At 42.4% G+C, this 144,179-nt stretch overlaps 3 protein-coding genes and 2 long non-coding RNA genes across 7 annotated transcripts in view; 2 read left to right on the top strand and 3 right to left on the bottom strand.

Moving 5' to 3' along the window:
• The window catches only part of CHST10 (carbohydrate sulfotransferase 10), a 25,310-nt gene extending 6,359 nt beyond the window's left edge, over window positions 1–18,951 (bottom strand). The window contains exons 1-6 of one of the 3 annotated variants that reach the window (XM_063078389.1): window positions 18,825–18,951; window positions 16,934–17,003; window positions 11,436–11,641; window positions 9,962–10,083; window positions 9,321–9,452; window positions 2,774–2,865 (exon numbers count right to left, since the gene is read on the bottom strand). In XM_063078389.1, coding sequence (XP_062934459.1) covers window positions 2,774–2,865; window positions 9,321–9,420 — 192 coding nt within the window. In that variant the 5' untranslated portion in view covers window positions 9,421–9,452; window positions 9,962–10,083; window positions 11,436–11,641; window positions 16,934–17,003; window positions 18,825–18,951. Of the gene's footprint in view, window positions 1–2,773; window positions 2,866–9,320; window positions 9,453–9,961; window positions 10,084–10,720; window positions 10,804–11,435; window positions 11,642–16,933; window positions 17,004–18,824 lie in introns of those variants that run through there. The other 2 variants (XM_063078388.1, XM_063078391.1) reach the window with 2 other exon arrangements.
• Window positions 18,952–54,509: 35,558 nt separating this feature from the next.
• Window positions 54,510–64,944, top strand: NMS (neuromedin S). Its single transcript, XM_063077831.1, has 9 exons — window positions 54,510–54,585; window positions 56,863–56,918; window positions 57,193–57,243; window positions 60,351–60,374; window positions 60,472–60,525; window positions 61,841–61,915; window positions 62,909–62,944; window positions 63,728–63,769; window positions 64,906–64,944. The coding sequence occupies exons 1-9, from the start codon at window positions 54,510–54,512 to the stop codon at window positions 64,942–64,944; spliced, it is 453 nt and encodes a 150-aa protein (XP_062933901.1).
• Window positions 64,945–76,100: 11,156 nt separating this feature from the next.
• LOC134363154 (uncharacterized) lies at window positions 76,101–108,337 on the bottom strand. The gene is made up of 4 exons (XR_010021688.1): window positions 108,211–108,337; window positions 101,975–102,042; window positions 83,566–83,684; window positions 76,101–76,179 (listed from the first exon to the last, which is right to left on the bottom strand). It is a non-coding gene; the product is annotated as an uncharacterized LOC134363154 (long non-coding RNA).
• An 8,194-nt stretch (window positions 108,338–116,531) lies between these two features.
• LOC134363424 (uncharacterized) lies at window positions 116,532–131,641 on the bottom strand. Its single transcript, XR_010021707.1, has 2 exons — window positions 131,461–131,641; window positions 116,532–116,988 (listed from the first exon to the last, which is right to left on the bottom strand). It is a non-coding gene; the product is annotated as an uncharacterized LOC134363424 (long non-coding RNA).
• Window positions 131,642–131,784: 143 nt separating this feature from the next.
• On the top strand, window positions 131,785–141,879 carry PDCL3 (phosducin like 3). Its single transcript, XM_063078724.1, has 6 exons — window positions 131,785–131,957; window positions 134,153–134,282; window positions 137,028–137,118; window positions 137,398–137,541; window positions 138,330–138,538; window positions 141,381–141,879. Exons 1-6 carry the CDS (start codon window positions 131,952–131,954, stop codon window positions 141,521–141,523), a joined length of 723 nt encoding a protein of 240 aa, XP_062934794.1. The 5' UTR covers window positions 131,785–131,951; the 3' UTR covers window positions 141,524–141,879.
• Window positions 141,880–144,179: the final 2,300 nt, after the last annotated feature.

Below are 144,179 nucleotides of genomic sequence, written 5' to 3'. Positions count from 1 at the left end.
AAGAACACGTGTGGCATGGTGTGTGGGCATGTATACACACGTACTACACATGCACGAAAGCTGGAGGGGAGGCAGGAAGGGGACGGAAGGGACGAGGGAGATGCACCGACACATATCAAAGCTGTTCCATGACACCCCCAGACCCCATCCTCAATGAGTTAAATCCCCTCGTTGCTCACGTCGTGGTCACCTAGTTCTCCAAGAAGCGTCCAGAAAGCACGTCAAACAGTGAGACTATTTCCCCCACCCCACTCCTGTGGCCACCTCCAGTGTGGCCATTTCTCAGCATTTTGAAATGCTTCTGCTGCTATGTCTATTAGTTTCCTTAAAGCTACACAGGACTTCTCCCAAAATTTCAAAGTAGACGGTCTCCAAATTAACTTTATTGAATGGACCAAAACGCCCTTGTTATACCTTTTAAAACACACTAGGCTTGCCAGGCAATCCATTTATGGGGCAGGGGTAACAACCTGCCCATCCTGGGGGCTGGGTCAGTTACAAAAGGGGGAGAAGGATGTCAGCCTTCTAGAATACCCCAGAAAAAGGATACTGGAAATACTGGGACAACAGAGGTTCCTGCCCTACCACCTGCTCCCTGCGCTCCCTTCCTGGATCTACAGCAACCGAACTCCCTCACACCACCTGTATCCAGGATGCTCTTTTATCCCTCAAGGGTTTAACTGAATTTCCTGGGATTCCCTGGCGAAGGGAAGACTGTCTTGGGGATTGTTAACAAGAACCTGTAGGCACCTCTAAAGCCACCTCGGAGCCTACTTCCTGAGGTGAAGGCATTTGGCAAGAGAGGGGCACCTCTGGCCCTTTGCCCAGCATCCTTGTCCTCCCATCAGGGGCTTCAGCACAGCCCTGTGCCCTGCACAGAACTCCAGGAACCATGCCAGGCACTCTCGTGGCTTGTACAAGAAGGGGACTAATTTAACCCCAATCCCTCATCGATCCCAACTCTTGCTCACTTACCCCGAGACAGCCCTCTCTCTTCTGCTCACTCTGTCCCAGCTTTTCAAACCTCAAAGCTAACCCCAACCACAGATGGCACTCAGGAGCTGTGCATCGTGGGATAGTTTCTTCAAGCTCAGGCATTAAATACAAAACAAAACAAAAAAGTGTTGTTCAACTGTGTTTACCAACTAGCATCATTTTCTATGTTTTCCCTTTGTAAATACACAAAACCAATTTTAATGACTGATGTTACTTTCAATTATTTTCCATTCAACCATTCAGCTACATTATGCACAGAATAAACTTTGAAAGGTAAGCTGTGGAACCTGACCACCATAATAAACTACCTTTCCTGTGGGAAAGCATATGCTGAGTTTTACTGTTATCTAACAAGTCCTGGTCTCAGAGGATGTTACATCTGACAACTGCTCCCCCATTTCCTTTAGCTCAAATCTGAGATTTATGAGAATCAGCTGGATAGCATGGGAACAGAAGGGGACAGAGGACACTGGTTCAAAGTCTAAGCCAGCAGGCAAAGTTCCTTGAGCCTCATGTTTTCCAACTGCAAATTGAGAATAAAAATACACCTCAGAGGGATGCTAGAGGCCCAAGGAGATTAAAACCCATAAGGTGCACTGCAAAGTGTAAAGCACGTTCAGGTGCAGTCGTCCCACCCACATTCCTCCTGCAGGCCAACAGGCTGCAGGAAGAGCATCCCTCTGTCTCCAAGAGTGACTGCCAGGGTGATAGTTCTCTTCTGCACAGGGGCCCTTGTCTCAAAACACTTTGCAGAAAGCCTACCCTACCACTGCATTCCTCTTTATCTGTGTAACTAAACACTAATTTCCTTGCCTCTTCCTATTAAAGTCACCCTTCTATTTTCTATAGGTTTTTGTGGCTTTTAGTCTCTAGAACCCATCCACATTCTATTCTTGCCCTGGGATGTCTCAACCTAAAAGCAACATTCCTGGGCTGTCTTAAAAAGTTCTGCACTTGACCTCTATCACATCAACGTCCTTCAAAAAGTAAACTCCAAAAGCTCTCTACCATGACCAGGTAGATGCTTTCTATTTTAACTGGGTTTTAATTTGTCCTTACCCTAAAGGCCATGGACAGGAGCTGTGCCCTTCTCTAGGGTTTAATTCTGGGCTGAAAAACATCTGTCAGGCTTGTTCTGCCCATGTCAGTGCTTCTGACACAAGTGGAACTTCATCCTTCCAGTTCCAGAACGGGGTTCACTGCGTGAGATGGCCCTTTGGGAGCACATCCCTCATCCTGGCTAGGGAAACATTAGGAATCTGTGTGCAGGAGGAGCCTGCAGGAAACAAGGTGCAGTCACACTGTCAAGTAAGGCAGGAGCTGGATGAAGTCAGCAGCCTTGGGCTTTGCCAGTAACCCCCACGTGATTTTGGATTTTCCCTAGACTCAGTTCTCTCACTTGTACAATTCAGAGGCTGTGTTGTCTGCTCTGCTGTCCGAGGTCTCATCCCACTCTAACAGTCTATGATCCTGGGTCAGATTGCTTTTCCCTCCTGGTTTCTTCCTGACCTTGCCCAGCACACTCTACTCCCCTGGCAAGGCTCGCACTAGGCTGGTCAGGAATTCAGCACAACCAGAATTTTTACAAAGCATCCATGATGGTGCACAGCACTGTGAGGAACACAAGAGTAACATAAGCCACTGCTCTAAAGCAGGATGTGATGACAAGCGGAAGCCAGCTGCAGGGAGAGCACAGACAGGGATGCCCTGGAGGCTCCCCACACAAAGCTGTGTCCCTGTCTGAGGGGAGAGGACCCTCTGCCCAGCTTGTGCCCACCTTTAGTTCCTCAGGAAAGTGCTTCTCCTCTGGCGACCTCTCCATTTCTGGCATGGCTGTCAGGAACAGAAACTCCTGTCTGGTGCTGTACACTGAAAAACAGAGAGGGTGACAGGTCCATGGGACAGAGCAAAGGCCCCAGAAACAGATCCACACATAGGTGCCTCACTGGTTTTTGACAAAGGTGCAAAAGCAACTCAACAGAGGAGGACAGTCTTTTCAACAAATGGTGCTAGAGCAATTGGATACTTAGAGAACAAAAAAAAAAAAAAAAAAAAAGAACCTTTATCTAAACATCACACCTTATTCAAAAATGAACTTAAAATGGATCACAGACTTGGGAAACTTTTTAAAAACAGAGGAGAAAATCTTTTTAAAAATTGATAAACTGAATATCAAAATGAAAAACTTTTGCTCTGTAAAAGCCCATTTGAAGAGGAGGAAAAGACAAGCTACAGACTGGGAAGACATATTTATAAAGTATGTGTCTAACAAAGGACTAGTATCTAGAATACATAAACAACTCTCGAAACTCAACAGCTCAAAAATCAAACAATCTGACTAGAAAATAGGCAAGATATGCATAGACATTTCACTGCAGAGGATGTACGGATGGCAAATAAGCACATGAAAAGATGTTCAACATCATTGGACATGAGGCAAAGCAAATTAAAACCACAGTGAGGTATTACTATGGCTATAAAAAACTGTGACAACACCAGCTCTGTTTGCTTCCACCATCTCATAATGTGAGACCCCGTGTCAATGAAGCCACCACCAAGGGGGACCCTCACCAGATGTGTTCCCTGGACTCTGGACTTCCCAACTTCCGAAACTGTAAGCAAAAAATTTTGGTTTCTTACAAATTACCCAGTTCCAGGTTTTGTTACAAGCAACAGAAAATGGACTAATAAAGAAAATTGGTACCGCAGAAGTGGGGTGTTGCTTATAACAAACACTTGAAACTGTGGAAGCAGCTTTGGAACTGGGTATTGAGGAGAGGCTGGAAGAATTTGAAGGAGGGGGCTAGGAAAAGTCAAGCTGCTGCTGGGAGTTTAGAAGACAAGAAAACTGGAAAAGGTTTGGAATGTTTTAGAGACTGGTAGTGACTAGAATGCTTATGGAAATACGGATTATTAAGACTATTCTAAGAGGTCTCAGGTGTAAATAAGAAGGAACTTATTGGAAAGTGGGGCAAAGAACACCCTTGCTATGAACTGGAAAGGAATTTGGCTGTATTCTGTTCATGCCCAGAGTGACCTTGGGATGCTGGTCCCCACACCAGCACCGTGGCTACTTTGGCTACTCCAGCTGTGGCTAATTTGGCCCTAGGTGTGACTGGACCTGTAACTTTGGAAGACACAAGCCTGAAGCCTTGGTGGAATCCACATTGTGTTAGGTCTGCAGGCTCACAGAATGCCAGAGCTGTGAAGGCTTGGGAGCCTCTGCCCTGATTTCAAAGGATGTTTGGAAAAGCTTGAGAGCCCAGGAAGAGACTGGTCACGGAAGTGGATTCACCACATACTGTCTTTGCTAGATCGATGCCAAGAGGAAATGTGGAATTAGAGTGGCAGCAGAAAAACCCCACCAAGGCCATGCCTAGTAGAGCTGTGGGAGGGGGACCACCATGGAGACCCCAGAATTGTGGAGCTACCAGCACGCCACACCAGTGTGCAAGAGCTGAAGCATGGCCTCAGACCAGGAAAGCCATAGGAGCAGAGTGGCCCAAGTACATGGGGACCCAACCCCCGCACCAGCGTGCAGAAGACATCGAACATGGAGTCAAGGTACGTGGCTCACCAGCTTTGAGAAGTAATGCCTGCCCTGCTGGGTTTCAGACTTGCTTAGGACTGTTACCCCTTCCTTTTGGCCTATTTCTCCCTTTCTGTATGGGAATAAGTACCCTATGCTTGTCCCACCGTTGTATCTTGGCAGTAGATAACTTGTTTTGATTTCACAGATGGTACTTTGAACTTTAGACTTTTGAGTTGAAACAAGTTAAGACTTTGGGGATGAAATGAATGTATTTACCTATGAGAAGGGCATAAACTTTGGGGGCCAGGGGCAGAATGACATGTACTGAATTGTGCCCCTCAAGTTTTATGTATTAGAGGCTTGGTCCCCACTGTGACAGTGTTAAGAGGGTGGGAAATCCTATTATGGTAGTTGAAAGGTGGGGCCCTGAAGAGGTGATGAGATTCTAAGGACCTGCCCCGATGAGTGTATTAATAATGGTGGTTATGGGCATGGTTCTGAGGGCTTTCAAAGGAAAGCACGAGAGAGTCTCTTTCTCTGTTTCCACCATCTCACAACGTGATACCTTGTGTCACTGAAGCCACCACCAAGGAAGACCCTTCACCAGATGTGCTCCCTGGACTGTGGACTTCCCAGCTCCCAAAACTGTAAGCAATAAATTTCATTTTCTTATTAAAAAAGAAAAACAGAAAAGCTGTGACAATGCCAAATGCCGGGGAGGATGCACAGAAGCCTGACAACTCATTCATGGCTGCTGGGAATGTAAAACGGTCCGGCAACTCTGGAGAACTGTTTGGCAGTTTCTTAGAAAAACTAAGCATGCAGCTCCCATACGACTCAGCAACTGCACTCTCTGGCACTTAATTCAAGGAACTGAAAATTAATATTCACACAAAAACCCATACACAAATGTCGGTAGCCGCTTCATCTGTAACAGTCCCAAACTGGAAATAGCTCAGATGTCCCTCAACAGGTGAACGGTTAACAAGCAGTGGGACGTCCACACCATGGAATGAATATTACAACTCAGCAATAAAAGGAACGAACCACTGAGGCCAACAAGTTAGACACACCTCCTGGGAATTACACTGGGTGAAAACAGCCAATCCCAAAAGGTCACATGCTACGTATGTAACATTCTTGAAATGACAAAATGATGGAAAGGGGAAGAGATTAGTGGTTGCCAGGGGTCGGGGCTGGGGTGGGGTAAGGAGAAGGTGTGGGTGTGACTGTGAAGGGCACAGGGGGACCCTCGCAGTGATGGAGCATTCTGTATCTTGACCGTGTCAATGTCAGTATCCTGGTTGTGAGGCTGCACTGTAGTTTTACAAGATGTGACCAGTGAGGGAAACTGAGTAAAGGAAACACAGAAACTCTCTGTTATTTCTTACAACTGCATGTGACTCCACAATGACCTCGAAATAAAATGTTTAATTTTTTTTTAAAGACCCAATCCACAAAGTCAGTGCTTTTCACCTCAGTTTAAAAGGTCACGGGACTTGAGATCGGACCAGAGGAATCTTACAAAGTGCTTGTCCAGAGTAATAATTTACAACAGACTAATTTTGGGGAAACCTTTGGGGTAGAATGTGAAGACAATCTTCAGCTCTCTGCAAACAAAGAAACATTTACTTTGAAAATTTTGCAAAGTCTATTAAACACATAATTAGAGAGAAAAAGTAGATATCAAATAAAAGCATAAAAACCAGTTCTACAAAAAAACCTACTCCCCACGGGTCATGAATACCCGCACTATGCACCGGCCCTGCAGCCCCGCCCGCCCGTCAGGCTGTTAAGCACCCTCCCCCTCCAGCGGGCACACTGAGTGTCCTCCCTGCCCTCCTGCTTCCTTCCCTGCACAGGGAGGGTAAAAACGGCCTCCAAGTGCCCCGACTCCAACAACACTCCCAGCTCCCACACCTCAGGCTTATTTGATTCCGGTGCAATCTCTCTGCCACACATCTTCATTAATCCATCTTTTTTTTCCTTTTTTGTCTACGTTTGAGTTGAAATGCAAACCCACCCAGAGCTGTGTGCAGGAGCTATTGTGTCCCTGAAGGAAGGACAAAGAGTACTCTGCATGGTGTGAAAAGAGATGAAGGCATCAGTGCTCCTGGACGCCCTCCGAGGGCTCGGAGACCACCAACCATCTGTCTGTCTGTCCTCCTCAGTGGCAACCTGTCACCTTTCAGCACTGACATGCTAAATGGGTTTTGCAAAAACCTAAGCTTCCTTAATAATATTTTAGATAGAAAAATGTATACTGAATTCTAAACTGACTCATCAATGACTTTTTGAAAGGTAAGCTATTCCATCCGCTCAGGAGCCCCTCACCTTGCAATACCACACATGCCTGCCAGTCACCCCCCAATTTTAACATTTTTATGACTTAAACTTCCTGGTATTTTCTCCCCAACTCGCTCAACCCTGATTCAACTAGATTCAGATAAAACTGACAGCACAGTTTATGTTTGCTCTTCTTTTCCCATTGCTTTGCTGATGACCATTTATCTTCATCAGATGCCATCATCCCCACGACAGTCACAGAGGGCCCTCAGGAGCAAGCCTCCAGGTCCAGGAGGAGGATTTCAATCCTCAAGGTATGGCCAGGTATCTTCATAATGTCTCAGCTTATTTTTGTTATTGGCATCATTAGCTTTGTAATTTTTTACAAGATGTCTAAATTTGCCAAATGATGGGCTGCTTTGCTTTTCTAGAAGTGATCTCAACCCCGTCTCACTGGCGACACTGTATATCCAGCTACTGCATCTCACAATCCTGGCCCAGCCTCTGTCCCACATGTGCTGGGTATGCAGAGACACTCAAGTCATGGGCTCTGCCCTCAGGCAGCTTACAACCAAGCTGAGGGGCTGAGACAAGGAAAAAGACTGGAGGAGGAGTTGACCGGCAGAGGAGAGAAACCAGTGTCCGCACACACCCCAGACCCACAAGGATGCCATTTTTGAGTCTCGACATACTTTGCCATCAAATCGTCATCACTGAGCAGGATTTATTTTCCTGTGATAAAGTCTAGTTATAACACCCGATCCTAGTTCAATGTTACACTGAAATTTGTTAACTGAGGATAAATCATTGCTACAAGTACCACTGTGACTCCACTTCTGAGCTGAAGAGAGGCTATAACACTATAAAAATCTGGTCAGCATTGCCCTAAACAGCATTCCAGACAAATGTGCTCTTCCTATTAGCTCAAGTGGCAGGGGACAGGGAGGTGAGAGGAAAACCCAGGGGTCTTCTCACTGAGATTCCGGAGCAGGGTCCATTTCCCAGAGGACAGAGCTGGAAGGAGCAGCAACAGGGACACCAAGTTACCCTGGCCCCTGGATGCTGAGACTGAGGACCCTTCACCCCCTTACAGGAAATGGACTTCATCACAGGAGATACACTGTGTTCTAAGTTATTTCCTTGGGCTTTTGGTTCAAAAGCAAAAACACTGTGAACATGCATGAAATAAACCCCTCACTGCCATGTTTGCAAACCTCTCAGCTTCCTAATCGACCGGGGAGTTTAACTGTCTCTACAGAAAGAAGGGAGCCTGTGAGGCTCCTGGGTCACACTCACTAAACCACAGAGCTCAAGGGGCAGCTCAATCACTATTGCTAAGTGCACACTGTAAAGCACAGAAGCACCACGTGGGCCCGTGTCAGGGCTTCCCTCCTTTCCCTGCAGACCTGCCTTCCAGCCTTGTTGCTCCTCTGTGGACAGGGCGGGGCAGAGAGGATGGAGGCAGGAGCTGTGGGGCATTGGGAGGCCATCAGCACAGCTAGAGACATGCCCAGGAGCTCTCTGGGTACAGCAGGAGTCTGGAGCTCATGGGTCATGCAGTGGCACAGGCAGCTGCAGGAGTACATCAGGAAAACTGCTGGTACTGAAGTATTTCTAATCGCCCCTCCATAGGGGCTGCCATCAGTGGGAGGGTGCGCCCGGCATTCTGCAAAACACAGACGCTGTGTGCACCTGCACTCCCCAGTGTCCCCGCCTACAGCTGCAAAGGAGCCACTGCAACATCGCTCCTGTGCCTTGCTCCTCCAGCTCAGCCACTTGGCCACTGAAGGGAGGGCCTGGGGCTGCAGAGTTCCATCTCCACTTCCTTGCACACACCCAGCACTCCACAGGTCACAGCGCCTCACCATGCTCAGGCCTTCCATGGGAGGCTCTCAGAGCAGGTAGTGTCCATTTTGCAGAAACACATGGAGGCTTAGGTAAGCAAACAAGGGGATGAATAGAATCAGTAATTATGAGACCAAATTTGGTGCCCTATGTTCTGTAAAGGGGAGTTAAAAAAAATCCTCAAGAAAACCTGACGACATATACTTAAATGACCCTCCATCCACTACACTGCCCTGAAGGTGACCTTCAAACATGTGGCCACCAATGCAGAGTACCAGCTGGCACACAGGCATGCTGAGCAATCGTGGCCACATCTCTCATGATGACACAAGGCAGAGAGAATTCCCAAACCTGGAGCCTACAAGAAACCTTGCTGCCAGGCTTATTTATGGCATTGTGGGGAGAAGGCCCCGCTCCCTGCTCCTTGGCAACACTCTGGCTTCGGCCACAAAGAAAGCACCTCTGCCCTCTAGGGAAGTGCTCAGGAGGAACCTTCCACCCCTTTCCACCTCCACTCTTGCAACTTTGTCTCACGAAGGCTTTGGATGCCATGCGTGTCCTTTGATTCCGTGACAGCAGTCATCTGCACATATACCTAGTAACAGTGTGTTGCAGCAGGTGTCAATTAGCCAAAAGTCATTCCACCATGAAGCACACCTACCATCTGGGTCTTTAAAGGTCAACGTGATGAACTTGCTAGCCACCATGAACATGAAAATCACCCAAAAGCATGCGGCCAACAGAAGCCACTGGTGGTGCATGTTGTCAAATGTCAGCCATTCAACAGTTCTTCCTGGAAAACACAAACAGGATGTTACTTACAACTGCGTCAATTAAACAAAAAGTAATGAAGAGAATGGATGCCTTGAGTTAACAGGATCCACACAAATATTTTCATCGCTACAAAGGGTATTTTGACTTGGCATTAAATTTAACATTTCATATTTAATTAATAACGTTAAATGATGGACTTAATAATAAATCAAACTGAAAATACCCTCATGAAGGGGAGCGATAATGAGAGGATGCCATCTCTACTTGTTCTTGGAACATGGGGTGAGACTTCACTTTTGCAGATTTGCTGCCTGTTGGGCCCAGGCTCCCGTCACAAGGCACTCCCACGAGGACCTGAAAGCAGGCAGGCAGGAGGAGGCCTGCCGAGGACTAGGCTTCTGCTGGGGTAAGTCATAGAGGGCAGAGCCATGCTGACACAGTGACCAGCACACTGTGGTTAAAATCCTGACGGTAGCCACACCTAGAGAATCTCTAAAAAGGCAAAGAAGTGAGTACCGTGCTTCTCACCTCTGCTCACTTGCCTGTGAGGGTCTGCGCAGAACCCTGGGGGTGGGTGTTTTTCATGTTATCATAACCAGGAGTGACGCAGGGCACATCAGTCCTCAGCCTGTTACAGAAGTCACATTCTGCTGCAGGGGACAGAAAGAACCAGAAAGTCACCAACAGTCCTCAGCAAGACAGACAAAAAAAAAGTATGCTTCATTTCACCTTTAACACAGCGCTTCTTCATGCCAAATCACACTGCTTAAAGAGGCACACTGGGCTAGACTGGTTTCCTCCAGCAGGCTGAGGCCATGCATCACTCTGGGCAGCTGAGAGAGTGTCCCCTCAACGTGGCACTGATGGGGAGTGATTTCAGAGAGAGCTTCCCAACCCTGCGTGGTCAGAGCCAACCAAGCCCTTGCTCAGTAACACTGACATCCTAGAATCTCATGGGAGCCAGGCATCTGAAACCTGAATTCCCCCCACCCCACCCACCAAGCAATCATCTGGCCCACACCTGGGTACAGCCTGCAAGGGGCGCTCCCCACCTGCCCAGCCACCTGTGCCCACACGTAAGGCTCAGTGTGTTTCCTGGGGTCCCCGAGCAGGGTTGTCAGATTAAACAAATAAAAATACAGGACACTCAGTTAGGTTTAAATTTCAGGTAAACAACAAATAATTTTTTGTAGTATAAATATGGCCCACATACTGCATGGGATATACTTATACTAAAAAAAGTATATTTAGTATATTTTTTATGTAGATAAAAGGACAAGTACCCACCCAGCCTGGTGCAGACCCTCAATAAACTTAAGTTGGTCAGTCCCTCGGCACCCTTTGTGACTTTCTGGTTTAACCTATAACCTGATAAATGTGGTGGCCAAAAATTAACACAGCAGCATGGTCGGCCCTAAGAAGAGAGGAAAAGAAAGGACAGACAGGACAGACACTCATCCCAGGTGACTACTAACTTTCCCCTTTTATTTTTTGTGTGATTCTGTTTTGTTTTATTTTTTGTTTTGTTTTCTGGCCAGTACAGCAATCAAATCCTGGACCTTGTTGTTAATCAGCAACACACTCTAACCAACTGAGCTAACTGGCCAGCTTAACTTCTCCCTTTTAGAGACAATTGGTGCGTAGACTGTGCCCAGAGGACACAAGGCCCTGCAGTCCTGAGTCCACTGAACTTGTCTCTCTGAGATGATGACAATCAGAGGGGTCTGTCCCCATCAGTCACCATGGGCACACCCTGCTGAGAAACCTTAGCAGCAGGCCTTTTCTAGTTGAGGCATAGAGGGGCCAGTGTGGGTTAGGGAGGAAGTAAAGAGAGTAGAGACAGGTACCAAGCAGGTTGCATGCAATTCTCAACAGAGAGGGCCCTGCTCTGAGTGGCCTGAGGCTTGCAACCCATACTACCCTAGGATGAGCACTGTGGGCAAGTGGACATAGACAAGGGTGGCTGCCTGGACCTGCTGCCCACGCACGCAGACTCGCTTACCTAAGGAGCAGGTGGCGGGAGGCTCTCCTGGCACTGCCCACTCTCTGCTACCAGCTCCACTGGCTCACTGCGTACCTCTGCGCTTCCTGGCCCCTGAGCACCCTGGCCCAGGCACAGGCTGGCTCTCGGGAGGTTTTCATAGCTTAAGAATCTAATCTTTCCAATGGGAGTTAGTCTTCTGAAGGACCTAATTTGAGTCTGCCCACCTAGATAAAGTAGGAAGACAATGAGTGAATAGCCTTACCTGACAATGAAGATCACCTCATCTGCTCTTCAAGAGCCAGGTGGTTCAGGGGCAGGATTTCTACACCTAGGCCCCGCTGCACTGTCCTGAAGCCATGCCTGCCTTCCCAAGTCTCGGCTCTCCATGTCAAGTCAGGAGCTCTTAGATTCCTTCCCCCAGGCTGGAGGCTAGGACTGGTCTGTACCCCTCCTCTCCCTAGATGGGTGGCCGAGGATTTGTCAGTGACAGCTCTTCTTCTCTACAGCATAAAACAGCCACCTGCACATCCATCAGTATACTGTCAAAATAGCTCCTCGGCAATCAGACAACTCACGAGTCTATCTTCCAACATGTTCTTTCAGATGGGAATTTTCTCTTCAAAGAAGTTCAACTTCTAGCATGACTTCTGTAAACTCCTACAGAACTGAGACATCTAGAGAGCCCCTTCCCTTCCCAGCCTGGCCACTGCATGGGTGCTGGAAAAAGGTCAGTTGGCAAGGCTCCGGCCTGCCCCCTACCCGCTTCATGGCACTGAAAGGCGAGCCTATTACTGTACGTAGGTCCAAAGTGTACAACAGATCAGTCAACAAAAAAGGCAAGCTTCAGGATTGAATGTATAATCCTATTTATTTAAACAAATTATATACATACAAGATTTCTTTGTTTTTTTGTTTGTTTTGTTTTTTGGTGGCTGGCTGGTACAGGGATCCAAACCCTTGGCCTTGGTGTTACCAACACAACGTGCTAACCAAGAAAGCTAACCAGCAAGTTACAAATTATATATATATGAAAGTTATGTGATTATATACACATTGCATACACACACATATATGTAATGTACAGAATAAAATCCTGAGAGGCTAGAGAGGGGTCATATTTTACTTTACATACTCCTGTGTTTAAGAAAAAGCTTTTGCAATAAGCATTTATCCTTCCCATAATAAAAACCAGTGATAAATAGAAAATACCACCTCCATACATGTACCCTGGTGTTTTTATTTCTGCTGCTTAATTTTTTCTACCTCACTACTACCAGCTGCAGTTTCTCTACCATTATAGACAGTAAATACTTTTCTAGCCAGGAAAAAATATGGTGAACTGATAAAGTAAATGTATATCTGAATATTTAGTACATATATCTTCGCTTCATTAGTTAGCTCTTATTTAGTTTTAAAAAACGACTAAATATTTAAACCATAAGGAAAAGTGCAGACGATAATATAACAAATACCTATTTACATATGCTAAGAGCTAATAGTTTTGCTGGAAACTTTTGTAAGGAAATAAAGTGTTATAAGTATAGCTGGAACCCCTCACACCCCGCCCTACCTCCCTCCATCCTCAGAGCTACCCAATCACCCCGGTGATGGTACTTCCACGACATCAGATACAACTCCTCTGACAGAAGCAGCAGCAGGCTGTTTAGGAAGGTGGTCTTCCCTACCCAGACAAAGCCAGGGCTTACTGGGGGACGTGGAAAGGTGAGTTTACCCAAGGCCTGCAAGGAAACATTGCATTACACATGGCTTCTTTCTAGAGAGGCACGTGCTGGATGATAAGGCCTGGTGTGGAGGGATGCACAATATTAAGCACTTAACTTTTTTTCTCATGGACTACAGTGAGCAAATTCACAAACCATACATAAGCTTGTGTAAAAGCTGTCAAGGTAACCTTGGTTACAAATTTAGGTAAACTGGTAAACTGGGACTTGTTCTCCAAGTCACGTTCTGTGAGAGCCAATCAGGCTGCAGGCTGACCGCCTTCTCAAAATCCCCACCCCCCTCAGGTCCAATGTCTCTACAACACTCAAACATGAGCAGACGTATATCTGCACATATGTTTAAGGACAAAATTATCTAAAAATAATTACTTGCCAAGTTCATCACAAAAAGGTGTATTCATTCATCCAATAAAACAGACACCAAGAACACAACAGTGAGTCCCAAACCAAACACACACACAGGTCTTGCAGTCTAATGGAGAGGCCCACATGGATCTAAAAATCTATTGCATAGGAGTGAGAGGGACATGTGTCGGCAGGAGAAAATACTGCAGGGACAGGCGCTGGGCAGAGAGAACAGCACAGTTACCTAAGTTGTGGAAGGCAGGGTTCCAAGGCCAAGGGACAGGACCCTGAGTAACTGAGCAAGACTGTGTAGCTGGGGTTTCCAGAGCACAGTCAGAGATGAGGCAGCCCAAACGTGGGCCAGACAATGCAGGGCCTTCCAGAGCTGTTGTGGAATTTAGTTTTCCCCTTGCAAGCAATGGAAAGCCACGGAAGAGAGCTTCACATGAAGACAGGAGTAGGGTGTCATGATCTGATTTAAATTTTGAAACAATTTCTCTGGCACAGAAGTCAAAGATGCAAGGAGAAAATGTCCATGCAGCAACTGCCCCGTCTCAAGGTCATTTTCATTCGTGGAGGAGGGAGTATTCTAACCAGGCACAAGAAAACCCAGCCAGGTGCTCCACATCACCACATCATCACCACTTAGGTCTCCACAAACCAGCAAATCACCCACAATATCTGCTACGTCGCCTTTTGATGAATCCTAAAGAGTGGTGCGTCCAGCTAACCACGGTGTGATCTGCTTTGAGATTAATGCATTCCAAATCCAGACCTGATGGTGTCTGACTTTATGTCTAGGATAGTGGTTCCGAGCCCTGGCCGTACATTAGAATCACCTAAGAAGCTTTTAAGACATACAAGGGTAGCAATACCCTGGGTCGCTAAAATATCCCAGCCAAGACAACACAAATCTCTGGAGGTGGCACTGAGGCATGTTTTAAAAGCTCTGTAGGTGATTCTAATGAGCAGCTGGGTCCAAGCCCCCAGCCCTTTGCAAATGTTAATGCCCACATGAATCCCCTGGGGATCTTGTTAAAAGGCAGATTCTAGGCATTCTTGCATAATAGCCATTCTCCCACCACCTCTTTCCATTTTAAGAAGGAAAATTGGCAGCAAAAGAGCATCTAGTCCAAGAGAGTCTACTGACGCTCTGAATTTCATGTGTTCTGCCTCAACAACTTAAGAGGTTCAATTAAAATCTAAGACCTCCCATCACTGCCCCCATTTCACTCTCTTCCAGCCCTCCCATTTACAGGTAACTAGATTCTGTAGAATTAGGATTTGTCTGACCTCGGAAAAAACCATGATAATTTGTCCCATTTTTTACACAAAAAGAAAGGCATTCCAAATTCACTAAGCCCCAGCTCCTTTAAGCCTGCCCCATTCTCTGCATTGTTTCTTTGAATACAGTAGTTCTCCACGGGGTCTGTCACCTGTCCAAGGATGACTCCATCAAGGGTCGTGATCTGCAAGGAGCCTGGGGCCTGACAGGAACAGCCCTTTCTCCAGGGCTTTGCTACAGCCTTTGAAAAACCTGACATTTTCTGCAATTAACTCCCCTTTGTTCAAGGAGCTTGACGACCCCCACAGTGCCTCCTGCAGTTAATCTTGGTAGCAAACCTGAGTGCCCCGCATCCCCCAGTCATGGTACGCTGCCTGAACAGAGCCCCCCGGCACCCCAGGAATCAGCACATCCGTCTTCAGAGTTTTCCTACTTCCAGATATTAAATGGGATTTTCACGTGTCAGGATGCCTGGATCTGAAACCAAGCCAGAGGCTTGGGCTCTCTGAAAACCCATGAGGCAGAACTGGTAATTAAGGAACTTCAGTCCTTATGAGGAAAAAAGGGTCTGAAAAGCGAGAACATAGCTGAACCGGCGAGAAGCCCTCATCTTTTTTTCCCCTCTCTCTCCCTAAAATGAAACAAAAACACCACACATTTTACATGTCTGGAATGACTAGTAATGGGTATGGTACTGTTACCAGCTTTTGATGCAAATTTTCCCTCCCCTGCATTTTGAAAAAGATGCTTGTAAATTCATTTTGCTCAGCTGCCAGTAACATTCCTGCCAGCAGCTTTTGCCCTGAGTTTGAGGTGTCCGTCCTCCAAAAGCACAAAGCCTTTCTCATTTCTTACTCTGTGGTGAAGAGTTGACTCCCACCTGCCATTCCCTACTTTTAATATGCAAAGTCATTTGTTAAAGGTTCTGAAAAGTCCTGTGGTAAATAAGCCCACATAACTCTGTTTAAACACCTTTTTTCCAAACGTCATTCATTCATTCAGCAATTTTTACCAAGTGCCCACTCTGACCCCTCAGCAACACACACTCCCTGCTCTCTTACGGTGCTCAGTTCCAACATGAGTAGACGGGCCACAGCCAGAGCGATTAATGTATACACTCAGGCCAGGTGATAAGTGCTTGGCTCCTAATAAGGAAGGGTAAGGGGGTAAAGGCAGGGCCTCTCAGAGGGGATGCTTTTGAGAAAATGTGGAATAGAGTGAGGCGCAAACCATGCAGACCCCTGGGCAAAAACCATGGTCTGGGTCCTAGAGTTCTCCAAACAGCAAGGAGGCTGGTGTCCCTCGTGCCCACTGGGCAAGAGGGGAAGGGAGTGGGCCCATTGAGTCCTGTCAACAGCCCTTTACTGAGATGGAAATCCTGGGATCCCCATTACACATACACCCCAGGAATATCACATGTCCTCTGTGCAACTTTGAAAACATGCACCCAGATACTAAAGGAAACTTCCTGAAAAAAACCCAGTAATGTACAAGGAACTGGCAACCCTGGAAGGACTATGGAGGAGAAGGGAACTAGACAGCCCAGGGCTGGAGCGATGGGGACATTTCACTATCAGTCCTATCATACTTTTTGATTTTGAGCTACAATCTATTACCCAATCAACAAAATTATGAAATGACAACTTAATAAAGCAAAATATGGTGTATGCATTTATAATAAAGTTCTATTATGCGTTCCTGAGATTTTTAAATTCATAGTAAGAGTTTCTCTTAATCTCAGTTCAGAAATTTCCTTTGTCTTCTCACTGTCGTCCTTAAAATTGACCTCCTTAGAACGACTGATGATTCTTAGTTACCAGAATGAAAACGCACTCCTTAGTCCAACTGATGAAGACACCTGCAGCTAAGACAGATTCTCATGAGTAATGATAATATACAGCAGCACCTGTACAGCGTTCACTCCGCACAGGCACGGGCCTTCGCAGGCACTAATCACCTAATCCCAGGCTGAGAGTGTGCTCCTAGTGTCATATTTAAGGAAACACTTTTAAGTATACATGTACATTCTCCTACTCAAGAGTTTTAAGTCCCTAAAATCTCTAGACAAGCAAGAAGGGAAGCAGTAAGGATATTGAATAGCATGACCTCAAATGACTGGCAAGCTCACATCCTCCTTCACATACCTTCTGAGGCCTGGGGTTCACGTTTCCTGGCTGTGTTTGTCCTGCCTGAAGCTCTTGGTTCCTCTCGTTACTGTTTAGGATAATTTAAAAAAAAACAATAAGCATCATTAAAAGTTATAAGATCAACTTACTTAATACAACTTGGTTTATACTTAGGAAAAAGCCACTTTGATTATTCACATACATTTTGCAAAGCAGGTCTCTTATAAAGGCAGGTTACATTTGGGTTTCTTGGTAAATATTCTACATGAACCAAAAGAACTAGCTGGTTAAAAGACTTCCATGTAATTTAGCATGATAAATAAAATATATCTTGTAGCAAAAATAATCAAATCCTATTCTACTTGTTTTCCATGTTTGATATTGGGTAAAGGATTCCTATACAAGATTATCAATTCTTCTAAAGCAAGACGTTCTCTGGATTTTACATGCCTTCAAGCTTCAGCATCTGCCAAATTCTAACCAAATGTCATATAACAAATGAATAACTGGATACAAGCCACACTCACGGAATTAGAGAGATCACAGATTTAATAGAGCTCACAGGCAAAATAAACATACAACTCATTTAACATACACTATAGCCTAGGCTGCCTGGGACACGTGCAGCACAGTCTAGCCGTGCTTCCTTTCTTCTAAGAGCTCAATGCTAAAATTAAAAGCAATTTCACATTACGTAGATTGAAAGATTGGGCTTTATACACTCAAATCCAGATTTTTCCAGACCCGTATGAGAAGAAAATGGACTCTCTCGGTTTCTGCAATCTCTAAGGTCCTACATTCATCTCTCTCCCAGCTTTTTATTGTATAACCTTCTCAATCATTTGAAAAATGACCTGAATGTAACAGCAAATTGCCCAGGATATTTGCTAATTCTTTTCTTTCTCTGTCCAGTTCTGCAAGCAGTCCAATTTTCATTTCAGGGGAGGAAAGAATTTTTCTCTCAGGTATTTCTTTGCAATTCTATTCTTCAGGGTCAAGAACAGAGATGGAAAAAATTTTCTTTCCATCTTAAAATTCCAATTCTGAGCCAAGATGGACTATGCCCTAATTATAATGGGGGAGGGGAAGACCGTTTCTTTCTGTCTTTTCTTTTTAACCCAGTCCCCGAAAACAGTGAAGAAAGAAGGCGGTGTTGATGATGAGCTAACCTGAGCTGCCTCATTTAAAAAATGTCTGAGACATTTCTCACTCTGGCAGTTAAAACTGAGCAATGCAATGACCCAACTCCTCATGGCCCACAGCCCCAGACGTTGGGTGTTTCAGACAAAAAACCCCTTTATGACAGTCCTGCCGCTTAGCTAACCAGAACCTGGCTGCGCTGCTTCCTACTCAGTGCCCGGCCTTGCCCGCCTTTAGCAGACTTGGAAAGCAAAAAAGACAGCTTTTGGAAAACCTGGTTCATCTTCTCAGCCAGAGGCGCAGACATTTATTTACGCCTCAGCCTCCCACTTCTGACAGCCTGTGGACGGTGCAGAGCGCTGGGGAGCCCGTGCGGCGGGGACGCGCGCGTCCACCCACTCCTGCCCTGGCCCCCAAACCCGGCTCCCTGTGCCCCCCGCACAGGCTGCAAGGCGCCTGCTCCCTGCCCTGGCCCTCTGCACGCCCGGACCCGAGTGGAACATCTTCTTCCCCCTCCTGGCCCAGTTACAAATGCACATTCTCCGCCGAGGATGAAAGAGGTGGACGGCGGCTCGCCCCAGGGTCAGTGACCCCGCCCGCAGCAGCGTCCGGCACAAGGACGTCGCCGCCTTGTTGCCTAAGTGACGTGCTGAGACGCTTCCCGTTATCCCGCGGACTAGGGAGGGCCCCAGGTCGCCGGGGCACACGGGACGTGGCTTCTGCCGTTTCTCCGTCCACCCTGGGGGCATGGAGGGCCCCCCGCGCTCACCCTCCGCCGAGCCGGCGCCCGCCTGGGTCCTGGCTGCTCCCTCGGCCCGGGCCTCGCCGGGCCTGCGGGCGACGCGCGGGGTCCCGGCGTCCCGGGAGCCCCGGAGGCCCGCCCCGCCCCAGGCCTCGGCGCCCGGCCCAGGGATGTGGCGACCGCGGCGGAAGGAGGAAGCGGGGCGGCAGGGGGGCGAGGCCGCCGCCGCCCCACGCGGCCCCCGCGCGCCTGCCCGGCTGTGCGCGCCGCCTGGCCGCGCGCGTCCCCGCCCCGCGCGCGCTCCCGGGCCGCGGGGAGGCGGGAGGAGGCGCGGCGGAGGGATCCGGGGCTCGGATCGCTGCCCGGCACCCGCGCCCGCGCCTCCCTTCCCGACGCCGAGGACGCGCTCCATCCCGGGAAATTGCAGAGACCTGCGGCCGAGCCCACGCCCCCCAGCTCTCCCTCCAGAAAACAGGCTTGGTGTTCGAAAACCAAAAAAATCCCAAACTTGGAAAAATGCAGAAAATAAACCAGCATTCTTTTTAAATCCCAAACTTGAAAAATGACCAAATTGCATGAGGTTGGGGTCTCTCCCAGCATTGCTAAGAAGCCTGCCTCGTAAAAGCAGGACCGCTGTTCCCTAAAGAGCCCCCTAAGCTAACCTTCGGGGGGATGCAACCCTGTCGTCACGGTGTAGAGGATTAACAGAGGACAAGTGATAAAGGCCTGAACAGTTTTCAGCCCTACAGAATTGTAACTTCTTAACCTGCAGAAATGGATACGGTCTTAGGATTTTAGAACCTGGTGAATGAAGGCAGTCCCATAGGCACTGGTGCAGAAGGTAACCAGTTTTGTTGTTGTTGTTGTTATATGTTTGTTAACTACCTAACTATATATCTATGTAGCAAACAGATGGAATAGATATGTGTATAGACACACAAACACGCACACATGAAATTTTCATCACGCTTTCAAGGAATCAGCTTTTTTTTGATCTTACCTGTTGGTTCCTTAGTCAATGAGTTACATACACAGTAGTACTGCCAGGGCCCACTGTTTGAGAATTTCACTTTTTGCACCATTACAGACCATCGTGGTTTAAAGATCGCAAGGCAGAAAAATAAACAAATGGGATTATATCAAACTGAAAAGCTTCTGCACAGCAAAAGAAACAATTAACAGAGTTAAAAGACAACCAACAGAGTGGGAGAAAATATTTGCAAAATATACATCTGACAAAGGATTAATATCCAGAATATATAAGGAACTCAAACAACTTTACAACAAAAAAACAAGCAACCCAATTAAAAAATGGGCAAAAGAGCTAAGTAGGCATTTCTCTAAGGAAGATATCCAAATGGCCAACAGACATATGAAAAAATGCTCAACATCACTCAGCATCCGGGAAATGCAAATCAAAACCACACTGAGATACCATCTAACCCCAGTTAGGATAGCTAAAATCCAAAAGACTCTGGACGATAAATGCTGGCGAGGTTGCGGAGAAAAAGGAACTCTCATACATTGTTGGTGGGACTGCAAAATGGTGCAGCCTCTATGGAAAATGGTATGGAGTTTCCTCAAACAATTACAGGTCGATCTACCATATGACCCAGCTATCCCACTGTTGGGAATATACCCAGAAGAATGGAAATCATCAAGTCGAAGGTATACCTGTTCCCCAATGTTCATCGCAGCACTCTTTACAATAGCCAAGAGTTGGAACCAGCCCAAATGTCCATCATCAGATGAGTGGATACGGAAAATGTGGTACATCTACACAATGGAATACTACTCAGCTATAAAAACGAATGAAATACTGCCATTTCCAACAACATGGATGGACCTTGAGAGAATTATATTAAGTGAAACAAGTCAGGCACAGAAAGAGAAATACCACATGTTCTCACTTATTGGAGGGAGCTAAAAATTAATATATAAATTCACACACACACACACACAAACCGGGGGGGGGGGGGAGAAGATATAACAACCACAATTACTTGAAGTTGATACGACAAGCAAACAGAAAGGACATTATTGGGGGGGAGGGGGGAGGGAGAAAGGAGGGAGGTTTTGGTGATGGGGAGCAATAATCAGCCACAATGTATATCGACAAAATAAAACTTTTAAAAAAAAAAAAATAATATAAATAAATAAATAAATAAATAAATAGAAATGGTTACCAAAAAAAAAAAGAAGATGTTTATCGAGCCCTTTCTTTGAGCACTATGATTGAGATGAGACATTTGGTTTCTCTTTGAGGGTTTGAACGGACACAGACACAGCAGAAAAGCAATGAGTCAATTTGGAGCTTAGATGTGATATACCATATTATGCAGAGTTTAGGGATCCAACTTCTGGGAATCAGACCACATGGATTCAAATCCTTATTCACCACATATAGCTGTGACCTTGTCTTGTTCTTTCATCTCTCTGTGCCCCAGTTTTCTCATCTATAAAATGGAGGATACAATATAGCGTTTACCCCAGAGTGTGGTACTAAAGAATAACAGAGATGACTGCATTTAGAGTGCACAGCACAGTTCTTCCTCAGTAGTAAACACTGCAATAAAAGTAAATTGTCATCATTATTATTACTCGTTACTGCATTCCTAAGACACTGTTCAAAATATTAAAAGATATAGTTCCTTCTAGAGGTTTACACATTGGCAGCTAAAGTAACTGAATATTTTTCTTCGAGTTTTTTCTGAATTATAGCAGGTGGATAGTTTCTTTTCTTTCTTTCTTTCTTTTTTTTTTTTTTGGCGGCTGGGTGGCGCAGGTGGATAGTTTCTAAAGTAGCAGTTCTCAAAGTGTGATCCGTGGACCGCTGGGGGTTTCCACAATCCTTTTAGAGGATCTGCAATGACAAAACTTTTCAAAATAATACTAGGACGTACTTGTCTTCTTCACTGTTTGGACAATCGCTCTGATGGCGCAGAAGTGGTGGTAAACTGATGACAGCACAGGTCCCAGCAGTGGCCCGCTGCATTCTTCACCACCGCACACTTAGAACAAACAAAAAGTGTCCCTGCACTGTGTCTTCCTCGAGGCAGTCATACCCCTTGTGACGGGGATGGGAAGTGCACAGAAGCACCCCTGCTGCCTACCAGAAGCAATGAACTTGGGCGTTTTGCAGTGCAAACCACTAGCCCCTCTTTTCCATGATGGAACACCATTTTTACTCAAAGGAAGAGCTGACAGTCAAACGGTGGTCACTCAGATTTGGGCATTTGGCAGACATTTTCTCCAAAATGAACAAAACGAGCCTGTCACTTCGAGGAAAACAATTGATAATATTTGTTGCCAGTGATAAAGTTCAGGCTTTCAAGTGAAAATTCAAACTTTTGGAAAACCTATATTCATCACTGTGAATTTGACAGCCTCCCCACATGTAAAAATTTTTTGATGGGATTAGTGATTTTATTTTGCATAATGATAGACCGGTTGTGGCATAATTAGAAAGACATATTTGGCCTCTGACCCTGGTTCCTGACACAGAGCTCCTAAATCCCTTGAAATTTCCTGGGTGGTAGGAATGTCTTTTGTTCCTATGAGGCAACTGTTGGTGGGCTCTAGATAGCTCCAGATGGGGGCTGATCACCAGGAAGACGAAGCCTTGATTAGAAGCCTGGAACTTTCAGCCCTACCCCCCATCCTCTGGGGAGAGGAAAGGGGCTGCAGATTGAGTTAATAATCGATCATTCCTATGTAATAAAACCTCCGTAAAAAGCCCTAAACAACATCGTTCAAAGAGCTTCCAGGCTGGTGAACACATCCAGGTGCTGGGAGAGTGGTGTGCCCGGAGGGGACGTGGTAGGTCCATCCTCATCCCACACACCTACCTGGCCCATGCGTCTCTTCCATCTGGCTGTTCCTGGGGCATAGACTTTATACTAAACCCGTAATAGTAAGTAACTTTTCCTGAGTTCCATGAACTATTCTAGCAAATTATCAAACATGGGGACGGGAAGGGCTAATCAAGGGAACCCCCGATTTGTAGCCAAGTTGGACAGAAGGGGGTGTAAACTGGGGAACCAATATTTGCAACTGTCACCCAAATCGAGAGCTGTCTTGTGAGATTGAGCCCTTAACCTGTGGGATCTGACTCTTAACTCCAGGTAGATAGTGTCAGGATTAAACTGAATTGTAAGACACCCGGCTGGTGTCTGGAGAATCAGAGAATTGGTTGTTGGTATTGGAAAATACTCCAGACCAATGAATTTTAATGTCAGAATTCATTGATAAGGTTTTGGATTCCACATTGTACTAACCTTTAAGAAACTACAACTTGTTGAGTTTTGGTGTAGCATGAAATAAAAATACCCCAAATTATCTGGAAATATTAAAATACTTCCTTTTTTTTTTTTTACTTGTTTGTGTGAGGAAGGATTTTCTTCATATTCTTTCACCAAAATAACATATTGCAACAGATTCAATACAGAGAAAGGTATATGAATCCAGCTGTCTTCTATTAAGCCAGACATTAAAGAGATTTGCAAAAAGAAAAACAATGCCATATTTTTGGTTTGGAAAATATAGCCATTTTTCTTTAAAATACGTTACTTATGATAATGTAGAATAGAAATATTAATTATTTTAAGTGAATTAATAGATAAAAGTTTTAAATTTTTCTGTTTTAATTTCTAATATTGTAAACACAGGTGGATATAATCAAAATCTCTGAGTTCCTTGATAATTTTTAAGAGTGTAAATGGATCCTTAGACCAACATTTTTGAGAATTTCTGTTCTCAAGGAAATTCAAATTCTTAATAATGAAAGAAAAATATACAGGATTTTTTTACCCTCCCACTACCGAGTGTATTTTTTAAAGTTAAGGCTGTGGATGCCTGGGCTAGAGGCAATACTGGGAATGACACCAGTTAACCACCAGCCAACACCTGTTGCCATTTGTTTGAACCCAACCAAGGCCCTTCCTGACAGTGGACTAATAGAACAGGTTCATCTAGAGGAACCAAGATGTCTCTTATAGGTATGGGAATCATATGGACAATGATCATCCTATGCAGGTGGGAATGTGACAGTTCCTTTGAGAGTTCTGTGGTGTTAAGATTTTATAAATCTGTCCCCTATTCTTCATTTTGGGTTAAGTACATATGGATGCAGGGCTCTTTAGTGCTGACACTGACATTGTTTTCCTTCTTGCCTCTTCCCCGTCTCCTAGCTATGCCAGAGAAGCTGCTGCAGTCCCCACATCAGCCAGGGAAGTGGACAACTACCAGAACACTGGCCCTCCTATTCCTGTACTCTCATCTCAGTATACACAGTGGACACCAGGCTTCCCTGGGGTTCCTTTAAGAAGTGAGTTTGGAAATGACTTCTTGCCACTTTGAACTGTAAAGGTAATGAAAAATTACCTACGGAGAGTACATGTCCCAGTTCCTTTCTCTGAGCCCACTGAATATTTGCATTTGGCTCCCTTGGTGAATATATGAGGAGAAGCTTACCAGAGTTGGCATGAGATTTTGTCCAGGTTGAGGCTGTAGGAGAGCTGTGGCCACCACTAGGCATCTCTGAGTGGTACCAGAACTGTGAAATGTTCAATCAGTTAGAGGGTTCTTTTTGGTAGACATAGTTAGAGATGTCTAATGATGTCTAATGGTGTCTAACCCAATTAGACAAACCCACACAAGTTGATTTTTCTTTCCTGCTTATAGATGGCAATGCAATTCAAAGTTTGTGTGTGTGTGTGTGTGCACGTGTGTGTGTTTTTACAGGATATACATGACTGAGTGAAACAAGCTGGATTCATTAGTCTGTCCCTCAGAAACCTCTATGGTTTATTATGGCCTTTATGGGGGCCTGTGTTGCCTTGTTAAGAACTTCCTAAATCATCTAAAATATGATAGGGCTGCACCCTTAGAGAAATTCAAGAGGATTCCTTTTGTACTTTAAATCTAAGAGGGATTTTCAAGGCCTACACTTTGAATTGTTGAAATATATTTTTAAAATTACTAAAATGAAAAAACTCAAATAGGTGCTGAACTCGAGATGGGAAGAGACCACAGACACAACCTACTGCCAGGTTGGATTACATTCCCAATGTAATTGGCTAAGGATACAAAGTTATATGGGCAGTAAGGTGACCGCACAGTGTAGGTTTGTGCCATGTGACTGGGTCCTGGCCAGTGAGATGTGCGCAGATGTGATCTTAGCCACCCTTAGGGCTCACTGTTAAGGACATGCCATGTGATCCTGAAGGTTTCTTCCCCTGATGTGTGCCATGTGTTTTAGAAGGCAGAACACACACAATGGAAGCAGCTGTGATCCCTGAGTCACCATCTGGAGGAAACTGCATTCTCTTCATGGAACATGATGAGCAAGCAATCAAAATTCATTGTGTTAAGCCAAGGTTAGTTCAGGATGTGCCTTACATGGCACAGCATGCCCTAATAAAGTATTCTAGCTTAGTTATAAGAACACTGGACTGAAAGTCAGGAGACTTAGGTTCTATGACATTGAACTATACAAAATTGCTCATAGTCAGCAGTTTTTGATGTTCAAGAATGGCAATTTCATATAATTCATCCTAATAGTTCATGTGACCTCCATGACAAGCTAGGTATGTAACATTGGATAATCCACTAATCCCATCTGAACCTCATTTTTTTCATCTATAAAAAAGACCTAGTAAACATTTATTAGGTCATTCCACTTGACACTTCACCCAATAACAGCAGAATACATATTCTTCTCAAGGACACATGGAATATCATCCATGATATATATTCTATATGCTAAGCTGTAAAACAAGCCCCAATGCATTTAAATATATTGAAGTCTTACAAAGTATGTTCTCTAACCAGAATGGAATTCAATTTGTTGTTGATAAATCAACAGCAAGAAATTTGGGAAATTCTTGAGTACGTGAGGATTAAACAGCATACTCCTATATAACCAATGAGTTAAAGAAGACATCACAAGTGAAATTAGAAAATACTTTCAAATGAATAAAAACAAGAGCACAACATACCAAAACTTATGGGATGCACTGAAAGCAGTGCTCAGAAATTTACATCATAAATTTTACATTTATATTGTAAATGCCAATATTAAAAAAGATAAAAAAGACTGGTTGGTTATCTCAGTTGGTTAGAGTACAGTGTTATAACACCAAGTTCAAGGGTTTGGATCCCCTTACTGGCCAGCCACCGATAAGTAAATAAATAAATAAATAAAAATATATAAACAAAAAAGAAAAAAGGTCTCAAATCTAACCTAATGTTTCTCCTAAGGAAACCACAAAAAGAATAGCAAACTAAGCCCAAGGCCAGAAGAAGTAAGGAAATAATAAAGATTAGAGTAAAAATAAATAAAAGAAAGAGAGAAAAAAAAAAAAACAGTAGAGAAAATCAATGAAACAAACAGTTGGTTCTTTGAAAACATCAACAAAATTGTTACACCTTTTGCTAGACTGACCAAGAAGAAAAGAGAGAAAAATCAAATTACTAAAATCAAGAATAAAAGAGGGGACATTATTACAAACTTTATGGAAATAAAAAGGATCATAAGTGAATACTATGGAAAATTATCTGCCAAGAAATCAGATGACCTAATGAACAATGTGTGAGGAGGGGGTTAAAATATAATAGCCTCCAAACTGAGAGGGAACTCTGAGACTTAAAAATGAAGTAGGCAATTCGATATGGATTACCAAGGGTTTTAGTAAAGGGTAGTTGCACATGATGGAAAATCAGACATCTACAGCAGACAACAGCTCCAACTCTCTGGCTTCAGACAAAGCTTATATAGCAAAAGCTGTGTTATTAAAAATAAGTTCAAGAAAATGGCTTAAGAAAAATAAGTTGGTAACATTGCTCACCAGGTATTCTGTAATTTATGAAGCAGGGGTGTTGTGAGACAGTGACCTACTGACGCCACTTGCTGCAGTAAGTCATCTGCTTCCTTAAACTTACGTTCCCATTACATTTGCCCTAAGGTTACCACAGAACCAGCCAGTGAGACAAAAGAGAAGTCAGGCAGGAGTCAACGTGGCAGGCAGGATCAAAGATGGTGTCAGTCCTGTTTGCCATCCAAGAAATGGAGAAATTTTTAGAGAGACGCAAACTGCCTAAATTAACTCGAGGAAATAGAAAATCTGAATAAACCCTTAATAAGTAAGAGATTGAATGACTGAATTGGTAATTTAAAACCTCCTTCAAAAAAATAAAAATAAAAAAGACCAGGCCCAGATGACTTCACTGTTGAATTCTACCAAATATTTATTTTTCCCTTTTTTCTTTTATTTTGTTTTAAAATTCTACTAAACATTTAAAGAAGAATTAATACCAATCCTTTGCAAACTCTTCCAAAAAACAGAAGAGGATGGAATACATTCCAATTCATTCAATGAGGTCAATATTACCCTGACTCCAAAACCAGACTTAGACACCACAAGGAAATGACAGACCAATACTTATAACCAGACACAAAAATCATCAACAAACTACTCATGCAAGCAAACCAAATCCAGCAAGATATAAAATGATTATATACCACGATCAAGTGAAATGCATCCCAGAAATGCAAGGTTGCTTTAACATCTGAAAATTAATTAATGTAATTCAATTTATTGATAGGATTAAAAACAAAACTCACATAACTAAATAGAAGCAGAAAAAGCAGTTGAAAAAATTCAATTCCCCTGTGTAATAAATACATGCAACAAAGTAGGAATAGAAGAAACATCCTCAGACTGATAAACATCATCTGCAGAAACCCAGAGATAACATTATATTTAAATGTGAAAGACTGAAAACTTCCTGTTGAGATAAGAAATAATACAAGGACATTGCTATCATCAATTCTATATTACATTTTGCTTTCATTGATTCTATTCAATATTTTATGAGAGATTCTAGCTAGGACAGTTAGGCAAGAAAAAGACTCAGAAAGTATCCGTAATAAAAAGGAAGAAGCAAAACTATCTCTACTTGCAGGTAACATGATCTTGCATATAGAAAATCCTAAGGTCTCCACTAAAAAACTATTAGAACTAATAAATGAGTTCATCAAAATTACAGGACATAAGACCAATATACAAAAACCAATTGTATTTTATAGACTACTAGTAATGAACAACCTGAAAATGAAATTAGGAAAATGACCTGCATGCACATTTCTCCAAAGACATGCAGATGGCGGGTAAGCACATGAAAAGAAACTCATCATCTTTAATTAGTAGGGAAATGCAAATCAAAATCACAATGAGCTACCACTTCACAACCATTAGGATGGCTATAATCAGAAAAACAATAGCTAATGTTGGAGAGTCAATGGAAAAATAGAACCCTTATACACTACTGGTGGGAATGTAGAACAGTGCAGTTGCTTTGAAAAACTTTAGCAGTTTTTCAAAATGTTGAACATAGAGTTACCATATAACGCAGCAATTTCACTCCTAGGTATATACCCAGGAGAAAGGAAAACACATATTTATGCCAAACCTTGTACATAAATGTTCACAATGTCATTATTGATAATAGCCCAAAAGGAGAAACAACCAAAATGTCCATCCAATGAATGAATTTTTAAAATGTGACATATCTATACAGTGAATATTATTTGGCAGTAAATACAAAGACAGAAGTACTGATACACGCTATGACATGGATGAGCCTTGAAAACATGTTCACTGGAAGAAGCCAGTCACAAAGGACCCAACTGTACGATTTCATTTATATTCAAGGTCCCAAATAGGTAAATCTATCGAGACAGGAAGTGCATTAGTGGTTTCCTGGGCCTGGAGTGGGAGATTAGTGTAGGCGCCAAGGGAAGACATCCCCCTCAACCCCCGAAGGTTCTCTGAAAAATAATCTGATAAACACAGACTGATATGAAGAAAAGGTATGACATATCATGTGACACGGGAGACTTCAGAATGGAGACCCAAAGATATACGGAAATTTGTCCAAATTTATGCTTAGGTTCTATGAAGCAGGCACAGCTGTGTAGAAATGTGATTGGATGAGAAAAGCGTGGTCTAATGTTCACAGACAGAGTGGGCAAACCCAGTAAGGCCTGTCGGTCCAGATTCTTCTTGGTCTCTCCGTGCAGCATTCATTCCTCCTGTATATGAGGCAGGACCCTTTCCGGAATGGGGGTCTTATACAATCAGACAAGGTAGGTCCGAGAATTTCTTTATAGCCAGATCCAAGACAGAGAGTCAGGAGGGAAGATTAGAGTATATCTGTGACCCTCCTTGGGAAGAGGCATTCTAGTTTCTACAGCTGGCCTCAGGGGAGAATGAGGCCCAGAGACAGGAGGGCAGGAGAAGGCAGAGGAAAACCGCTTTCGAGGCTGCTTCAGAGGCCTTCGTTCTGCGGTATTGCTTTCTGGACCCCAGCATCAAAAATTGGGATGGACTCATTATAGGATGATGAAAATATTCTGAAATGAGACTAAGGTGGTTGTTGCACAACTGTGTGAATATACTAAACCCATTGAACCATATACTTTAAATGGTTGTTTTGTGGTATGTGAAATTATATCTCAATAAAGATGTTAATTTTAAAATGTGGGTGTATAGTTATTTTTAAAAAATACACTTTTGGGCTGGACCCGTGGCGCACTGGGGGGGCCCCCGTGGCGCTCCCGCCGCGGGTTCGGATCCTATATAGGAACAGCCGGTTTGCTCACTGGCTGAGCGCGGTGCGGACAACACCAAGCCAAGGGTTGCGATCCCCTTACCGGTCACAAAAAGACAAAAAAAAAAAAAAAAAAAAAAAAAATGCCCTTTTACTGATGGTTAATTTTATGTGTCAACCTGACTGGGCTAATTGATGCCCAGATAGCTTGTAAAACAGTATTTCTAGGTATGTCTGTGAGAGTGTTTCTGGAAGAGATTAACATTTGAATCAATAGACTAAATAAAGAAGATCCACCCTTATCAATGTAGGTATGTATCATCCAATCCATTGAGAACCCAAATAGAATGAAAAAGAATAGGAAGCGTGAATTCTCTCTCTTTCTTCCTGAGCTGAGACCGTCTTCTCCTGCCCTTGGATATTTGGAGCTCCTGGTTCTTGGGCCTTTGGACACAGAATAAATTGCACCACTGGCTTTCCTGGTTCTCCAGCTTGCCAATGGCAAATGGTGGGACTTAGCTTTTTTCATGACCACGTGAGGCAATTTGGATAATCTCTCTCTCTCTCTCTCTCTCTGTGTATATATATATTTATGTATATATATAGGTTATATATAGATAGATATCATCTATCTATCTATCTATCTATCTATCTATCTATCTATCTATCTATCTATCTATCTATCTTCTATTGGTTCTGTTTCTCTGGAGAACCCTGACTAATCCCCTCACATATTGCAGTCCACTTTGTTATATGTATCTAGTGAACAGAATGGTAGGTGGAAAGAATGCTCCACTAACCATTAGGAGATGTTATTTCCATTCTGGCTCTGCTGTGGACTCTGATAAATCACTTAACTTCTGCATCTTAATTTTCTAATATAAAATCAGTCTATTATTTTGCATGACTGTTGTGTTCCTTTCCAGCTCTAGTAGCCTATTATTCTTCGGAAGCTAGACCTGAATCTGTGCAGAGTTACTGTAGGGAATACACATTTATATCCAGGCCTATGTTCTGTAGCACAAGTAGCAAAGCATGGAAGGACAAAGGTAGGAAACATTTATCTATGAAGAAAAAAATGAGAATAAATAAAGAGAAAAAAATAAGAAAAGAGTAAGTCGATTTGTGTGCATGTGGCATATAGATACCTAAATACCCATCCAGTGGACTGAAGATATAATTACTATTTTCTATGCAATCATGGAAGGATGGGACCTATTTTTATGTCTGTTAACGTATGATATATAGAATGCTGATTAAAATAAAGTTGCTTTTTTTCCATACAGGATATATTGCGCAAAATGCAATAGTGGGACCATCGCTTATAATATATTGTTAGGTTGGCACTTTGAAAAATTGGTTCTATCTCTACCCTAATATTGAGTTCACATAGCATGGAAAAACAGATCCCGCTAAGATAAGACCTATTAATAATAAAGCATGAATACACTGTAAGTACCAAGAGGTAACAAACTCCTGCTGTCTTATTGCTAAATAATGTTTTAGGGTTGGTATCAGAAAAGCTCTACATCAAGTGGAAAGTTGGAAACTCCCCATGCTTGTGCTTTATTTTATTTACCACCCAAATCTCTCCCTAATAATAATTTAGCTGCAAAGGAGGTGCAATGATTCTTCAGACCCTAAGGGAATCACTTGGAATGTGTAAATAAAATGTAGATCTGTGGGTCCTGTCCCCCAGAGAGGCTTACTCAGGTAGGTTCAGGTGAAGCCCGGAGACGCTAATTTTTGATGATTTCAGTGAGATTTGAGAACACTGATCTAATCAAGGCCCTCAATTACTGGATATCCTCAACACTTAGCTGCCACTGACTGTAAGATCCTATGTTAATTTAGGAACAGCTTTTGTAGAAACAGGGCAGAGAAACACTACAGTAATTGTACTAAAACTCTTTTTGCTAAGTGAGAGAAGTAATCATGTGTCTATACAATTACATACCTGTTTTTTAATTTTTTTTCAGGACCACATTCAAAGTTTTAGCCTAAGTTCTCTCTGTTTTCAGAGTCTAAAGATTGCCCTGCTTCCCTGGCAATAATGCACAGCATTGTGGACACAAGTTGCCATTAGTGACTTGAGCATGTGATCCCGATTGCTTGGAGAGCTCTTAGGTGAGTGATTCTGAAGCACACAAAGGAATACTAGTGTTTTATCTGTATTTTCTATTTGGTCAAAATTGTTTTGCTGTCCCCCCCCTTTAATGGGATCTCTCATTACCAGATGTTGAAAAGCTCTTCTTCAAAGTGGGCTTCAAACGGATAGTAATCCAATGCATTGGGATAAACCACTGCAGAGTATACACTGGTTACAATAACCTCTCCTAGCTTTAGCATTCTGTTATATGAGAGGACTGATAATTACCCCTGCCTTTAAACTGCTTTGCTTTGTATACCCAAAGACACTGTTCCAGTGCTGCATGTGGTTGTAAGACTTTTCTTTGTTAATGAAAATTAGGAATCCAAATTCAAGTTAAAATTCAGCCATATATTGGACCTTCAAAGTAATTTACTCAACTGAGGTGACAACGGGATATGAACAGATGCCTCGCCTGCAGGAGTGAGTTTGCCTATGTGCAGGCAATGGCAACTATGTTACAGCCTTCTTTTCCTTCTGGTGGCTGACACATTTCTTTTGCTATCAAATGTAAGAGGTGAACATGGATCTAAGTGATCCTCTAGTTCCCCCTAGTAAGAGTCGAGGTAAAGAATTTCATAAGATGGGATAGTCCTCCCAACCCTCTATTGAAACCACTCTATTAAAAGCCACTGGTAACCAGTTTCATTCATTCATAGACATTTATCAAGTGCTTACTGCATGCCAGTTACCACACAAGGTGCTGTAGATCCACGGATGCATAATAATAATAATAGCAAACATTTATGTAGTGCCTACTATATGTCAGCAAGGTTTTTCAAACACCACATAACAACCAATAGTGGGTCACAAAAATCAGTGTAGGGCTTTACGTCATCATTTAAAAGAATAGAAGATAATTTAATTGAATAGGAAACAGCAGTGGGCTTCTCTCCTATTAAAGGTAACAATTGTTTCACAAAGCTTTTATTTCATACACACACACACACACACACACACACACACACACACACACACACACGCATCTACGTGCACCGATCACAATATAATACGTATTTCCTATTGCTTTGTCAAAATAGTTTTAAAACCAATAATCTAGAATATTTTTTTTCACTTTTCGTTATTTTATTTATTTATTTTAGATAAGTTATTATACATACATATGGGATGCAATGTTGATTTCCAGTAATTGTGTATAATGTATGATGGTTAGATCAGGATAGTTAGCTTATTCATCATTACGATACACCTTCTTCGTGTCCATTGAATATTATTACAAAAAGTACTAGCCTATATTTTGTCCACATTTTAACTCTTCTCAAACCAGTATGCATCTCACATTACAAGAAAAGAAAACTATAGATCAACATTTCTCAAATAGACAGAAAAATTCTAAGTAAAATAATAGCAGTTGAATCCAGCAATATATAAAAAGAATACTGCATTATCACCAAGAGGCGCTTATTCCAGGAATGCAAGCTGGGCTCAATATCTGAAAAGCAATCAATATAATTCATCACACTAAAAGAATAAAGGAGGGAATAGTATGACCATCTCAATAGATGCAGAAAAGGCATCTAACAAAATTCAATACCCACTCAATAAAATTCTCAGCAAACTAGACATAGAAGAAACTTTCCGTAATCTGATAAAGGGCATCTACAAAAACAAAAACAAAAAGGCAACTAACAAAAAACACAAAAATCTTACAGCTAACACCATACTTATTCAGTGAATAAGGCAAACATATACACTATCACCATTTCTATTCAACGTTATACTGGAGTCCTAATTTAGAGAAAGGAGAGTAGAACGATCTTTACTCATAAATGAAATGATTGGGTACAGAAAAAATTCAAAGGATTGCATAGATTAAGTCATTTAATCCTCATATCCACCCTATGAGGTAGGTAGAGATTTTTAAAATTAATATTATCTCTTCCTTAAATGTTCGGAAGACTTTGCTAGAGAAGTCTGTTGCTGGAATTTTCTTTGTAAGAAATTAGTTAACTATGTATTCAATTTCTGCAACAAATATAAGGCTTTTCAGAATTTTTATCTTTTGTATGTAACTTTGGTATACAGTCATGCATCACAGGGATACGTTTTGAGAAAGCACTGTTAGGTGATTTTGTTATGTACTAACATCATGGAATGTAGTGACACAAGCCTAGATGGTATAGCCTACTACACATCTAAGCTATATGGTACAGCCTATGGCTCCAAGCCAGCGTCACCACAAATTTAAGCAGTACCTTAAGCTATGACATTATGATAGCTACAATGTCATTAGGCAATAGGAATTTTCAGCTCCATTATAATCTTATGGGACCGCCATCATATATGTGGTCCCTCCTTGACCAAAATGTTGTTATGCTGTCCATGACTGTATTGTGTTTGGGGGGAAACTTTTTCATTTCATCTAAGTTTTTGAATTTATTTGCATAAAGTAATTCATAATATTTTATTATCTTTTTAAATATCTGTGGAATCTGCATTAATGTCTCTCTTCTCCTGCTATTGGTCATTCATGTTTTCTCTCTTTTTCTTGTCCAGTCTTACTAAGGTTTATAATTTATTAATTTTTTTAAAACAACTTTTTATTTTATTAATTTTTCTGCTGCATGCCTGATTTCATTTTATTAATTTTTGCTTTTATCTTTACTTCCTTCTACCTTGTCTTTTTATTTGCTGTTCTTTTTGAAGTAGAAGCTTAGATCATTTATTTTCACCTTTTCTCTTTTCTAATGTTTGCATTTAGAGGTATAAATTTCCCTCTAAATACTACTTTGGCTTCACCTCATAAGTTGTGCTATATAAGGTAACTCAACACTTGTTCTGTTTAATTTGGCTAACTTTTTCTGTCAAAGCCCAGTTAGTGTTTCTTTTCTTTTGTCCTGGAGGATTGAAAAGTAGGCAGCATAATTTTACAACCATCAGAGCAATACTAACATAGTTTTACAAAGCACTTTTACTTATCTAACAAAACATCATTTGACATGGAATCTTGAAATGGTTTTGATCAAAAAAACCTGTTTTGATTCTTCATTGCTTCTATAAAGTCTGTGAAAAACAGCATCTCAAACTCTTTTTAAAATATGAACTCTTTTAAGTGTTACTTGTTCTTAATCTCCTTGAATTTAAGTAAATAAGAAAGTGACAATGATCCTCTTTTGTCTTAATAAATAAAACCCAAAGTATGTAAACCTTCCAGAAAATGGAGATGCTAAATACTGTAACCAGGGCAACACATTATTAAGCAACCAATCAGAAGTATAGAATTTGTACATACAAACATTTGCTTTCACAGTAACAGTATCTGAAGTCCACTTACATGTGCAAGAACAGCTTTATTATGCAAAGTGTTATGCATACTTTATCATGTACAGAAGGCCCCTTAAAGATTAATTTTACCTCCTGATACAATCATTACTTGACTCATGGCACACAGTGGAATGAAAACTGGCCTAGTTAATTTCAGTACTGCGTTTTCAGGAAAGATCTGGAAGTTGGTTTTGTTGTTGGAAATTAGAAAATTTGCTTCAGAAGCCTTAATATTTTACATATCCCTTGACTCAGCAATTCCATATCTAGGGATTGTCCTAAGGAAATAACCATTTATATATGTGAATATTTGACTATAAGGATGTCCATCATAATGTTGTTTATAATTCTATAAAAACTACAAAAAGTCTAAGTGTTCTCAATTAGGTAATATAAAATTATTATATTAGAATATTACAGACCAAAAAAGGGATACTGATAATGTTTCATGATACAGAAAAACATTCATGCTAGATTTTTGTTTAAATAGCATTATATGATATAATTCAATTTTTATGTTTTTAAAAAGGCCATATGTTATATTATATATTTATGCACTGATGAAAGACCAGAAGGATAAATACTAAATATTGACAATGGTTATCTCTTGGAGTGGGGATTATAGGTGATTTTATTTTCTTTTGGCTTATCTGCAGTCTAAAATAACTTCTAAAATAATTCATGCCTTATTCTTTTGATTTTTAATTTTTTTATTAGCATATTCATTGTTACAAATCATACATATTCTTTATGCCCTTATCCAATCTCTCCCCTTCCCCTCTCCCCTTCCCCCTCCCCCCTCTAATACAGATTTGTTCTCTCCATCTGTAGATTAACTGTTCCTCTTTTGGTTTGTGGCCTAGATGATCTGTCCAGTACTGAGACAAGTGTGACCAAGTCCTCCCCTATTATCATAAACCAGATGCTTCTTCTATTACTGTGGAGTGTGCTTTGTGGAGAGAGAGGACCTCTTTCCTTTGTGTGTGTGTGTGTGTGTGTGTGTGTGTGTGTGTGTGTGTGTGTGTGGTCTCCGCTGGTACCTTTCCTTATGTCAATGAACTTGAGAGTCTGGCATGCCATCTGCACGGTGGCTGTGACTGCTGCAATAGAGACTAGCTGCTTTTGAGGCAGCCACGGCAATTGCGGTGGCCGTGGAGGGCTACCTGTGTGAAAATGGTGTTTCTGGTGTGCTCTTTACGTGGTTGCAGCTGGATTCGGCTTCCCCTGGCTCCACACCTCAGGACCCCAGTGGGGGCCCAGGGCGGTGGTGGCAGCTTGCCTAGTGGCTGGGGTCAGCTTCCCCTGGCTTCATGCCTCATTCTAAGATGTTTTTGCAGAGCAGTTGCAGGGGAAAAGGAGAAGGGAAAGGGGAGGGGAAATATGGGGGGGAAAGGGGAAAAGACGGGGAGCATGAGCAAAGCCCATGGCCCCCGTCTCCAGCAGGGGAGGCCAGGGGACTTCCAGCAGTGGCTGGGTCATTGCTGGGCTGGTTGTGGATATTGGGGGACATGGCTGAAGCTATCGGCTCCCCATTGCCCTGGCTCAGGAGCCCAGGGCGTTTCCTGCGGTGGCTCAGTTGTCATCCCTGGGCTGGTTGCAGATGTCAGGGGGGTGTGGCTGAGGCCCTCAGTCCCCCACTGCCCCCGTGCAGGAGCCCAAGCATGGAGGGTAACAGGGGCAGGAAAGGGCAGGAAGCAAGCTGCCCTGCTTTTGAACATACACAAAAACAACTGAAAGAGGATGAATTTTGGAGTTAGGAAGGCTTTCCTGAATCCTTTTCTCATTCCAAAAGTTCAGAAAAACTAATTCCATATAAAAAGTAACCACAAGAAAGGATCAAAGTCAGATCCCATACAACGTTATAGGAAAGAAAAGGAAATATGGAGCAGAGTAATATCCCTGCAGGCAGTGAAAACATCAAAAAGATGTGCCCACAAAATAGAATAAAAATGTTTTCCATTATTTCAAAACAAGCTAAAAGGCATTAAGAAAATGATATGAGACATGAAAGAAAAATAAATCAGAATAAGAGAAATTCAGAAATGAGGTGACAGAATTCAGGAAAAAATTACAAATAAAAGGAAAAAATCATTTTAGAAATGTTGAGTAAATTAGAAGAAACATAAGAGTGAACAATAAACAGAAAGATAAATAGAAGGTGAAAAAGAAAAATTCAAAAAGATCAAAAAGAAGTGAACAGGTAAAAGAGATTTGAGAGAAAGTGACAAATATTGAAGATAAACAAAGAACAGTGGTGATAATAGAGTCCCTGAAGAAGAAAATCAAAGCAAGGGGACAAAATATATACTAAAATCTGTGATTCAAGACAACTTCTGAAATGAAGAAAAACTGGAAACTACATATGAAAGGGTATCATGTATATCATGGTATGACCAACACCAAGATGAATTCTAGCAAAGTTACTGGACTTAATGAGAAAGCAAGAAAAAGAGAAAGAGCCTGTGACTTGTAAAGGAAATAAAAATTAGATTATCATCAGACCTTTTATGCTTTATGCTAGGAGAAAATGGAGGAACATGTGTAGTCTTGACAATTTCTTAAACATTTGATTTCCCCTTTTCATTCTTTCCATTTATAGCTTCCCTCTCCATCCTTTCATTTCTTTACAATTTATCTGTTGAAGAACCTGGGTGCTGTTGCCAGCGGAGTTTCTCACGGTCTGGATTTTACGGATTGCACATTCATGGTGCGGTTCACCATGTTCTGATCCTTTGTATTCACTGCCAATTGGCAGTTCAGTCCAGAGACTGCACTGGAATCAGGTTCAATCCCTTTGGCAAGATTTTGAGCTGTATTTGGCCATATTTGTATGCGATTTCTGATTGTCTCTCTTTTGAAGTCTTTATCAACCACTAACGTAATGATTATCATTCTTTCTTTCTTTTTTCTTTTTTCTTTTCTTTTTTTTTGGTGGCTGGCTAGTGTGGCATGACTACCATTCTTTCTGAGTTGCAAAATGTGATATTCCAGTTCTAAAATTTTCTTTTCACTTATTGATTGAAATGCTTTTACAAAGAGGTACTTACCTCCCACCTACTATTTAGTTACCTGGAGGTCTAGTTCACATGGGAAAGTCAGGAAAAGGCTTGATTCTTTCCCTTTACTTACTAGTTTTCAGTATAATGAATTGGTTCCTCATCGTCCTCTGAAGGTGAGAAGGTCTTCTAAAAAAAATATCATTATGCCCTATACTGGCCAGCCACCCCAAACCCCCTCCTCCCCAATAAATAAAAAATATCATTATAGGCTCATGGATTCAAACATATTTGATGGCTTTTAATATATTGCAATTAATAGTATTGAAGCTTATACTGTCTCATCTTTGGTAGGTTGGAGTCTCCTCAAACTGCCCCCTGAGTAATTTAGACATGACCCTGTCAGTCTTTGAGCACTTCCTCGCTGTTTGGTATTATAAGATGTCGCAGGTTCATCCTAAACATTTCCTATCCCAGAGCTGGAGTAATTTCTCCAAGAAGCTCTGGTTTAATTTAGTAAGAAATGTTAATTTAAAACCACTATTCAGGCTTTAGAGATGCTCATTGTTACTGGGTTGCTCATTGTCTCTTTGCCTTTTCAGCCAAACTAAGAAAAAAATATAGGGCCGACCCCAAGGCTCACTCGGGAGAGTGCGGCACTGGGAGTGCAGCGGCGCTCCTGCCACGGGTTTGGATCCTATATAGGGATGGCCGGTGCGGTCACTGGCTGAGCCTGGTGCGGGCGACACCAAGCCAAGGGTTGCAATCCCCTTACTGGTCACACACACACAAAAAAAGGACAAAAAAAAAAAAAAAAATATATACAATGTATATAGGAAACACACATATATATTTCATAAGTTCATACCTAACTTTCAATTTTAGTTTGAGACTAGAGCTTTGATGTAAGCTTTTGTCTATTATATCTGAATTTCCTTTCTTCCATATTGAAAATTATGGTTGTGACCTTGAACTAAGAATTCGGTGAGAAAACTATGGAGAAAAATAAAAAATGTGATTACCTTAAAAGTTGAGATGGTAAATTATGGAGCTTGGGGATGTTATGATTAGGACGGGCATAGAGAGGGCTTCTAAGGTGGCTGGCAAAGTTCTTAACTTGGGCGGTATTTGCCTTATAATGATTCATTAAGCTATATATGTTTTAATTGTGTGGTTTTCTATATCTGTTTTTATTTTACAATAGAAACATAAAAAAAAGATGCAATGGTCAAAAGGTGCAAAATTTCAGTTAAACAAGATGAATAAGTTCTGGAGATCTAATGTGCAGCCTGGTGACCACAGCAGACAATACTGTATTGTGTACAGTACTTGAAATTTGCTAAAAAGGTAGATTTTAAGTGTTTTCACTATCAAAAATAAAGTTAACTACGATGAAGTAGAAATTTTAACTAGCTTAATTGTGGTGATCACCTCACAATATATCAAAATATCAAGTTTTACACTTTAAATATATACAATTTCTATTGTCAACTATACCCTAATAAAGCTGAAAGACAGAGTGAATCCATAGGTTTTGTTAAAAATGCAAGATTCTAAACAGTGTTTAACTGTCTAAAAAAACAATAAATTGTGAGCGTGTTCTCTTGTTTATGGAGAAAACATACACATACACACACATGCTACAAAACAGTGTGTGCATAGTATGGTCCCGTTTGTGTTAAGAAACTACAAAATGATTTTAAAAGAATTGAACTTTCAAAATTATATCGCTTAGAGAATAAGTCATATGCGAACGTGAGACTTCCTGTGGGAATATCTAAAGATCTCTGGTTGTACCTCCTCTTGGAGAACTGAAGGACCATACTGGGGAAGCCATTTCAACCACCGCCAGAGATACGCTACAGAGAGTCTGAGAAGACTTACCAACGTGGTACACAAGAGGCAAGGAGCGGGCAATTGTAAGATTACAGAAATAACTGTGACAGCCTTTATAAATTACTTGTGACTATGTGTTCAGATATAGCCTAGAGTAATACATTTTTTAAAGTGTTTAATTCTTTTTGAATTACCTTGTCCACTGTGCTCTTGTCTGTAGGCACAGAATATAATGGGAAAATAATCAACAGAATGTTCACCATGGTTCTAGATGAGGAATGGGATCAAGATTTTGCTTTAATTATTTTGTTTTTACTTAACCAAATTTCTAAAAATTTCTTCATGACATTTAAAGAAAAAAAACCAAAAGACATAAACGAAACAAGAAAATAACAGTATCAAAGTTCTGTATTTAAAATGTTGATGTGTTTTCTTGTTCTGGTGGATTTTCCCAGTTTGTTTGTGTTCATGTTTTGGTGTTATAGATTTATCGCCCCATTGGATGATCTCTGGATCCCCAAAATTTGAGTTTCTCTATTCCAATGAGTCAGCATTGGGGACGAGGTTCAGGAAGATGAAAAAATCTGGATATTTCCACGTGTATCCCTCGGAGTTCAATCGTGAACACTAGTTGTGAAACAGAATGTGGTATTTGTTATAGGGATTCGGCCTTATGCAACTGGGGGAGCTGTCTGAACAGCTCATACGTCTTCTCCATCTGGAGCTACACCTGAGGTCAGTCAGAAGGGAGGAGGGACGTGAAATGAAGGAGAGCAGGGACAGACCAGAACCTATAGGCTGAACTCAAACTCGCATCAACCTCTCTCACCTTCACGTCTCTGACTTCCACCGTATGTGCGAAGCTGGCACCCTTGTTACAGAGCTAAACACTGACCGGGCCCAGGGCACAGACATGCCCAAGGAGAAATCCAGCTGGAGCTGGAAGAGTTGTGGGGTGGGCCGCTGCCTCACACCAAGGCGGGCCAGCAGATCTGCAGCAGCAACTATGAGCTGCAACAGCACCTGACCCTCCACCAACCTTCCTCACCTAAACGTGGCTGCTGCTTCCCTTCAAGCCTCGCACAAGTGCCTCCTGCGGACCAGGCAGCATCTGAAAGGGGACTCTAACTGTACCATTTAACTAAGCTGCCACATGGGTGGGTACAAGCCACCGTGGCCCCTATTTACTACTGCCCCACTGGGGGATCATGGACAAGTGGCTATCCTCTATGGCTCTCCACTTTAAAAAGAAAACAGCGCTAGCCCCTTCTTGCTTTGCATGTATGGAGTGAAGATGAGAAAGATCAGACTTGTAAAATTATTGGGTGAATGTTAACATTAATTTTGCATCATCATTTTGTTTCAGAGCATCATTGATCATGCTCTGAAATAGGCCTTCGTATGGATGTGCTGCTTACTGCTAAGCCAACTATTAAAATGCATAAAACATTAAGAGCCAATACATAGAAGCACACGCATATGACCCAAGAATAGCCTATAAAAGTCTGTCGATATCCCTAAAGAGCAATTGAGTACCTTGATACTCCCCCACTGTGTGAAGCAATATTGTTTCTCTTAACCATGTGCTAAAATAACCCACAACTCCCTCCTCTCCCAAGCTGCAAATATATAGCGAGCAGATTCTCTTTCATAATAATCATGTCTATGCAATCTAAATACTCCCTGTTATCACGTGTTGAGTGCCCACTGTGTCAGGCCCTGAGCCAAAAGTTTTTTTTTTTTTTCGTTTGTTTTTCAATTTAGAGATTTTTTTAAATTTAAAAATTTTCCAGTTTTCCTTTTGTGATTGATTTCTAATTTCATCCATTTGTAGTCAAATAAGATACTTTGTATGATATTTATCTTCTTAAATATATTGAAAGTCAATTTGTGGCATAAAATATGATCTATCCTGGAAAATGTCCCATGTGCACTTGAGAAGAATGTGTATTCTGCTGTCATGTAGAGTGTTCTGTATATGTCAGTTAGATCTAGCTTGTTTATTGTTTCGTTCAAGTCCTCTTGGGTCCTACCCAGACCTAATTTACAGTTCAGAGACGTGAAGGTGAGAGAGGCTGATGCGAGTTTGAGTTCAGCTTATAGGTTCTGGTCTGTCTCTGCAGGTCAAATTTTGAGAAGCAGTGTTCTTGTGCAATACTACCCTGCTCCACAAAATGGTGCTGGGCAATCAAATGCTCTTAAGTTCAAAGTAGTTTTATCTAGGCTTGATGGGAAGGTCATCTAATTGATATTAATTATTTGATGTAAGCTTCCAAAACAGGATCTAGTTTCCCTGTGTGCTTGGAGTAGCATACCTGTTATGCAAAGTTATGTTGAAGTTTTGTGTTTGAAAGTTCCATGGACGTATGAGCAACACAGTGACTGCCTCTTCCTTTAGAGAGATGGCTCTGACCTTTTTCCTGCCCTTTAATCTGATGGGTTATCTAAAAGCTTGCATCTGTGTTATACTTTGTCGACACATTTCTTTGTCTTATACCAGTTTTCTAGTTGATTTTCTATTGTGGTTGAGTTTTGACAGTTCTTTACATATTCTAGGTATTAGTCCTTTCCCTATGTGGTTCACAAATATTTTCTTTTAGTCTGTTAATTTGCTTTTCATCCTCTTAACTAGATGTTTAGCAGAGAAAAAATCTTTAATTCTGATGAAATTTAATGTATCAGTTTTTCACTTTAGGGTTCATGCTTTTGGTTTCAAGTATAAGAACTCCTTGCCTAGCCCTAGACCTTGAATATTTTCTGATATTTTTTCCCTAAATGTCTTATAGGTTTTCATTTTGCATTTAAATCCTTGATCAGTTTTGAGTTAACTTTTGTACAAGGTGTGAGAATTAGATTGAGAGTCCCGTTTTTGCCTAGGGATATCCAACTGCTTCAGCATTCTTTGTTGAAAAGGCTGTTTTTCCACCATAGAATTGCTTTTGCACCTTTGTCAAAAAATAGTTGTCATAGTCCTGTTGACCTCTTTGTCTCTGCCAATGCCACACCTTCTTGGTCGCTATAGCTAAATAAGTCTAGAAATTGGGGAAACATACTCCTCCCACTTTGTTTTTCTTTGTGAGAATTATTTTAGCTATTCTAATTTCTTTATCTTGCCATAGGAATTTTACTATAATCTTGTCTCTATCTACAAAAATTCTTGCTGGACCTTTGATAGAAATTGTGTTAAATTTGGTTATCAGTTTGAGGAGGATTGACATCTTTATTATGTTGAGTCTTGTAATCCTGAACATGATGTGTCTTTCTACTCATTTAGTACTTCTTTGATTTCTTTCATCAGGATTTTGTGCTTTTCACAATATAAATCCTGTATATGTTTTGTTAGATTTATACCTAAGTATTTTAGTTTTTGAGCAATGGTATTATATTTTAATTTTGGTACCTACTTGTTCGTTGCTAATATATAGAAATACTATTTTTTCTGTATGTTTACCTTGTATTCTGTCACCCTCCTGAACTTACTTATAGTTCCCAGAGGGAAATCATTCAGACTTTCATTATTAAGTATAATGTTAGCTGTTTTTTATAGGTGCTCTTTAACAAGTTGAGGAACTGCCCCACTATTCCTATTTTTCTGACATTTTTATTTTTTAAATCGTGAATAGGTGTTCAATTTCGTCAATGTTTTAATGCATTGATTGATATAGTCATGTGGTTTTTCTTCTTTAGCCTATTTATGTGGTGAAGTACAATGAATAATTTTCACGTATTAAACCAGCCTTGCATACTTAGAATAAATTGGTCTTTTGGGGGGTTCAGAAACCCATTGGCATTTCCGGGTTGCTGGCTTCTTCGGGGAACTCACCACCATGTCAACCTTTGGGTCCCAAGGTCCCCAGTTGGTCTGCCTTCTTCTCTCCATCTTTCTGGGGCCAATTTTTCCCAATGATTGGTAATGTCTCCTGGACCAAAGATCCTTGGGGGTCTCTCTGTGAAATGAAAGCTAATATAATCACCAATGTAAAAAAAAACTACTTCAAATATTGGCCATCTTGATTTGGGTTTGTAGATTCCAAATCTCCAAAGGAAATAATAGTCTGAATGCTTCAGAGTTGATGTGAAAGAAAAATAAAATCTTCTTTTCTATTTGATGACACATTCCATTTTTGAAGATTCGTAAGATAGCCCAGAGTCTTTCCATACAGATGCTTAATGGCATAACATGGACTTAGGACTTGGATTTGGGCTTTCTGATGAACATGATGATGTCAGGTATTATAGCTGGCTAATTATATTGCAAGAATCTTGTAGCTTTCACACGAAGGAAATTGAGTCAGTCCATGAATTGGTCTGCAAACTCTCCAAAAAGAAAATTACTCACATGAGAAGTGGAGAAATAAACATGCTGTCACAATCCAGTTTTATTTCCTATGCACTGATTGCTTCCTCCGTGGTGGGTAAGTGCCTGCCTCAGGGCATTCTGGGAGGCATGCTCCTGTGGTGCCACAATAGGTAATAAAAACACAGAATCCCAAGGAACAGCATTGCTAATAAGCATTAAGTAAGGTCTTCAGGTGAAAAAATAAGCTTGTGACATCTGACTAATAGGGAGTTGGAGAACTGTGAGAATTATTCATGGTGGGTCATAAAATGAAAAGGCCAGGATGTCCGCAGAGCAAAGCAGCCGGCTGTGCTGGGTGTTGTTTGCTCGCTGCTTCTCTAAATGACAAATTCCGGTCATAAAAGCCTTTTCGAAGCTTCCTGTCCACCAGGGCTGCTTAGGCAAGGGCATGGATGGTATTTGAAGCGGTCAGGTGACTGTGCACAGATCACATGGATGACAGCAGCTGTGACACGCATCCCCCAAGATGTTCGCGTGACTTCAGGGGAGTCCTCTGTTGTTTGTTTTTGGCATAAGGCTTATCTTTGTAATGTTTTTCCAGAACCAGTGTAAAAAAAGTCCTTTGCACGTCCTGAGCATCCCTAAGGTGGTGGTGGGAGGAGAGCCCAGGATCATGCTGGCTAGAGACAGAAGACGGAGAGGTCCAAAGTGGGCTGAGCGTATGCCGTCGATCAGAGAAGAGAAACTGCCTCGATCTTCCTGAACTGATAGATAGTCTTAGCCTGGGCTCCCTGACCCCATAGGGCAGGAGGGACGTGCCCCTAATCCTCTTCTGATTTAGGGGAAGATGCCCGAGTGTCTCCTTCCACAAAGCAGATCACATGTGACTGATGCCAGAGCGACAGGATTTTATGCAAGACTGATTGGAATTACAGCCTTCAGGGAAGCGACAGGTGACTTCCATAGGCCATAGCAACAATCTCCCGTGTGAGAAGTTACATCGATGAGCACAGTCCACTGATGTAGAAGAAAATTCTGCAGTGTTTTCATTTTGTTTTGTTTATTTCGGTTAGAGAAAAGAGGGATGTATTTTCTTCTCGGTAAGTAGCTGAGATTTCTCTCACCAGCAATTGGAAGCGCCTACTATTTCAAGGCCTCATGGCTTAGCACTGAGGAAAACAAAGCAGGCCTGCTTTATTAACATATCATTGATATTATTTAAAAATATTTTGTAAAATTTACATTAAAACATTAAAATTTTAAAAATCCAAAAAAATTTAAAATATTTAAATATTTCTAATATGATTTTTAAACGTTTTATAAATTGAAAATCTAAAAATTTTAAATGTTTTTTAAATTTGTTTTTCATTAGCATGTTCATTTTTGCAAATCATACTTATTCTTTAAGCCCCTTATCCAATTTCTCCCCTTCCCCCGCCCCCTCCCCTCTCCCTGTGCCCCTCCCCCTCCCCCCTCTAATAATCATAGATTTGTTCTCTCCACCTGACAGATTAACTGTTCCTCTGTAAAATATGGAGAAGGAAAAAGCAGGAGAATTTACCAAATTGGAGTGTGAGATGTTTTGCATCTAAATGACCGTTTCTAACTCCCGGCTTCTTCCCCCAGCTTCTAGCTATGTGACTGAGCCTCTCCTTATGTAGAAAGTGGCGTCTGTCCACCACGCACCCTGGCTCCATCCCTCCCCACCACCTCCACACCTGGGTGCGCCTTCCCCACTCTCCCTCCCATTTCAGAGGCACAAGAAGACTCATCCCTCCTCTTGGCTTGTGACTCTGTCCCCTCTGGTTCCTACACTTGCTTCCTCAATTTCCTTTCATGTCTCTGTGCTCACCAGCTCCTCTGCTCTGCCTGCCTCCATGCTCAGTCTCCCTCACCCTCAATTTGATGTAAACCTTCTCCTTGTCTCCAGGCCCTTCGCCATCTGTCCTTGAAAGGCTGATCCCCATTTGCCTCCTCTGCAATCTCCCTGTACCCCCCACCCCTGGCCCCAGCCCCACCTGAAACTGCTCACCAATGACATCCCTGCCAAATCCAGAGGCTTCCTTCCAGCCCTTACCCAATCTGATTGCTTTAGAGCCGCCTCCTCCTTGAGCCCTGCAGGGTGCTCTCCCTTCTCAGGCCCCTCTTGGCTTCTGTTCCTCCCCTGTCCGTGAGTTTCTGTCTTTGGTCTCATGTTCCTTCACTCATTTATTCTCCCAAAGTGATCTCATCTTCTTTTGTGACATCAGCCCCCATCCATGTGCTCCTGGTGATTAAGTCTACACATGTGACTTAAGTGTCTTTCTTAAGTGGAAGGCATAAGGCACTCGTTTCCAGCTACATCCTCCACAGGCAGGATCCAACCCAGCAGCCCTCTTTCTTCCCTCCAAACCTGCATCCCCATCTCAGTTAAGACTGCCGCCCTCGGCTCTGCATCCCAGGCCTGACCCCTGTGAGGCCTCTCCAGCTCCTTCCTTTCCTTCAGCTTGCAGACAATCACCCCCAATTCCTGCCAATTCTCCCTCGGCTGAGTCCACCCCCTCCTTTTCCATTCCTGGTGACACTCCTGTGCCCTCATGATTTCTCACCTGCACATGTCTCCTAACTGATTTACCACTTCAGGTCCCATGTCTAACATAAGCTTCTCTCTGTAGTCGTGGCTGGGTCAGATCCCAACATCCCCTGCTTTCAAACACTGATGATTTCCTGATACTCGCACAACGCAGCCCTGCTGCTTGATCAAGCTCTTTAAACACAGTGTTCTGTGCCAGCCTTGTCTCTAACCATTGCACCCCTCCGTTTTCACGTCCTTTCCAATCAGAAGTGAGGCCACTTTCTAACACCTGGGGTTTTTCCACTGGTGGTCGGTATTTCCATTAGCAGATAGGGACAGTAAACTTATAAAATGGGCCTTGCTCATTTGCTACACTGTCTAGACGACTGCCACCTGACAGCCTGTTTGTGTTGGGCCCTTCATTGTGCTTCCCATGACATCTTTTGTCGCAGTCCTAGCAACCTTCCAGAAGATTCCACAACTCTCTCTCCCATCACTCTGGCTATTGGCCGTGTCCCCAAGCTCTAGGAACACTGGACTTCAGCTTTCTCACCTCCCTGCATTTCGTATTGCTGTTCCCCTCCGCCACCTGCTCTGCTTGGCAAACTCCCACTTATCCTTTGAGCCCCCATTGGAGCCAGCTCCAGCTCCGCTGTAGAGCCTTCCCTGCGTCCCTTCCCCTCAATGGATACCGCTTTTAGAGCACTTCTCACATGCTCTCATTGGGAATAATTGATGTGCCCGTCTTTCCTGTTGCACTGTGATCTCCTTGAGCTCAGGGATCGTGTCTTACTCATCTTTCTATCCCTGGTGTGTGTCATATAGTAGGATCTCGATAAATGTGTAAATAAATGAATGAGTGAGTGAATGAGTGACTATCATTGTTCCAGGCGCTGTGAAAGAGCAAAATAAAACGCAGCCCCCGTCCTCCTGAGGGATGGAGGTAGTAGGGGGTACAGAGCTACTGTAAAGGAGGCCTCTTAAGACAAGGCAACATCATCATCTGGTACATGGTGATGTGGAGAGGACAAGGCATTGCTCTGAGCCTCTAACCACATCCCCAAGGAGGGACATTCCTTCCTTCCCAGTCTGGTAGTCCTTCCTTCTCCTCTAGCTCCCCAATCTCAGGCGAGAAGGACGCACACACCTGCTTGCAACAAATTGACTCGTGCCACCAACCCAACCCAGCCACTTGTCCAGAAGAAACAGGCTGGGGCAGGCACCAGAGCCAGTGCCTATGTTGCTGTCGGATCCACTGTTCCGATCTCCCGAGTCTGCCCTGGGGCATATGGGCTGTTTTCCTTTGTCCACAGCCTTTGTTTTTCTATAATCTGCATACTTTGTGATATACCATTCAGAGTTCATTGGAAGCCACTTATGTCTTCTTGCCTTCTTTAAAATATTATGCTAGTTGGTCCTCATGAAACCTCTCCTTCTTATTCACACTTGTCTTTGGAAACTCTCCCTTCTGTGTAAACCATTATCTTTTCTCTTGATTGTCATTCCTAGTCACTCTTCCTTTCTTGTGAAATTGCCCACCCTTCATCTATACTTTCCAACATCCACAAGCTGTTTACTCTTCTCTCCTACCCTTAAATGTTTCCCATTCCATACCTCTGAACATTCCCCTATGTGTTTGCTATGTGTCTTGATCCATTTTGGATTGCTATAACAGAATACCACAGACTGGGTATTTTATAAACCACAGAAACGTATTTGGCTCATGGTTCCGGAGGCTGGGAAGTCCAAGAGCATGGCATCAGCATCTGGGGAGGGCCATCGTGCTGTGGGCTGGCAGAAGGCAAAAGGGCAAGAGAGTGCAAGAGCAAGAGAGCGCGGAACTTGCTTTTATAGTAACCCACTCTCGTGATACAGTGTACTCTCAGGAGTACATGCATATCACTCTTATTAGGCCTCACTTCCCTAAGCTGTTGTACTGAGGATTAAGTTTTCAACACATGAACTTTGGGCAACACATTCAAACCATATAGCACTAGAGATTCTGTCCTTGCTTCTTTCTTATGTCTATGTTTAAAACAGAGTTTTAAGGGCCGAGCCCATAGCGCACTCGGAGAATGCGGCGCTGGGAGTGCAGCGTCGCTCCCACTGCAGGTTCGGATCCTATATAGGAATGGCCAGTGCACTCACTGGCTGAGTACCGGTCACGAAAAAAAAAAGACAAAAAAAACCCAGAGTTTTAATATTCTGATTTCATGATAGTCTTTGCCTGCCTAGACACGATTCTCGATTTTTCAACATTTCATAGCCCTAAGAGCTTTCCTCTCATTCGTTCACTCATCTAACAAGTAGTAGAGTGTTGAGTCACTTAATATTTGTATTGAGTCAGCATTGAACTAGTAACAAAGAAATCTCTCTGCGTGTTTTAAACAGAGGAACTTTAATTGAAAGAATTGTTACAAAAGTGTTGAAAGGAGTAGAGCAGCTAAAATTAAAACCATTAACCACATCGAGTGCTGAAAAGGATGTGGAGCAATTGGAATTCTGTCACACTACGGGTGGGAATGTAAAATAATACAGTAGTGTCCCCATATCTGTGGTTTTGCTTTTAATGTTTCAGTTACCCATGGTCATCCATGGTCCAGAAATAAGTGAGAACAGTACAATAAGATATTTTGAGAAACAGAGAAAGAGACCATGTTCACATAAATTTATTACAGTATATTGTTACAGTTATTCTATTTTATTATCAGTTATTGTTGTTAACCTCTTACTGTGTACCCAATTCATAAATTAAACTTTATCATAGGTATGCATCTTTAAATATGATTTTTGAATATTAATCCATGTGCTCATGACAGTGTTTCAGGGTTTACTAATTTTTTTAAAGGTAGTTTTACTTACACAAGTAATTTAAAAATAAATTGTCCATGCAAAAATTCAAAAATACATATAATGCCAAGGTTTTCACAATCTCACTCCTCTTTTGAGAATCACTGCTATTCGGGGCAGGGGGCAGTTGTAGCATCCCACCCTTTTACTTTGCACTTACCTATGGGTGTACATGTGTAATTGCATGTTCTGTTTTGAATAAACTTTTACATAAGTGATTTGGTGGATTGCAAAATTGGTCATAACCTTTTCATCTCATCTCATTGAGAGGTGGAATTTATTTTCTCACCCCTTGAATCTGGGCTAGCCTTGTGACTGGCTTTGACCAAAATAATGCAGGAAAAGTGATGTTGTTCCATTTCCAAACCTAGGACTCGAGAGGCCTTGTAGCTTCTTCTCTCACTATCTCAAAACTCTGAAAGGAGCGTGAGATCAAGCCTGGGCTAGCCACCTGGAGAACAAGAGACTACAGGGGAAAAGGCCTCAGGCACCCTGTCTATTTATCAGGTGAATGCAAATGTGTATGTTCACCTGACGTTAGCTGAGCCCAGACCAAACCATAAGAACTGCCCCTTCGGGCCCAGCCCAAATTGCTGAACTGCAGAATTTTGTTTTGGTTTTCTATGAGCAGAAGCTAACTGGTAGAAGAGCATATGCTAACCCGTTTTAAAACGTTTTCTCCCGTTACTCGTTATGTTATACGTATAGATCTATCTTATTCCTTTTAACAGATACATAAATTTCCATGTTGTGATACCCCATAGTTTACTTAATATTTCCTCCATGATGGACATTTGAGTAGTTCCTTTCTTCCTTCCTTTGTTCCTTCTGCCTTCCTTCCTCTCTCTCTCTCTCTCTTTTGTATCGTGATTAGTATCCCTATAGCTTTTACAGATATTTATCCTGCCGTGTCTTTTTTCTGACAGTATTGATTATGGTATCTTTTTTTCATTCAGAACTTTAAAACTGTAAAATAAAAATTGATTAATCTTTTCCTTAATGGCTTCTCTATTCTAAGTTTTGCTCAAGAAAGAACAAATTTCCAATCAAAATTGTCCCTCTTTTTTTTCTAATAAAGGATTTTATATAAATATCTGTGCACGTGTGTATGTGTTTTGTATTTTTTTTTTATGTGATGGTCAGTCAGTTGTGGCCACAAGAGAGGATACTGGAGAGGCACAGGAAAAAACAAAGTTTATTATACTCACAGGTCCTAGAGACAGGAAGCATTGCATGCCATGCACGGTGACATGGGAAAGACACCAGAGTCATCAGAAGGCAGAAGATGGGAGCTAAGGGAAGGTTCCAGCCATGGCCTTCATTGACGCTTCTGAGGGAAGGTCAAGGCAGGGCAAGGTAAACTGTTTAGAACTGGCTAGTGTGAACAAGTTTAGTGAGCTTTGGGCCACAGGGGTACTTTCTAGTTACCTGGCACCTGGCCCTGGGATGTTTAAGGCAGAGGAATATTGCCTCCTGGGGTGCAGGGGCCAGACAGAGGAGGTCTGTCTGGATTGGTTAGTTTGCATGTCAGAGGCACGCTCCTGGCTGAGCCCTTGCTACCTCTAAGAATTGGTGATCCCTGGGATGGATAGTCGCTCACCAGCCAGAAGTTTTTTTTAAGATGTCAAAACAGTATAATATACAGAAAATTTAAAAATATTTACAATACTCCATGAGTGTCTGTGTGTGTGCATTAAGGTTTAGCTCATTAATCCTCTGAAATTTGTTTCAATTTATAGTGTGAAATAGGAAAATATTTTTGCCAAATGGATAGCCAATTGTCCTGAACAACATTTATTGAGTAGTTCACCATTTTTCACTAATTTGAAATGCCACCTTTACTCTATATAAGACTAATCTGCTTCAAGACTGTCCCATTCTATTGATCTGCTTGACTGTTACTGGATCAATAACAGATTACTACCACAAGAGCACAATTACTACTGCTTTACAGTACATTTTGACATTGGTAAAGTGTCCAGTATTCTCCCCCAAATTTGTTGAATATTCTTGAATATTTTCTCTCTGAAATTAATTTCAGAATCAATTTTAGAATTCTATGAAAAGTCATTTTGAATTTTAATTAGGATTGTATTATTCCATTTCTGTTGCTTATAGCAAAATACCTGGAAATGGGTAAGTTATAAGGAAATGAAATTTATTGCTTACAGTTTCAGAGGCTGGGAAGTCCAAAGTCCAGGGAACACATTTGGTGAAGGCCTTGCTGGTGGCAACAGTGACCCAGGGGTCTCACATGGCAGAAAATGGTGGAGCAGAGAGTTCTTCATGGACTGTCCTTTTAAAGCCCTCAGAACCACGCCCCTGACCACCATTTTTAATCCATTCACTACTGCACGGTCCCACAATCTAAACACCTCTTCAAGGCTCCACCTTTCAATTACCATAATAGGATTTCCCACCCTCTTAACAGTCACAGTGGGGATCAAGCTACTAACACTTAAAACTTGGGGGACCAATCCATATCAAGTATTATACCGACTTTATAGATTAATTTGTCATTGATTGAACTTTTAACAACAGTGAATCTCATTGTTGAAGATAATGATATTCCTCCTTATTTATTCACATATTCTTTTATGTCCTTCAGTAAAGTTCTGTAGTTTGTTGTTTTTGTTTTTGTTTTTTAATGTACTGCATATTTATTCTTCCACTTTGTCTTTGGTATTTCATAGTCTTTTAAGCTATTTACATTTTCTAATACATTTTAAAACTTATTTTTGCTCACATCTAAAAAAATTCTCTTGAAAATAGTTCCCCCCCCCCGGCTATTTTGGTAAATTTTTATTATTCTAATAAATTGCCTGTTGATTCCTATGGATTTGCAGTCAATAATCTGGGTTAAGTTGAAAACAATGAGAGATTTCAACTTTTATTTTTACTTTATTTTCTCATAGCTCTGGAAGCTACAAGTCCGAGATCAAGGTGCTGGCAAAGTTGGTTATTGGTGAAGCCTCTCTCCTTGGCTTGCAGACAAATGGTCTCCTCCTCCCTGTGTCTTCGCACAGCCTTTCTTCTGTGCACGCAGGTGGAGAGAGAGAGAGAGAGAGCTCTGGTTCTCCTCCTCTTATAAGGACACCAGTTTTATTAGATTAGAGCCCCACTCTTATGACCTCATTTAACCTTAATTGCCTCCTTAAAGGTCCTGTCTCCAAATACAGTCACATTGGGGTATAGGGTTTCAACATATAAATTATGGGAGAACACAATTCAGTCCATAACAATGTTGTTGAGTAGTAACGGCACAAATTTTTTTTCTTCTTCCCATTTCTGAGTCAGCACTAAAAATAATATTTTTATTTTTTGTCCCGAATATCTGAGAAATAATGTGGGCAAAATGTGCAAAGGAAACATAAATTTGATACAAATCAGAGTTATCACAGAGGTTTATTTGAAAAACGTACATTGTGTAGATAGCACCAGTTCACTGGAAGACAGACCAGATGTTCAAAAAGTACTTGTTGATTGACACCTAATAGAACTGCCACGAACCTTTGCTATTAGGTGTGAGTTGTGTGTCTAAAATGTCCTTAAGTAATTGTGTTTAACACCATGTAGACGACGGGTTTATGTTAAAAAAATATTCATTTATTTTTTTCTTTCATTTAGTAAAGCCTTGTTCTTAGGCAGTGGGTATATTTTAATATAAATGGCATTACCTCTGCCTGGTATTTAAAGACCTTGGGTTATTCTCATTGAACCAAAGTGGTAAATATTGTAATAAATAGAAACCTCTATTTCTCGCTGAGTCAAGGAAGTAGGCAAAATATTATGACAATAGTGTAGTTCACAATTCCCACTCTGTTACGAATTGGAAATTGTTTGGCAAAATGCCATGTTTTAAGTCACAAATAAACATTCCCTTCTGATCAACTCCTACTCAAAGTTATTCTTAAAAAGTTCATTTATTTTAAAAATTATATAATATGACTTAGGTAAAGTATTATTATGTTTAAGGCACACTGTATGCATTCAACAGTTGTCAATTACCTCCTGACCTCTAAAAGAGCAAAAATTAAAGATATGCATACTGAAAAAACTAAGGATATGCTATATGCTATATATATGCTATAAATGTTACCTTTTGCAGGAAATAGAAGACTTCATTAATTCTCCTTTCTATACCACATCTAGTCTCAAGGAAGCTCTTTTCAGAAAAAAAAATTAGCTTATCAACTAAAATCCTATAGTCCTACAGATATGATTGGGCTCAGAGATACCCTTGGGTCCAAATTCCTGCTCTCACCTTGGTAGCTAGGTGACCTTGGGTGAGTTTCTTCTCCTAGCCTCAGTTTCTCCACACATACAATTAAAACAATATACATTCTTATGGGCTTTCTGTGAGATTACAGGAAATAATCTATGTGAAATGCCTAAAACAGATCCCAACATGTAGGAGCTTAGTAGATGAAGTCATATTAGTATTATTAACAGCAACATCATTATGTTTTCTTGAATACTGACTTAATTTGAAATATTTAACTTGTTCGTGGAAACAAATCTGGAAAAACCCTAAAGAGGGTAATTTCCAATTATAATTTTAAAATGCAACAACAGAAAAACTAGAACCCTAATTGAATTTTTGGTTTCATGTAATGTTGTATCCAGGACTCCAAATTTTGTTCTTCTCAGATGCATCAAAGACTACAAAGCATTCTCTGTTAATGGTGGAAAATAAACAGCTTCTTAAAAAACAAGACTTCATCATGCAAGAGTTTATAGATTTATGTCCAGTTCTTTGATTAAAAAAAAGAGAAAAAGCCTTTCTTGAGTCAGAAATGTTTCTCAAACCATTATGGAATAACAACTATGACTTTCCACTTTTTATTTTTATTGCTGGGTTGAAAAAGATGACTCTCTACAATGCCTGCACAAGGAGGATATTATTCTACAAATAAGGACCCAGCATGACATTTATGAGAAAGCTGGGGTCCTCCTGTGCAAAGCTGATTGGTGGTCAGCCAATGGGCTCCAGGGCACTGAAAATAAAGGCACCCTCTCCACTGGGCTGGTCTGTTGCAGAGTAAAGGGTTGCCTCTGCCTTGGGAAAATACTAAACCCCTGCCCTAGCAACACACACCTGTGGGCAGCAAAGAGAAACCAGACTCTGAAAATGAAACATCTTCTTTACCAATACCCTTTCATCTTGGCCATCTACTGCTTCTGCATGCTGCAGACTCCGTCCTCAGGTAAGGCACCCTCATCAGACCCCGCAGGGCCTGAGCTCTCAGGAAGACTGAGATCACCTTGATCCCTTGGGGTGGTCCTGGAGAGAGTAAAGCTTTATCTCCCCACTTACTCCGTTTCCACTCTCTTGCTTTCTGGCTTTGCGTTTGTTTCTAACCTGTAAGAGAGAGTGGACTGAGTGGGATGCCTCAGCCTTTTGCCAAAGGAGACTTTTCCCAGCGGGACTGTCTTTAAACAGCTCCTACCCCAAGGGTGCTCTGAGTATGTGCCACTGAAACTGAAGGGCGAGGTACAGCCTGGGTTGAGTTGGGGGAAGACCTCACTTCTCAGCCATTTGTGCTCCCGGGATTCTAAAAAGACAAGAACAGAGACGGTAAAATTGAGTTTATAGTCCCAAAGACTGGGAAATGATGGGCAGTTGGAGAGGGAAGGAGAGGAGCGTGCACAGGAAGGAGGAATCTTTCCAAAGCCTTTCCTTGGGCTCCTGGAGGCAGAATCCCGGAGAGCCCGGGGACGCCCCATCTGCCTGGGCTGAGGCTCTGTCCGAGGTGCTGAGCGGGCGCGGGCGTCGCTTCAGCAACTTCCGAGAAGCAGCAGCGCGTTTGCAGGGAAGCAGGAGTGGGCCGGGGGTCTGTAATTGGAACCAAAGGATGCGGGGAAACGTGCGGTGGCAGAACGGCTATGGTTGGAAACACGGACTATTTCAAACTTAAATTTTTTTTCCATTAGAATTGAGATTAAGGGGAGTAGAAAATCTTTGAAAATATATCCAAAGAGAAAATATGTTTCAAACAGTACATTTGTTTTGTCACATCCTACAGTGTAATCACAAAACCTGGGCATTGGAAGGAACCGTGGAGGCCACATGGTTTAACCCTTCATGGTGTGCAGAGACCCCTTTGTGGTTTTCCTGCAGAAGGTCTTCCATGTTCTTTGTGACGATTCACTACCAGCCTAAGGAAGCCAGTTGCTGCCTCTTCTGAGCTCCAACAGAATCCTGTCTATATTATATTTATGAAAATTCGTTATTAACTTTTACTTATTTGTCTCTATATTTACAACCATCTCCTTCTTTTTCCTATTTGGTTTTATGTTTCCTGATGTTAGGGTTGTTCCGGTCTTTATCTTTGCATTAACACAGAACTTCTTAATAAATACTTATAGGATTGGTTTGCATTACTTTGGATTATGGAATGGTTCCAGTCATCAAAAAATTTACACTGAGCTGAAATATGATCACATGCAACATCTGACCATTAGCCCTAGTTCTGTCCTTTGGAAATACACTCAATGAGACAAATATCTCTTACTTATGACAGTTTTCAAAATAGTCGAAGTCAGTTAAAATACACTTCCTAATGTTTCTCTTTCCAGAGCAAACTATGCTCAGTTACTCTAACCCTACCTCATATCCTATCATTTCAAGTCAGACTGTTACATTTCGAGGTTTGGATGCTGTTATTTGAATTCAGTGTAAAGTTGCCTTAGCTTTCTCTTGGCTCAATAGAGAGATTATAGGAAGCAAAATACCACTCAGTCTTTTCCTGTCTTTCTTTCTTTCTTCTTTTTTTTTTTTTATAAACTACTCTTGAGCCATATGTTCCCTGTCCCACATTTTAAAAATCTAAGATCAGGGATTTATATTTATCTGTTTAGTTTAATCTTGTTAGTTTTTACCTATCCAGTTGATTTTTTTCAACTGCAGTGTTAGCTGTTTTTCCAAGTGTTGTATCACATGCAAATGAGAAGAAGTGTTCATTTAAGTCAGAGGTTGACAGGGTCCAGCCACATGCTGGTAGCAACCTTCCGCAGAACCTCACCCCTGGAGAGTGTGATGTAGCAGAGAGGCAGGTTTCTGTATGTCTTAAAAGTTCCAAGGATGATTCTAATGTACATAGTTTGTTGACAACATTTTATGATATTCCATCCTCATACATTCCATCAAAATACAAACTAAATTGTATCCCAGGTATTTTTCCTCTCTTTTCTGAGTTGCAAACATCTGCACTGAAGACTCCTGGTAAATTAAAAACCATGCTGTTCTTAATTAATTTGGCACAAAGCTCAGATTTGCTAGTGGTTGACAGAAGTGTGTTTTCTTCGTAAATCCTTTTAACAACATCATATTATATTTTACCCTCCCCTTGACCTCTTTTGTATGGTTCTTTGGCATTTTATTGTTTTAATAAAATCGCTGTATGTTTTTCGTGGTAAAGATTTAGAAGTAAATGCTATGACCTCTTTTCAGTAATTGATGTTTTCATGATTTCCCACAATAGGATTTCCTCAACCTTCAGCTGATCTTCCAGATGGCTTGGATATTGTGCAGCTTGAGGTATGCTACTGTTCAATAATGTGAAATTTTTATTTAGTCTGGGCCTTAAAATTATCATGTGGATAATGTTCACTTGAAATTATTTTAAGATCAGATTTGGGCTGCAGCAGAAGGCATCCTGAGAGTCGTGTTGAAATTCACTGCCACCATGTGAGAAGATAATGCAAGGTTCATTAATGGGACAATTTAGAATTTTAAATATGTTGAAATAGAGTTCTATTGACTAAAGAATCTATACTTATATTTGATTTTCTTTCTGTTTTTTATTTTTTAGTGGCTGGCACATTGTCTGAGTCAGTGGAAAACTCTTTCTAGCCAACCTAAGGTAAAAACAAACAAAATATATATATATATGCATAGGATAATTCTTATAGTTATAACACTGTATGTGTTGAACCATAACTGATATCTGTAATGAACACATTCTTTGGTATCTACAGTAGAATGCTGTGTGTATGTGGAAGTGTGTGTGTGTGTGTGTGTGTGTGTGTGTAAGTATAGAGTTTTAGAATATATCAAGTGAGGGCTGGCCCCTTGGCTCACTCGGGAGAGTGTGGCGCTGGCAGCGCTGAGGCTGCAGGTTCGGATCCTATATGGGGATGGCCGGTGTGCTCACTGGCTGAGCGTGGTGCGGACAACACCATGCCAAGGGTTGCAATCCCCTTACCGGTCAAAAAAAAAAAAAAGAATATATCAAGTGAATCTCTGAAATATAAACTACCATGACATATTGGTAGTTCACGTGTATTCTTACAATTATTGTAATTATATATACATATATAATTTAATTTTTTGCCTATGTCATGATATATTATATTGTACACTACAAATTGATAGGCTGTGATGTAGCAGTTCTCCAAAACAATAGATCTCATGTAAAGAATCTAACAGTAACTAGTAACCAATGAGTACAAGGTAAATGTTGCTTTAATTGAAAGTGCAAAAGGGTGGTCTCAGGATAGTCTATGATTTTTAGCATCATCTGCATGTTTCCGCTTAGAGGCACATCTCCTCTTCCTCCCTCACCTCCCCTATCCCACAGCATGCCATGTTCCAGCCACATTGAATTTCCCATTATTCCCCAAATACACCAGACTCTTTATGCCTTTGCACAGCCTTTTCCTGAACCAGAAATGCCTTTTCCTCCTTCACAGGCTGCAGCTAACAGCCCAGACTCTTAAACCAAACTACCTGAGTTCAAAACCCAGCTCTATTAACCTTAGCAGTTTCTTTATCACTCTGTGCCTCAGTTTCTTCATCTATAATATGGGGGTAATAGTTTTGCTAGCACCATTGTCATCATGAGGACTAGTGACTTTAACATTTGTGAAGTGCTCTCAGCAGTGTCCAGAATATGGTAAATGACAGCACTTAAGTGCTAGTTGTCACCGTTGCCTCTCGATGCAACTAATTCTCATTCTTCAACTCACACGTCACTTTCATTCTCAAACTCCATAAATATAACATGCCTACTTCTTTTTATTTGCAGTTTGACATTATGTATTTGTTTGGAGACAACTGTCGTATCTCATCTTCAGAAATAATATTTATAGCCTTGGTACCCAGAGCAAAAGTTCAGGGTGAGAGCTCAGAGTTCTCCATCTCTTTGTTGAGCCTCCCCACCTTGCACTAAAGGCGCTTCCCTACCCCTCACACGAAGGCTGTGATGGTGTCCCCTGCATAGCAGAGACAGGGGAAGTGTCACGGTCACATCTGCTACCATTGGTATTAAATTAGGTTGTGGGGTCCACCGAGTGCAAGGGTCCACTCAGAAGGAATCTTCTTCCACATGCTCCATTCTTCTGAAGGCAATCACATTCATCATTTCCAATTGCAGAAGAGCAAGGGGTTGCTCAGTGAACAAAACCACCCACATTTTAAAGCTATTAATAGAGAGACTGTGGCTATTCCTAGACTTGCTGCGGCCCCCAAATGTGACCTTCAGCATGTCACTGCATCTCCTGGGGCTTTGGTTTCCTCAACCGTTCAATGTCTGGATGAGCTACCTGGACTCTAAGTCCATTCCTGTTCTCATGTCCAGAAGAAGCCAACTGTGTGACTCTTTATTCTGAGGCAATTCAGAAAGTTACATTCTGCAAATAATGCCACCTGCAGAAACTCTTTGTGTTTTGTGTTTCTTGTCACCACATGGGATCAGAAGAAGTTTAGATGGGAAAAGGGGCAGTAGGTTCTTGTGAACAGAGCCCTACTATTCATTCATTCAAAAAAGATAATTTTTGAGAGCCTGCCATGTGCCAGGTGCTGGAGATATGGCAGTGATCAAAACAAATAAAACTACCTGCTCTCGTGGAACTTGCATTCTAGTTGGGAAAGTGAATAATAAACAAGATAGATGAGGAACATTTTAATGACAATTTTTCTCTAAAAAGAAAAAAATAAAACCTTGATTTTAGCCCAGTGAGACCCATCTTGGACTTGTAACTGCCAAAATCGTAAGATAATAATTTTGTATTGTTATACGCCACTATGTTTGTGGTAATTTGTTACAATATCAATAGGAAACTAATACATGTACGAGTATTTAAAGAAAAGGCCTTGCGTAGCCACATATCCACAGTGGAGGACAACTGTACACTTATGTATTTAAAGCTAAAATAAACTAATTTTAGCTAAAATAAAAAGTATGTAAAAAAATAAAATAAAATAAAAATAAATAAAGTGAGAAAGGTGCATATGAAATGTTCAGAGGGGTGATTAGCACCAGGAGAAGTATCTTCATATTCCTCATTATTTTGGGGCCTGAAAAGTAAAAATAACAGTATAAAGTTGATAAACATGGTACAAAAAACAATTGTTTGTCCAGTAAGTGTCCATGAATACATGCACATAAACACACACACACACACACACACACACACTACTGTGAACAGCTGCTGACAAGACTGGTAGCTGTAAAAATAGTAAATACTTTCTGCTGGTTTAGAAATGGTGATTATAAGGAAATAGAGAGTTTCCACAGAGTCTCTGCTTTTAGTATTTAGTAATCGGAAGAAAAAAAAAAAAAAGCTTGATCAGTTTGAACCAACCCTAAAAAACGGAATACTAGGATATACCCAGCAAGCAGCAGATTAAAGGCTGCAATAGTTATTTTATTCTACCTCTCGGTCAGGTGGTTATCTGGTCACTGATAACAGTATTGCTTCGATGCATCAGAGAGTAGGTTTTTTCTTCCAAAGATGATTGAAAAGGTAAAATAATGATGTCTTGCTGACAACTTTCTTTGTAAGACCTGCTTAACCATAGTCTTGTTAAATTTGTGTCATGGAGGAATTTTTTTTTTAGATTGCCAACTTATTTCATAGTATTTGGGTAAATGCAGTAAGGTTCATGGTGTACCTTATACTGAAGACCTCAACAGCTGCTTGCCCCAGTAAAATTCCATGAAACTTACCCTCACAATTCTCTCTCCAGGGTAAGCAAGACATATACAAAAGGGTGAGTGCCGTCTGCCCAGTAACCAGGGCACGCAGCTTCCACGTTTATAGCCACCGGCGCTTAGTACTAATATCACTTTTTTTTTTTTCTTCTTTAGTTTTTATTTCACTACTCCAGAACTCGGGAGCCAGCACATCCAGTTAAAACCGGGGTCAGTATTTTATCATAATCATCTTTCTGTAAAAGTCACTCTCCCCTGCATGCCTTTTATCCCTTCCTAACTAATTTATGCAGACAAGCACAAAAGCCAAGGGCCCCCAGACACCCTATGGGCTGCATAGCTTCCTGGGTGCTTTTCCCAGGGCTGAGAGATTGTCTTCTCCAACTCTGGGGTGGGGGTGGTGGGTGGCTGACAGATCTGAAAAGTTAGAGAATAAGTTACAGAAAAGGAAAAATAAGAAATTACTTTTCTTTGTGCACTTAGATGTACAAGAAGAGCCTGGTAAATGCTGTCTGTGCTCTATCTACTATTGTGCTTTATCTATTGTTTCTTATTACTCTGTTTTTTTAAAATTTGAAAGGTGCTTTGAGATGAGTAGAGTACCATCCCCCGACAGTGATCTGTGGATATGTGTCTTCCATTGCTGTTGTGTGTATGTACAATGGGAATAAAAACCATCACCTCTAACTTGCTTATTATAAACTTGAGATACCCTCAGGAGCAGCATATGTAGGTGAATTTCTGTGGGGTGTCATTTGAGGAATATTGGAGAGGTCATAAAATATAATTTTTAATGCAGGTGCCCCGTCACAGCAACTGAAATTCTACCCTTAGAAAGTCACTTGTTTATATATTCAAGGCTGTCCAAGTCTTCAAGAGGATCCTTAAAAAAGCAAACACCCAGCAAAATATTTTTTTCCCAAGAAACAAAGGTTCATTAATAGTCTAGGTCTAGGAATGAGGGTCAGGTAAGGATGTCAGCGTTATCAAGAAGGACCACGGGCACAAGAAAGGGAGAAAGAACAACAGAGGGGAGGAAATGAACTCTGGGACACAAATTAACTTTTGCTCTAAACCAAAGCCTCCAGGGAGAGACAAGAAGTATAGGAAAATAAAACTGCACCAGGGGGAGGATTATGAATGCAGCCTTCCCACCTTGTGCTTCAGATTAGGACAACACATCTGGGAGCAAGAAAGGATCTACGAGCCATTTCTTAGGACAACGCATTCCCCTTGAGGACAGAGTGCTTGGGATTAGTACCAATAAAAGTCTGGTTTACCCTAAGGGAGTATTTTTAAGTGGTGTGTTGGAATTGAAGTCTGCTATCAAGGCAAGGGGTTCTTTATTGAAAACATAAAATTTCAAGCTTAGGCTCAGAAATGGATTTTGTTCTGAAAATTAAATCCATTTGTAAGGGAGGTGAGCAGAAAGGAGGGCGCATAGCCCTGGGCTCTGGAAAACGATTGCTCTGGTGCTGCTGTCCCCGCGTGCATCTGACCTGCGTGCACTGCCTCTTTGTTGCAGTCCCCTCCTCTGCACCCTTTAGTGAGCCTGGCTGCAAAGCTCGCCGACAGCAGGATGAAGAGATTTCTGCGGCGAGTATGTGCTTTCTTTCTTTGACCGTAGTTTTATGCCAGTCCAAGTTCAACGAACGTGGTAAACACGTGTTGCTGTCTGCCTGTTTCATTCTCTCCTTGAATCTCAGTGTTCACCTTGGGATGGGGCTCTGGGCAGAATGGCTGGTCCTCTGACCCTGCACAAGTTCCTCAACCTCCCTGAGCCTCAGTTTCCTCCACTGTAACCCATGAGGTGGCTCAAAGGACTGAGGGAGGGACCCCATGGTCCCACATGGTTCCAGTCCTTTCCTCGTTTGCTATTTTCATCCATAAGTTCTGTTTTTATTTTATGGTGTTTTTTCGCTTTCCCGGTCCCTTCTTCCTGACTTAAAATTTGCCTTTGTGACATCCTCTGTTTCCCATTGCCCTGCCTGCCCTTTGCCTGTATCTCAGACTTTTTCTTAAGTTTTTATTTTTAAAGTTTAGAAATGACCAGTTTCAGTAAGAGTTGAAACTGATCAAAATGTTAATCAAGGTTTTGTTGAATGATAGCAAAAAAAATAAATAAATAAATAACCAAGGAAAAGAAAATTTCTTTTGGACAGCCTGAGCCCAGATAGGGTGACCAACTTGTTCAGGTTTGCCCAGGACTTTTCTGGTTTTAGTTCTGAAAATCCCTGGACCCCAGGAAACTGGTTGGCCACCCTAAGCACAGGCAGGTCCCCTGCTGACCACAAACTTCCAGGCAGACGAAGAACAAGCTGAAGAAGCTAAAACAGCTTATCCTGGAAACCCAGTTGGGGCTGTTAGGAGAAGCAAATTTAATGTACCCAGACACAGATGGCAGCTCAATGAAGAAAACAAGCGTGCGTTCCAAGCAGGAGCTTGTCACTGGCCACATGGTTAGCCATTCCCTCCAGCTGCTTTTTATGCACTGACTTCTGACTGCCTTAGAATGGAACCAGGCGCAGGATTACAGCAGTACGATTGCAAGGTCATGGTTGCTGTTGAATTGACCTGTGCCTCATTTCCTCAGGATTCACAGGCTGCTGCAGTGGACTTTATCAAGAAGGTATGTGAGCTCTGCCGAGAACACAGCCCCAAAGAAAGCTCCAGCGGAGGGAAAGGAAGTGCATCAGGAGGCAGTGCCCCTGGCTGTTACTGTGTCATCTCCAGTCTCACAAATGAGGCACCTGTGGCCATCTGTTCCTGGGGTTTTGTTTTCTCTGGCTTGGGGAGCCTACATGCCACTGTACAAACGTGGGGAGAAGCCCTGCCTGTGGCCCAAACCCCACATCCCAGTGGTTCCTAAACTTGACTATGCATCAGAATCACCTGGTTAAACTTCAGATTGCTGGGCCCTTCCTCAGAAACAGGTGTGGACTGGGGCTGACAGTTTGCATTTCTAACAAGTTCCCAGGTGTTGCTGACGCTGCCAGTCTGGGACCACCCTTTTTGAAAACTGCCCCCATAGACATTTTCTTTCAAATTTTTTAAAAGTTTATTTATTAATATATATATTTTTACATTCTATGATGTTGTTGCAGAGCAGTTGGGGGAGGGGAATAGAGGAAGGGGAAAGGAAATAGGGCAGGAGGAGGAAGGAGGAGGGGTGGGGTTGAGGCCTGTGGCACCCCCTCATTCCTGCAGGGGGGACCAGGGGGCTTCCAGTGGTGGCTTGGTCATTGCTGGGCTGGGTGCAGATGTCAGGGGGTTGGGGGCCCAGGGAGCTTCCTGCTGCAGCTCAGAGGTTGTTGATGGGCTGGTTGTGGGTGTTGGGGGGCACCCCATAGACATTTTTGAAGGACCTTTGATACAACATGGTTGCATAACTGTTTATGTTTTTCTGTTGCAGGATCACACCGCCCCCTTGGGACGACCGTTTTTCCTTTTCAGGGTATAACACATTTCCTGTCTCTGTTTTCTAACCCTGATTCACTGCAGCCAGCCCACTTATGGAGTAACTGCAGACTGAGCACAGCCAGGGCCCCATGGTGAACTGGTGAATAATTGCAGGGACGCCCTCACCCTTTACTTTGCCTGGGACTCTCAGTCAACATCTCCTCTTACAAGCTTGTGAAGGAAAGGGTCCAACGGGATATAGGCTGAGAGCACCAAAGTTCTGGGAGTGTGGAAGCGGGACAGGAATTTCTGCTAATGGACAGACATGGGGTCAAACCAGAGTCTGAGTCCATGTCCCTGAACATTCAGGTCCAGGACATGGGGACCCCAAAACACACAGGTGAGAGTTGTGTAGGCACCATCCTCTCCTCCTTCCCAGGTAACACAGAGGTTCTTGTGAAGGTCACAGAGTCAAAAGAGATACATATCTTTTAGTTTTTGATCTGCTTTACCCCCTAGACCCTCAGTGTTTGCATCAGAAAAATAAGCAAATCAGACTAGATCCCGTGCACCCCACAGTGCATTCTGTGGATCACTGGTTCTAAGAGGAACTCTGCAAAAATCAGATAAGACTGGAAAACACTGCACCCAACACTCCTGAAGATTCACAGTTCACACTGGCTATCTTCTCAGCAGTCCTGCAGGAAACAGCCTGTCTCACTTGGCTTAATCATTTGTTTCCTGAGTTTATCTGACCATGGAGACTCTTCCCACTCCTGCTACACTTCCACCCACCTACACCTTTTTGGTCTGTATGACATCTTAGTGCGTTGTTCTCCGAAAGTACTCTGAGAAGCAGTAGACCTCTGTGATGTCTCCAGGCTGAGAAGCCCTATGATGCGTGGTTTGCAGACCCTCCCACCACATAAAAGGCAAGGGGCAGAGGTGGGGAGGGGGAATGTGTCAGAGTCCTAAGAGCAGTGGGGGTCTTGGTGCACCACCTCAGAGGACCTGCGGACTAGCACTAGCACACAAGAGGTGAGAGCTTGCCAGGCGAGTACAAAGGAGGGGGGTGAAATCCCAGTTAGAAGAACTAGGTCTTAGTGATCAATGAAGAGAGGATCTGAACCAAGAGGTAGGCTCCAGGCAGTTTTGTCTCAGTGTCTGTTAAGTGGCTCCATTTTTTTTCAGCCAAGGAATGGAAGGAGCATTGAAGACAAGGCCCGGTAGATGGTCCAAGGTCAGCCTCACTGTAGATTTTCTCTTCCAAGCAAATGCTGTGTATCCAACTGGGGAAGTGAGAGGCAGCCAAGCAGGCCATTTTGCAAAGAAAGACGGACCATGTGGAGCCCCCAGGGACACTGTCACTCCCTTTTCCTGCTCACAGTGTCACAAAGACCCCGCCCTAACCTGGCAGAAGCAGCTGTCCTGGGCAATGCCCCAGCCTTTGCTTCCACGCTTGGCTCTTTGGAGGTGTGTTGTCACCAGCTATGGCTGTGATGGAGACAACAGCTGCCCGCAGCCCATTGGGGCCCTCTGATGAGGAAAACGTCACCCTAGCATGCTTGGATGGAGCACCAAGGAGCCCCTGGAGGCTACCAGGCACTCGAAGGTGCTCTGAGACCCAGAGTTTAAATCTGGGGAAATGTTTGACCTTCGGGCTTGTGGAAGAGCAAATCCACACACAAGGGCAGCTCTGGGCCCCCTCTGTCTCTCATGATGATGTGGTCCCAGGGACGTGTGGCTGCTGTCCCACAGACGTGTCATAGCCTTCTTGACATGCCTGATCCTGGGTCAGGGCCCCAGCAGTCCCAGGTGCCTGAGAAAGCTTGCCCCAGTGCTGAGAAGTGGGTCTACCCAGCAAGCATAAGGGCAAGAGGTTTCCTGAGTCCACGGTACTTACACAAACCTAGTGGCCTAATTAGATGCAGCAAAGACCAATCTTGTAAGCACAGATTATGGGAAAAGTGACCATTTATGACATGTCAAATTGAGGTATAATTGTAAAATATTTTTTTTAATAACATACCCATGGGCTTCATCTTGATTCTGAAAACAATTTGGCCTGAGCTGCACATTTTTCTTTTCTTTTTCAGGATTCAATGGCAAACGAAAGCCGGATCTGATAAGGCCATCCAGTGATTATTTTGAACAAATGTCAAATTTCTTTCCATGAATAATATTTAAAGATATTTCTCTTGCTTTATATTCAGTAGAATATTTAGTTGTATAAGAATAAAGTAGCATTGACACAATATTTTCATTTTTTATTGGAAAGTCTAGGGGGGAGGAGGATTGGGTATATTTTTTAAATAGCACGATTCTTTTTTTGTAAATTTACCATTTTTGGTATTAATTTAGCATGCCCCAATTATCCTGTTGTTATTGATAATTGAGAGTATAGGTTTGGGATGGGCTGGCTGGCTGCAGATCCTGACTCCTCTACTTTTTAGATGGGTGACCTTGGTCACTTCTCATCCCTGTGCCTCAGTTTCCTCCATGGTAAAATGAGGTTTTCTTTATTACCGACAGCATTAAGTTAAGGCATAATGACCCCAGATTCTCTGAGAAACCATGAGGCTCAGGCCTTTACTCCTCAGGCTCCTCCTCTAGAACTGTCTGTATTTGTATTTGACTTTCAGACCTCCCAAGATCACCCCAAGCAGTAGACAATGATGCAGAAGGACCCTCATGACACATGCCACGAGCCTAAATGGCAGGGAATATTCCTTCTCTCAGCTTCTTGAGCTTCTCGTTAAATTTAAAAGTCTTCCTTTTAAAATGCTAGTTAGAATCAGTTTCTTTATTTTAGTGTTTATGAAACTTTGTACTAAGTCCGAAGCCTATTTCCTCAAGTACTGTAGACTGTTTAAGGAGCCCTGGGTAGATCTTGCCCCACATATGAGATGAGCGAACTAAATTCTGCCTGATATTTTCCTGAGCGCAGCTGCAGGGGAGGCCACCACTGGCCTGGGGCCTGGCAGCCAGTAGGGAGCAGGGCGGGCCTGACCCCAGGTGCTTCCCAGGCAGGGCCTTCGAGAATAGCAGCTGAGGCAGCCTCATGTCTCCTTGATAGAGCAGAGCACAACGTTCATGTGAAATCCTGCCAACGTCAGTATTCAGGAACTATCTCAAGATTCTGGGGTTGTCCAAGGATGGTAGTTTCCAACCCAAACCAGGCCCCAAATCCTCTTTGCTAAACCAGTAATAATAAATCCCACCTCAATGGCGGATCCATACCCTTAGCATGAAGCCAGGGGGATGATGGTTAAAGGGGGTAGGGATGGGCAAAGAGGCCCTCTGTTTCTAACGCTATAGCCAAGGCCATCTCTGATGAGGAGAAGGTGGAGACAGACTTCGTCTTCCCGGACATCACCTCTCTCCTTTTTCCCACAGCGGTGTCCAGCGACGCTGCACCAGAGCCAGCACATCCGAAGATGAAACTAGGCTGTCACTGGCGGCATCCACACTTGACAACAGTTCTCCCTGCACCTAGCGCTGGCTACTTTTGGCCTGGGTCCCTATGAAAAGGAGCCTTGTGAGGTTGCTCTGCTCAAGTGTCTCTTCTAATAAGTTTGAGTCCAGGGCCCAACTTCAGTCTCTAGACGGAGAATGGCTGCCTTCTTTGTGCTGGCAGTCACTGACTTCAGCCCACTGCACGACGGGGCCTCTGCAGCCCTCAGGATCAGAGGTTTGCATCTGGCCAGGACTCCTTGGAGTGGGCAGAGGCCTTCTTGATCATTCAGCTCTGCTTTCTCATGAGCTGCTGAGGAAAACAACCCAGAAAGGCCAAGTGACTTGCCCAAGGCCACAGGGCCACCTACAGCATGTCCACAAGAGAGCCCAAAGCTTTTGGTTAAAAGCCTAATTGCCTTCTTCACTCTGATGTTGCCATCCTGTAGTAGTTTTCTAGGATTGCCCCAACAAATTAACAAAACTTGGTAGCTTAAAAGAACAGAGATTTATTCTCTGATAGTTCTGGAGGCCAAGAGTCCCAAGTCAAGGTGTCGGCAGGGCCACGCTCCTTCCGAAGACCCTAGTGGAGAATCCTTCCTTGCCGCCTCTAGCTTCTGTGGCTCCAGGCATCCCTCTTGGCTGGCGACAGCGTAACTCTCATCTCTGTCTCCGTCTTCACATGGCCTTCTCCTCTGCGTCGCTGTCTTTTCCTAATAGACACCTGTCATTGGATTTAGGGTCTGCCCTAATCTAGAATGTTATCGTGTGAGATCCTTAACTTAATTACCTCTACAAAGACTTTTTTGCCAAACAAGGTCACATTCCCAGGTTCCAAGGGTTAGGACCTGGACATATATTTCAGGGGCCACAACTTGAGCTGTGTCCTCAGGGTCATTCAGATACAGGATGTGCTCAGTTTTTCTGGGCTGGGATCTCGGGTTTCCGGACAGGCCTCTGGGTTTCCAGCCCCTCCCTGAGGTCTCAGGCCCCCTCCTCTGGGCTCTCCCCTAGAGGAAAGTAACTGTTGCCAGTTAGACCTATTTTTAGCACCAACACAAGGAAACTGAGACCACAGGTGGCTGGCTTATGCAACCCAGTGGCTGGGCATGCTCAATAGAGGGCACAAAACATTGATGCTTACAGCTGGGAACCACCCCGTTACCTGAATATTCACTAAACAGAAAAACTATAAAAGCCAAATCCCAGCATAAGGCCCGGTTGCTGCTCACTTTCCTGGAGGCAGCCTGCCCTTGGCTGGCTGAGGTGTATATAAATTCCTTTGTATCAAACTTACTTTCAGCAGCAGCTGCTCATTCCCTTGAGCCGGCCTGCACTCTGTACTGAACTTTAAGTGTGTTTTTATTGCTTTTGTGTTAGACTTGATGTCTGTACTGAACTTGCTTTTGTGTTCGACTTGGTGTGGCCCTGCTGAGTCTCTAGAGCTGTGCCGCACTCTCTCTGTGGAACCTGCATTTCTTATCTGTTATATTACACTTGTTCTCACTTTCTACTGTGACTCTGAGAGCCAAGAACCTGGTAAGAGGACAGGGTGGGTTGAGATCGACTGTCGGGCCCCCGGACCCTACCTCTGACATTAATTCTTTGTTCTTCCTCTGGAGTTCAGGGCCCCTTGGTTAGCCCCTGTTCCAGCAGCCCCTGCAAGTCTCACGTGCTGGGCCCATTCTTCTACTCTCCCTTTTCAAATAGGTCTGTTTGGTAGCTCACTCTTACAAACATTCATACATTCATTTATTTATTCAACACTTGAATGCCTGCTGGATACCAACTATATTAATTGTGTCTTCTTATTCTGTATTTTTGATGTTTTGCCATCTTGAGGTCTTGCTGACCCTGGAGAGGCTGCCCCGGGAGGGGCACTGGGCCAGTTCCTAGAGATAGCGAACAGCTTACCTGTGAGTGTGCCTTTCATCTGCAGACCCACACCCCTGACCACCTTCTCTAGGAGGCTGTCACCCTGTGGGCCACTGTTCCCCTGCTCTATTCACCCCAGGGCCTGGTGCCAGACAATTAGGGATGGCCCCTATGCCCCAGAGTTCTGAAATTATTCAAACTAGCTAATCCTAAGCCAGCCTCCCCTGCCCGACTTGTTCCCTCGCGTGGAAACCACAACACAGACTCTTGCCTGTGTTTTTCTCTCGCACCCTCTACCTCCGAACCGACCCTGTGCTTCCCCGAGTGCCCCCTCCCCACCGGGCACGGTGAGCCCCTTCCTCCTGGGAACTGCAAGTAGCAACTGCTTGTTCGATAATTATTGTCTCCTGAACTAACTAATGACTTCACCATACCTGAAAAATAACAAAACCTACGTTTTAAACCGCTGGACCCTAGTAGGGATGATGGAGCCGTATATGGCATCGTCTGTGCTCAACCACGCCAATCCCAAGCAAAGCGCCAGCAGCTGATTGTGGGTGGGTGGGTGCTCTTCTGCCCGTTAGCCTCAGAACCACGGATTCTTACAATGAGAAGAGACAGTGCAGCTGGGGGCCCCCATTCTGGTGGGGGGTCACCTGTGCTTCACTCAACATTTCTGGGGCAGGAAGCTCAGTTCTTCACAAGGCATCCACTTTGTTCTCGAACAACTAAAAGCAATGGGATTGTTCCTAGGAGCCAATCTGGCGTCTGGTGATCACTTTTCTTATTTCCCTGTATTCAAAAACGTATAATTTAACAATTCATTTCTAGAGTTTGTATTTTAACAGGGCACTCCAGACCCTTGAATAAATCAAAGCAACATTTCTTGATGTGGGGCATGCGGAGCCTACAGGTACATCTCTTAGAAGAGATATTTTGAGATACGGCCCCCTCCTTGCTGCTGCATGATGCACTGGGGATTCTCTCTCATCTCAGAGCTAAGGCTGATCTTGAACCAGCCTTAACACGAATTTTCAAATTCACTTTGTTTGGGGGCAGTTTCCACCTTCTTCAAATCTCTCTATAGACTGAGGATCCTTTTTGAAAACAGCTCAAATAGAATTATATTCAAATGAGTGTGGTTAATACACTACCTTCAGGAGCTGTCAGGCCCAGTGAGCAGAGCAGGCTCACCGTTGCATTGCCACTTGGGAAGTCATCTGAGCATGACTGTTGTAGGCCAGTTACTTACAACACAGGGAGGAAGACCACAGGCTCTGCAGCCAGAATAACTAGGTTTGAATCCGGGCTGAGAAACCTTCACCAAGTTGATTCAACCTCTGTCCTTGTCATGCCCCCAACTCAATTTCCCCATCTTTGGCATGGTGCTAGCAATAACACCCAATCCACGGTCTTATTGTGCAAACACTCATTTTGTGCTTACTATATACCATTTAAATGAGATAATGCATACAAAAGGCTTAGAACAGTGACTGGCACATAATTACTAATAAATGTTAGCTATGAATAATAATGCCTAGAGTACCTCTGCTCAATACAACTTAATGTGGTAATAGAAATATTCTATATCAGCACTGGCTAATACGGTGGCCACTAGGCACCCAAGGCTTTTAAGCCCTTGAAATGTGGCCAGTGTTACTGAGAAATGGGATTTTTAACTTTATATTTTTAAAATAAACTTTTTTACTTTAGAAAAGTTTTAGATTTACAGAAAGATTATGAAGATAGTACAGAGACTTCCCATATATCCCACACTCAGTTTCCCGTATTATTAACATCTCACATTAGTATGATATATTTGTCACTATTAATTAACCAATATTGACACATTATTATTAACTAAAGTCTATACTTTGTTCCAATTTCTTTAGCTTTTACCTGAAGTCCTTTTTCTGGTCTAGGATCCCATCCAGGACAGGACATTACATCTTCATGTCTCGTTAAGGCTCCTATTGGCTGTAACAGTTTCTTAGACTTTCCTTGTTTTTGATTGTGGAATATACTAAAAAGCCTGTGTATTTTACAGGGCCTGGTTTTCCAAAGCCTTGCAGTTTCAAATATTGACCTTGTGGAAGACTGGAAATTTCCCTCAGGCTATAAGTCTCTGTTGCAAGATAAGGATTGTGGCACAGCAGGTTGCTGGCTCAAAGACAGACTAGTTACTGATTGTTATGTAAAGATACTGAGAATTGCTATAGGAAGGAAGGTTTGCTAAGATCAAACTGTCGTTGATAGGACCACTTCATAGCCTTACTGGAATGTCATCTGGCTTGTTTCACTGAAAGTTACCAGCCTATACTGTTAAACTATAACCCCACCTGTGCTCTCTTCCTATAACTTCCTGGTCTGGAAAATAAATGCAGGAAGAGAACCCCAATTCGGCATTAATTTCCCAAGGAAGGGATGGCTCTCGCTTGAGCGTCCCAAAGGGAGAGTAACCATGTCAGGGCCTCTCACTGCTCGAAAGAGATGGGCTTTGAGTAATCCTTTGCGTCTCCGTCACCCAGGGGAAGTGGGGTGACAAATCCGTGGGGGGCGAAGCAACACAAAGCAACATTTGATGACCTTGATGCTTTTTGGTTTTTGTTGTGTTTTTCTTTCTTTCTTTCTTCTTTTTGGTGGCTGGCTGGTACGGGGATCCAAACCCTTGACCTTGGTGTTAGAACACCGTGCTCTAACCAGCTGAGCTAACCAGCCAGCCTGACCTTGACAGTTTTAAGGAGTACTGGTCACGTATTTTATGGGATGTCCCTCAGTTGGGGTTTGTCTGATGTTTTTCTCATGGTTACGGGTTTGGGGACGAAGACCACAGAGGTAAAGGGCCATCCTCATGACACCATATCATGGTGTGTACTTTCACCAGGACTTTTCACTGTTGATGTCAATCTTGATCACCTGGCTAAGGTAGTATCTGTCAGGTTTCTCCACTGTAAACTTGGTGCATAGTAAGTACCCCAAAAATGTTGGCTATGCATTAGTACCCCCCCTTCCATGCTATACTCTTTGGAAGGAGGTCACTGTATGCAGCCCCACATGTCAGGAGTGGGGAGTTATGCTCTGCTTCCTTGAAGGCTGAGTATCTATATAAATTATTTGGAATTCTGCACAGGAGATTTGTCTCTTCTCCCCTATTTATTTGTTTATTTATTATTTATTATCAGTACGGACTTAGTGGATTTATTTTATGCTATGAGTTATAATCTAATACTACTTTATTTCATTACTCAGATTGTTGCAGTTTGGACCTTTGAAAACTCTTTCTCTTGGTTCCTGTGTCCCTCTGACATTCCCCTGTCACTGTGGGGTTTTGCTGTAGTTGCTTTCTAGCACTTTCTTGCTTTCTTACACTACAAGATGGTCTAGGCTCATTTCATCTATTTCCTGCCTCAGTCTTAGAACCAGCCATTTCTCCAAAGAGCCTTGGTTCCTTTCATTGAAGAATGGTATTAGAAACTAAGATCCAGGTGCTAGGTGTGCTCATTGCTACCAGGGCATAATTGCCTTTAGGCCCTCTCAGCTGATTTAATTTAATTCATTTAAATTTAAATAGCCAGGTGTGGCTAGTGGCTAACCTATTGAACAGCATGAGTCTTGAGTCACCACTCCGTGCCTGGCCTCATGCTATGAACTCATGAACGTCATGCTTTATCTCACTTAATTCTTACCTCAAGCCTGTATGGTATTTGTTGTGTAATAAGACTTGTGATGAAATTCACAATGTCATGTCATTTAGGTTATGAAATAGGGTCTATTGAAAATACTTTTAACCCAATGGTTGCAAGAGAAGGATGGTTACCAATTCCTCAGTCATGTCACAAACGGTGTGCCCAGGCAGGGTGCACATGCTCACACAGTGGGCTTGCGATTTACTGACACAGGGACATGCCCTCACCACCTTCCCACCATGATATTCTTCCCTTCTTAATTCTGAGAACAGCCAACCTTGCCAATGGAGACAGACAAGTTCAGTGCTAGGCAGTCTGGGTAAATAGACTAGATGTTTACAGAAATTTTCTGAGAAAGGAAGAATCTTAGCATCTGGAAAACTTGGAGCTTTTGGGTGTCTGAGGATTCGGCTAGCTTATTATCCAGGCCACCCAGACTGAATTTCTGGGGTTACTTTTGGACAATTTTAGTAAATTTTAAATTTTAGTTTAATATTAGTACACATTATATATAACAAATATTACTATTAATTTAATTTCATAATTTATAATTTAGCTCATTGCTAAAGTTAGTATTGCTATCTCTATTTTACAAGGAAGTAAACTGAGGTTGAGAGATTATATGGGTTGTAGAGGCTATCCAGTTAGGACAAGCCAGAATTCAAACCCAGTTATATCTGCTTCTACTCCATAAACTTTAATGATTTTAATAGATTTAACCTCTACTTCATCACTGTTTTGTAGCTAGTACAATGAGAATTATGATACTTACCTGTTAGGGTTGTGGTGATGATTAAATAAGATAATGCATGTAAAATACTGTAAATGGTGCTTGGTGCATAGTAGGTGTTGGGAAAATAAAATAGTTTAATCAGGCCCCCTCGCCTCAGGTCTGGTTGGGTGTGGTGCAACTCATTCTTTGTAAACAAATTGTGTGTGGGGGTGGAGTTAGTGCACATGTGCGCCAATGTATCTTTTTAGTTTTTTTGCTATTGTGTGTTCGAAAGTATGTGAAGCAGCGGCCCTGAACTGGTGGTCAGCAGAGAGCTCACATCTAAAAAGAGAGCATGTTTAATTTGCTGGCAGCTGCTCAGTTTTTCTTTGGACTTTGCCGATAGCAATGGAGTTTCTGAATTTCTCTATGGACTGCTTAGCTCTGAGGTGTGTGTATATAGAAATAAAGGCTACTCTTTCTTCAACCAAGGCTCCAAGGACCTTTTTTTGCTGTTACCTAGCTCGTAGGCCTGCATGTGAAGGGTTTGTGACCCAGTCTGGACAACGGGCTTGAGGGGTCTGTGAGCTCCAGACCCAGCCCTAGCTGTACAGTAAGCATCCCCAAAACATTGGCTATGCATTATTATTTTGTTTGTCACTATGCTTTGTAACTAGAACACTACCTTACAAGTAGTAGAGACTCAATGAATATGTACTGAATGAATGAATGTTTAATGAAAGCAGAGCATTCCTGCACATGAGATTTTAGGGTGAGGAAAAGTAGTAGCAAAGGAGAAATGTTTTTCTTTATTTTCTTTGACAATTCAAAGGAGCAGAAAAATAAGGATGGAATGTCTATTCGTTGCAAAGAATTTTCTAGTTGCCCAATGTCAGGTTGTGCATTTAACTATATTGGATGTGGCTCTTGCAATGTGGCAATGTGGTTGGTAGCAATGAAAGAAGTAGATAACGGAACTAAGAGGGAAATTGTCAAAAACTGTGAAGGGTCTGAGATTTCAACCCACTTGCAAGCTGACAAAATAGCCTGTTACAGTTTCATGAATGCTGAACAGAAACAAAAGACTTTATTATTGATAACATAGCAAGCAGCATGGTTATCAGCATGCTTACATCTGTTCCCTTTGCTTTCCAAAACCCATGGAAGTGGCAAGTATGAGCACAGATAGATGCCTACACATGCAGTGGGTTGCATTTCAGGAGCCCCGATCTATGCAAACCAGAAAGTTTTGTAATAGGCAGTAAGCATGCCTTGCCCTTTGTTCTGGAAGGAAACATTGTTTCCATCTTCCAAGACAATTCTCTGTACAAACACCCTTGATAAAGACAGGAACAACGGGAAGTTAGTATCTCTGCTCCCAAGATGTGCAGATATGCAAGAAACCCAGGAAGATGGTCTCCCAATCTTGCATTAGTCAGGATTCTCTCAGTTTCACAAGTGATAGAAATTCAACTCAAACTGATGTAAGTGAAATAAGGAAAACTATTTGCTTCGATTGTTTGGAGAATAATGAGATAGTTCCCAGACTCAAAGGATTAAGGTTAAAAACTATGAATCAAAGGTGCCAGGGATCTCTTCCTCTCTGTCATTCACTCCTATCATAGATACTATTCTCAACATGGCATCTCAGTTTTTCAAACCTAATGAAAAAATAAAACCTACCCTTTCCCCCAGCATGCATGTAGTCATATATTAATCCCAGGGAATGACTATGATTGTCTCAATTTGCATCATATGTGCATCCAATTGAACCAATTACTGGGTCAGGGGATTGGGTAGAGTTTCCTCTTTTTCTGCTCTCTGGAAGAGTTTGTGAAATACTGGCATTATTTCTCTATTGTATGTTTGATCATTCACCTGAGAATCTATTTGGTCCTAAAGCTTCCTTTGGGAAAGGTTTTTAATTATTTTATTTTTTAAAAAGTGACAGGACTATGCAGGCTTTCTGTTTCTTCTTATATTCATTTGGGTAAGTTGTATAATTTTTAGGAATTTTATCTAAATTTTCAAATTCATTGTCTTAAAGTTGATTATAATATCATCTTATGAACTTAGAAAATATCTGTTGGATTTATAGTGACATATTGTTTTTCATTCCTGATATTTTTACCTTCTTTTTTGTTGTTGATAAGTGTCACCCAGGGTTCATCAATTTTATTAGTCTTTAAAGAACCAAATTTTGGCTTCATTTATCCTATTGTATCTTTGTTTTCTATTTCTGCTCTTTGTTATTTTATTTTTCTACTTTCTTTAGGTTTGCTTTGCTATTTTTTTTAGCACATTCATTTTTAACCTTAATTCCCTCATAACATGGGTATTCAAGGCTATAAATTTCCCTTTAAGTATGCCTTTAGCTGCATCTCACACATGTTGATATGCCATATTTTTGTTATAATTCAGTTGTAAATATTTTATAATTTCCACTGTCATTTTTTTTTGACCCATGGATTATTTTAAAGTATATTTTATAATTTCCAAATGTATATAGATGTCCTAATTTTTATTTTTTATAATTGACTTCTAGCTATAATTGTTCTATTAGTCCATTTTAGTTGCTTACAACAAAATACTAGGAACTGGGTCATTTGTAAGAAAATGAAATTTATTGCTTACAGTTTCAGAGGCTGGGAAGTCCAAAGTCCAGGGAACACATCTGGTGAGGATCTTCTTTGGTAGTGGCTTTACAGCAATGCAGGGGTCTCACATGGCAGAAAATGGCTGAGCAGAAAAAAAGAGACTCTCACATGGTGTTCTTTTAAAGCCCTCAGAACCAAACCCCTGACCACCATTATTAATCCATTTACTATGGCATGGTTCTACAATCTAATTACCTCTTCAAGACTCCACCTTTCAATGACCATAATAGGATTTCCTACCCTCAACAGTTACAGAGGGAATTAAGCTTCTGATTAATGAACTTGGGGACACAGTTCAATTGATCCACAGGATTCCACCCCTGGCCCACAAAGTTCATGTAAATACATTTGTTCCATCCCCAAAGTCTTAATTTGTTTCAATTCAAAAAGTCCAAAGTCCAAAGTTCAAAGTCTTATCTGCAAAATAAAAACAAGTTATCTACTTCTAAGATAAAATGGTGAGACAAGCATAGGGTACATATTCCTGTTCCAAAAGGGAGAAATAGGCCAAAAGAAAGGGGTAACAGGTCCCACACAAGTCTGAAACCCAGCAGGGCAGGCATTAAATCTTACAGCTGGTGAACCATGTATCTTGATTCCATGTTCGATGTCCTCTGCACACTGGTATGAGGGCTGGGTCCCCAAGTCCTCAGGCAGCTCTGCCCCTGTGGATTTCCTGGTCTCAGGTTATACCTCATCTCTCTCAGGCTGGTGGTCCACTCTGGTAGTGCCACAGGTTGGGGTCTTCATGGCAGTCCTGCTCTCATGGCTCCACTAGGCATGAAATTGTTGGAGCTTTTCTGCTGCAACTCTGACCCCACATTTCCACTTGGCATTGTTCTAGTGAAGGCTGTCTGTGGTGAATCTGCCCCTGCAAAAGATCTCTTCCTGGGCTCTCAGGCTTTTCCATATATCCTTTGGAATTGGAGTAGAGGCTCCCAAGCCTTCACATCTCTGGCATTCTGTGAGCCTGCAGACCTAACACCACGTGGATGCCGCCAAGGCTTCTGGCTTGTATTTTCCAAAGCTGTGGATCCAGTCACATCTGGAGTCAATTTAGCTATGGCTGGAGGAGCCAAAGCAGCTGGAATGCTGGTGCTGGAAGCAACTTCCTGAGGTGGCCCTGGACAATGAGCCTGTGGAGGGTACCTCAGGCTTGTTTCCCAAGACCATCCTGTGTTGCTAGGCTTTTGCACCTGTAATGGAAGGGTTGGCCCCAGAGGCGTCTGCAATGCCTCAGGGCCTTTTTCCCCTTCTCTTGGTAATACCTTTCTTTTGTACTAATCTTCTTAGCACCATTGCATTTTTCTCCTGAAAATGGTCTCTGCTTCTCTACTACATGGCCTGGCTGCACATTTTCTAAATATTTACATTCTACTTCTTTTTAAATTATACATTCTGGATTTATGTCATGCCCTTTCTGCCATAACTCAGTGTAGGCTGTTGCAAGTAACCACGCAGCTTCCTGAATGTTTTGCTGCCTAGAAATTTCTTCTGCCAAATACCCTGGTTCAGCACCTTGAAGCTGCACATTCCGTAAAACTTTTGGGCTTGAACAGAATGCAGCCAAGTTCCTTGCCAGTTCATACCAAGGGTGATCTTTGCCCCAATTTTCAATAAGTCTTTTCTCATTTACATCTGATATCTCCTCTGAATGGCCTTTACTGTCCATATTTCTGTCAGCATTCTGCTCACCACCATTTAACTAATCTCTAAAACATTTTAAACTCTCCCCACCAGCAGCTAGGCTTTTCCTAGCCTCTTCCTCCAAATTCTTCCAGCCTCTCCTCAATACCCAGTTCCAAAGCTTTTTCTGCATTTTCAAGTATTTGTTATAAACACCCCACTTCTCTGGTACCAATTTTCTGTATTAGTCTGTTTCTGTTGCTTATAACAAAATACCTGGAACTGGGTACTTGGTAAGAAAATGAAATGTATTGCCTACAGTTTTGGAGGCTGGGAAGTCCAAAGTCCAGGGAACACATCTGGTGAGGGTCTTCTTTGGTAGTGTCTTTATGACAATGCAGGGGTCTCACATGACAGAAAATTGCAAAGCAGAGAGAGACTTTCACATGCTGTCCTTTTAAAGTCCTCAGAACCACTCCCCTGACCACCATTTTTAATCCATTCATTATGGCATGGTTTTACAATCTAATCACCTCTTCAAGACCCCACCTTTCAATGACCATAATAGGATTTCCCACCCTCAACAGTTACAGTGGGAATTAAGCTTCTAATATCTGAACTTTTGGGGACACATTTCAATCAGTCCACAGCACTAGCTTGATTGCACTGTGGTCAGAGAACATATTTATTTTTTCTAATTGAGTATTTTTCTTATTACGTTTTCTTCTCTTAGGCTTGGTGTGCCTTTCTGGGTTTACATCTTAATCAGATCTTGGCCCTATAAGACTTTACTGCCGTGTTATTCTTTCTGATACCTACGGACCAGAGAAAGTCCTGCAAAATCCTTGAAGAAACAGGTATAAGAGTGTTCACATGGTTTGTTGCAGCAAAAGAGTTGTAAAGAACCCAGTTTGTTAACAGGAGAAGAGACAAATAAATATTCTGTTATTCACAGAAATGAAATTTATACAGCAGCTAAAATGAATGAACCACTTGCATGAAGTGAGGAGAGTCCTAAAATCATGATGTTGAGAGAAATGAGCAAGACGGTTTTATTGCAAGATCACATTTGTATAAGTTGGGCACCTTGGTGAGAATCAATATCAGATTTAGGACAGCAGTGATTCTTGAGGGGAGAAAGACTGATGCAAACCAGGAAGGCTACAGAGGGGTTTCACTGTCTTGGTAATTTTTTTTTCTCAAAGTGTTCGCAGGTACATTGGATATTAATTATGTAAAAAATAATAATTTGAATAATACATATTCCCATTCCCATATATATGTGAGCGAAGTTGAAGTAAATTCTTTAAAGTTAATAATAAAAATAATAATTTATAAATGAAAATAATTTATAAGTGAATGTATATGGAAACACAGAAAGGAAGAAATTGTTTATATCCAAGAGAATCAAAGAGAGAAGTGGTTTCTGAATTGCTCCTTTGAGGATCTGTAGGATGTCTACAGATGGTGATGGGAGAGAGTGTCCCCAACAGAGAGAATAACACAGAGACAGGAAAGTGAGACAATGCAGGGTGTGTTCCAGGACAACGGGCCCGGTCTGACCAGAGGGCTGAGGGAATAGCAGGGGTTTTCTCCATGCTTCCTTCCACCACAAACCTCCTTCACCCAACCCAAGAATGCACGTGCGTGCGCGTGTGCACGCGCACACGCACACGCACACGCACATGCACACGCACACACGGCAAACAGACTGCCTGGGTTTAAATCCCACCTCTGCCTCTATTTGTGTAATCTTAAGTCACGTCACCATTCTGTGCCTCAGCTTCCTCACCATTAATGTGAGCACAATAACAGAAACTACCTTGTAGGGTTGTTCCGAGTGTTAGATTAGTTAACTCCTGTAAAGAATTTAGAACAGTGCCTGGCACCTCCTAAGCACATGATGTTTGGTATTTATCTTTGTTATTGTTGTTACGGCACGAGCAGAGAATCTTCTCCCTCAAGGGACAGTGCCAGGCCTGTGCTGGTGAGGTCACCATGTCTGGAATCTGCAATATCTTCCTCTCCTGCATCAAACTAGTGATTAGCCTTCTGAATGTTTTGGATTTCTCCCTTCTGAATGTTTTTTAATACAGTGGCCGAGAGCTGGGGTAGGGGCATTTGTCACTGACAACTCTACCTGTGTGACCTTGGACAACTTAACTTCTCTGAGCCTCAGTTTATTTACCTGTAAAACAGGGCACATAATAGACTCTACCATATGAGTGCTGTTGTGATTAAACAAAAGAATGAATGTCAGCTCTTATTAAGCGTGCTGCACACACAGTCACAGACATACGCCCACACACACTGATGTTACATTGCAGACACCTTGCTGTGAGTTTCCATTTCTGGAGGTCTGAGATGGTTATACTTCCTGAGTATACTTGTTCTGGCACTGTAGTGGGTACTCTATATTAATCTCTACAGTCCTACCATGTACTGTAGTAGAGTGTATTAGTCCATTTCTGTTGCTTATAACAAATTACACAGAACTGGGTGATTTCATAAAGAAAACAAAATTTGGTGAGCCCCTTGTCAGTCTCTGCTGTGGTGGGAACATTATCCTTAGGGGATGAAATGACTGAGATCACAGAAATTAAATACTTGCTCAAATACTCTTTCACTAAATGGGAGATTAAGAAGGGACCCTCCCCCACCTTTGCTCAGGGTTTCAGATTCTTTTTCTATCCAACATTTTTAGACACTCTGGCTTCCCTAGGCTTGTGTATCTCAATGTCTGGAAGAAAACAAATACACCTGGCCCGAACCAACCCCTTTAGAGAGTTGGAAAAATTCCACTTCTGGACAATATTATGTTTTTCTCAAGTCTCTGACCTCTTTGCTAACTCTCGGTATTTCAGTTTAATATTAAGCCCATCAATTTGCCTCAAGAGATAAGCCACACTCACTAGACACCCTGAAGGAGAAGGTGGCAGGACTTATTTTATTTATACTCTTGGTCTTTGATTTCTGGATGTTGGTGAAATGGAACTTAGGGAATTGCTCTAATAAAGCGAAGCTCAGGAGAAGTAGCTTTTCGGTGCACAGCAGGTACCAGCTTCGAGGATGCTGGTGCACTGGGCAGCCGCTGGTAGACCATGTGGCTGCAGACTCGGAAGGGGAGGTGGCCGCGGGAAGTGTTGCCATTGTAACCATGACCTCAAGCAGGTGAGAAGGGTGAGAAGCATTTGAGGGAAGAGAGCCACAGCAGGTGATTGTATGCTTGACTGGCACTTGTGACGGACAAGATTGTAAAATGTACCCTTTAATCAGGGGATAGGGTCCCTTCTCTTTCAGCTAGAAAACAGGGACATTTTGGTAATGAGATCTGTATTACTTAGAAGAAAAGACCCAACACTGTTGTGGTTTAAAAAACAAATAAGTTTTTCTCTCTAGTTTCCAGTCCAGACTTGTGTGATGCAGGCGGGTGGAGCACTCTATTTTTTGAGCTATTCAGAGGTGCAGGGCGCTGCAAATCCTCGCCCCCCTCTCCCGTATCATCAAAGCCAGGCTGCTGCCCGTCTGTGCTCCGGGTGGTGGTGTACGTGCGCAGTATTTTAAGACCCAGGCCTGGGAATGGCAAGCATCGCTTCCCTCCCACGAACAGAAATCAGCAACAGGACCACACTCAGGAAATACAGTCCATGCCTGGGCGGCTGTGTCCAGTGACAGACAACCCTGCTGCCTAGGTCTTGGTGGGCAACCAGCTGACTAATACAGGTGTCAACATTGAGGGGGAAGAAGGGATTCTTTTGGCCTATGATGCTGTGATTTTCTAGAAGGAGGATGTGGGCAAAAGCCTCTCAAGGGGCCAGTAGATGCTCTACTCGCAAGTTCCAAAGCACTCCTTCCCCACCTCATCTGAGTGGAATGTGACAGAACGGAAGGCCCGTCTACTGAAATAGGGGTCGGGAGAAGAGGTAGGATCCTGCAGACCAGACTGCTCGGAAGAGGAAGGAGAGGGGTCTACAGGAGAGAGGTGTATGGCCCCATGACTGCAACAGGTGCTGGAGATGGGGAGCTCTGGGGAGCTGTCAAAGAGATCCTGGGTGACCAAAGAGGAGTTGAATAGTCAAGGGACTCCGCTCCTGAACTTTCCTGTGACTATTCTCTGAAAGGACAAGAGGTGTGGCCAGAACTTGGAGTAAAGAACTCTTTCAAAGTTCTTTTGGATCCTGAGTGTGTGAGTGATCTGTCCCTCCCCTTCTACCATGGTGCCGGGGACACGGTGCTGGGCTGCACCTCTCTTCTCCAGCTCAGTGAGGATGTTCACAACACGGACTCTGTGGACCCACACGAGGTAGATGTCCCTTGACCTTCTCCTCAGGTAACCTGTACTTGACTCTTGTCCCCCTCGTTGCTCTTATAATCCCTGATTTAATGTCTGTCTTCTTTCCCACATTAAAACACCATGAGGGCGGGGATCTCAACGGTCTAGGTGAGTGCCGTGCATACAGTTCTTAGCACGCGCTCAACACACAGTAGGTACTCAGCTAATAACTATGAACTGAGTTTCTACGAGGCTCTAGGGCTTGCCGCCAAACAGAAGAATGGTTTGAGAGGACACTAAAGAAGGGGCTGAGGTCTGATGCAGCTAACATCCCTGCCAGGGCAGCCGGAACATTCCAAGGGGTCAGAACCACTCTGGCCTCTGCCTTTGTCACCCCAGGGCTTTTGACAGGGTGTTCAATCTACCAAGGCCTTGCATGCTGCTGCAGATCCAGCACCTGCCCCCAGGCCAACCCTCCTGGCTGCTCAGACTGGCAACCCAACCTAGGACTCCTCAAAACAGACGGACGCCATGGACACATGCAGTCCCTGTGTCTGTGGTCACTGCACACGCTGCAGCTGCTACAGCCTCCACTGAGGAGAGAAGCACCATATTGCTACCGAATCCTCTCCTCCTATCCTCTCGTTGCCTCCCTCTCCACCAATGCCACCCCTCCTTGCAGGCTCTCTGGACCTTTAGACCAGGATCAACCCCTTTTCATCTGCAATGTCGTTTCTGGATGCTGTACCTCACTTCCTCTCCCTTCACTGGGGACGAGGGTGAGGTGGCAGAGGCTGCTCAGTCTCCAGCACACCTTGAGGGGAGGTCCTGACTACTGTAAGTATCTCCAGACCCACTGTCCTCCATCCTGGTTCAGCCATCCTACGTCTCCTCGGTTCTGTAAGCTGCAGACTTCCGGCCTGCGCTCCCTCTTTCCTCAGGAATGTGGCCATTTGTTCACTGTCCACCCTCCACCTTGTGACCTGCACCGTCCTGGCTGGCTTCAATGTGCCTGTAGACATCTATTCAACACTCTGGCCTTGGAGTTCTTGACTGGCTCATTGATGGAGACTTTCTCCCCTTCACATTGGCTGCTCCCTGGTTCTCCTCCCAACCTCAGTGCAAGCTCTGGGAGGCAGGAGCTGTGTCTAACTCATCTTTAAGTTCTGAGGACCTAGGACAGCATTTGCCTTACGCAGGCTCTGGATAAATGTTTGAGTGAATACATGAATAAGCGAACGTGTGCAAGATGAGTACCTGGTCCGCATTCAAGGTACTGAGGTAATACACTAGTTTGATAATTCAGACAGACTGCATTAACCAAGTCACAAAGCTCCTAACTCTAGTTTTCTGTAATTATCTGCAAAAGTTCCTTAGGTGGAAAATATTAGTCTTTTTAATACCTTTAGAGATGACAATCTGATTAAATGAAAGATTGCTGTGCTCAATTCACAACTGAGAATCTAAGTCTTTGGGTGGGATCGTTACAAGAAAATACCCAATGATATGGGGAGGCGGAGTTAGTGGCTGATTTGAAATGTGGTAAGAGACAGTCATGGGCAATTTTACCCTCAGAACACAGCTGAGACGCTGCCACAGCTAGAAATGGTTTGAGGATGTGTTTCCACATCTCGCAGACGGCTGCATCAAGAATCCAGTCTTCTGAGTTCCTTTCTGTCACCTGGGATCTGAAATTGGTGATGAAATCAAATATATTAAAAACAAACATACAAACAAAAAAATCACAACCACTTTTCTCCCCCCAGGACAAAGTGAAGGGACCATTTTCCTTCTATTAAAGCTTAAACAGACAAAACCCACCAGGGACAAGCCTGTAGTCCAACAAAATCATATTTTTTGACTCGACGCAGGGAGGTGGGCGCTCCAGAGGAGCTGCGGAACGCTGCTCGGTGACAAGGAGGAGATTTGTAAGGTCTGCGTTCTGGCCGAGGGAGCCGGAGGAGGCTCTAGGACACGTAGGACGCAGGATCAGTCCTGTACTGGCTGCCGGTCCGAGGCAGGATTAAGAGCAGCGGGGATTAACTAGGGGTTGGGTGCCGTCCTGACCAAGGAGGTCTCAGCGTTCGGGTGTCCCTAGTAAAACACTCATGGGTGTAGCAGAGCGGGTCTGGGGCGTGATTGGTAGGAAAGCAGAGGTCACTCGGAGAGAAGGTCGTGATGGCAGTTTGTGGCTGCAGCATGAGCTTGGGAGAAATGTTTTCTGTGGACGTTGCAGCCAGCTTCAACTGAGTCTGTCCTTCTAGCTGGATTAACAGCAGACCTGCTTTTACTCTTTCAGTCCGAGCTGATTTTCACTTTCAGTTAAGTGAATTTATCCAAATGTTCAACACTCCCTTTTAAATCATGCTTAAGCCAAGTGTCCACATCTCCCTCTGCCACTGTGACCATGAACCACACACAGGATCAAGGGCCCTGCAAAGCCTAATTAGGCCATGTGTGGAGCAACTGCAGGATGGTTCGCTAAAACGATTGAAACCAAATAAAATTCAGGTTGAAATCAGAGGGACTTATTCCCAGCAAAAGTGAACTTCTGCCTGCTGTAGCATGACAAGCGTCTTGTGACTGATGCTGGGGAATTATTGTCTCTAATAGCACCCTAAACTGTTCACTAAGAGAAAGTACTTACCAGCTCCTTATTCTTCATTTCTTAAAAAACAAACAAACTGGAAAACCACTTAGAATTTGGGCATATTAGGAGACCTGTAACTGAGGAAAAAAACCATTTGACCCACACCAGTGGTTCTCAAACTCTAATGTGCTTCTGAAACACCTATAGAGCTTGCTGAAACCCAGGTTGCTGGGCTCCATCCCTAGAGATTCTAATTCAGCAGGTCTGGAGTGGGGTCCAAGGATTTGCACTAGGAGCAAGTTCCCAGGTAGTGCTGATGATACCGGTCAAAGAACCACACTTTGAGAATCACTTTTCTAACTCAAATCCACCTTCCACACTTTTGCACATACTGTTCCTCCTACTTGAAATGCCCTCCCTTCTCTCCATCTAACTGATAGCTCATCTTAATTTAGCCTCCCCTCCCTCCTTCGCCATTATATTAGTTACCAATTGCTGCATAACAAATTGCTCTCAGGTAGGACTTCCAGAATGGTAATATGAGGTGATCAGGGAAACCCCTCCCCAAGACAGGTATCTATTAATCTGGTCAAAATTAGCAAACACAATCATTCAATATCTCTAGAGATTGGGCAAAGGGCTTACAACAAATTGAGAATCATTAATTCAACAAAATCTATGGAAACTCAGTAAGAACAGTGGGAATCAGTGGTATTCAAGCTAGGGCCTGCATCCATCCCCCTCCAGCTCTGTCTTGTGGAAGAACTCTTCCAGTGGACTCAGTAACCAAGTGGTAGTTCACATCTCCCCCAGATCCCTGGGTTGGAAGATCTATTCAAGGAGGTTTTGGCAGTGAACTTTGACAGATCCCATTTTCTATATCTTCATGCTGCAGAAGGCTTATATCAGGTGAGCGGTGGCAGCAATTTTCTTACCTCCAACTCCCACTAACTGTTTAGGGAGGATCCTGGCAGGGCAGCTGGTGAAGAATATAACCCCCACATCCAACACAGTTCTAGGTGGTGGCAGAGCTGTTCTGGTGGGTTCAGCAGATGAATGGCAGCTTCCATCACTCCCAGACTCCTAGAGCTAAATACCTATTCTGGGTAGATTTAGCAACCAGTAAATTTCAGCAGATCTCATCCTGCAGGGCTCTGTGCTACAGAAGATCTGTACTAAGTAATAGCAACAGCATGGGCACAAGTTCTCAGGACCCTTTCCCCATCCCAACACACATCTCCTGCTTCATAGAGACAACCCACATGGGACAGGCAGTGAGTCCCCCAGCCGTCTCCTGAACTTCTGCTTAATAGCCTCCATAGTACAGAGGGAAGTCAGAGAAACCTTCAAAGACTAACAACATCCTGCCTTTTCCAAAGGGCTGACTTCAACTGAATCAGACTATGGAGCAATTTATGTTCCAGGGTGTTGTTAAAAACAATAGCACAGACAACTAGCAATTAATGAAGACTAATATCTGAGTGTGACACTAGTAGAAACAGATCAGCCAGAAGCTTAATGGGAAGATCAGGAAAGAAGACAGTAAAAGAGAACCCATTTGAAACCAGCCATCCCCAGTGGTCAGAAAGACTACATGGGTGCCCAAGGCTGTACCATCTGAGGAATGACATTAGAAGCTGCAGACTATGGAATAAGTAGATTCCATTGAACTAGTCCAGCCAAGTCATGAACAAATAAACAAGCAAACAATGGTGGGGGGGATCAATATCCAGATTTGCCACAATGTATTATCTAAACTGTCCAGTTTTTAACAAAAATTGTAAGAAATAAGAACAGAAAAATGTGACACATATGCCAGAAAAGAAAGAGTAGGCAATATAAACTGCCTTTGAGGGAGCCCAGATGCTGGAATTGGCAGATAAAGACTTCAAAACAACTAATATAAATATGTTCAAAGATGTAAAGGAATGCCTGCTTATAGATTAAAGGAAGTTATTATGACGATGTCTCATTAAATAGCGAATATTGATAAGGAGAGAGAAATTATTTTTTAAATCTCAAATATAAATTCTCTAAATAACTGAAATAAAAAAAATCAACAGAGAGGCACAACAATAGATTTGAGCTGGTATAAGAATGAATCAGTGCAATTTAAGATCAATTGATACAGATTATATGATGAATAAAATAAAAGAACTCAAACGACAGTAAGAGAAGAAGTAATCCAATTAAAAAATGGGCAAAGGAGCTGAATAGGCATTTCTCAAAGGAAGATATACGAATGGCCAACAGACACATGAAAAAATGCTCAACATCGCTAAGCATCAGGGAAATGCAAATAAAACCACACTGAGACATCATCTCACCCCAGTTAGACTGGCTATAATCAAAAAGACAATAACAAATGCTGAAGAGGATGTGGGGAAAGGGGAACTCTCCTACACTGCTGGTGGGACTGTCAATCCGTGCAGCTTTTATGGAAAACAGTATGCAGGGTCCTCACACAACTACAGGTAGAACTGCCACACGATCCAGCAACCCCACTGCTGGGTATGATATGGACAAGCCCAGAAAAACAAATGTTAGGGACAAGCCTAGAAAAATTTAAACCTGCACCTATACTTCTGCTTTTGGTTTTTTGTTTTGCTTTTTAACACTGACTGCCTTTTGTATCAGCTTAGCCCCCGCTGCATGGATTTTGAGAAAACAAAACCTACAACCCTGGAAGAATGTAACCTCTATATATCCCTTTGCAAGCTTGGAGTCAGGGCTCAGACTTTGGAGTGTGAACTCCTCTGGGCCCACTGGTGTAAAATATCTTTGAGTTCTCCAGCCCTCTGAGTGATGCTTGGTTTCTCGGCAGTCTGTTCTGTAACAGCTAAAGGAATGGAAATCATTAAGTCGATGGGACACCTGCACTCCCATTTTATCTCAGCTCTATTTACAATAGCCAAGAGTTGGAACCAACCTAAATGTCCATCAACAGATGACTGGATAAGAAAACTGTGGTACATATACTCAATGGAACTTACAGAAAATTATGTTAAGTGAAATAAGCCAGGTCACTCATAAGTGGGAGCTAATAAATAGAAAGAAAGAAAGAAAGAAAAAGAGAGAGAGAGAGAGAAACAATAATCACAATAATTCACTGAACTTTAAAAACCAAAAAAAAAAAAAAAAAACCACAAGAGAACTGTGCTTATTAGAGGTGGGAAAGGGGGAGCAAGAGGGGGGTTATTGAGAAATTTGTTAAGGGTCACAAAGATTGATTACATTTTGTAAACATGAGTATACTAATTATCTTGATTTGATCACATGTTGTACATAGGTATTGATATTCAAATCTGTACCCCACAGATGTGTATAATCAATTATGTTTCAATTTTAAAAGTCCAAAAAATAAATAAATTTTAAAAATCATTAAAATCAATGAACTTCTAGCAACATTGAAAAATTCTAGCTCAGAAACTGGAATTTTTTTAAAGCTCCCCAGGGGATTCTTGTGTTCATCCAGGGTGGAGAACAATTGGTAAAGGATTTCAGGTCTTTTTACAAGCTCTGTGGCTTGATGGGAGAAGAGGTCAGGTTGCAAAGAAAACATTGTGTACGTCTAACAGTTTCACCATTGCTAAAGTACTGAGCCTTCCTTATAAACACAATACAGTTAAATTCTATATTATATGTTACACAGTTTATTCCTCCTCCAGGCCGGCATTTCTTTGTTTTAAAATGGGGATGATAGTACTGACCTTGAAGGACTATTGTGAGGATTAAATGGAATGATACGTACAAAGCGTCCAGCCCAGTTCTTGACAGGTAAATAAATATTTTTGTCCACCAAATAGCAGAAAACCCTACACAAAGAATATTTGTGGTCTCACAGAAAAGCAGTCCTGAAGGTTAACATCAAGGACCCAGGAACTTCCCAGATTTGAGCTCTTCTGTCTTCAGCATGTCAAGACTTACCTCTTGGTTTACAAGACAGCATCAAAAGCAGATGGGATAGAGAGATTTGGAATCAAGATGGCAGAATAGGTGGCCCCAGTGTCACTCTCTCCAAAGTCAATCAATTTACAACTATTAAAAAGCAACAACTGCCAAGCTGGGGCTGCTAGAGCTCAGGGGAAGAGGAGCAGAGACCTGCAGAATTCATGAAGGCAGGAGAAGCCACAATGAGAGAAAGAAGGATCACTCTGTTTCAAGCCCCGATTACTTTAAGCCTGGCCCTGGTGAGCACATGGAGCAAGAGCTGGCAAAAGCCACAGCTGTGCCCTTCATATGAAGTTGCCTGGAGGTGGCAGGGCAGAAGAAGGCCTTGGTGGCCCCCAGGCCAGCAAGACCACTAACAGGGTTCCTGTGGACCCACATAGGAGTGAGAGGTCACAACAACTGAAAAAAAGGAGCCACTCAGAGACCAGTGAGTCATCACAAGGGACCGGTGCATGGCCTGCCCCATGGGAAGGGTTTAGAGTTTGGGGGTTGGGGAAGACAGGCCCATGGGGGGAACACTAGGGCACAGCATGGACAGCTGACCTGCCCTCCAATCAGCACAGGACACTTGGTGTAGACTGGTCAGGAATATAGAACTGCAGGGGGTGCAGTTTGCTGAAAAGACTCAGGCCCAGATCAGAGTTTCTACACAGCCCAGATGTATGCCATCTCACAAGACCTGAAAGTGCTTACAAGGTCAACAATTGAAACCTGAGCTGCACAAAAAGCCTTCCCCAGAAAATCAGTAGCAAAGCAGCAATTTAGCTCGACCACAGGGCTTATGTGCCTGGTCCCCACAGGAAGTTCCACCATCTTAGAAGTAACCAAAGGACAACAAATTAGTTCCAGTGCAGAGTTTAAGTGGTGGGGGCAGCTAATAATCCAACACAGAACTTAAAGAAAACACAAAAACCCCACAGATCAGAGACAAAGTTCTGATATTAACCAGTAAAGGTCTACCACCCCCAAAAGAACATCTGTAACACCTAGAAGGTCTGGAATCCCCCCGGTCTCCCAAGCCAGGGTGGGGGTGTACTGATGTCTGCATCCATCCCAGCAACAACCAGTAAGCTGCCGCCAGAACTGCCCTGGGCTCCCGAGCCAGTGTAATGGGGAGCTGGGGGCCTCAGCCACACACCCCCATCCACATCCAGCCCAGGAATGACCACCGAGCCACTGCTGGAAGTACTCGGGCTCCCGAGCCGGAGTTGGGGAGGTGCCACAGGCCTCGACCACACCCCCTCCTCTTCCCACCATATTCCCCTCCCATTTCTCCTCTCCTACACCTCCTCTCCTACACCCCCAACTGCTCTACAACATCTTAGAATTAAAAATAAATAAATAAATAAATAAATAAATAAATAAATAAATAAATAGAACAAACAACAAAAAAAAGCAGATGGGGTAATGTTGCACTGAAGAACAGGCTCTTTCCTCCCTGTGCTGCCAGCAACGAAATCATACCCCAAAGCACCTGGCCGGGATGGAATCCCACTTTATGTCTAAGTCAGTCCCTGGGAAGGTGGATGGTGTCACCAGAAACAGCTCAGAAGAACGGGAGACTTAAAAATATGGTACTCTCAGAGATTATCAATGGTTTGGGGATAGGGCCTGAGCATAGGAGGATTTTTAAAACTCTGAGGAGATTTTTAATGTTCACCATGGCTGAGAACCGCTGGCTCTGATTCCTGCTATTACCCTCATGGCTCAGTTTGTGAGAGAGATCACAGTGAAGATCCTGTACTCACTGCCACAGTGGCTACACGCTAGACCCTCCAGTCCTGGGGAGTGGAGATTGACTCTAGATCTTTGCTACTTGAAGTGAGGTTCATGGACAGACAGCACCAACATCACCTTGGAGCTTGATAGAAACGCCCCAGACCTGCTGAAATCAGAGTCCGCATTTTAACAAGACCCCCACCTGATTCTCATGGCCATTGCATTTCACCACCTGAACCCAACAACTGCATCGCAAACCATTTCTAAAGCCTTAACTCCTACAGTTCCCTGGGATCATCTAACCATGACTCCTAATGCCTCAATGCCTGGGGCAAACAGATTGACCACGCTTCCCCTGTCTGTCCCTGGCTAGTTGTGCCAGATAGACATAAATGACCCTTCTGGGTATCCGGGGTGAGACTCCACCAGGGGATGGATTGCATTTGCTTATTGTGTCAATAAACATGTGATTGTATGTACCACAAGTCAGGGCCTCAGTGGGATGCTCTGAAGAGTCAGAGGTGAATACTGAATGTAGCCTTTCACTCTGAGCCTGCAACGTAGAAGAGCCAGATAACAAAAACACAAAAACAACAAATACATTCATGCCCTTTAAGCCTACAAGGTACCTTTACATCTATTGGGTCCTTGCAAAGACAGGCTCAGGGAAGTTACCTGGCTGCTCAGGGCCACGCAGTAGGGTGGGTGGTAAAGCTGGGTCTGGGAATCAGGACTTTTGACTTCAAATCGGGATGGTCAGGTAAAATACATGATGTCCAGTTAAACTGCATTTGTTTAACCTGAAAACCCTCTATTATCATAGCCTTGCTGAGCAACGTGGGCCGTAGAGGAAAGGAGGCTAGTAGATGAAATCAGCTAGCTGGCACCATCACACTCTGCCTCAGCAGAGGAAAGAGGAATGTGAAGTGGGGTTTGCAGATCTGACAAACAAAATAAAATTTCAGATAAACAGCAAATAATTTTTTTAGTATAAGTGTGTCTTAAATATTGTAAGGGAAGGAAACTAGAAAAGTTTCTAAGGGCAAGTTCAAAGTTTATTTTCTCCTAAGCCAATAAAGTTATTAGTATCCTGACTGAAACTCCTTGGATAAATTCATGTTCACTCACCCATTCTCACTTTTCCCTGGAAGAACAGCTGGCGCACTGGACCCTAACTGCCCCTCTGGGTCTCAGTCCCTGGGAAGAGATGTCTTCATAGCCCTATACTACTTTTCCATGTGTCCCGTGGGTTTGCCAGTTTTTCCATCCAGAAAAAAAAAAAAAAAACACCAAAAAACCAAAAATACATGTTGATTCCTTCATGCATGACTTTTAAAAATGACTTTTGAAATTTAACTTTGTTATGGATTTACTCATGTATTTAGTATTCATTCAGCATTTTTATTGAGCACCTACTCCATGCCAAGTTCTGTGCTTCGTGCTTGAAGAACAAACAGAAGGCCCCAAACCTGCCCCAAATCAATTCGCACTTCAGAGTGGGAGACAGGTGCACAGTATGCTGAAATGGTGCAGAGAGACAGATGTGCACTATGGTAGAGGAGGCACTGTCTCAGCTGGGGTGGAAGTTTCTGGGAGAGAAAAGCTAAGGCAGAACACAGGCGTTGGCCAAGCAGAGGTGGGCAGCAGGGAGTGTGGGCGCTGAGGGAGGAATCATGAGCATGGAGGTGGGAAAGAGAACAGGGTGTGCACAGAATCAAAAAGCCTTGGCTTGCTTTAAGTAAATCACTTACCAGCTCCCATGTGCACACACATTTTAAGGAAAGGCTGGTTGACAGATGGGCCCTCAGAATGACATTATCTTCTGTCGGCCCTATGTCTTTTCTGGGTCTCACCTTTACTGTCCGGAAATAATCAGGGTTCCCAATGATCTTGCAGATTTCTAGTTCCCATGATGGATTTTCTTTCACTCCTCCACTCATACATTAATACAGCCTCAGAGCTGAATTCAGACATCTCTGTAGTTAAAGCTGGGGGAGAAGATTCTGCTTCGGTGGTGATGAACAACCGTGTCCTTTTTCAGGGCCATGTGCTTGAGTTGAATCAAGATGCCTCTATCACTAAAAGAAGCCCCAGCTGCCTCAAAAATGCTTCCACGACTTCAGGAAGTGCAATGCAGTGAAATCCACTTGCTAAGACAGAGGCAAGACAGAGTTGATATACTCCATCACTTTTCAGGTGATGAACGATAAGCACTGGCCCTGTGTTTTCACCCGTGTTTTTAAGAAGAAATAACCCTTCCACCAAAGGCCAAGTTGTTTCTTAAAAGTCATGCACTTTTTTGTGTCAGACTTATAGAGTTATAATTCTCATCATCACAATTATGAGAAAGTATTTGACACAACATAGATCTGAGTTTATGTGCTGTGAAAACAGAAACAAGACACAATGAAACAGGGTCAAGATCCTGCAGTCTACAATTGAAAAATGGTGTTAGAGGTCAGAGAAGTCCTGTATGATTAACATTAGTTAAATTAATGTATTTATGGGCCCCTAGTACCTTCAGATACTAAAGGAAAGGTAAGCGGGTAGAGTGGAGAGAGCCCATGTGTTAGCCTCGGAAGGCGTGGATTGGAACCTAACTCTGCACAGCCACAGAGTGACTTCAGGGATGTCACTGACATGCTGTGCTTCAGTTTCTTCATAGGTCAAGGAGGAATAAGGTCACCTGTGTTTGTAGAATAACTGCAAAGATTAGAGATATTTATAGAACATGTAGAATAATACTTGGCAGATACTCATTTTCAAATAAAGACAGATCATTTCTAAATTAGGACCTTATCCCTAAGTATCTAATGTATATGATTGTTTTTAAATTGACCTTTGAAACAGCTGCACCTCCCACCCAACTCCTCTGACTTTAAGAGATAAGACATGAGCTCTGAACTTTTACTCTTAGCTGCCTCTATTTCTCTGTGGTCTCTTCAACAGTGGACAGGCTGCTTTATATGAATATCAATTTCTAGAAGGTTTTCACCCAGGTTCTCTGTACATTAAAACAAACATGAATCTTGGACATCTCATTTATGTTAGAGAATAGAATGAGCTCGCTGAGCAGTGGGGTGGGATGAAAACAAAAATAAATTAATTTATCCAGTCGTTTAGCAACTTGTAGATGCTGCCTCCGTAAGAACAATGCTGAGTAGGTCTTTCAAAGTTGTGGCATGCTCCTTTGAGTTAAGAAGGTTTGTTTCTATGGAGAAGAGGCAGAAGGAGCTCAACAATTGCTCCTTGAACATGACTCATTCAGCATATGAGTAAGTGAATCGGTGACAGAAATGTCATAAAGGATGGGAGGGAGGGCTGGCCATCAGCTCAGTTGGCTAGAGCATGGTACTGATCACACCAAGGTCCAGGGTTTGATCATTGTATTGCCCAGCCACCAAAAATAAAATAAACACGTATTTTTAAAAAAGGATGGGAGAGGAAATCGGAAATATTCTGCTATATGTAGCTGCACTACATGTGAAGAAGTAGAGTGTTATTTGAAGGTAGATTTTGATGTAAAATGTATTGGAAACTCTAGGAAAAACACTTAAAATTTTTTAAAAGACCTATAATTGAGGAGATAAAAAAGAATCATATAAAATGCTCAATTAAAACCAGAGAAAGCAGAACAGAGTAAAAAGGCAAACCAGAGAACATGAGAAAATATTTGCAAATCATATACTCATATCTGATAAGGGATTAATATCCAGAATATATAAAGAAGTCCTACAATGCAAAAATAAAACAAACAACCCAATTTAAAAATTGGCAAAAGATTTGAATAGACATTTCTCCAAAGAAGATATACAAATGGCCAATAAACACATAAAAAGATGTTCAATATCACCAGTCATTAGGGGGATGCAAATAAAACCACAATGAGACACAACTTCACACCTATTAGGATTGGTATTATTAAAAACAACAACCACAGGAACAACAACTGATAACAAGCATTAGCAAGGATGTGGAGAAATTGAAACCCTTGTGCATTGCTGGTAGAAATTTAAAATAGTGCAGCTGCTATGGAAAACAGTATGAAGACTCCTTAAAAAATTAAAATTGTGATCCAGAAATTCTACTCTGTGTATATTCCCAAAAGAACTGAAAGCAGGGACTTGAACAGATATACAGCTATGTTCATAGCAGCATTATTCACAATAGCCAAAAGATGGAAGCAACACAAGTGTTCACTTAAGTATGAATAAACAAAAGATGGTACATATATACAATAAAATATTATTCAGTGCCAAAGTCCAGCTTCAGCGAGGGGTGGGTAACCGAAAAGGGATGGAGAGGGTTGGCGAAAATAACAAACACAGACGGAGACCTCAATGCATCAATATGCACATTCTCTCTCTGCGGGCTGTCAGCGTGTTGCAGCTGGAGCCCAGTAGAGCATGAGACAATACCTTTTATTTAGATTTTTCTCTGCAGGGGGGTTTTGGGTACTATTTTTATTGTATCAGCAAGCTTAAATCAATAGTCCAAAAAGCAGGGAGGAAACTTTTTTAGAGGTCAGCCAGTCCTTTCCTTTTGTCAGCATGTCTCAAGTGATCAACTCGTGCTTCTTTTTCCTGGAATCAGGTTATCAGATCGGAACCATCCTTCATTGTCTTAAAGTTATCTTGTGACCTTTTTCTGTTAGCGAGCTGTGGTTAATATCCACAGGGTGGCAGCTATTTTGGTTACAAAGTGTTAGATAACCTATATTCTTAAATGTAAATACAACTTTGCTAAAAATAAAAAAATGTTAACATTTAAATTCTAATGGGGGTCTAGTGATTTTATGTTCTAATGGAATGAACCTACTGTTCATATGGAAAAAGAACAGTGGATATTTGAGCAGCATTATCATGCACCTTTTAAGGTTATGCATTGGCTGTGGCCCTGTAATCTTGATCTAAATGTCAAAGTGTCATTGTGCACAGCACCATCCCTCACAAAACCAGTTGCACTCTCTTATTTTTCTAAGATCTAATTTTGCAGGTTTAATAATTGTATAGCAAATATATTTTTATCCCAACACCTGATTCTTAATGATTTATTTAAAACTGGACACCACCAAGTAAAGGGAATTCTATGGTTTCATTCCCATATACTTAATTTATCCCAATCATATAATTTCCCATTAATACCAACCATTCTCTTGCCATTAATATAATCTCCAGTAAATGATGTTTGCCCACTTACATTAGGCTGCAGCTCATATTTAGTCATGAGCGGTGCTTTTAGAACATATGTTGGTGTGGTCAATTTATCATAAGGGGATAATTTTAAATTGTCCAATTTACTCGGATCCTCTGTGGGAATGTTTAGTTCAATGACTGCAAAATCATTTGTGTTATTTTTATAATCTTTTGGGAATTCAGAGAACTGCCATGCTAACCAAAATATCGAAAGAGAAAGCAAAAGCAGTACCACGAAGCCAAGGCAGTAGCCCTTATGGTTGTAGCAAGTGCTCGTAGCTATGGCCTTGCCAACAGCTCTCCCTCCGGTGGCCTTGCCAACTCGGAGAGGGCAGCCCAAGCTGATTCCTTTAGGATCCTGCTATGGCATGGACCACACCAATTCAGCCTTTAAAAAGAAGAAAATTCATACACATGCTATAACATGGATGAATCTTGAAGACACTATGCAAAGTGAAATAAGCCAGTCATGAAAGTACAAATATTGTGATTCCACTTACATGAGTTACCTAGACTAGTCAAATTCATAGAGCCAGAAAGTAGAATGGTGATTGCCGGAGGCTACAGGCAGGGGAAAATAGGGAGCTACCGTCTAATGGGTGCAGAATTTCAGTTGGGGAAGATGCAAAAGTCCTGGAGATAGATGAATATGATGGTTGCACAATGTCAATGTACTTACTGCCACTGAACCATACACTCAAAAATGAAAAAAAATGGTAAATTTTACATTATATATATTTTACCACAGTACAAATGTTTTTAAAACCAGAGAAAGAAACAAAGAAAGAAGGAAACAAGGAGGAAAAATAGGGAAACAAAGAACGTATTCAATTAATAGAAAACCATTACAAACATGTAGATATTAATGCAACCATATTAATAATCGCTTTAAATGTGGATCACATAAACATCAATTAAAAAACAAATTGCCAGATTGAATTAAAAAATAAGACAATAAGACCCAACTATATCATCTACAAGGCACCCACTTCAAATATAAAGACTCAAATAGCTTAAAATAAAGGAATGGAGAAAGATATAACATGCTAACACCAATCAAATGAAAGCTGGAGTAGGTTACATTAACTTCAGACAAAGCAGACTACAGAAAAAGTTAAAATATCAGGGATGGCTTCCAGTCAAGATGGTGGAATAGATGATCCCCATTGTCACTCTCTCCCACAAATCAACAAATTTACAACTATTAAAAAGCAACAACAGCCAAGCTGGGGCTGCTAGAGCTCAGGGGAAGAGGAGGAGAGACATGCAGAGTACATGAAGGCAGGAGAAGCCAAGATGAGAAAAAGAAAGGACTGCTCCCCCCATTTCAAGCCCTGGCTATTTCAAGGCTGGAGCTGCTGAGCACATGGAGCAAGAGCTGGCAAAAGCCACAGCTGTGCCCTTTGTATGAAGTTGCTTGGAAGCAGCAGGGGAGAAGACAGCCTTGGTGGCCCCCAGGCCAGCAAGACCACTAACAGGGTTCCCATGGACCCACATAGGAGCAAGGGGCCACAACAACTGGAAAAGGGAGCTACTCAGAGGCCAGTGAGTCATTGCAAAGGACCAGCACATGGCCCATCCCATGGGAAGTGTTTGGAGTATGGGCGATGGGGGAGATAGGCCCACCAGTGGAACATTGGGGCACAGTAAGGACAGCTGATCTGCTCTCCAATTGGCACAGGACCACTCAGTGGAGACTAGTCAGGAATTTAGAACTGCAGGGGGTACGGTACAGTTTGCTGAAAAGGCTCAGGTCCATACCAGAGTTTTTATACAACCCAGGTGTACTGGATCTCACGAGACCCAGAAGTACCTACAAAGTCAACAGTTAAAACCTGAGCTGCACAAAAAGTCTTCCCCAGAGAATCAGCAGCAAAGCAGCAATTTAGCTCAACCAGAGGGCTCACGTGCTGGTCCCCCACAGGAAGTTCCCCCATTTTAGAAGTAAGCAAAGGACAGCAAATTAATTCTAGTGCAGTTTAAGTAGTGGGAACAGCAAATAATTCATCACAGAACTGAAATAAAAAATAAAATAACAGACTAGAGACAAAGTTTAATATTAACTAGTAGAGGTCTCACTTCACCAAAGAACGCCTATAAAACCTAGAAGTACCGGAAGCTCCCTGGGCCCCCAAGCCAGGGAGAGGGGAGAGCCAGGGGCCTCAGCCATGCCCCCCGACACCCACAACCAGCCTAGTGATGACAACTGAGCTGCTGCAGGAAGTGCCCCAGGTTCCCTGACACGTGCACCCGGCCCAGCAATGACCATCTAGCCACCACAGGAAGTGCCCTGATCTCCCCTGCAGGAATGAGGGCAGTGCCACGGGACTCAACCATGTCCCCTTTCCTCCTTCTCCCACCCTATTTCTTTCCCCCTTCCCTTTCCCCCTCCCACCCAACTGCTCCACAACATCTTAGAATGTAAAAGCAGATGGAGCCAGTGGCCAACCCCTCCTCCCACAACCAAGCAAGGAGCACACCAAAAACAACACTTCCATGTGGGTGGCCCACCACAGTCACCACAAAAGCCATGGATGGTACAACCACCATGCAGATGGCCCGAGTGCATTGACCCAAGGAGAGTCACCAGCAGAGACCAAAGAAAAGAAGAGGATGTCTCTCTCCACAAAGCCCATTCCAGAGTGACAGGAGAAGTATCTGCTCTACCATAACAGTGGGGGACCTGAACACACCTCTCTCAGCACTGGACGGATCATCTAGGCAACAAATCAACAGAGTTACTGTTACTCTTTCAGGAGGAGAGAAGAAATCTAGGGTTATCAGAGGTGGGAGGGGGGAGGAAGAGGGGGATGGGGAGAGATTTGATAAGGGACATAAAGAATAAGTATGATTTATAATAATGTATATGTTAATAATATTGATTTGATCAACATACATCAGCACTGAACCCCCAAAATATGTATAATCAATTATGAGTCAATAAAAAAAAGATAAATAAAATATCAGGGATAAAGATAGGCATCACATAATGATAACATAATGATGTATGAATGCTAACAGTTTGCCAAACAACAGAGTGACAAAGTGCAGAAAGCAAAAATTGATAGAACTGTAAGAAGAAATAAACAAATCCACTACTACAGTTGGAGACTTCAATACTCATCCTTCCGTAATTAATAGATGAGGCAGATAAAAAATAAGCTAGGATACAGTTGATGAGAACTGCACTATCAATCAACGTGTAAAAATTTGTGGGATGCAGCTAAAGCAGTGCTTCAGGGAAACTTATAAAGAAATGTGTAGGGATAAATCTAATAAAATACATATAGACTCTATATACAGAAAACTACTAAACACCAATAAGAATAATCAAGTATCAGCCAGCTGACCCCTGCCACAAAAAAAAAAAAAGATGAGGAAGAAGAAGAAATCAAGGAAGATCTAAATAAATAAAAAAATATTCTGTTTTTATGGCTTGGGAGACTCGATATTGTTAAAGTGTCTATTGTCTATTCTTCCCAACTTGATCAACAAATTCACTTCAATCCCAAACAAAATCCCAGAAAACTGATTCTAAAGTTTATATGAAAAGGCAAAAGACCAAGAATAAACAACTCAATACTAAAAAAAAAAACAAAGTTGGAAGATTCACAGTCCCTGATTTCAAGACAATATAAAACTTAAGTAATCTAGACAGTGAGGTATTGGTGAAAGAATAGACACATAGATCAGTGGAAAAGAATAGAGAGCCAGAAAAAAACCCCACACAAATATAGTCAACCAATCTTTGAAACAGATGCAAAGGTAACCCAAAAGAGAAAGATTAATTTTTTCAGCAAATGGTGTTGAAGCAATCAAATATTTATATGTCAAAAAAAAAAGGATCTAGACACAGACTGTACATATTTCACAAAATGTAACTCAAAATTGACCACAGACATAAATGTAAAATGCCAATACTATAAAACGTATGGAAAAAACATAGGGTTTGACGATAATTTTTTTTAGATACAGCACCAAAAGCATAATCCATGGAAAAACTGATAAATTAGATTATATTTTATTAAATCTTTAAGGTTCTGCTTTAAGAAAGACATATTTAAGGGAATTTTTTTAAAAAGCTATAGACTGAGAGAAAATACTGCACAACATATATCTGATAAAAGACTTTAAACCCCCAAAATACAAGGAACTATTAAAACTCAACAACAAGAAAAAAAAATCCAATTTAAAAATGGGCAAGAGATCTGGACACCAGCAAAGATGATATATAGATGGTAACAAGCATATGAAAAGATGCTCAACATAATGTGTCATTATAGAGTTGCAAATTAAAACAATGAGATACCACGACACACCTATTAGAATAGCTAAAGTCCAAAAGACTGACAATACCAAGTGCTAGCAAGGATGCAGAACAATTCTCATTTATTGCTAGTGGGATTGTAAAATGGTACAGCCACTTTGAAAGTCAGTTTAGCAGTTTCTTACAAAGTGAAACACAATCCTACTATATTATCTACCAATCACATCTTAAGGAATTTACCTAACTGATCTGAAAACATATCCACAAAAATTCTGCTTGTGAATGTTTCTAACAACTTTATTCATAATTGCCAAAACCTAAAAGTAACCACAATGTCCTTCTGTAGGTGAACAGTGAACAAACTGTGGTACATTCACACAATGGAATAGTATTCAGTAAAAAAGAAAAAAAAAATAGAGCCGTCAAGCCATGAAAAACCTTGGAAGTTATGTGAAATATGCCAGTCTGAAAGGCTGTCTACTTTATGATTCTGATTATATGACATTCTGAAAAAGGCAAAACTATAGAGACAATAAAAAGATTAGCGTCACCAGGGATTTCGGAGAGGTTGAGAGGGTAGAATACAGGAAGCACAGAGAATCTTTAGGGCAGAGAAACTACTCATATTATGAATATTAAGATGGTGAAGACATGACAATATATATTTGTCAAGACCTGTTGAACTCTACTGCATAAAGAATAAACCTTAATGTATGCAAATTTAAACAAATCATTTAGGTCAGGATGGAATGCAGGCCATGACAAAGCAATATAACTGTATTACAAATAAAGAAAACAACCTCCATGTAGGGGATAGGGAGCAAGGTGCCAACCTAAGTAATTTTGGAAGTGGAGTTTCTAAGACTAAAGGCAAGAAGCTGTACATAAGCACGGTGCTCAGCTGATAATGTAAACAATTCTGATACCACTACAGATGTGTACTGGACTTGAACAATTAAGCAAATGGACAGCAGATGGTGGGAGCCAGATTTCTCACTGCTGGAACAGGGAGTTACAGGTAAGCAAGAGAAGGAGGTGAGACGATCCATGCGATAATGAGTTAGGGTCGGAGACATCAGCATGAACTCATATTTAGCTTACTGTGGATACAAATGGTTACATAGAGAAATGTTTTAGATATGTATATGTACATTGGTAAGTACACCCACATATGAGGGCATTTCAAAAAGTTCATGGAAAGACTCGTATTATCTTTTAACTCTATTTTTCCACAAATGTTTTGAAGTACCCTGGTATATTTCACTGCTCTGTCCTCCAAAAGAAATGACACTCCTGTAGCAATGATCAAAAAAGGAACCAATAGAATGAAAATACCTGCTATTCCACACGGTTGCTGTGATGATAAGCCATATCATATTTATTATATATTTGAAAAAGCTTTAAGGGCCAGGTGTCATACAAATTGAAAAATGGTCACACATCCTAGATCAGACAGTGGTCAAAGGCAATGACAGAGCATTGACAGCAAGCAGGATACTGTCAGCTGCTGAGAGTCTGGAGGCCAAATCCAGATGGCCCCCGATGGACAGCTCCTTACTAGCAGACTCCTCTACAGGGGCCACATGGTTAGACACCAACACCACCCCAGTTTGAATAAGCAATAGGAATAATCACGACTGATTAGATCAAGGGGTCCACTTACTCCTGGCCTTGCATGCACACAGTGGTCTTTCTGCTCTGAAAGGAACATCAAATACATGAGAGAACTTCCTATCTATTACCTCACAGGATATGCTTTATAAGCAATGCTTTAGATTCAAATCTAAAAATACTTGCAATTCAAATGCATTCTGAAATCTAAAAATGCTCGCTCACAGTACAACACACGCCCTAAATTGACACAGGGGCTATGTGATACTGAACGTAGCCAGGAGCTTGATCACCCCCAAATCAGACATCCTAGGACAGAACCTTGGACTTTTGACACTTTAACAGGAATGAGCTCCAGAGGGATGTTAGGGAAAATGATGCCCCAGTGATGGCCACAAAAGAGCACAGGCTGTTGAGCTCGTCTTTACTGTGCATGGCCAGCTGGGTGTGACTGGACTTGATCTTGGCTACAGTCACCCTGTTGTTCTTGACTTGCAGAGCCTCGTTGCCATCAGCTCCGGCACGTGGGCCAAGAGGTACTGCAGCTTGACAGTCACATAGACGGACACCTCCACATCCACTGTCTGTGCATGGCCGCCCCTCCTCAGGTAGCCATGGTGCAGCCGTGGGGAAAAACAGGCTTACTTGGGAGGCTCAGTTCCTCTTGGCTCCTGGACTCTCTGGATACAAAGGGATATGGCATGCAGAGAAGACTGGAAGAGAGAAGGAGTCATGGTCAGGCAAGGTTCCTTCAATAACATTTGAGCCAGCTGGGGACACAATAATAAGCAATCCTGCCATCAAGGAGCTACCGGACTAGGGAGAAGAGGCACAGCAAGATAATCATCACATGACGCTGCACGTGCAATAAGGAAGGAGGCAGAGGCTTCCAAGTGAGACCAAACCAGCCCCACAAGACGCAGGCGACAAAGCATTCCTGTGCCTCGCAGCCTTCCCCTCCCACAGGTCCTCTGTCTTGGGCTTTCACTGCTTCCCCCTGGGCTGAGTGACTCAGATCACCACTAACGGTGGGGCTTTGGGCTTTGCAGCAGGTAGGTCTTTTGCAAAGTTAGTTCTATTGCTCCATCCACCAGGAAATGTATAACAAACGCTGGTGAGGAGAGAAGACATGTTAAAACAGAATGTGGCCCTCGAAGACAAAAAGTGTGATAAAGAAGGACAATTTAACTCTGATGAAAAAAAGGGGGGTCAGATTCAGAGGCAGGATCAGCTCTGGGCCTGAGACCCTTGCCTGGATATTCCCCCATCTAGTCACCCAGCCCCCTCCCTCCTACAGCCCCCACCCCCTAAAACAGCCCCATCAAGAAGTCCAAGGTGAGCCCGGAGGACATAAGGATTATTTGCCTCAGTAAAAAGAAACCTCAGAAGGTTTTCAATCAGGGCAGCTACATAGTGAGAAGGCTGAAAGCCATCTTTTTATTTTACATGTTAAAATAATGTTAAAAGTTTCAGTTATTTTAAGGAAAACTGAAATAATATATCTTTTAAAATACCAGTATTTCTGGGCCGAGCCCGTGGCGCACTCAGGAGAGTGCAGCGCTGGGAGCGCAGCGACGCTCCCACCGCGGGTTCGGATCCTATATGGGAATGGCCGCTGCACTCACTGGTTGAGTGCCGGTCACGAAAAAGACAAAAAAAAAAAAAAAAAAAAAATACCAGTATTTCTGTACTTAAAAAATATCACAATATAAACTCCTAAACCGATTTTGCAATCTCTATTAATCCATTAATCCATTCTCTGGAATAGAATTCTGCAAGTTGCTCATTGCTGTCCATCTTGGCCAAGAGTTTAACTTTTTGTTTGTGTGTTTCCTGCATTAATTTGTAAGAGTCTTTGGTCATCTGATCAGATGAAATGTCTCTAGAACCCAGATTTGATTCATGTGCTTTCCCCGCTCACCCCTCTCAGCTGTGTGGCATGGGAGGCGCCTCGCGCTCCCCTGCTCTTCAGCCGTCCTCGAGGCCCCTCACACCCGGTGCACCTGGGTGTGATTAAAAAGCATCTGATGGCTTTCCACCTTTGCTCACTATGCCTCTCCCCCCATAGCATCAGAGCCTGTCTGGTCAACACCTCTGGTCTTCCACTCTCTTTTTATGGTAGCACCACCTCTATGAGGTCTTTCCTGTCTTTTGTCCCTGCTGCTCCAACAGAATCAACTTCTCCTTCATTTCTGTCCTTCTGCAAATTTCCATGACAGCCCGTGTGTGGGAATACCAAAATGGCCCCCAAATTATTCCCTTTCCTCTAAGCAGGATCTCTACACCCAGCCCCGCCCAACCCCCCACGGATTCTGGGCAGGTCCTGTGACTTGCTTTGGCTGATGTAAAATCAGCAAACATGTTCCAGAAGAAGCTTGTAAAGTGCAAGAGCACTGGGCTTAGCTTAGCATCCGTTGCTTTCAGAACCCTGTGTCTCTGACATGAAGAAGTCCAGGTTAGCCAGCTGGCCCACTTCCCTACTCCCATCCCACTGGTTGAGACTGCCAACCACCAGCCAACCCGCCAACAACCATAAGACACCTGAAGGAGCTCAGCAGAGATCAGTCATGCTGGCAGAACTACCCAGCTTATCCTCAGAACCGTGAGTCAAATAAGAATGGCGGCTGTTTTAAGCCACTAAATTTTGGGGTGTTTTGTTACACAGCAAATGCTAACTGAACAGCCTACATGACATTTGATTAAATTATTCGTTCACATGTCAGCTGATTCAATAGTGAGTACCTTGAAAGTAGGGATCGTTTTATCCATCATTGGACCCTTAGCATCTACCACTGGATATAGAACATGGTATGAGCTCAATAAATGTTGAGCTCCACAAATGTTCATTAAACGCCTAAGTGAATGAATATTGAAATATTTGAATCAATGAGCTGTCTGTTTGTTAGGTGGGTTATTAGGCAAAGATGAAAGATAGCACTTCATGCTTGCTACTTTTCTCCTAAATTGCAGGTTTCAGTTTGTTTTCTATGAAACATCTAAGAACTTGTGGGAGAGACCCCCAGTGAGTCTGGTTACATTTCTGGCCACCCCTGCTCCATATTGTTGGGTGCTCCGATGTTGCTGGCCAGGGATGCCACAGAAAAAAATGCTGAGCATTGGCACAGGAAGTACGTTCCTCCCCTTGCCTCGTTCAGACCCCTGGGACCTTCCCAAGTACCACCTCCTCTCAGCTCACAAATGCTTTGACTGGGTGCCATTGACCTTGACCCAGGCCAGCCACACCAGGCCAGCCACACCACACCATCGCCCTGTGAAGTGGACTTGACGCAGCAGGTCATTACCCATGGCTGAAGGCCCTGCAGTGCCTGCCGCCAAGCCCTTAGCTGTTTGGCTCAGCTGGTCAGGATAGGGAGACGGGACATCCTGTTTCTGGCTCCCTCAGCTTCACTAACTTAAAGAGAAGTCACAAGTGACAAACACTTCTCCCTTAGGAGAATAACTTTTATTTTGAGTATTACATACATCAGATTCAGGAATATGGAAAACACTTCGAATTTTGATGTGATTAGTTCAAGTGGAGTTTTCTTCCTTCACAAAGGCAGGTAAACATCTTCTTATTGACTCTTCACGAATGTTAGAACAAATGAATAGAGACAGGTAAGTAATTTTCCTGGCAAAATGGAACTGTAAAGTAAAGCAATGAATGTGGCTTATTGTAAATGTCTGCAGTAAGTATGTATTTCCACTGATTTAAAAGCCTTGTCTGAAATGGCCAACACAGGGGGAAATAGCTAGGCTGTGTTCATCTCAAACATTAAATGTATGCAACGTTCAAAACACTTTAACAATTAACTGCTTGTTCCTCAATTCCTGCCCTCACCCACCAGAGACCCCTCAGCTTTCCTTGGCACAAATACTCTGGCAACCACATATTTCACCTCTTCAATCCCCAGCCACTCTTACAACCAATAGCACAGGCATCAGGTACCAGGTGACAAAGTTGAGTATCTTCTACCTGATTTAGGCTTTTACTGGGCCAGGTGTCAAGTGCAATCACCCTCAAGTCTCTAAAATGGGTTTCAGTTACGCCTGCAAAGGGCAGGACCCTGTGCTGTGCTGGACCTGAGCTAAGTGATTGCTAGGAAAGCTGACCCAGGGAGACAGCCAGGGGGGCTTAAAGTGCTTGTCTCTCATCTTGACTTATAGGTGCTTTCTCCATACTTGTTAACACACGTCTCCCACTTCTAGCTTGTACGAGTCCTTTGACTCAAGAAGGGAGCCTTTCCATTCTCTACTTCTCCATACAACCATAACACAGCAGATGACCATGTTTAATTAAAACTGTGCTGCCCAATCCAGTAGCCACTAGGCATGTCTGGTTATCTAAATAAAATTTTAAATTGAGCAAAATATAAAAGTTAGTTCTTCAGGCACACTAAACATACTTCTTCCTTCCTTTCTTTCCTTATTTTGGCAGCTGGCCTCTAGACATATTTCAAGTTCTCAGTGGCCATCAGTGACTATACCTACAGTACAGGACATCACAGATATAAAATATTTCTGTTACCATAGAAAGTTCTATTGGATAGCATTGCTCCAGGTATTTCAAGCAAATAGGGATTTTTGCAGGGAATTGTTTATAAAGGTATTGGACAGGGACGAGGGGCAAAAGGGGCAAGGTGGCATCACCCAGAAATCAGAAGCTGCTACCAACCCTGGGCAGGAGCCCACTAGCCAGCACTTCCCACTGGCACTGCCGCCACTAAAGGGAGCCAATGCCCTCAGTACAGATGGAGGCACCAGATGGCTTCTCCATTCCTCCTGCTTTAGATCAGTAGACTCTGATTAGAACCCAGCTGGCAAAGGAGTTTGGGAAATGTGAAATACAGTTTTCAGTCTTCCTGCCCCAGTGGTAAAAGTGAGATCACAGAAGGGTAGACAGAGTCTGAGTCTGAACCGATAATCTCTAGCACATGAGTGTTTCGTAATTTTACTACAGTATTGTGTATGGACTTATTTTGGCTTCTCCTGCTTTGAACTCACTGTACTTCCAAAATCTGAGGATTCATGTCTAATCTGGACAAATTGTCAGCCTTATCTCTTTGAATATTTTTCTCTCCCTTGTGATAAAGAGTCTGACTCCATTTTTTTTGGTGGCTGGCCAGTATGGGGGTCTGAATCCCTGACCTCGGTGTTATCAGCACCCCGCTCTAACCGAGTGAGCTAACCGGCCAGCCCTTGACTCCATTTTGATGTTTGGCAACTAATGCTTTTAAGCCCCACACCTTCCTCTTTCCCTCCTGCCCCACACCTGGATGAACTGATAAGCCTGAGCGCTCCCTCCCTTGGCGCCTGCAGGAAAACCGCATAGGTCCTGGCCTGCTGCGGGAATCCTCATCGCACCCACCCACCCCCAACCGCTACCGAAACCCCAACTCGGGCTCCTTTCCCTGTTCTCTCAAGCCTTTTTTTATTTCAGACCAGCTGGGGAAGGGTGCCCTACTTTCCCCAGAAAGCCTGTTATGTTTGTAACAAATATTTCATGCCATCTTGGTATGTGTGTCTGTGGCAGCAACAATCCCAACATCTGAACCGGATTTTAGGTGGGGGTCTGTCCTGCCTCTGTGGATGGCTGTGTCATCCTCCTCTCCATATTCTTCTGAAATATATATGAGGTATATGTGGGCTCTTCTCAGTTATTTCTCCACGTCCCTTGATCTCTTTAATCTCTCTGTGTGTTATTCTAATGACTCTTCCAGTTCACACATTCTCTTCAGGTATCTCAGTGAATATGTTTAGCATGTTCATGAGTTTTTCAATTTTAATAATCATATTTTTACTTCAAGAAGTTTGATCCTTTTTCAGATATGCCTGGTCAGTTTTATAGTCATTCTTTTCTTAATTTTGAAATTTTTATGTCTTTATTTGAAGCACTTATTTTATAGCCAATAGTTTCATTAGCTGAAACTCTTAGAGATCTAACTTTGCTATTTGCTGTTCAGGACCACAGGAGCACTCTTTTCTCTTTGAATAGAATTCTCCAAATCTGTGATTTAGATAAGTAGCACATATTAGAGAAAAAATTTTGAATGGTTAATGTGAGCCAAAAAGAGATTTTAGACAAAAATTTTCTTCCTTTAAAAACACTGGCATCACAAACCTTCCAGATTGGAAATACTATGAAGCTCCATAACTGTATTTACTTATTTAAAAATTCGAGTTTTCACCTTTACAACAACTTCTATTGTTACATAATACAAACTTTAATCATTTCATAACATTACATTTTTGAAGGTGATCAGCTCCTAACAAGGTTGGAAGTAGGGCCCAGCTGTTCTCTACCTTCTGCTGGTGTATCTCTTGGGAGAACAAAAACTATCATGGGGTTTTGGCTCCAGATTTCGGGGAAGTAGCCCAGGATGAGTGTTTCCCTCACGGATGGTCGCAGTTTGAAAGAGCTTATTCACATCCTCCTCCGTTCAGGTCGGATGTGGAAGGGCATGATCCAAGCTTTTTTGTTCTCATGAGTAGTATTTCCAGATCCAGTAATTTGGCAACCAAATATTCTATCTGCCTGATAACATGAAGCCAGAAGGCCAGTTTTCTGAGTATGATGCCCATGTTTCATGTGCTAGTAAAACGAGCCCAAAGAAAATGCAAGTCAGCCCTGGTTGACTGAAAGTCCTGGGAGACATTCACTTTTAAAATCCTCTTACTTTTTGCTAACACAAGCTGAACTCAGCTACCAGAGATAAGAAAAAAATGTAGAGTCGGGTTGGGTGCGAGGGGATGTTATTTCAGAGCTTAGATTTTTCTGCAATGTGACATCAGTGTTTCCCAGCCTGTTCTATCAAACTTTTAAAAGTTGCAGTTTTTTGATATGTTTAAGAATCAGGGAAGCAAAATACAGCATTTCTTACCCATCTAGTATTGATTCCGCTATAGTATTAGGAGAGAAGGGCAGGACCAGCAGGTCAGGCTTGGGTTCCAGACCCTGTTCTGCTGTTTAATGGCTGGGCTTCTCTCTTGATCTGATCTTCAGTGTCGTCGTCTATAAAACAGAAATAACAGCACCTTGTTCACGTGGGTGTTGAATACACAGAAGAGTGCTGTGCCAGTGCCGTGGTGTGATCAAGAATGAGAGCAAACGCCTCCCACCAAAGGCTTGCACGTTGTACAAGTGGGCTCAGTGGGCGGGGAAGGCCAGGCATGGTGGTGTCTGAATACGGGCTCCAAGGCTTTCTGGGATTTTGTGCTGGCTCCTTAAAATCCACAGTTCCTACTTCTCTACCCCAACCATTTCTCCTTTCCCCGAAGCTTCCTTTCTTGTCCTATAGGTTTATTGCCTGTGAGATTCAGGCCCTGGTTGTTAGTGGGGGTGGGGATGGGCACTGTGAAGTCTTTGAAAGGGGACAGAAAAAACCCGTGGGCACCTGCCTCCAGGCATGTATCAAGGATGTGAAGTACACCCAAGTAAATTCACTTGAGGTTGTGTGAATCTACATAGCCATGTTAAAAATCAGACTCTTCAGGCGTGGTAGTGAGTCTGTAGTAACTTTTGGTTATTTGACATCTCACTTACACCTTTGCTATGCTAGTGGATTGGTAGAATTCCATTTTAGAGAGAAGTGCCCGTACTCAAAATGGTTGGGAGCCACTGAGGTAGTTTATAATTGCGGATTCCACTCAAGACAGGGATTTCTTCTCTTTTCTTACTGGAGTTCTGCATCCTTCCCAGTGCAGTATCAATGGACACCAGAGATCCACATTCCCCCCTGTCTTTGTTTTCTCAGCTGTTGGAGAGGAAAGACTAAGGGCTTTGTTTAAAGCTTGTTTCTTCATTTTCCAGCTGTGTAACCTGGCACATATCACCTAAGTTCTGATGATTTCTTTTTCCTCTGAATATGAAAAAAACACCTACGTTCCTCGCAGAGATGCAGTGAGAGCACATGGCAGGTGATTAGATCCTTCATGAAGTCGATAGTGACAAGTGCCAGCATTCAAGCCAAATGAACCTGACTTACTAAATCATTTGAATTCAAGGAGAGAAATTGCAACTTATTTGAGAATCCTCTGTGAGAAAGAGAAACGTCTGTTTTCTCACAATCAACTTTTACACGCCCGAAGACTTCAAACCTGTAGACCACCTCTCTTGTGGTCTACGTGGTCATCTCCGATTCAAGTGCTTCATCAACTTGAGGCTCAACCTCAAATCGGTATTCCCCAGTTTTTTTTTTTCCTCACTTGGTAGATGGTAACACTGATAATGCCAAGGTCAAGGGTTTGGATCCCATATCAGCCAGCCATCAACCAAAAAAAAAAAAAAAAAAAAAAGAAGCAATGCCAAGTTTTTTGTACAACAGTGCTCTTTGTTTTATTTCTTCTGTGATTCCCCTGCTTTGAAAGGGTTCTTTCACCAAATATACTGCATTAATCATTCTCTCCTCCAAATTATGATCAGCAGATATATTATTGATGTAATCTGTACATTAAGTATCCTGTAAAATAAAGAACTATGACATTTTGGTGAACTTCAAGTGCATTTTCTGTTGAGCTGTTTAAAATATTGATAATAGCTTCCTGGTCCCTGCTTCTACCATTTTACCTAAATTCTGTCCTTGTGCTAAGAGCTCCTGGCTGCGACAGGCTGGGGACGGCGGCCTTCCCTGTGGAACTCCCTTCCTGCCGAGAACCAGACTGTCAGGGGCACCAGATTCTCAGCTGTTATCTGTGCTCTTCCTTCCCTTTTAATTCCCTCTACTAGGGAATTAAATGTACTAGGCAGTACATTAATGTACTAGACAGAACATTATCCTGTCTTCTGCCTGAACAAGTAACTGGAGCCACCCACATTCTTCAATCCACCTTGGAAGACTCAGTCCTAGCCTTTCAGGAGGTACTCGACCTCATTGCTAAGGACCAACATTTGGTGTCAATGTTGTGTCCCAACATAATTTTATATTAAAATAAAATTGAGCTTGGGTCTCCAAGCTCAGCCTAAGCCTGGCTTTCTCTTTTCCAGATTGATGGTCCCTAGGTTTGGCTGAGAACTGCCACGTGGGTTTATTTTAAACAGTAGGAAACAGATATGACTTAATTTGACATGAGATTTATTCAGTCTGATTCTCTTCCTGCCACCTTTCCCTAAAGACTTTCTAGAAGGAAAATTTACATTTAAAGCATGTAGAAATTTTGCTTAGGTCTCAAACAAGAGGAAGCTGTGCTTTCCCTGATCAAATAGCTTGTTTTACCACTGCGAATCTCGAAACTGATGGAGTGTCCCTTGTTTTCTAGGAAGCTCAGAGCCAAGTGTTCAGCCCTCTTTGGCAACTAAGACACTGCAGCATGTGCTTTTTGGTTTTTGGAGGGTTTTTTTTCACAGATTTTATTGAAAGATAATTGATTATATAATTTGTGGGTGCAGCATATGTTTTGAGTAACATCACTCCTGGCTTCTTTCTATTTTCCTATCTCTTACATTCCCTTAGTCTTGAGTTTCTCATTTAGTTACTTTTGATTGTATAGTATTGTATATGTCTTTGTAACCCATCTTTTAAGGACAAGGTGTGGGGTAGAAAATGATTCAAATAATAATTACAATAGCTAATATTTACTGACTATTTAAGTGCCAGTGACTATGTGTTGTCATCCAATGCTCAGCAGTGCCCTTATGAAGCAGATACTATAGTTGTCATCCCCATTTTACAATAAGGGAGCCAGAGACCAGAGAAGCAAAGTATCTTGTTCCAGATTAGAAGAACATTAAATGTTTGAGCTGGAATATGAACCCAGGTGTTCTGGCTCCAGAAACAGAGATAGAATCACGTATACCTGCAGGGAGAGATGGATGCTGGGTGGATAAGTAAATCCTGGGTTTCTAAGAGGAACTCACTTATCCATGTTGTGCACTTATTTGAAGACAGCCCCAAAGTATGTGTGTGGGTGTGTGAGCATATATGTGTCTATGCATATATGTATGTGTATGCTTCTGTGCATGTAAATATTATGTAATGTATGCAAGAAATAATTAATTGCAGTTATGTCTAGGGAATAGGAGAGAAACTTCTGCTTTTCTCTTTCTTAATTTTTATATTGTTTATATTTTTAAGTATAACATGGAATTTCTAATAAAAAACCTGTTGTGGTAGAGTATTAATGTGTAAGGAATTCAAAATCGTAAGAGGCATTTTCCCTTCCACACACCAAGAAGGCAGCTGAGTTCGTGTTCTGTGCTCTGGGGACTTTTGCTCCATGGTGCATTGGGGGAGCAGGTGCAGGCGGGAGTTGATACAGAGGATTCAAGGCCATTTCTTTCTGATTCAGGAACTCTGCAGAAGACAACCTACAGCTGGTGTTCGGGATGTGGAGGATATAGGGAGAGCCACAGGCTATGGGGTGCCTGTTGGGGCCACGCAGAAAAGCTCTGTGGGGTTGGGAGCCGCAGAGAGGGTTTCAGGGACTGGCCTGTGCTCAGTGGGGGGACAGCTCTGCCAGGCATTAGCATGTGATATAGTTTGGTTATGTTTGTCCCCCCAAAGCTCATGTTGATCCCCAATGTGGCATTGTTGGGAGGTATTTAGGTCATGGGGAGCAGATCCCTCATAAATAGATTAATTCCCTTCCTGGAGTTGGGGGGCAGGTAGTGAGTGGCTTCTCACTCTATTGGTCCCCACAGGGGCTAGTTGTTAAAAGGAGCCTGGCACCACCCCCATCTGCTTCCTCTTGCCATGTGATCTGCTTGCACCCGCCGCTGCCTGCTGCCCACCATGAGGAGAAGCAGCCTGAGGCCAGTGCCAGATGCAGCTGCCCCAGAGCCAGACAAACCTCTGTTCTGTACAAATCACCCAGTCTCAGGTATTCTGTTATAGCAACACAAAAGTGGACTACTAATATAGGCACCCTTCCTGTGGGGGAGGGCCAGGTTTGCCAGCAGCGTCATGTAGCAGGACTACAATGAAAACCACAGCCTGCGACTGGGACCCTGCTGCTTTCTGCATATCTGATAAGCCCCCAGGATTCCCCTGCAACCTGAGGAAGATGAGTCGGGGAGAAGCTGACGTCCCTTCACCCAGAAGCCAATTAAATTTGACTTGGAAAAGCTGAACAGGCCATTTCTTACACTGATTTAGAGAGAGAGCTGTTTGGGTTTTTGTTTGTTTTTTACTGAATTAAAAAAATAATTTAGAGGGAAAGATAATCAAATTAAGTGAATTGGCCCCAAGAACATCGGACGTGCCACCAAACAGACAGGGAGAGAAGCGGGGAGATCTGTCCTGAGGGGTTCGGGACAAGTTGGCAATGCAGGCCTGAGGTCTCAAGATTTGGCTCTGCTTAGAAGCCAGAGGAGGTCCAGGGGGTTTTCAACTGGGTGAGGCAGAACCCAGGCTCAAGAGGGGCGAGGAGGAGGCTGAGCTGAGGGGCTCCTCTTGGTCAAGACAAGCAGATATGTGGCTTTGATGTGGGGTTCCCAGTGGGAGGAGAGAAAGAACTCCAGCATAAAACCAAGCTTGAAGGCCACTGTCCCTTTGAATCCCCATCCAGAGTCAAACAGCATGGTGGGCCAGGTGCTATTCCAGGCTTTGGGGACATAGGACAGATGAAAGACACAATTATGAGATAAATGACTATGAAACAGTGGCAGGTAAGTGCCATAAAGACAAGGAAAGTAGAGTCAGGGCAACGCAGATGGGGAGGCTGCTACTGCAGAAAGTCACGGAGGAGACCTCACTGGGAAGATACCCGAGCAGAGAATGGGAAGAAGCAATGGAGGGACCCGCACTGAGATCTGGGCCAGGTTTGCAGCAAGGGAAACAGCAAATGCAAAAGTGGGACAGAGTTGCGCTTGGTGTGTTCACGGGCCAGCAAGAGGCCGCTGTGGCTGGAGCATAAAGACGCACAGTAGTGGCCAGGATGTCCGGAGGGTCCAGGGGCCTGAGCAGGTCCAGACTCTAGGGTTTATTCTAACTGCAATAAGGTGACACAGGAAGGTTGAGGAAAATGATGGGATCTGAAGTCACAATCAGACAGGGCCCTCTCTTCTCTGGGGAGAATGACTGCAGGGTGGGAAATGGGGTGAAAGTAGAGGCAGGGAGATCTGTTAGGACAATGCAGTGTCCTGCAAAGCACGGAGGTGGCTTGATTGTGGTGGGAGGGGTGAAGAAGAGAAGGAGGATGACTGAATTTAATGCCAGATTACATGTGGGTTATGAGGGAAATTGAGGCACATGGGCTGAGCCCAGTGCTACCAGGATGAGGATACTGGGGGGGGGGAGCAGATCAGGTTGGGGTACCCAGAGTCTGTGTCTGACATGTTCACTTGACACACCTAGCAAGACATCCAGGTAGGCTGATGGGAGTTCAGGGGAGAGTCAAGGGTGGAGGTTTCATAAAGCCTTCAGCTTACAGATGGCATTTATAGCCATAGGACTGGAGATCACCCAAGAAGAAGTTGTAGATAGAGAAGAGGGCTGAGAGCTGAGCCTTGGAGATATCCTGAGCTTAGAGTTGATGAAGGACCCAGCCAAGAGGGCAAAGGAGCCATGAGGTGGGAGAATCGAGACAGCATGGCACTGGTGGCCAAGCAAAGATGGTTTCATGAAGGAGGAATGAGAAACCACAAGTTTACCGAGAGTCGAGGAGGTGCGTGGAGAAGGAGCAGTTGGGTTTCCCACATGCGGGTGAAGGGCAACAGCAACGAAAGCCTGTCCAGTGGGTGAACAGAAGCCTGACCCGAGTGAATAGAATAGAATGGCAGGCAGAGGGTGGAGACGGTGACTGTCATTGGCAGCAGGAGCTTTGCTGGAAAGGGGCTCAGAGGAACGTGTGGTTGGAGAGGAACGTGGGGTCAAGGAGGGGTCTTCTGTCTCTAACAATGGAAGCATCTCAGTATGTTCATATGTTGGAGACAATGACCCACCATGGAGGGAAATCCTACAGCAGGCACAGGAACAGGAGGAGGAGTGAGTGCTGGAACAAAAGGGGGCGCTGCCCTTTCTCAGGAGCACAGACAGTTTAATCACAAGGCCGGAAGACAGTCGAGACAACGGGGGCAGGTACATGTGGACAGCGGAGCTGGTGTAGAGAGCGTGGGGAGATTCCCTTCTGTGGCTTCTCTTTCCTCGAGGTCATAAAGATCAAGGTCATCATCTGAGAACGGGGAGAGGCAGCAGGCATGGGACTTTGAGAGGGGAGGGGAAGGTGTGAAACAGCTGTCTAGGACAGAGGGAGAGTGACCAGACCAGGGAAGGGGGGCTCAGGGAGCCTACTGGAGGTGTGTGCTCACAGACTTCAAGCAAGACCAGCCGTCTTGAAATGGCTGCACCCGTGAGGCTCAAAGAGGGCAAGGGATGGGCTGTGACTAGTACTGGAGAGTGGGGGGCAGGCGGAAAACAGGACTCCTCTCTTCCTCCTGGCTTGTCGGGGGAGAAACGGTGGAAGGGGACAGGCGATGTGCCAGAAATGATGGGAGCGAGGGATGGTAGAGGGAAAGATGAGAGCTGGCATTCATAAAAAATATCACATGAAATTTAAAAAGAAAGAGCTGGTATTCAGAAAGCAGAGCTCTGTGGACCTACCTTAGAGCCCCATTTTATGGTTGAGGACCTGGCAAAAAAAGATTAGCAGGCTTTTCCATGTATTAATGCTCATGTGCAAGCTGCGATCATTGTTTTCTTGACATGGTCATGCAGAGCTGACTCTGCATGAAGCTGTCTCCGGTGTGCAGCAGGAAAGCAGCTCACGGAAGTGGGGGGCTAGGCATTTTGTGGAAAATTGTGCCAACAAGATAAGGATCCTGTGCTTTGAAAAATACCGCATTTTCTTACATTTAGAAAAATGTTCTCCTTGTTGATGTTAGAATTTGTGAAGCTGATTTTGAATATTTGGCTTGACAGTGCTAAGGCTGGGCTAAGGCAATGGTTTCCCAGGGAGGAGGGGAAGCCCACAATGTCGGAAGGAATGAGGACTTTGTGGTTGCTGCAGTGACTGGGCAACAGGTGAGAGCTGCTGTCGGTGGGGGACATGGCAGGGTCAGGAATGCTAGACGTCCTCCAAGGTACAGGACTTTCTCATTTAGGCATGCATTTTTGTCCAGTTTTAACTGAACTTTTCTAGGAATACACCAAATTTGCTAGGAAAGCAACTTTCTTTACATGGAGGGGAAATTGTACTTTGTCTGGTATTTTACCAAGTTGTTCACTATTTTAGAAAATCAAGTCACTCTGCCTGTCATATTTCAGTTACCAAGGAAACATACCATATTAGTCTACATTAGTGTCAGTTATATTCGCATTGACTCTACTTTGTACAGACGAATATATTTATTTAGCTCTTGTTTCTAAGTGTTAGAAATAAAAAGTAATGTTTTTTCTTAGAAATTGGTACAATCACCTGATTACTTATGTATTCTATGTACTTGTGGCTGGAGGATTTATATGTTGAAACATTCTACATTATAGTTAAGCCATTATGTTGATTTTTAAAAATTGTTCTGTTTCTAATTACGATATTGATAGACTTCATTTCCAAATAGTAAAGAGGGTGTACATAATACTCATTACCTAAGGGGAGCAGGGTCTGGTGGGTTCAGAGCAACTGTGCAAAAGGAAAGCCAATGAAGAGATTATTGTTACACTTGGGCTGAGGTGACAGAGTTTCTGGGAGCTTATTGGCACAGAGAGAACCCAAGTATGTGATTCAGAGCAAAAGAGAGTACCACACAAGGGAGAAACCAGAAAAAATGGGCAAGAGTGCTGGAATGTAGAGTTGGAGAGGCCAAGGAAGCCATGATCATAGAGGGAGGTGAGGGCTGCCCCATAGGACCTTGTGGGGTTGTTAAAAGGCGTGTGCCCCATTTAAAAGTCACTGAAGGGCCAAGCCTGTGGTGCACTCTGGAGAGTGTGGCGCTGGGGGCGCAGCGATGCTCCTGCCGCGGGTTCGGATCCTATATAGGAATGGCTGATGCACTCACTGGCTGAGTACAGGTCATGAAAAAGACAAAAAAAAAAAAAGTCATTGAAAAGCTATTGGATGGTTTAAACAGAATGATCCAATTTTCATGTTAGGAAGAGCTCGATAGGTAGAATGGATTGGAGGAAATGAGACTACAGTAAGCCCCCAGGGAGGAGGCTGTGCAGGAATCTTGGAGAGAGATGATGATGGTTTGGATCAGGGTACAGGCATAAGAATGCTAAGATGAGCATGTCTCACTTCCTTCAGGCTGCTATAACAGAATGCTGCTCACTGGGGGCTTAAACAACAGACGTTTATTGATCTCAGTTCTGGAGTTTGGAAGTCCAAGATCAAAGTACCAGCAGATTCAATATCTAGTGAGGGCTGCTGCCTGGCTCATAAATGGCCTTCTTTTCACTCTAACCTCACAGGGTGGAAGGAGTGAGAGGTCTTTCTGGGGTCTCTTTTATAAGGGCACTGATTACATTCATGAGGCTCCACCCTCATGACCTAATCACCTCCCAAAGCCCCACCTTTTAATTCCATCACCTTGGAGATTAGGATTTCAACACACGAATTTGTGGGGGATACAAACATTGACCATAAGATTCCAGAAAAACTCAGGAGGTTTGGAATAGGCAAGATTGCTGTGAGGAGGCCCCTGCAACCTGAAGCTCGAACTCCTTGGGTCTCAGCAGAGCAATTCTTCAGAAAGAACAGCACGGTCTGGTCAAATTTGAACTGAGCACCTTTAAAACAAAAAAACAAAACAAAACAGATCTATTGAGATACAGTGTTGAAAACAGATAATTGACATACAGTAAACTGCACCCATTTAAAGTGTACAATTTGATAATTTTTGTCATGGGTACATAGCAGTGAAACCAGCACTACAATCAAGATAATAAACATATCCACCACCCCCAAAGCTTCCTTACAATCCTTCCCTTTTGACTCTCCCTGCAACCTCCCCATTACTGCAGTCAGCCACTGACACACTTTGTCATTATAGATCACATTGCATTTTCTTTTTTTGAGGAAGTTGAATATTTTTATTATTTGTTTCTTATTTCCTGCAAAGCTGTTGCCTCACTGCATAAAGATAGCACCAGCAAATGCAGTATACTGCAAAATTAAGGTAGTATTATTCTTCATCTGACATTGCACAACTAACAAAAAAACTTCTCTCCACTCCCAGTTATTTCCAATGGAAAGATCATTAAGTATTTTGATCTCAATCTAGGGATGGACGTTAGCAAGTTGCAATGTTATGTAAAGCTTAAGATAACAGTATGATTCTTGAATTACATAATTTTTATAACTAGTTTTTACCACAGATAATTGCATGAATTCTGAATACTAGAGTCCAGCCTAAAAATTACAGGGTATTGTGAAAAAGACACATATTATGTTTGTCTGCAATCATTAGAAAGTTAAGGGGTATTTTCTTCCAGTAGCGGTGTTGAGAGCAGTTTCTTTTTTCATCAGTATTGCTAAAAATTGCTATCTTTAGTCTTTAGTCCACCATTAATTTAAGACAATTATGCTGGATTAAGTTATTTAATGCTAGTTTATTCAGGGCTTCACTCCTCTGGGATTTTACATATTTCTCACATGCTTCTTCACTCAAGAGTTCATCCAGTTCTGAAAGGTCACTTGATGTCGCTTTGATCAGCCAACTGTCTTCATAACAAGATTTGTTGACAAGTCCTGGATTTTCTGCAAGAGCTTCATTAATTTCGGTTACTTCTCCTGATAGAGAATAGAGTTCGCTAGCAGCTTTCACACATTCCAAAGCACCAAGCTCATCGTGTTTGTTCAATTTTGTCCAAACTTCGGCAGACTACAGTAAACAACATCTCCCAAAACTTCCTGTGCAAAACTGCTGATTCCCACTGTTCCAATACCATTTTCTGTTGTTATCCATGCATGTTTGTCTGTGAATTTATGCACCGAGAGCAGAATGGGTCTGTGTGCAGCATCCAGATGGTGCCCACCTTCAGCCACCAGGACAGCGGCGGGCAGGGCTTGCTCAGAGTGCCACGTTCACAGGGGAGTGGAGGGTCGCAGTGCTGCGCCTGGGCTACGCAGGCCAGCGGCAGACACTGCATTTTCAAAAAGGTTATATAAGTGGAATTACACAGTAGGTCCTCTCTTTGGTCTGGCTTCTTTCAAAGCATAACTATCTTGAGATTCACCCACACGGTTGTGTGTAACAAAGGTTCATTTCTTTCATTGCTGTGCAGTATTCCATTGTATGGATATATAACAATTTCATTATCCACCTACCTTTTGGTGGACATTTAGGTTGTTTCCAGTTTTTGGTCATTTCAGTAAAGCTGATGCAAACAAACATTCATATACAAATCTTTGTATGGACATTGGGTAAATACCTAGAACTGAAATAGCTGGACTATAACGTAAACATGTTTAAACTTTCTAGAAACTACCAATTGTTTTCTAATGTGATGCAACATTCCCACCAACAGTGTATGAGAAATCAACTGCTTTGCACTTGGTATGGTCAACCTTTTTCACTTAACCACACTAACAGGTGTGTACTAGCTCAGTGTGCTTTAAACCTGCTGTTTTAGTCTGTTTTGTGTTGCTATAACAGAATTACCCGAGACTGGGTAATTCTGGGACAGCTGCATCTGGCACGGGCCTCAGGCTGCTTCTACTTATGGTGGAAAGTGGCAGGCGTCCGGCGGGTACAAGCAGATCACATGGTGAGAGGAAGCAAGAGAGAGAGAGAGGAGGTGACAGGGTCCTATAATCAATGAGCTCTCACGGGAACTAATAGAGCAAGAACTCACTCATTACCCCATCTCCCCCAGGGAGAGCATTAATCCATTCATGAGGGATCCGCCCCCATGACTCAATCAGTTTCCAACACTGCCACATTGGAGATCAAATTTCTATGAGTTTTGGAGGGGACAACACATCCAAACTCCATCACCTGCACTGCTTTAATGAGTAATAATGTAGAGCATTTTTTGTGTGTTTGCCATCCATATATCTTCTTTTGTTCATTTTTTTCACTGGGCTGTTTTTTTTCTTATTGAGTTTTGACAATTCTTTATATATTCTGGATATAAGTCATTAACCACATACATAATTTGCAAATGTTTTCTCCCAGATTGTGGTTTATCTTTTCATTCCAGTAACAGTGTCTTCCAAAGAACAGAAGTTCTTAATTTTAATGATTTCTAATATATCAATTTTTTACTGAATGTATCCTGCTTATTGGCATTGAATTTAAGACACCTTAGCTTAACACAAAGATTTTATCCTATGTTTTCTTCTAAAAGTTTTATAATTATAAAAAAGATTTATAATTATAATTTTAGGTTATGTATTTATGTCAATGATCATTTTCAGTTAATTTTGGTTTGTGGTGTGATGTATGGATCTAAATTCTTATTCTTTTTTGCATATGGATATCAAATTATTCCAGCACCATTTGAAAAGATTATTCTTTCTCCACTGAATGGCATTTGCACCCTATGGATCTGTTTTTGGACTCTATTCTGCTCCATAGATGGAGCTATCTATCTTGATGCCAGTATCACATTGCTTTAATTACTATAGCTTAATAGTAAGTCTTGAAGTCAGAAAGTATAAGTATTCTAAGTTCTTTCTTCTTTTTTTGATGTTGTTTTGGCTATTGCAGGTCCTTTGCTTTCTGTATGAATTTTAGAATCAGCTTGTATTTTCTATAGAAAAGCCTATTGCTGGCTTTCTTGTCTTATTGCATAGCTGGGACATCTAGAGTGATATTGAGTGGGAGTGATAAGAGTGGACATCCTTGTCTTGTTTCTGATCTTAGAGAGAAAACATGTAGTTTCTGACCATTAAGTATGATGTTAGTTCTAGGTTTTTGGTAAATGCTCTTTATCAAGTTGAGAAAGTTTCCCTCTAATCCTTGTTTGCTGAGAGTGTTTATCATGAATGGGTATTAGATTTTGCCAAATGCTTTTTCTGAATCTATTGATTTGATCATATGATTTTTCTTCTTTAGCTTGTTGATGTGATGGACAACATTAATTGATTTTTGAATGTTGGACCAGCCTTGCATGCCTGGAATAAACCCCTCTTGATCATCATGTATAATTATGTATTTTTATACATCTTTGCATTCAATTTGCTACCATTTTATTGAGGATTTTTGCATCTATGTTCATAAAAGGTATTGGACTATAGCTTTCCTTTCTTATAATGTCTGTGTCTGGTTTGGATAGTAGAATAATGGTGGCCTCATAGAATGAGTTAGGAAGTATGCATTCTGCTTCTTATTTCTGGAAGAAACGGCAGAGAAATGATACAATTTCTTCCTTAAATGTTTGGTAGAACTCACCAGTGAACTCATCTGTGCCAGGTGCTTTCTGTTTTGGAATATTACGAGTTACTGATTTAATAATCTTAATTGATCTAGACTTATTCAGATCAAGATGCTGTGATATTGGCATTGGAATAAAATATAGAAAGAATAGAGAGTCCAAAAGAAAGTCCTCACATTTATGGTCAATTGTTTTTTTTTTTTTTTTGGAGGCTAGCTGGTAAATAGTGATTGAACCCTGAACCTTGGTATTATAAGCACCATGCTCTGATGACTGAGCTAACCAGCCAGCCCTGTCAATTGATTTCTGATAGGGGTGCCAAAACAATTCAGTAAGAAAATGATAGTCTTTTTAACAAATGGTGCTAAGACAACTGGATATCCACATGCAAAAGAATGAACTTGAACTCCCACTTCACACAATGTACAAAAATCAACTTAATGAATCATAGGCCTCAATGTAAGAGGTAAAGCTATAAAAGTCTTAGAAGAAAATATAACTATAAATATTCATGACCTTGGATTAGGCAAGGGTTTCTCAGATATGACACCAAAAGCACAAGCCACAAAAGAAAAGTTAGTTAAACTGGACATCATCAAAATTAAAAGATTTTGTGCTTTAAGAAAGTAAACCCACAGAATGGCAGAAAATTTTTGCAAATCACGTATCTGATAAAGTCTAGTATCTAGAATATACTTAAAAACTTAAAAACTCCTACAATTCAATAATAAAAATATAAATAACCTAATTTAAAAATGAGCAAAGGGCTGGCTGGTTAGCTCAGGTGGTTAGAGCATGGTGCTGATAACACCAAGACCCGGGGTTTGGTCCCTGTACCAGTCAGCCTCTGAAAAAATTTTTTTAAATAAATAAATAAAAATAAATTTAAAATAAGCACAGGACTTCCATAGACATTATTCCAAAAGAGATGTACATATGGCCAATAAGCACAGTATCATTAGTAATTGAAGAAATGCAAATCAAAACAATGAGTGTATAGAGCATATAAACGGAAGCACTTAAGCTCAGAAACAAAATGGAGTCAGTCATGCTAAGGAAACTGAAACTAGTAGTAAACAACTTGTTTCAGACCAAGCTGAGAAGCAGACAGTCTAAGGATGTTAGCCAACAGACACATGGCATTGATAAGCCAGACAGGTGGTACAGATAGGAGGTATAAAAAGGGTATAAAAACCCAAGCCCTTGTTCAGTTGAATGCGGATTGTCTGGCTGAGAGCTATTCTTGTTCTCGACTATCTCACATTGGCATCTGCCACCAAAGGCTCTGCCTGAACGACCCTCAAAACTGAGACTTCCTTGCAAAACACTGCCCTTCCCAGCAAGACTGGACATCCAACTGGACTGACTGACCTCTCTGAGCATCAGCGAGTTCATTAACCCAGACTGTTGCTTTCTAGCTCCCTCTATATACCCTCACTCAATTGTATTGCTATTATTCAAAATATTAATAAGTGAATGCAGTGGTGTGTATAGCTTAAGCCTCTGTGCTTGCGGCTCTGACTACTGAATGAACTGGTTAGTAGTACCTAGGGAATTTCTCCCTATGGGAACTCCATAGTAGCCCATGGCTCAGATTAATGATCCTTGCATTAATAAAAGTCTGACATTGTGGAAAGACACAGATGTGTTCAGCCTTGGTTCACTGCAACCTCCATCTGCTCAGCACAATGAGATACCACTTTACATCCACCAGGATGGCTATTGTAAGAACCCAAATGCCCCAAGGGATCACACCCTGATCACATAAGCCCTTCCTGGCCGCACCCCATCATGGCCGCTGGTTGCCCTTCTCTTCCACATTCTCCTTCCCGCCGGCGCAAATCGCACGCCAATCAGCTCCCCCCCAAGCCCCATGCGGTATGCTAAATAGGGATTGTATTTTAAACCAATCAGCTTTCCCTTAAAGTCCTATATATATGTGTGTGTGCTGCCTAATAAACGAGCTCTCTCGGGTGGATCGTTAACTGGTGTCGACTCGTCCTTTCAGCTATAATCAAAAAGATGAACAGTAACAAGTATTGCCGAGGATATGGAGAATTTGGACCCTTATACATTGCTGGTGGGAAGGTGAAATAGTGCAGCAGCTTTGGAAAACTGTTTTGAAGTTCCTCAAGTGAAACACAGAATTACCTTGTGACCCAGCAATTCCATTTGGGTATAAGCATATACCCAAGAGATAAAACATGTTCACACAAAAACTTTTACATGTATGTTTACAGCACCATTATTCCTAATAGCCAAGAAGTGTAAACAATACAAATGTTCATCAACTGATGAATGGATAAATGTGGTATATCCATACAATGGAATATTATTTGGCCATAAAAAGAAATGAAATATTAAGTGTTTGAATTCCCACACCAGCCAGCCATTAAAGCAAACTAACAAAAAAAGAAGTGAAATACTAAGGAATGCTACAATATGGATGAGCCTCGAAACATTATGCTAAGTCAAAGAAGCCAGATACAAAAGGCCACAGCCACATATTGGCCAGCCAATTAGCTCAGTTGGTTAGAGCATGGTGTTGTAACACCAAGGGCAAGGGTTTGGGTCCCCAAATCAGCCAGCTGCCAAAAAAAGACCAAAAAACAAAAACCTCATATGTATAATATAACTTACATTATAGATCTAGAATAGGCAAATCCACCAAGACAGAAAGTAGATTAATGGTTGCCAGGGCCTGAAGAACTGCTAATGGACACAGGGCTTCTCTCTGGGTGATAGAAATGTTCTGGAACTAGATAGTGGTAATGGTTGCACAACATGGTGAACATACTAAAAACTACTAATTGTACACTTCAAAACAGTATATTTTATGGTATGTGAATTATATCTCAATAAAGCTGCTATTTTAAAATAAAGTAATACAGGCAATACCAAAGAAAATATAAAAAATAAAGAAATGACCATAATTTTACTGTGTTAGGGAAAAAAAAGGAAGCTACACTAGGCATTTTAAACAAATGGGCCTTGGAAAACTATTTACAAAAGTGTTGAAAGAACCGAAAGAGCCACAAAAGAAAACGTGCGATAACTCAGAGATCAGTAACAGCAGAAAGCACCCATCACCCTCGGGAGGGAGTGGCGTCACCAGAGCCTAGCAGTGTGCTTACTGCTGGGTGGGCCACACAGTATCAGGACAGCAAAGGCGGGGCCACTGGGCTCCTGCGAAAGCCATGGAGAGGCAGCACCAGGTGCGAGCAAGGACACTGGGGTCTCTCTCTGTGCTGCTGCTGGAGGCGTGCCCCCCAAATCCAGACACAGGAAGTGTCTCTCTTCCTGTCCCACTTGCTTCCCAGGATCAGACTCTCTCAGGAAAGCAGCCGGGAAGGAAGTGGGAGCCATTAGTTTACAGGTGCTTCTCCCCTAGAGTCCACGGCAAAGCTCTGCAGGTTGGGCATGAGAAAGGAGAACCACGTCAGTGACAGCCACACAAATCTGACACAAGTGAGGTGAGGGTTCTGGAATGTACTTGCTTCATTTTTATGGAGAGATGGTTTTAGGTGTTATGATAACACTCCTGTCAACCAAAATTAAGGCTGTCAAGGCAGAAATAGTTTTGTAGAGTTTATTGGGAGCCAGATGTGAGGATCGACCTGGCAAACACCACCTGAGTCAGAGAAGTGCCCCAAAGTCTGGTACAAATTACCAAGACTTTATAGATGGAAAAGGCCAAAGAAAGCAGAAACAAAGAACAAAAATAGGATTGGTCATTTCAAAGTCACTTTCCCTGTAAGGTGGGTATGGGGAAACAGAACAATAGGAAAATAACCAATTATTTAACATCAGGTTACTTCAGGCTGTGCTTTTTGTGTAAGGATTAAAGCAGAGGGAACTTCATGATCATGCCTGTTGAAGATTTGGGAAATTGGTTGCCTCTTCTGATTTCCTGGAAGGTCAGACAACAACTTGTTTGGGTTTGGTGGCCTGGAACTTTTAGCATGAGTGACTCTGTTTTGAATTTTTAGTCTGGTCTTTTGGGGTCTCGTGCAGGAACTTAGTCCAAAACAATGGCCTCCTACAATTTTTATTAAACAATGCTCTATTTCCATTTCACACCTGCTTTCTTTCTACTTGACATTATATAATGCTCATGATAGTCTTCAGAATCACCTTTTTTGGGGAGGGGTGGGGAGTGGCTGGCTAGTATGGGGTTCCATCACCACTTTTAAAGATCGTATAGAATTGGTCAAAACATGGTCTAAAGACCACCATGACCTGAAAGGCAGCTTGCAAGCCCCACCCCACATTTGCAGAACCAGAAGCTCTGGGAGTGGGACATAGAATCTGCATTTTTAACACTCCCTGAATTATTTTTATAAACATCCAGGGTGGTGAACCATTCCTTGGGAAGCCTAGAAAATCTTAAATAGTAAAGTGTTCTTAACATCAAAAGCTATACTATTCTTTCATTGTGTTTCTTTTCCTAGAAAAGTGTTGCTGAATTCCAACAGCTGTCAGGGGCCAAAGAGCCCAGTCATAGCCTGCCCAGGGTCATGAAGCCCTGCCAATAGCCCTCTGACACTAAAGATATAAATGCTGTGACCTTTCCGCCCTTTTCTCCTTCTTACTGCTTGCACAGCCCTAGGCGTAGATCACCGCTGCTTTGCTTTAGATAGCTGAGAAATGTTCCATTTCCTGGAAAGATTTGCCCTGTGATTTCTCCCAGAAAACATCTGCATACTTCCTTAACTGCTGATTCCCTCCTGCTGTCTACATAAGCTGTGACCTTCTGGCTAATAAACGAGACTTGATCAGTATACTGTCTTGTCTCGATTTCTCGCGTCTCTTGTCCCATCCAATTCCTACTCCCCCCTCCAGGGTCTGCGTTGAATATCCCGCGGGTCGGGACAAACAGCCAGTTAGTTTTCTGGGAAAACTGCTCTCCCCATGATCATGGGTTACCAGAACTTTCCCCTAGACAGTTCTTTCACAGTGTTTGCCTCACAGGGTTCAATAGTTCCCAGGGTTTCAAAAACTTCCATATATGTTCATTGTGGGTGTTATCTCAGCATCTGGTCGTACCGGCAGCCACCTCTTAACATCTTAAATTCCAACTAGTCTCCACATGGATAGAAGCTGGCAGTGCGCGGTCATCTATGATAACACACCAGCACACTTTCCTTTCTTCTTTTCTTTTTCTTCTTTCTTTAAGACAAATAATCCAGGGATGGCAGACAATGAGAAGAAAGGATGTAGAGAAGAGTGCAGTTTTTCACTGAAAAATCACAAACAAATCTTGGAAAGATGGTTACCTGATACTGGGCACACAAGTCTGGCTGCCTGCCCCTTTGCAAAAATAAGCCCAAAAGTCAAGTGCTGGTTAAAATGGAAGTCAGCTTTTATTCAGGAATACTGGTGACCCGAGGAGAGATGTTGGGCTAATCTATCTCTCTGGTAAACCTGAAGGAAAATGGCTAGACTAAAGCCATTGCAAAGACTCAGATTTACTGGGGTTTTTTCTAAAGAGGGGACTGAGGGAACACAATGTGGGAAATGAAAAGCAGGGGGCGGGGGGAGGGCGTGCCCCTTGGGGGCCCTGTGCAAGGAGCCAGGTGCAAGGTCTCACCAAGACTACATCTGGTTTCTGCTCCCGTCCCTTATCTCAGGGTACTGATGGATAGTACATGCCTTGTTGCAAGTCTGCAGCTTCAAGGTGGCTGAAAAACAACATTATATTCATGGAAATAATGTCATCTTATCCCATAACCAAGGTTCAAAACATCAAATAACCATGAGAAAAGAGGGAACTCAGAGAAATGCATGCCAAGAAAATACCGTGTCCTTTTAAAACTCGCCTATGGCCCATGTGGTTTTAGGTCAACACGGCTTCAGTCCTGCTCACTCATACCTAGAGATCAAACATCACATCTGGAATATGGAATTCCAGTTTATCTGGCAGCAGCCATAGAGCTCCACATTTAGTGATACCTCATTAAAATTGCTCTTTTAACCATTACCACTCAGCTAAAACTTTACATAGAGGCCTTCTGTCTTAGAAATGAAAATCTGAGATCAGCTCATCATGTGAATCTACTTGTTTACCTTCCCTGGGAGGAGAAGGTACTATGGGCTAATAATATCATTTCTATATTCAGGATCCTATAAGGCAAAGACTCACAGTCACCAAACTTTAACACCAGCTGCAGGAGCTTTTCCAGCAATTTGTGCAAGGGTTGGAGTGAGCAGGACTGGAAGCCATGTTGGGACCTAAAACCTCATGGACTATAGGCAAGTTTTTAAAAGACAGTTTTTTGTTGTTTTGGTTTTGTTTTGTTTTGTTTTTCTTGGCATGCACTTCTCTGAGTTCCCTCTTTTCCCATGGTTATTAGATATTTTGAACCTTGGTTATCGGGCAAGATGATATTATTTACACGAATGTAAAGTTGTTTTCCAGCCAGCCTGAAGCTGCAGACTTGCACGTACTACCCAGACCCTGCGATAACAACAAAGACGGGACCAGAAACTAGTCTTGCTGAGACTTTGCACCTGAGACCTTGCACAAAGCCCTTGGTGCTCAAGTGCCCCTCCCTCCTGCTTTTCATTTTCCCACGTTCCATTCCCTCAACCCTGTCTCTAAAACCCCTCAGCAAGCCTGGGTCTTGGCTTTAGCCTGGCCATTTTCCTTCAGGTTTACTGGAGAGATGGGTTAGCCTAACATCTCTCCTCAGGTAACTGGCATTCCTGAATAAAAGCTAACTTCCATTTTCACCAACATTTGACTTGTGATTGGGTTAATTTTGTCTGGGGGCAAGCAACCAGACCTGTTAGTTTGGAATCAATTTTGGGGAGCCTTAGCCAGGAGCTGAGTGTGCCCTGTAACCACCACATGGGCTCTAGATTTTTAAAAGGCACAGTTTTTTCTCTTAGCATGCATTTCTCCGAGTTTTCTCTTTTCCCATGGTCACTTGATATTTCGAATCTTGGTTTACAAGGCAAGATGACATTATTTACATAAAAGTAAAGGTTGTTTTCCAGTCATCCTGGAGCTGCAGACTTGTTGCTTTGCCTCCCACGGATTTGTCACCCCTTTTCCTCGGGTGACAGAGCCACTAAAGATTACTCAAAGCCCATCTCTTCTGAGCAGTGAGACGCCCCAGAAAGGGGTTAATATCCCAGAATTTCCTCAAGCAGTTCCTTCCATTTGGGAAATTAACCACCTAACTAGGGTTCTCTTCCTGCATTTATTCTCTAGATCAAGAAGTTACAGGAAGAGACATAGGTGGGGTTTTGTCAAGTACAGTTTAACAAGTTTAACAATAGAAGATGGTAACATTCAAGCAAGGTGACCTTCTGTAATGCAATTTGCAACAAAGGCTTGATTTTAGCAAACATTCTCTTCTTAGGGCAATTTCCCAGGATCTTTACATATCAATCAGTAACCCATCTGTCTTTGAGCCAGCAACCTTGCTGTGTCACAATTCTTATCTTGCAACAGAGACTTATAGCCTGAGGAAAATTTCCTGTCCTTTGCAAGGTCATATTTGAAACTGCAAGGCTTTGGAAAACCAGGCCCTGTGAAGTACATTTGCTTTATAGTATATTCCACACAGACTTGCAGTGAGACATGCATTATCCAGACCCTGAGAAACCAAGGAAGACACAGTAAAACATCCACCCCTCCAGCAGGACCCTGAGATAACAGCAAGAAAAAGAACAAACCACATAGAGCCTTGGTGAGACCTTACACTTGGCTCCTTGCATGGACGCCTCCCCCCCAGCTCATGTCCTCTTCCCTCCTGATTTTCACTTTCCACATCACATTCCCTAATCTCCTCTTTAAGAGCCCCTCAGGAAATCTGAGTCTTTGAGATGGCTTTAGCCTGGCCATTCTCCTTCAAGTTTACTGGAGAGATGGGTTAGCCTAACATCTCTCCTCAGGTCATGGTGTTCCTGAATTAAAGCTGACTTCCATTTTCACCAACATTTGATTTTTGGGTCATTTGTTTTTGTTTGGGGCAGGCAATCGGACTTGGGTTCAATAACAAGATTTTGGTGAGCCTAAACCAGGAGCTGAATGCCCTGGGTTCTGTAACAGATTTTGATGAGCCAAGCCAGGGTTTTTCCACAGGCAGGCAGCTGGACTTGGGTTCAGTAACATTCCTATGGTTGCTTGAACTAAATGGGAAAGTGTTTCTTGTACTTGCCTGTTAAGACATCCATACATTGTGTGTAACTTCAGTTTGTCTCCCTCTCCATTTATTGTATGAGAGGTCATAAACACCTACCCCAGAAGCGAGGAGGGGAACAAGCAGGGTTATGAATAAGCAGGTGCTGATAGGAAGGGCAGGTAGGACAATCCCAAGTCTCCCATCTCTGGAGTGAGCAGATGTGTGCAAAAATATCAAGAAAAATCGATATTGTTACACACACTGCCAGAGGTAAGGAGGTAAAAGCAAAATCTGGTGAAAACCACCCCAAAGCTTTGCACAAAACAAAGGAAAAGATGTCAAAGGGCAAATTACAACAAATTTAGTTAAAGATCTCTTATTGCAGTTCTTAAAATAGAATAAGTGGTCCAATGAGCTGAGCAGAGGAGGTTGATTCTACAGACAGAAAAGGCTGAAGGAAGCAGAAACAGAGAACAAAAGGCAGATAGGTCATTTCGAAGTTACTTTCCTTGTAAGGTAGGGAAAGGCAGACGGGACAATAGAAAAATAATGTAACTGATTATGTAACTGCAGGTTATTTTAGGCTATCCTTTTTGTGAAAAGATTAAAGCAAAGGGAACTTCATTATCATGCCTATTGAAGATTTAAACTGGCCCATCTGGGAAATTGGCTGTTCTCTCTCCTAATTTCTCAGAAAGTCAGACTACAGCTTAGTTTAGATTTGGTGACATGGAAGTTTGCAGGGGTGACTCCATATTGATTTTTAGTCTGGTCTGTTGGGGCCTACTGCAGGAACTTAGTCCAAAACAATGGACAATACTTATCGGACCTTGGTGTTATCAGTACCATGCTCTAACACATTTTTTTTTAAAGTACTTTTAGTTCTTACTTTTTATTTTGATATACTCTGTGAAGTATGTATCCAATTTTATCTGTTTTCAAATGGTTATTCAATTGTCCCAACACCACTGATTGAAAGTCTATCCCCCTCCCCAGCAGACTGAGATGTCACTTCAAGCATACAGCAATGAGTCTACTACTTGGCTCTATTTCTGGACTTCTTCTGAACTTGCTATGCTGCTCCTTTGATCTCTGTCTATTCGTGCCACATTGTTTCAATATCTGGTAGAGCCAGCTCTTTCCCACCATGTGCTATTCTTGATTGCTATTTTTTCATAAAAAACTTTGGAATCAACCTGCCTAGCCTCAGAAAATAATTTGCTGTTTTATAATTAAAATTGTGTTGAATTTTACATAGTAACTTGGAGAAAATTAACATCTCTATAATGTTGAGTCATCCTATCAAAAAATGATGTTTATACATTTGTTCAAGTCTACTTTTGTATCTTCTGGAAGGTATTACAATTTTCCTCATGTGGGTTTTTGCACAATGAAGTTTATTCCTAAGTGCTTTTTCTTTTGTTGTTATTGTAATTGGGGGTCCATTATATCTTCTAGTTTGTTATTGTAAATACATATGAAGGCAATTTTTTGTATGTTAATTTTATATCGTGCTCCTCTACTGAATTCTCAAATTGTTAGTATGAGTGTCAGACTTGATTTTCCTGGGTTTTCCAAGCATGCTATCATATATCATCTGCAAATAGAAATAGTTTTACCTCTTTTCCAATTCTTATGGCTCTAATATTTTTCTCCTGAGCCCTAATTGTTTCCTTTGGAACCAAGAGAAATGGAATGATTTTTAAAAAGTAGTGATCTGGCCTGTGATCTGGAGCACAAGAGGAAAGAATAAGACATTGACAAAAGTGGGAGAGGCATCTTTCCCTCCGGAAAGGAGGTAGAAGTAGGGTCTGGGCGAACGGTTTGTTAATCTCTGGAGAGGTATCAGATGGTGACAGATAACTGTAGATTGGTAGTCTTGGAAACCAGTCCTCAGGAAACAGCTAAGGTGGAGATGGAGAAAAGACACCACCTACTCTATAGCTTTGCAGGACTGAGAGAGAACAGAGTTAAGCCCAATCCCAAACTAGTCCCAGTCCTGATTCTGGTGGTTCAGGAAAAATTCATTCACAAACGCTTTGCTGCCAGGTGAATTAATAAATGCTTTAAAGGGGCCTGAAATTCTCTGGGAAGGGGTTAGATAAATCTTAAGAATTCTTATAAATTATTAAATCGTAGCTCCTTGCTCTCAAGGAATCATTTGATTCGCTCTGTATCCATGGCTGTGCCCGTTGGCATCACCTGAAGATCTTTAAGAAAATATCAGTTCCAGGCCCCATCTCCAGAGCTTTAATTTCTCTGGGGATGGAGCCCCGAGATGGCACCCCAGGATGGCTGCAGTTTTTGGATGCTCCCAGGTGATTCTAAGGCGTGGCCAAGGCTGAGAGCCCTGTAGCTACCCCACAGGTGTGTGGGTCTCTTTTACCTGTGCTTGCTTCTTTGCCAGCAGGCAGCAAGTTAGCCCAGGTGTGTACAAGGCTTCCTTCCGTACCCAGGAGGAATACTGCTCTCTTAACTCGAACTGGGAGAGCTACGTGGGCAGAAGCCCCTGGAGCCCAGCACCCGCGTTTTACAAATCAGACTGCTTATTTTTACGCAGGGGCTCCTGTGTGCGCGCCATAGCGCTAAGCACTTTTGCATATATTGTTCTCCTAAGGCTCAATCAGGAAAAATGACGTCCACCTTTCTGTATGTCAGCTTTAATCAGCGCTGTATTCGCAGACCCTAGAATGGTGCCTGGTACATAGTAGGCTCTCAAAAAACACAGCTTAGGAATGAGTGGCCTTACCTGACGCTGAAACGACAGTGGGTGAATTCCAGGTGACCCTGCATCCTTCTTAACCGTGAGTAACGTCGGATCAGTGAGAAGCACTTCTATTTCTGACTTCTTAGTCAAGGCAGGCCAGGATCGCTTTACAGGACTGGGCCGACAGCTGGGGAAGGCGCTTTGCCACTGAGCGCCTCCTCCACCCTCTTCGCCGAAGACCGGCCCTAATAAGGTAGCGCCCAGGATTAGCCGCCGGTCACGTGGGCCCCACGGCCAGACGTGCGGCGGGCGTTTCCTGCCTCGCGCATGCGCGTAGCATCCGCGCGGTTTCTTGAGGAGCGAGCGCAGACGCAGAGCCCGCGCGTCCTCCCTGGCCCCGCCCAGCTCTCGCCTGTGGACAGGGCGACGGCGGGACTGGGAGAAGAGGCGGGGCGGCGGGTGCGCGCGTGCGCGGAAGAGAGCTGAGGGGCGGGGACGCTGCTGCGGGACCGGCTTGAGAGCTTGGAGGCAAGATGCAGGTGAGCTGGGTGAGGGACGTGTGGCCTGGAAGTTACGGCCACTCTTTCGTCCCGTTGGGTCCGCGCCCGTGGCGGAGGCCGGGGTGCCGGAAGCGCCTGGCGCCCCAGGCAGGAGGGAGGCCACGCGAGTTGAGGCCCCACGGAGGCGCAGTGCGGGAGGGCGGGCGTGGTCCCACCCGGACCCACGGGCTCGGCGTCCCCGCCCTTGTGTGCCCTACCCCCAAATCTCCGTCCTTTGGGGCTCCCTGTCCTCGAGGTCGGCCCCCTCCAGGATCTGCGAAGGAAGGACTCGCGGGATCCCTCCTGACAGAAGTTACTTCCTACTAATTCCCTTAGTGAGCGCCTGAGCGGATGTGTATGGACCCATCTTACGGATATGGAAGCTGAGGCCTGGAGAAGTGCACGGTCCCGCCTGGGGGACGGGGGGTTCCACCGCGTAAAACAGTGGTGGAACCCGTGTGTCTGGCCCCAGTTAGAGCTGGTGAGGGCTGAGTGACGCTCTCTTCCCCCGCACACTGGTGTTCAAGTTGGGATGCGCTCCCTTCGGGGCTTCCTGGGTTCCAGAGCTTAGCCCGAGGGTCGCTCTGTTCAGTGTTAACTTCTTTCTTAAAATGGATGAGATAAAAATCCTCTAGTTTTGTTCCTTTTTTGTGGCAGGAATTTGCTAGTGGGATTTGAGTAAAGCTGAAAGACAATGAATGAGAATACCATGGAAATGGACACTTTTATAAGCAAAAATCTGTGACAACTAAATATTGTCACTGTTCAAGGAGCCAGCTCTCCCTGATCTCGAAGTGGTCAGGAATTCTGATTAAATAGTGTCTGCTTAATGGCATATGGGAAACGGATATGGTGTGGGTTGGTTTGGGGAGGGAGGCATTCGGGGCTGGAGGGGATGATCGTCTACAAATACGACGTGTCTGCCACAAGCCAGACTCTCTTAAAAGGTGAAAGCTGCTGTGGCCTGTGCATTCTCCATCCTTCAGGTCCCTGCTTAGGATTGTCACATTTTCAGAGGCTTTCCCTGACCACCTATTGAAAGTATTCTGTTCATCTTTCTTTCGGTGTAGCTCAGCAAGATTGTGACACAGGTGGGGCTGGAGCTTGGTTATCCCAGTGCCCTTTCCACAGTATCCTTTGATTTCATATTCCAAACCACGGCCTGAGCTTTGTTAGCAGTGTTCCTGCCAGACCATGCAAATCGGTGCTTGGGCAGCTGGGTCAGAACATTTGATCCTGGTAAATTTGGCTCACTGTTTCATCATGGCAATGTCTTTATAAACTCCATGGCTTTCCTAGGCTTGTGAGGATTGAGTGAGTACGTACCCCTAAAGGGCTGAGCAGAGTGCCTAGCACTTAGTGTTTAATAAATGTTAACTGTTATGAGCTGCTCAAAGGGGTCCAGCTTTTCCTCACAGGTTTGGCCATTAGACAACTCTGTCAACCTAGCCTCAGGCTCTTCCCTCCCTGTGATTCTACTGCAGCTGCTCAAGGCTTTGAGATGCTCAAAATGTCACAATCTCTTTGCTCTTGGGCTCTTTGCAAATGCTGGTTCCTCTGCCTATTTCCTAAGCCTTCACCCTTCCATGGCTGATTCCTTCCCACCCTCAGGTGATGGTTAAATGTAACCTCTAGAGAACATCCCTGTCCACCCTTTGGACTATGAGTCCCCTGTAACTCTTTAGATGAGCAGCGTATTTCTTGTTGCACTTGCCACAATTTGTTGATAGATAGAGAGGTATATATATATATATATATATATATATAGTTTGTATACGTACTTGTTCATTGTCTGTCTCTTCCTTTTGACTGTAATGTAGGTGACTTTTGCATTCACCAGGCTTCCCTATTGCCTAATAACAGTAATTTACATATAGTAGGTACTTATTATCTGTTGAATGAATCACTCAGGGTCATTGATAAGAATATGAAACAGAAGCCTGGTATCAGCGCTGATGCTGATTTGCACATCATATCCTGAGTTTCACCCCAAGACTGTGGAGGGAGGGAGGAAGAATAGGCAGAACAGAACAAGGGCTATGGGTCTTTTGACACTTTCTCAGAAACAGGCCACAGGGTAATTTGGTTTGAATTTTTCCCTTCCCACCACCTTTCCCATTTGGCTCCTTACCCTACACATAGCACTGTGCATACTGGCCTTTGCACTCATGATAGTATTGGTCTTGCTGTTCCAGGACCCCAATGCAGACACCGAGTGGAATGACATCTTACGCAAAAAGGGCATCTTGCCCGCGAAAGAAAGTCTGAAAGAATTGGAAAAAGAGGCGGAAGAGGAGGAGCAGCGAGTCCTTCAGCAGTCAGTGGGTGAGCTTGCTCATTTTCTTTATTTGTTGGCTGTCTATCTGGGTTAGGAAACAACTTTCTAAGCCTCTGACTGCTATAGTAGAAGGATCTGTGCAAGAGCCAGGAGACAGAGGCTGGAGTGCTGGCATGGACACTTTCTGTGGGACCTCAGATGAGTCACAGGGTGTCTCCAGCCTTCACCATCCTGGGCCATAGAATTAGGGGGACTTCAGAGGTGTCCTTCAGTCCCACAGATACTGGTCTGTGTCAGATGAGCATGTGATAATCCTGAAGAAGATATTTCTAAATCTTTTCTTGTCAGTGATTCACTTGGGATATTATGGAAATTTGTTCAAAGTTTTTAGTATGAAGTTATACTTTATCTTAGTGGTTTGATTGAGAATATTAAGTTAAAGTAGCTTACTTTGGGGAGGCATAAGATGTTTGCAATATATGGGGTCTGAGAGAGAGGTTTTCTCAAAGATGGCCTTACCACTGAATTACAGTCCTTTGGAGAGCTTGTAAAACATCCTCAATCCTTACCGAATCAGGATCTCTGGATTGAGGCCGAGGAATCTGCATTTTGAACAAGTGCCTTAAAGAATTTTTGATGCATACCAAAGTTTGAGAACCACTGATCACAGGGGCTAGTACTTTTGTCTCCTGTTTCCATGTTAGAGCTAATTTAGAGAAGGATTTATTAGAAAGTATTTTATCCAGTGAATGTTTGTTGAATGATTACTATATGTCAGGTGCTGTTCTAGGCAATGGGGATTTACTTGTGCTCAAGCCAGACAAAATTCTCTGCTCTCACGGAACTTACATCCTAGCAGGGGATTCAGACAATAAACAATTTATAAGTGAGATACAGGGAAATACGTCTGGGAAAGGGGCTAGAAAGGGTTGGAGGAAAGGTAGGTATAATTCTAGATTGGGTCAGAGATGATATTTGCATAGATCTTAAGGAGGTGAAGATGACATTTGAGTAAAGATCCGAAGAAGACGAAGATGACATCAGAGTACAACTGAAGGGGGTGAGGTGAGCAGGTGAGATGTGGGCTTGGCATGTTGGAGAATCTGAGGAGGCCAGTAGGACTGGGGAGGGTGGTATAAGTAAGTTCAGAGAGGCCATAGGGGCGAAACCACTTGGGACCTTGTAGCTTCTAGTAAAGACCTTGGCTTTTATGCCTAATGAGGTGAGAAGCTTTTGGAGGTTTAACCAGTGGAGTGGCATGTTCTTCATTTTGACAGCACTGTTCTTTGGCTGCCTTATGAGCATGGACTGTGCAGGGGGTGGGGGTAAGGCAGGAAGCAGGGAGACCAGTTTGGAAACTACTGTAATAATTTAGGCGAGAGATATACCATTGGCTTGGACTGGCATAGTGGTGAAAGTGGTGAGAAATGGTTAGATCTGGATATTTTTAAAGGTAGGGTCAGTGGGATTTGCTGATGGATCCTATGAGTGGTATGAGAAAGATAAGACAACGATACTACAAAGCTTTGGGCTTGAGCAACCGGAAGGATGGAATTGCCACCAACTGAAATGAGCAAGAGCTCATTGGAGAGGAGCAGGTTTGGAGGAAGATGGGGAACTCTGCTTGGGACACATTAACTTTGAGATTCTTATTAGACAAATAGAGATGTTAAGTGGGCAGTTGGGTGTGTTTTTCTCCAAATCAGGGTTAAGTCTGGGCTAGAGGCATAACTTAGGGAGTTATCAGCATATTGATAGTATTTAAAGTGATGAGATTAGGTTCTTCACCAAGGCAGTGGGTATAGATAAAGAAGGAAAGGAGTCAAAGAACTGAGCTCTGGGAAATTTTAATTGGCAAAAGTTTAAGGGTGGGAGCAGCCATAGGGGTAAGAGGAGAGGGGGCATCTAGAAGCCAGAGCAGGATGGCCTTTCAGAGAGGAGGCAGTGATGGCTTGGGTCAAGTGCTGCCTATCATCAAGAAATGGAGGTCATTATTGTCCTTGATAAGAGTTTTTTGGAGTGAAGGGGGGTTGCAAAAGCCGGATTGGATATCAAGAAGCAAGAGTATTTAAGGGCAATAAAAATAAGATACAGATTTTATAGCAAGATGTTTCAAGAAAAGATAGAGCTGCCTACTACTCATATGAAAAGACCAAGAAGTACGTGATAATCACCCTTAACTCTAGGAGGTGTGTCCTTGTATCCTGCTGTCTCCTTGGATGGTATGAGAGCTGATAACACCCAGACCTTGAGAACATGGGAGCTGATGTCAAGTTTATCAAAGCCATTTCAACCATCTGCATACCCAATTATCTGGATAAGAATCTGCCCACAATATTTGTTTACCTTGAAGATGATATCAAGGCTCAGTTTATTAGTCCTCTAGTGTTTGGAGGCATGAATCTGACAAGGAGTGGTTAAGGGGCTTTTGAAGTCAGGTGAGAGCAGCACGTGAGAGGTGGGGAGGGATTCTGTTGAAGAGAGTACTTGAAGATCAGACCAGGTACCTTCAGGCAAATACAACTCTCTTGTTATATGAAATTGAGAAGCTCATTCATACCGCTATTGCGTGAAGGTAAGACGGTCAGGTCGGCAGACATCAACACAGATCTGTCTTTTTAAAACACCCTCCACCACTTATTTACTAGTGTAATATCGTAAGGCATCTTTGTTTAGGTGGGCTGGGAGTCTTCTGGTTTTTCTCTTTAGGAGAAAAGTGAAGGGGAAAACCCAAAATGCATGTCTGTTCATCTTTTAAATTTTTTGTTTTTTACCAATGTAACTAAATTCAGTGAAAACCTATGAAGACATGACTTTGGAAGAGCTGGAGGAGAATGAAGATGAATTTAATGAGGAGGATGAACGTGCTATTGAAATGTACAGGTTAGTGCTGCCCAGAGGGACTGTTTGGTTTTTTGCTTGGTAATAAAATGTGTGTCCTTTGAAAAATCAATTTTCCAGCCAAGATAACATTTGGAAAGGACTATACTATAATTAAATAATAATATTGCAAATTTCAACAAACTGGTGTTAAACTTTTGCCCCGAGGTAAATAAACCTGGACCTTTACAAGGATTGCCTTCTGAAAGATGTACATATGTGTGCACATGAGTTTGTGTGTATGTATGTATGTATGTAATGTGTTTCTTTCCTGTTGTGCAGGCAGCAAAGACTGGCTGAATGGAAAGCAACTAAACTGAAGAATAAATTTGGAGAAGTTTTGGAGATCTCAGGAAAGGATTATGTTCAAGAAGTCACCCAAGCCGGTGAGGGCTTGTGGGTAATCTTGCACCTTTATAAACAAGGGTGAGCTGATTGTCCATGCTGCCTATAAAATGTTAATTTGAAGTTATGTGTTGAACATGTCAGACTTACCCCACATATTTTTTCTTTTTTTTCCCCAGGGTTTTTCTTTTTTTTCCCAGTACTGAATTTTAGGTGTTTTTGTTGCTGGTTTGCCCAAACCTTAATGCCTAATTTTTGTCTTAAGACTTTTTTTTTCTGACTTTCCAATTAATATTTGCGACTAACACAAACACCTTTGTTAAAGTGTAGCAGTGAAGACTTTGCTTTCCTTTTATTGCAAAGGAATTTCTAAGTTGTTTGTCTGGAGGGCATTTCAATATTCCATGTAATTAATCACTCCTGTAGGTGGCCAGGGTCTGTGCTCAGTGATGTCATGGTCCCCCAGTGCTCCTCTCCTGTATGAGTCTTGTTCTTAAACTATAGAGTTCAGTCCTTATTTAGGAATTCCTTTAAAGCAGGAAATGCTTTCTGACTTATTTCATACATTCTAAATATTCAGTGTTCTCTAATTCAACCCATTAAAAGGGCGTAGAAATTATCTTTTACATTGAAACTGTTTTTCTGAATTATTGCTCTGTCAAATTAAATTGGACTTTGGATTTTGAGTTCTTCACTTTCCCTGAACATATTAGAAAGTTTTTTTTTTTTTTTAATGTTAATTCATCTTAGCTAGTAGCAGAACACCTGTGAAATTATAATGAGGTTTTACGTAGGGTAGAAGGGTAATCGATCTTTGTTTTATATAAATACAGAATTACAGTTCTTCGTTTTCTGTTTCTATTTTATAGGATTCCTCTCTGTGCCCTGATAAATCAACACTTAAGTGAACTTGCCAGGAAGTTTCCTGATGTCAAATTTATGAAAGCCATTTCAACAACCTGCATACCCAATTATCCAGATAGGAATCTGCCCACAATATTTGTTTACCTTGAAGGTGATATCAAGGCCCAGTTTATTGGTCCTCTAGTGTTTGGTGGCATGAACCTGACAAGAGATGGTAAGGGGCTCTTGGAGTCAGGCAAGAGCACATGAGAGGTGGGGTGGGGATATTTCCATTGAGAAGAGAGTGCCTATTTTCCAGACATGTGTTACTGTGATTTGTGGAGTTCATCTTTGCCTCTGTGTGAGTGATTGTTAAAAGGTAAGAAGCACATTCAGTCTTTCAGATGAGTAACCAGGAGCACTTACAACTGGACTCTAATAATTCTCAGTTAAAGGAGGGCAGAGTAGACTTAAATATACAGTTGTCCCTCAGTATCTATGGGGGATTGGTTCCAGGACCCCCTGTGGATACCAGAATCTGCAGATACGTCCCTTATATAAAATGGTGTCGTATTTGCATATAACCTACACACATCCTCCTGTATACTCTAAATCATTTCTGTATTACTTATAATACCTAATACAATGTAAATGCTGTGTAAATAGCTGTTATACTGTATTGTTTTTGTATTTTTATTTTCATTATTTGTTTTTGGCAGCTGGCCGGTAAGGGCATCTGAACCCTTGACTTTGGTGTTAATTAACACCACACTGTAACCAAGTGGGCTAACTGGCCAGCCCTTGTTATTTCTTATTGTTCCCCCCACCACCCCTGAATATTTTTATTCCGAGATTGGTTGAATCCACAGATGCCAAACCTGTAGATATGGAGGGTGACTATATATATATTTAATATTAACATCAAATATATTTTGTCTCTATAGTTGAATGTTTTGTTTTAAATTGTAGCTCAAGATCACAGTATTTATTTTTGTTTTAATTTATGTGAACATATTAGTGACAAATGATATATATATGTGTTTCTCTACAGAAATGTTTTCTCAGTTGAATACCTTTGTAGCTTTTAAATTTAAATTAAATTTTTTGTTTAATACTACCCCTTAACTCTGGAAGGATGTGTTTTTTATTCCTTTCCATTTATTGCACATGGAAGTGTCAAAATAGCCACACGGAAGATGAAAGGGAACCTGTGGCCAGAGACATTCCTGCCAAGTAAAATTCTTTATCTTTTTACCAAAATAATATATCCATATATCCAACTTTTTTTTTTTTTTTTCTTCCTTTTTGGCAGCTGGCCAGTACAGGGATCAAACCGTGGACCTTGGTGTTATCAGCACCATGCTCTAACCAGCCAGCCCCTAAATATGCTTTACTGGTCTCAAAAACATATTTTTGAATATGACTATATACTACACCATTAAGATATTCAACTGGGAAAAGTATAAACACACTCATACACATATATACTCACGAGATACATCAGTTACATTATTCCAGTGTTCAAAGATGTACAGCATTTCAAACTAGATATATATTTGCATCTAGTTTTGACCTTTTAGGAACGTTCCATGAGAGGAACGTTTACAATCATTGTAAAATATAAGTTCACAGATCCTCAAATAAGACTTTTTCTAGAAATAAACACTATAACTATGATTGTAGTGTATAAGTGAACAATAACTTAAATACTACACTTGTACGTACATTTATATATGTACATATAGATACATAAATGTAGATATATACTCGAGTCAAGAATCAGAAATCATGTTTTTTTAAAAAAGAAATTTGTTGAATTCACAAATAAAGTGAAAAAGAAATTTGTTGAATTTTCATAATGTTCAACTAAGGTACCTAAAATGTTATTCATCTCCATGGAGAACATTTTTTCTTCCAGCATTATTGAGGTATGATTGGCAAAAAAAAAAAAAAAGTATATGTTTAAGGTGTACAACATGATTTTATTTATGTGTTCAATGTGAAATGATTACCACAGTCAAGCTAATTAACATATTCATTACCTCACATAGTTACCCTTTGGTTTTTGTGGTGAGAATACTTAAGGTCTTACTCTCTTAGAATATTACAAATATATAATACATTGTTATTAACTATAGTCACCATGCTGTACATTATGTCTCTAGAATTTACTCATCTCACAACTGAACGTTTGTACACTTTGACTACCATCTTCCTGTTTGTACCCCAACCCCCAACCCTTTGTAACCACCATTCAACTCTATTTCATGGAACTCTTTAAATTAATATGACTTCAGTAAAAATGGTTGCCAGATTTTAATGGAAGTACCAAATTAGCATAATGTTTCTTCATTGATCTGACTTTGGCTAAGCTATTTGTTTTAGAATCTCCTGGGTAGTCTTAGTTCTGCCTGGGTTCTCCTCTGCAGTGGGAAAATACATCACTTGATTTTGCTTTACAGGGTTCCACAGTTGCAGAGTTTCATTAATTATAAGAGATCGAAATATAGGAACTGAGCCTTTAGCCACTGATTCTTTAGTTTCTGGTACTTCATTTTTTTAAATTACTTAGAACAAATGTATCAGATCTAGGGTGTTTATCTTCTGACCCTAGTAGATTGAGATATTGGATGTGGGGCTGAGGAATTTCCTTTTGTTAACTAAAATTAGATTTAGTGGTTAGATTTCCAGCAGGCCTGTGGGAATTATTTCCTTTCAGTGTTTCATGCTGATTTCTTCCCTGGGAAATTGTCCAAATTGGAAAACTGTAGTCATTAGAAGACAGGTTTATTCTTTGTATTTTATTTGAATTTCTATATAGGCTCAAGTTTATGTAATATCTCACTTGATCTCATCTTCTAAAAATGGATTTGAAAGTATTTTGTGTTTTCCTTTTTAAAGGTTTGAGTTTTTTTCCATTTTTAGGCACCTTAAAATATGGCACTAGAATTAAATTGTCATCAAATTTTGATGATGTATTTTCTGCTTAGAAAAAACTAGCTTGATGGGCCTAGGGTGAGGGGAGCCAGCCATGCAGTACAATGCCTTAAAGGATTTGCTTTTTCTTTATCACGTAGAGTTGGAGTGGAAATTGTCTGAGTTTGGAGCAATCAAGACGGACCTGGAGGAAAACCCTAAGAAACCGATTGAAGACGTATTGCTGACCTCTGTTCGGTGTTCTGTCCCCACGAGGAGGGACAGTGATTCTGAAGGTGACTGAGGCTACAGCCACTGTAACTTGCTGAACTTTCTTTGGTATGACCAATCATCTGGATTTTTTTTAAAAAGGAAAGAGCACTAATGAGTCCTTTTGTTTTTTAGTCTTTTATAATTGTTTCATATCTCATACATTTCAGAAATAATCATTGCTGGTAATTCTATTAAATTTCTTGGAACTCTTTTTAAATTAGTAACATTTCCTTTAAAATAAACAACCAAATCGACTACTGGTACAGCAAGTGTCTGTATTCCTCACTTGTGTTTTAAGTAAGCCGTAAAACTGTTTACTATTTTTTGACATATAGCTATGTAAAAAGAAATATGGAGTTTTAAAAAAATAATGTGAATAAATTTATAAAATGGAAAAATTGCAAACTAAGTTTTACTTTACAGTTACATTATTTTGTTTGTTTTGTTGTTGTTTTTTCTTTTTGGTGGCTGCTGGTACAGGGTTCAATCCCTGGACCTTGGTGTTATCAGCACCCACTCTAACCAACTGAGCTAACCAGCAAACCCTGTTTATTTTTTTCATAAAGGTAGCAACAGGATTATTAACTCAAATAAAATAAAGGAATGATCTTTAGGGGAAAAAAATCTTCGTAAATTTATCCTATTTGGAAGAAATAGACAATTTTTGTGAAACAAACATTTTATCAAAGTAGTAACTGAAAGATTCCAATTTACTGCCATATTTCTTTAGTTAAATTTTTTTTCTAGTTAAAATAATGTTTATCTCACACTGAGATGTCAGTTTATCTTGATTACTGTAAAAGGCCACATTAAATTCTTTTCTGGAAATAAACAGGATGTAAGCATACACAAAAATAGATAAACTATATCTCAATCAATCGGAAACATATCAAGATGTTTTGTGAACCAGAATCCTATTAGATTTATCACTTCTTATTAAATTGACATTGATAACAGAAAAATAAGGGAAAATATTATTTCCTAATATTTGTGTTGGATGATGTAGTACTAAATGTTGGTTTGAATCTTAAAAATATGAATCAAAGAGCATAGAGTTCTTTCAGATTATATTGCAAAATTTATTTTTGTTCTAATTCAAAGAATTACAAGCAGCTATGAACCCGTTTTTATCTATCAAAGGTGTCTACTTTAGTGATATTTGTTTTCCTACATACATGAGAGCCAGTGTGTTGATAAAAACATACTCTTTGTAGCAGTTTACCTTGAGGGGTGTTTCATGAAATTTTAATTGCAGGGTTGAAACAAGCTTGGTCAGTTCTGTCACTCGTGCTGGTTCCCTGAGGTTTGTAGGAAAGCTGCCTTAGGTATTCTGTGGGTAGCTGACATTATAATGAAATGCGAAGGTGGAAAGTTTGCTGCTGGTTTGCCCAGGAGCTTAATGTGCACACTTACAAAAGAAAAGAGAGAGCTGCACTTGAATGGGGTCAGTGTCCACAGTGAAGGAGAACAGCAGGCTCGATCCCACTGGGGAGCCCATACGGGATCTAATTTTAAGTGTTCACTCTGCCACTTTGCTCTGAAGTGTGAAAACTATGCTTCAGAATCTTGCTTGCAGACCAGACTAAGGCACTTAGTTTGAGCACGACAAAAGCTCAGGTGCCCATGGCCTTGGGTGATGAGCCCTGTCTGGCTGCATGGCACCCAGCATTTAGGCAACTGTTTAGTCGTCTGGCTGAACTTGATTTAGAAAGAGAGAGAAGCATCACTATCTTAAAATTAGGATTGTGATTTTGGACCTCACCTGCAAATTCCTACAGATTAGTTAATCCCGGGAGACTTTCCTGTAAGATGTGCCATTATCTTCTGTTCCTTTGGAGCATTAGTGACGTTATAGAGGTGATGAAATTTGGCACTTAAGCATTGAGTTTGTCTAATTTCACAGCAGAAACATAAAGTGACAAAGAGGATACCTAGAAGCTGTCTTCTGGTGCTCAGAGGAAGGAGAGATGGGGAAGGGTTTTAAGCAAGTGCTAGGTAGCCTTTTCTTAAGTTGATTGATGAGAAATGGTTCCAGAAAGTTGGAATAGTAAATGACTGGGAGAACTGAAATGGATAAGACTATGTAATCAAGTACAATTGGGTCTGACTTCCTTATTTTGTAGAGGAGAAAAAGGATGTGGATAGCTTGTATACATGCCTTAGATGGCAGATCAGATGTTGACCTGCAGCAGAGCTGCCTCCTGGTGGTCCAGAAGGGCTGCAGAAAGTAGTACTCGTTACAAAAGGCACTTTGAGAGAGAGGAAAGGGCAGTCACCAAGTGCCTGAATTTTTTTTGACATTACCTCCAGCTTTAAATTCAACTTTCTTATATAACAACCCCAAATTTTGCAAAGAACTTTTCAAGTTTGACACGCCAAATGTGTTCTGACTGTGTTGCCTACTTTAGAAACATGCTGCCATGAAAGTGATTTTGTCCAGCTTACGGACACCAGGCATTACTCCTGAGTACGACCTTTCTAACAAGCTGCTCTCCACGCATGTTCTCAATGTTGTCTCACCCACGCAGCACATGGGCCAGGCCTCCCATACTCTGCTCGCTGCTCTTTGGGTGATCTTGCTTCTTGCGTGCTTCAGCTTCCAGTCTCACCAACTCCTTCCTGCATGGTAGCCTCGACTTCTCTTTCAGTTCTGCTCAATTGCAAGTGAAGATGTGTCTTCTCTCCAA

This window comes from Cynocephalus volans, chromosome 14 (assembly GCF_027409185.1).
Source record: "Cynocephalus volans isolate mCynVol1 chromosome 14, mCynVol1.pri, whole genome shotgun sequence".
Taxonomy (NCBI): domain Eukaryota; kingdom Metazoa; phylum Chordata; class Mammalia; order Dermoptera; family Cynocephalidae; genus Cynocephalus; species Cynocephalus volans.
The sequence above is the reverse complement of the archived record's forward strand: the minus strand, read 5'-3'. Positions and strand labels throughout refer to the sequence as shown.

What these genes read in the sequence shown, in the direction of transcription:
- NMS (XM_063077831.1), top strand. Translation starts at nt 54,510, where the DNA reads ATGAAACATCTTCTTTACCAATACCCTTTCATCTTGGCCATCTACTGC. An exon ending in CTCTTTCTAGCCAACCTAAG is followed by an intron (nt 57,244 to 60,350) that starts GTAAAAACAAAC and finishes TTCTCTCTCCAG; the next exon opens with GGTAAGCAAGACATATACAA. An exon ending in GACCGTTTTTCCTTTTCAGG is followed by an intron (nt 63,770 to 64,905) that starts GTATAACACATT and finishes ATTTTTTTTCAG; the next exon opens with CCAAGGAATGGAAGGAGCAT.
- PDCL3 (XM_063078724.1), top strand. An exon ending in AGTCCTTCAGCAGTCAGTGG is followed by an intron (nt 134,283 to 137,027) that starts GTGAGCTTGCTC and finishes AACTAAATTCAG; the next exon opens with TGAAAACCTATGAAGACATG. An exon ending in CATGAACCTGACAAGAGATG is followed by an intron (nt 138,539 to 141,380) that starts GTAAGGGGCTCT and finishes TTTATCACGTAG; the next exon opens with AGTTGGAGTGGAAATTGTCT.